Source organism: Mya arenaria, chromosome 11 (assembly GCF_026914265.1).
Source record: "Mya arenaria isolate MELC-2E11 chromosome 11, ASM2691426v1".
NCBI lineage: Eukaryota > Metazoa > Mollusca > Bivalvia > Myida > Myidae > Mya > Mya arenaria.
This window is the reverse complement of record NC_069132.1, coordinates 11,484,671-11,628,849: the sequence shown is the minus strand read 5'-3', so window position 1 is coordinate 11,628,849 and position 144,179 is coordinate 11,484,671. Positions and strand designations below refer to the sequence as shown.

Below are 144,179 nucleotides of genomic sequence, written 5' to 3'. Positions count from 1 at the left end.
ATGAATTCAGCTTTGAACATCACGGCACACAAAAAACAAGCAATTTTTTTCAGCTTGTACCTTGTAACCTGTACAACTTGCGCATCTCCCACAATATTAGGAGTGTTGTAGCTGCAGTTATGCACATACCCCTGTGCGTACAATTTGTCAGCCAGAGTTTTCAAGTTTTCAATGTGTAAAAAAGCTTTAAAAGGATAGGGGAGAAACCCAATTTTTGATCTAAAACTGATATGATGAGAATTGTAATTGAAATAGAAACCTTAGCAAATGTTTGTTATCATTACTATGCCTTCTTTCATTTATAACTTCTACAAGAATTTAGTTATGATAAACTCTTTAGAACAATGTACCCCAAACACTCTCATTGAGGCGATATATTAAACGCTTGCTGACGTGAAACAAAGAAAACGGTGTATAAGAATGACGATTGGGTCTGTTAAAACTTACAACCATAAACATACTATGGGCGCAACATCAGAAAAGGGAAAACGAAAGGGGGATGGAGCATCACACAGTATTTCAGACATAATTCCGAGTAAACAATGATAGACTTGCAATGTCGACCATACAGGTAGATACCATTACTTTTTAGGGGATAAGAAACCCCAATGGAAGTAGTGGAGCACCAATAAAAAATTAACGACGCACTATAGAAACAGAGATAGGGAAGGAAAAAAATCGACGAAATGGGGCTCACGACCCAACTCAGGAGACCAAACAATGATGTTACGATAACAACAGCACATTTGACAATCAATATAAGACATGTCATTGAGTCTGCAACGGGCTATCACTTTTTCAAAAATAGCAGACTTCAGTTGATTTCTGTTCATTTTCTATGCAAATTTTTAGCTTTTCAAATGCATCAGTTTAAATTTACGTCAACAGTCATTATTTCATATACCGGTTACCCAAAATCTACATAAAATCTTATGAATAGCTCAGTCGTAGACAAACTATGTATTAAAATATTTTTTCCACATTATGCCAGTCTGTCATCCAATGTGTCATCATTGGATACACATGACAGACTAATTTTGCTTAACCCGTGAACAATTTAGAGCAAAAGAATGGGTCAGCCATGGGTATCTGATAGTGTAAACTTGCGAAAAACTACATAAAGTGTTTATATATTTTGATTTATTGTGTTTTGTTTTCAAATTCACAAAAGTTATCCATTTTTATAGGTCAGTGGTGTAACATAAAAGAAAATTACATGAGGACCCCTTGAACCCAAAGCAATTGAATGGTACACATACACACACACTCTCTCTGTTAGTGCATCTAGCAACTATCGGAGTAGGCCCTAGGCTAGGTCTATTCAAATTTCAGTGGCCTAACAACACCCAAGTTCAGTAATAATAACCTTCCATATCGTTATTACATTTTGTTTGTTTTATTAAAAGCCACTAGCCATGGCCCTGATGATGATGATAATGATGGACAACATACTATCAACCAATGCATTATGGGTAAAGAAAAGAGAAAAAACATATTTTAGTCACATTTACTGCAACATCATTGCTTATTCAATATAATTTCATATTGGTACACATAACATCAATATAATTCATCAAATAATAACAAATAGTGTTACAGAATGAACAAGCACTAATTGCTTTTGCTTCGTGAAAATTAAAACAGAAATAAACTATAATATAGCCCTTAACCCAGTACATGCAAAACATAGAATACCTTAATTGCCAATTGGGACAATAGTTAACGAAACTGTTCATCATAATATAGAGAATAATTGTTTGTTTCAGTGTAAGATCACAATATATTTCATTGAATGAGCATGGGAAACTATAGTTCCCAAGCTGTGCAGTGACGGGTAAAATGTGGAATTTTGCTGTTTACGAGGTTGAATATATTGTGAAGAAAATAATTCAAAATAAAAGTTAATTGTATTTTTTTTGAAAAGTGTGCCTAATTATATGCGAACATAACGTCATTTCAGAAATGACTTCATAGAAATTGGGTCCCAGCCCTGTGTGCAATGACACAGTGAAATATCATTTTTATTATACTGATAAGTCTCAACAAATCATGATAAAATAGGCATCTCATAATATGTAACAACATATGAAAAGAGTTAGAATTAATAATGTTTCTATGTCCTTGAAGAAGTTTGCAGTTCTTTATTCTGAAACAAAAAAATATCACTGTGGTACAGGCAAAATTTCCCAAATTAAGTGAAATCATAGGTTAAGTTCATCAGTCGAATGGCAAAATTATATCTGTAAATAATAGTCAACAACAAACCTAGAACATAAAACTTCAATCAGGTTTTCATACACATTAAATGAACGATAAGAGCTTCTAAAAATGTTTCTAAAAGATACCATATTATTACATATGAAAACATTTTTGTTTAAAAGACAATGTCTGTAATCAATACTGATCTAATATTTCAAGAAAAATACATTTCAAGGAAAAAGATGTAGAAAACCCAGATAAACATCTGATGACAACATTTTGCCTGAATAATCCAGTTTCCAAGATACAATTTAAGCTTCAAAGCACCATTCAATGGAAATTTAAACTGAAATTTTTAATACATTCAATATAAAAAATACCTTTTAGTTAACAATGATTGTTTGTTTATATGAGATTATCAATGTTTGCCCGCTATTGGCTGCATGATGGCTTGACCCCGCCATGACACATCACAACTTTAATTGTGTTTCCAATGCCATAAGTGACATGAGATAGAAGCAACTGTAATTCCCAGTTAAATACACATAATTATAAGAAGTCTTGAAGAAACAGTGAGATGCAAGATACTCGTTGCGATAACCTAGTTCTTTAAGAAGAGTCTGAAGAGAGCTCTTGGTCCATTAACATGCTTGGTTTGAAGCACTGACACAGGGGATACAACTTTCCTGAGTACACCTCTTTTCCAATTACTACCCTTTAATGGCAAGCACTAAGCAAGGAAGCTACTCATACAATTTACCAGTAGCTCCTTTGCTTAGCTCTCGGCATTAAATATCTCAACAATATCCATTACGATGACCTTCATATTTTTTGAAAGAGACACTTTAGTCAAAAGCATAACGAAAAGCTATTACTAAATATGTTTGACAAATTATTTTGAGTTATGTTCATGGAACAAACTGATTTACTGAGCAAACAATAAGCTTTTATCTGTCTTTCGGTTGGGGAGTCGGCACTCGGAATTCGATCTCAAAAACTGAAATTTCAACTGCCTATAACATCATTATATTTTGATCTTTTTCTCTAAAATTTGGTTTGGTGATGTATTTGTATAATATTGATACAAAAACAATAAAAAAATCATTAGAAGGCATCTTTCGGTAACTATCATGCGTATTTCGGTAATTTTATCTGTCTTTCGGTAAATAATGGTATTTCGGTAAGTCCAGTATCCGTACATCATATATTAAAAGGGCTCAATATTTCAGTTACTTTTTGAGCAACATTAACAATAAATGATTATTTCAAATGATACAGTAACAGCAATTTACTTCTAAATGGAAAGCAAAAATACCATTACTTTCACTTTTTGTTTTGCAAGAGAAATTACATTGAATTAATAATAAAACCACTGTACAGTACATTGTCACCTATGTGTTTCAAATAGTTGAGCTAAAAATGCTTTAATAATCAAAATTAAGGAAGTTTAAAAATCATTAAAAGACTGCTTTAAAGGAGCCACAGGTGAAGAGCTGGATAAAAATTTGACACACAAAACAAAATATGCCATACACTATAACAAAACTGAGCTAATTTATTTGTAAATGAGCATATACATCAGCATATGATTACAATGAATCTGTTAAAATCATAAATACATCCCTATACCTTAGTGTACAACTAGTTGGTTACACAACACCAATATTTTTACTATTCATTTAAAAAACAACAGCTGTCATAATAATATGACTAATGCCCCTGATTGGGACTTTCAAACAGATAGTCATTAGTACTTTGAAATATATTGATTAAAATCCCATAATTATGTCCTAACAAATGCTTTCAAATTATGCTCAACAAATTTGTGAATATCAATTCCCATTAACAGGTAAAATGAGATTGAGATTATAAGTATTGCGTAAGTCTCATATTATGCAACATCGACCTCCAAATGTGACCTTGACCTTTAAGGTGAAAAAAAAATCATGCACAACAGACATTCCAATGGAACTTAACAAGTCTGTGATCATTTATCAATGTTTAAAAAGACATGACTGAGATACAAAGTATTGCTATGGAATTAAGAAGTGTGCAACATGATGTCCTTGAACTTTGAGACAAAAGCCTGGACCTTTTGCGCGACACATCCAACCATCGTGCACTACAACCCTGTGAAGTCTTAATTATGAATATAAACACATTACAAATACCTTGACAATCACAATGATTTTTAGAACAACACAAAATATCACTGACCATCATGAGGTAACAAAACTACACTGAGTATATCAAGTATTCAAAACAGATAAAGTCTTCTGAAAGTTTTGGTCCTTTACAAGATATAAGTATAATGGTAGAAGGACAAAAACTGAGCTACTCATTTTCGGTAGGTTTTTCATTGTTTCCTTTCCGAAAATATATATCCTTGAGATGTTTATTTTCTGGATTGTTTAACACTGAATGCACAAAAAAAGTCGTCTCTCTTCGAAGTTTAATTAATTCTTGCTGCAACAATCGACTTTTTCGTAAAAGTTCTGCTGTTTTTACTGTTGTTTTCATTAGGCCAGACTGCTGTAAAGCCATTGCAGTTTGATTGTATCTATACTTCTTCATGTCAAGATCTAATTTATCAGAAGACGGTTTACTAGACCTGGTTCCCTGTGAAATCTCAGTTTCCGATAATGAGGCACCTCTACATGGGGACACAGCCCGAGTACTACAAGATGCGTATGTATTGCTTTTTTCAAAAGGATGTGTATCTCTGCTAAAAATTGGACTTGAACATAATAATTTTGGGGATGCACTTGATATCGAAGATCGTTGACCCTGTGAAGGCATGGTCCGACTGCGCGCCGAATTCAAGCGGGCATCCTGGTAGAGCTGTTGCTGTTCACTGATGAAGCTTGCGCTATTTAATGGACCTGGTTCATATTGCACATAGGCGCTACTGTGTCTCAGAATTTTTTCTCTTCGTTTTTGTCCTCCATGTTCCAACAGTCTATGCTTTCGAGACTTGAGATTTCTGACTTTGGAGATATAATGACCGATATCAATGTTTGACCTATGGCCAAAGTCTTCCTGGATCGCTGCCTCGAAACAGGCGGTGTTGACAGAATTGTTTAAGGTGAAAACTGTGGAACTGGATGTAGGATGGCTCTTAGGCTGGCCATCGGATAGAGAACTCAACCGCTTAATGGACCCCTGCAAGCAGAACAACACATGTGAATTATGTCTGGGTACACTATCACATACACAGTATAAACAGGGCTATGAATGTTGCCAACTCACATACCTTCTCTTAGTTGTACATAACAAACATCTACTAGAGTGAATCTATTTCTAACACAAATGCCACTAATACTTAATAATATTATCCTTTTAACCTGATTGTAACCAAATCTGTTAACATATAATTATAATCTTGGGCAGAAGCAAATACTAGTGTCCAACATTGAGTTCTCCTGGTTGGGCTCAAACACATGACAACAATCTTGAGAGTGAGGCAGACACCTACACCACCAGATCAGTTACTTTAACACAGCTGTTGACATGATTACTAAGTATATGATAGAATTTCATTTTGGCTAACTACAAAAAATAGAGCAGTCATACCTTGGAAGCAGCTCTATTTCTGTAGATTGTTAAAATTGGACTTCAACTTATATGGTGTTAATTGTTGCATTAATGAACAGAAAAATTGAAAAATCCACAATTTTCGTTGTATGATACAAAACTGCAAACACCAATAGTATTTTTTTGTGATAGCTGTTTAAAATCAATTTTGACCTATATGTTAGACAAATGACTTAGATTCAGATTACCTGGGTAATCAAATATTGTATTTAATGAATTATGTCGAAGAAATAAAGGATATTTAATATTTTGATTGGTTTATAGTCAAGTGGGCAAGCCTACAACATGCACGTTATGAAATGAATTTTTCTGGATATTTGCTAATTTCTTTCCTTATAAAATAAAGTTCTATGAAAACACATCAAATGTAATATTTCAGTGCAAAATATTAAATTATTTTTAAAACATAACATATTTTCAGTTAGTTATCATCTATAGAGACGTAAAACCTCATCACGAGCCTCTTGTATACACCAGTTATGCGACTAATCTTTCAAACCGAAAGACATTGGTAAATAATTTATAGAAAACAATTAAGCAACGAACCCTGTTTTTTTCTTCCTAAAAATAGCCTCTGAAATTCCCCATTTTCATAAAATTTCTCCAATAAAAAGCAACATAATTTAAAAAAAACACACACCTAAACAAACTTGAATAATTTCAATTCCACTGTTTTTATTTTTAAACAAAGCAAAGATGTTGGATGAAAGGACATAGGGCGATCTGGAAGTGGTATCTGATTATTTATGAAACACAAGTGTCTACATTTGAGCAGCAGAAGAAGATAAAAATAAATCTTTTCTTCTGCTGAGCCCAAACCTCTTACAAATAAACCTTAAAAGTATATAAATAAGCAGTTGTTGATCCTAAAATAGTATTATTAACACTCTAGAGGAAATAATAATAATAAAAACCCATAACATCATTAATGCGATAAGTCAGGTTATTGCCATTGCCTTAATGTCTTCAAGCATGTAGTTACGGATCTATCTAGTTGTACAAAATTTTCGCTTCAACTTTAAAAGGTGATATACATTGAAATGAAACATGGTTCAAATTATGCCTCAGTTATCATGCACATGTTTAGCAAAGAATTATCTTTGTCATATTATTGAGTAAGAAATTTGCGCAAAAACTAAACCTTTTTCGACCGAAATAATTTTTGATAATCGAATTAAACTATATGCAACATGTTAAATTTATACTGTTTTCTCATACATTATTCCTTAACTTGTTTACAAATTGTTCACTGTTTATATTTTTTTTAAATATTTTTTGTTTTATAATAATTTGAAATAACTATAAATTCATGTTCAAAATTACATTTCACACAACCATTCATTGTTTTCGTAAAATTTTAAGAGCTGAAACTGTGTTTACATTTGAAAAAAGAAAAAATTAGACATTCAATAATTAAATAATAGAGAATAATACAATTAAATTGTCACAGTTTGATGTCAAATTTTATTCCAAACTTTACAAAATCCCATAAAAGATCATATATATCTACTATTTTCTTTACCTTAGATGAAGTAACCTGCTGTCTACAAGGTCCACTACAGATAAGTCAAGTGAGAACAAATTATATCTATTTGTCATAGAGGTCTACTGCAATGAAAATCAGTCACATATTGAATACTACTGAACATGGCTAAACGTTTTAAATACTGCCAACTGTGAAGGAGGCTGCTCATGCATGCAGAAAAGAATCACGTGAAGCTATAATCTAGAGACATCATGCTTTCTGGATTGCATGAATATGCATTGACTTTAGATATTATATTGAACATTTTATCGGTAAAAGCAATTGTTATGTAAGGTTATAGAAGTTATTCATATTTATCTGTGAAGTATAAAAGTATACATTTTTCCAGAATTGCATGAGGCGGCATCTGACAGGTGTCTAGTGGCCTCGGTCGTGCACTCGAATATTATCTAAAATAATGTTCAATTCCCTTCAAGCAGGCTAAATACAATCCAGACCCATCAGCTGGTTTTATCTTTCAAGAATCTAAAAATGTAGAAAGAAATCCTTCTTGACTATAAATAATTATAGTTATAGCATCATCCTTAGTGAAATCACTAGTTCCCTTACAATTGCTTACAAAAAGCATTTTCTTTGTTTGTCAATGACTTGAATGTGTAGGCCATTTTTCCCATTACTGTTTTTATTTTTGCTATTAAAGCATCCACCTAAGGCAATGGAATCTAGTCACCTATTACCCAACACAAAGCCAGTTCCAGGAAATGATTGTTGTTTTTTAACACAGATAATAGACAATGTAACACTTCAGATGTTTGAGTGGCCGAAACATAAAAACAAACTAAACATCCCACATCCAGAACTCTTAAATTTTGGGTATTTGGAATCTTTAAAACAGAGTATGCTTTAACCTTGTGACAACTCTTTACTGACTTGGATAACTCTTTCAAAGAGTGATGAGAAAGTTTATTTTATGTCCACTGGGAATGAGTACCAATCAAGGACATTTTGACCACTGCAAAAATTTTGCTTCATTGCTATGAGGATTGCTACTCACAACTAGAACATTGCTGGAGGTGATGGATGGTCCCCATTTACCCATATTCTATGAGAAGGCAGAAAATTTAAGACAATGTGCTTGCAGAAGGTAAATTGTTGAAGCATTATTATACACTAGTTGGAAAAAAATATCATAACATGGAAAGATATGGGCAGGTAAGGGAATTAATTTTTTAATTAAATTTCAAGAAATGAAATAAAAAAGCTTCAATTGAAATTCACAAATATCCAAGATGGGGCCTGGACAAACTCTGATTTACAAAATCTACCAGATAAGGGGAGTTTCAGGTGAGAAAACTAAAATATGCCAGACAGGATTATGGCTCTTTGTAAATGCACCTATATTTCTAGTATTTTTCAAGATATGGTCAAAACAAGTACCTGTTTCCAAAAAATATCAGGTTAAGGGGAGATAACTAAAAAATATACAGATAATTCAGTTTATTTACACTTTTATTTCCCCAAAAATGCTATTGTTCTTTTTAACTCACAGAGTTCAAAACCTAGGTAACCACGGACAATTTATAAAATTACAAAATGGCTTTGCTAAATGTATTTGTATCTTTACAACAGAAAACTATCCAAAGACCGCTTCAATTAAGTTGTGTACTCCAATATCTGATATATAAATTTTTCGTGATTTCAGGTCCCATGGCACAGTCTGATTAAAATCATATTCTACATATGTATTGCTTGGTTTTCTAAATTAACTTATCAGATCAATGATGGTGAAGCTACTGGCATGCAAGTCCTTGTTCCATGCTGTTTTCACAGAACTCTGAATACCCGGTACTGGATGTAGGATTAAGAATTTAAAATGTTATTTAAATTCAAAACTGATACTATTTAGTACCTTATATTTTCAGAATATTTCAATTAAATAAAGAAATACATTTTCAAAACCTCAAAATGGTTATCTGAGATTTTGTTACATGGAACAAAATTATGATTGAGAGAAGTAGTGGATAAGTGGATATTACACAAGTGGTCATTCAATATGATTTTTTTTATGAATTTTAGAAAACAAGTTTAATAAATTTGATCGAATGACAACAAATGTGACATTCTGCTCATATATTGAATACTAATTTGATGATTTATGGCACAAAATACATAAAATGGCACTTTATTGTGCACTATAACTCTCCTAGATCAACAAGCGTGCCAAACTATACTCTGCTTTGTCTTAGAAACGAATGCATTAATGATGTTATTTGTGATTTTATTTCATGATGGCAACGTCATATATGATAAACAACTTAATAATACTGCATTTTACATAGAATTGAGCAGCAGGTACATGAACTTTTTGAAAACATAGAAAGTTCACATTGCATGACCAACCACCATTACCTTTTCTGATGCATTACTATAATGATTTGTTTACTACACCACCACGGCCATCGATGGTAAGCACTAATGGTTAATAACACCTGGTTGATGTGACTAGCAGCGATGAGTGGGAAGTCTGTCAGGTTAATCACATTATTCTATCACGGAATTCACATTTCTTAAATTGTATCGTGATGATCAGCTTATGTTCAAGTGTTAAAGTAACCACCCTGGGCTTTGTTTACAATACTAAGTGACCAATAACAAAAAATGTAGGGAAAAAAGTAGGAGGATTTTTTTGCAAAAGTAGGGCAAAATAGGGATATCAAGAGCAAAAAGTAGGATTAGTTTGGCTTTTATCTTACCTTTTTGGATGCAAATAAATGAATAATAAACCCTTTTATCAATTGTGATGTACTAGAAATAGCTTCTTATTAAAATCAAGATTTAGATTATTTCAAGCAATGCATTTTGTTAAAACTTTTCTATTATTTTTGTTACAAAAAAAGTAGGGATAACAGGGCTTTTTCAAAATAAAACAAGGCAGGCCAAAGGACGGCTATATCCCCCGTCGTTGTTTTTTAGTATATTTTGTTTTTCTCGCAACCTGACTGGTACGTTGAATCTGACCAAAATTGTACAAAAACACTGGTCAAGAGTGAGAATATAGGAAATACAAGTTGTTTGATCGGTAACCTAAATATTCTTGGATATTTGAACATATTATAAAAAGATATTTGTTAAAGTTTTTCATATTGTGTGTAGTGAAGGTAAGATCAATGTCAAGGTAATTTTGGCTAAAAATAGGAAGGAAAATGAGTCCTTGATTTATAACATTGATGATAAAGCAAGCCTTAAGTATTTTTGATAAAGTGATACATATATATTGTGGTGACAACATAACATTGTTATTATTGCTTTTGAAGAGAAAACACATGTTATGAATATATTATCACATTTGTGTCCATTGTTTTTTTAAATATTAAGCTTGTTGCACATAATGATAATGCTTGGTAGAGTGCGCTAAGTATCAATCTGTGCAACTTGTTTAACACTTGCAATTGGTTCGAGTTCTTGGATCAATTCAGTTATTGTTGCTAAAAGTACATGAAATGTATAAGGTCAATAAATTTAGTAAGAATTGACATGCCTACACTGCTAAATGTAAAAAGCCCAGACACAAGCATGTGTACTATGACCTTTAAATGTCATGTGTGACCTTGACCATTGAGGTATGGACCCGGGTCAAGGTAACTGCACATCGTCTCAATGAGGACAACATTTGTACCAAGTAATATGGTAATCCATCAATGCATAATTAAGTTATAGCGTGGACACGAGCATGTGTACTCTGACCTTTAAATGTCTCCTGTGACCTTGACCTTTGAGGTATGGACCCAGGTCAAGATCACTGCACATCGTCTCAATAAGGACAACATTTGTACCAAGTAATATGGTTATCCATCAATGCATAAGTAAGTTATAACGCGGACACGAGCATGTGTACTCTGACCTTTAAACTTCTTATGACATTGACCTTTGAGGTATGGACCCGGGTCAAGGTCACTGCACATCGTCTCAATGAGGACAAAATTTGTACCAAGTAATATGGTAATCCATCAATGCATAATTAAGTTATAGCGTGGACACGAGCATGTGTACTCTGACCTTTAAATGTCTCATATGACCTTGACCTTTGAGGTATGGACCCAGGTCAAGATCACTGCACATCGTCTCAATAAGGACAACATTTGTACCAAGTAATATGGTAATCCATCAATGCATAAGTAAGTTATAACGCGGACACGAGCATGTGTACTCTGACCTTTAAACTTCTTGTGACCTTGACCTTTGAGGTATGGACCCGGGTCAAGGTCACTGCACATCGTCTCAATGAGAACAAAATTTGTACCAAGTAATATGGTAATCAATCAATGCATAAGTAAGTCAGAGCGCGGACACGAGCATGTGTACTCTGACCTTTAAATGTCTCATGTGACCTTGACCTATGAGGTATGGACCCGGGTCAAGGTCACTGCACATCGTCTCAATGATGACAACATTTGTACCAAGTAATATGGTAATCCATCCATGCATAAGTAAGTTATAGCCTGGACACAAAATGTTACAGCCAGACGGACGGACAGACAGACGGACGGACTGACAGATGGATGAAGTTCATTCCTATAATCCCCTCCCCACTCCATGGCAGGGGACTAATAATCCCCTCCCCACTCCATGGCAGGGGATTAATAATCCCCTCCCCACTTCTTGGCGGGGGATTAATTAGGGAAAAGTAGGAGCCTTACAAAAAAATAGGATAAAGCAGGAAAAGAAGGCCCTGCTTGAGAGCCTGAATAGTGTCTGTATGACTGAACATTTGATTGAAAACAGAATGATTGCTATAATATTATAAGACACCAAGGAAATGTTCAAAAATAATTATTATCAAGACCCGATTTGTGTTCCTGATTCGGAAAAATAGAAAACACATATTATGATATGTTATTCAATCTCAGCTTATATTATTGTATATCCTATCGGGAGAACTGAGGTTTACTTTTCAGAATGAAATAGGATATCTCAACAAATCAGACTGATTGAAAATTGTCTGAGATTTTCCATAGTCTTCTACAAATAAATACATACAAGAACATTAAAAAATACTTAACAGTTTCAAATATTTGATTTGGTTTAGTTCCTTATTTTATAGACATTTTCAAAGCTTCCATTGGACCCTTTTTTACGAGTGTTTTGCGAAATGTTTTGAATTTAAATAAGTAATTCTAAGCTGTATTATTATCATCTGTTAGGACTCATGGGCTACGACTGAAACTAAGTTGTACCACCGTACCATACACTTTTTCATTCAAAACTGTAAATAATGACTAATTAAAGTATATTCTTATGAATGTCAAAGGTCAGTGACTACATTTTCAACTCAATCAGGGACACAAAAAGTGAATGCCATAAAACAAGCAATAAAAACTCCATTAGCAATTGGAGTTACAAGGAATTAATTTATCCTACGAGAATAATGTTATGCAATTCGGTGAAACTGTTCACTGTACATAAAATTTGTACTGGATTTATGACTGGAAATACAACAACTCTGGTTTGAGTTTGACACAGACTTACCGCACCTCTAGATTTATGACTTGTCTTATGACTAGTCTGGTTTGAGTTTGACAAAGACTTACAGCACCTCTAGATTTATGACTTGTACTATGACTATTCTGGTTTGGGTTTGAAACAGACTTACCAATCCAGAAGATTTATGAATGGACTTACAACTAGTCTGGTTCGAGTTTGACCAGATTCAGCACTCCACTAGATTTATGACTGGATTTACCACTAGTCGAGTTTGAGTTTGACAAAGACTTACCTCTGGATGTATGACTGGACTTAAGACTACTGGTAGTCTTGTTTAGGTGTGAAACAAACTGACCGCTCCACTAAAATTATGACTGGACTTACGACTAGTCCAGTTTGAGTTCGACACAGACTTAACATTCCACTAGATTTATGACTGATATAAAAGCTAGTCTGTTTTGAGTTTGTCACAAACTTTCCTCTTCCCTTCGATAATGACTTGACTTACAACTAGTCTGGTTTGAGTTTGACACAGGCTTACGGCTCCACTTGGATTATGACTGGACATATGACTAGTCTGGTTTGAGTTCAGACTTACCGTTATACTAGAACTATGACTGGACATATGACTAGTCTGGTTTGAGTTCAGACTTACCGCTCCACTAGAACTATAACTGGACATATGACTAGTCTGGTTTTAGTTCAGACTTACCGCTCCACTAGAATTATGACTGGACATATGACTAGTCTGGTTTCAGTTCAGACTTACCTCTCCACTAGAACTATGACTGGACATATGACTAGTCTGGTTTGAGTTCAGACTTACGTCCCCACTAGAATTATGACTGGACATATGACTAGTCTGGTTTGAGTTCAGACTTTAATACCTCTCCATTAGAACTATGACTGGACATATGACTAGTCTGGTTTTAGTTCAGACTTACCTCTCCACTAGAATTATGACTGGACATATGACTAGTCTGGTTTCAGTTCAGACTTACCACTCCACTAGAATTATGACTGGACATATGACTAGTATGGTTTGAGTTTGACAGACTTACCGCTCCACTGATATGACCTCTGGAATTATGACTAGTCTGGTTTGAGTTTGACACAGACTTACCGCTCCACTGGAATGACCTTTGGAATTACGACTAGTCTGATACTGGCTAGTATTATCATCAGATTCTGGAAAACAGATAATGCATATCATTAACTCTTATAATATTGGAAAAGTCAATGAATTTGCCAATCCCTTACTGAACAAATTATTAACTATGTGTTTACCTTTAAGACAAGCCACATATTGTAACAAGACATTAAGACATCATCATGGCTTAGCTGCATATTTCCATTCACTGACCTTCACAGTGGAGGCTCAATGAGAAGTTTGTCCAGATTTCACTTATTGCTCAATGGACAAATGAATTCAGTCAGTGTGCCTTAATTAATTTTCATTGACCTTTGTATCAGAGAAAACAAAGCATACACTGTTTATGGTTGATAAGAAAGAAAATAGCCATGAAAGAATTTTAGGAAATACTTCAAATATATGCATGAAATTTGATTAAGTAAGTTTTAGTTTAACTAGAATGTCTAATAAAGAGTCAAGTCTCAAACCTCCGAGATGAATTTCAATGTCATTCTTACCTTCAAACTAACTCAAAAGTACTGTGACTTTAAACAAGAGCTGTCACAGAGACAGCGCTCTCGACTATTCCACTGCTTTTCAGTGTAAGGATTGATAGTTTTGGCGAAACATGCATGGATCACTGTTAGATTAGATTTCAATGCAATATATGATGTGCTGAGATATTAACATAAATGTGGTTACATGCAAAATTTAACCAGCATTTCTAAGTCTAATAATAAATGGCCATTATTTGCAAAATACAGTAATCTTACTTGCTTATTCAATTAGGTTGGGTGGTTGAATACCATTGTATAAAGTCTCAATGCAATACATCAAGTAGTTGCTGAGATATTATCATATGTGTACTAACAAGCAAGACCTTAACCAGAATTTCTAAGTCGCATAATCAAGGGACAAAAATTATATAATATGAAAGATAGAGTTATCTTTCTTGATTAAATAAGAAGGTTCATAGTTGGGAGCCTGTGTGTAAAGTTTCAATGCAATGTGTAATGTTTCAATGCAATACATCATGTATTCCCTGAGGTATTGACTTAAAAGTGGTTACATGCAAAACCTTAACCAGAATTTCTATGTTGAATAATAAAGGAGCCATCATTTGAATTTAATGCAAACTAGAGTTATCTTACTTGGTTATTTGAGTAGATTGGATGGTTGAGTATCACTGTATAAAGCCTCAATGCAAAACATCAAGTAGTTGCTGAGATATTAACCTATGTGTGCTTACATGCAAAACCTTAACCAGAATTTCTAAGTCAAATAATAAAGGCCTATTATTTGCATTATATTCAAACAAGAGCTGTCACAGAGATAGCGCGCTCGACTATTCCGCTGCTTTTCAGTGTAAGGATTGAAAAGTTTTGGCGAAATATGCATGGATCACTGTTAGATTAGATTTCAATGCAATACATGATGTGCGGAGATAATAACATAAATGTGGTTACATGCAAAATTTTAACCAGAATTTTTAAGTGTAATAATAAAGGGCCATTATTTGCAAAACACAGTTATCTAACTTGATTATTCAATTAGGTTGGGAATTTCTAAGTCGCATAACAAAGGGGCAAAAATTATATAATATGAAAGATAGAGTTATCTTACTTGATTAAATAAGAAGGTTCAATGGTTGGGAGCCTGTGTGTAAAGTTTAGATTGGATGGTTGAGTACCATTTTATAAAGTCTCAATGCAATTCATCCAGTAGTTGCTGAGATATTAACCTATGTGTGCTTACATGCAAAACCTTAACCAGAATTTCTGAGTCAAATAATTAAGGGCAATACTTTGCATTAAATGCAAACTAGAGTTATCTAACTTGGTAAATTAAGTAGGTTGGATGGTTGAGTACCATTGTATCAAGTCTCAATGCAATACCTCCAGTAGTTAATGAGATATTAACCTATGTGTGCTTGCGCGCAAAACCTTAACCAAGGAGTGACGCTGACGCTTGGGTGAGTAGTATAGCTCTCCTTATTCTTTGAATAGTTGAGCTAAAAAGTGTTATCTTACTTCATTAATTTAGTAGGTAAGATAGTTTGGAATACATATCTAAAGATTCAATGCAATACATGATGTATTTGCTGAGATATTGACTTCAATGTGGTTAAATGCAAAACCTTAACCAGAATTTCTAAGTCGAATAATAAAGGGCAATTATTTTGCATTAAATGCATTAAATGCAAACTACAGTTATCTAACTTGGTTAATTAAGTAGGTTGGATGGTTGAGTACCATTGTATCAAGTCTCAATGCAATAGCTCAAGTAGTTGTTGAGAAATTAACGGGTGCTTGCACGCAAAACCTTAACCAGAATTTCTAAGTTAAATAATAAAGGCCTATTATTTGCATTAAATGCAAACTAGAGTCATCTAACTTGGTTAATTAAGTAGGTTGGATGGTTGAGTACCATTGTATCAAGTCTCAATGCAATACCTCAAGCAGTTGCTGAGATATTAACCTATGTGTGCTTCACGCAAAACCTAACCAGAATTTCTAAGTCAAATAATAAAGGCCTATTATTTGCATTAAATTCAAATAAGTGTTATCTAACTTCATTAATTTAGTAGGTTAGATAGTTGGGAATACACATCTAAAGTTTCAATGCAATACATGATGTATTTACTGAGATATTGACTTAAAAGTGCTTGCATGCAAAACCTTAACCAAGGTGTGACGCCAAGGCCGACGCTTGGGTGAGTGGTATAGCTCTCCTTATTCTTAGTTTGTCAACAATGTGTTAAGATTAAGAAACAAGGCATGCAGGACCATGGTTACAGTAGTATAGTAGATACCTGAATTTATAGAAGGAGGTACAACAGTAATATCACACAACCCTCATTTTTTTCAATTCACAGATATTGATAGAACATTAATCCATTTCTAACAATGGACAACAATAGTAATCTTTTAAATAGGTTTTCATGAAAAAGTTGTAACTCAAATGATGCTGTGCAATCTGTTGACATCAGTTGGTGTGTAATTCAGAAGCTGTCCATCTTGCGCAGCGGTCAGCACACTTGCCTCTAACCATGCTGTCTCAGTTCAATGACTGAAACTAGGCACTGATGAGTTTGGATGATAGTCACCAAGCTGGACAAGCGAGTTCCCATCACAGCATAAGACTGCATTCTCACAGAAGATTGTGCTAACTAATGTGATAAGGATAAAATAGTAACAAGTTGTTTCACAAGTGTTGTAAAATAAATATGTTTACCAATGCTGGATGTATCAATGGGTCGCGTAGAAAATGACAGTGAGGATTTGGAGAAGCTCTGTGAGGGTGATGGGTTGAAGTCGGTCAATGACACTAATGACTGTTTGTGGTCACCAGAAGTTGTGCGCGCCTGTGAATGGAAAAAATATATTATATTTACAGGATATTCCACTAAATTCCACAAATTTCCATATTGTTGCTGTAGGTTGCTACACATGAGAAGAGCACTGCACTTGGATGTTAATTATTAAAGCCGTAGATACAACATTGCTACACATGTCCATATTTTCATCATCTGATACATGTGTACTAAAATTCATGTGAATTAACATTTTATCGAGTTATGGTCGAAGTGTCAGTATTTGCATGAATCTGATGAGGACACCAAACTAGGAGAATACCAAGGTCTTTTGTTTCTATAAACAAACTATGATTGTTACAGTAATCTTCATATGCCAATTGTGGAAATAATCATATATTATTTTGTTTGATCATTTAAACAATTATCTTTGATCTTTTACTTGATTTAATTTTGTTATCATAACAAGGGCTGTAATTTATAAGAGCAAAGAGGGAAGTAGAAAAAGATAGCAGGGGAGGAATGGCCACTATTCATGTGTACTTTATTTATAATATTAGAACTGAACAGATTTTTCTAGCACACAGGATAGGCATTTCCGGTGAATTTGGCCGTCTGGAAAATTCCATTTGGCACCCACCCATGCCAGATGAGTCACGCGCTGTGATGTAATACTTTTTATTTATTTTATTATTCACCTTATGTTACCATAATTATGAGATTTCAATAGGTATGATCAATAAACATTAACTTTACAAAAAAATATCTTCAAAACAAATTAACCCTTAAAAGATGTGATATTGAAGGAACTTCTTGACGTATACAGTGAATAAAAATTACTGAGCGTTATGAGGTCAGTAAACATCATCGCACTCGATTTTTGGTGAAATGTACATAAATGTGTGTTTCTATGTATTTTTTCACCAAAAAATGGAATTCAAGGTATGCTAGAAAAAATATCTTTCATGTGTGTCTGTTCCTGATAGAAGAATCTCACCCTCGGGCTCCCTGCTTAGCCGGTAACTTGGCAAGCCTCATTACCTGACCACGCAGGTACCCTCGGGTCGGATTTTTCTCTCCAGAACGGAAACACATTACAGATATTATTAATCTCAAATATGTCATATATGATTTTTTAATTCCATTTTATACAGTAATTTTCATTTATGAAGACTTGAGCTTCCATGTCAGAAAAAAGTTTCTGCTGTCAGCAACAAAATTTCATTTAATCCCCCAGATGATTGGCTTGGAGCTAGAAAACAGTGTAAATAGCTGTTGAATGAGAAAATTGGTCATAAATCCCCCCTTCCTCCCCTACACAAATTATCTGAGTTGCGTTAATATCAGTTCAGGTAACAAAGATCTCGACATTCTTGCAAGCAATTAAGCCCTACATCTCTACTTTATATGCTTAATTCATTGCCAACTGGTATTTCATTTATAATAATTACCCAGCCTTTAAGCTGATTATTGTTTCCTAGCTGTAACATAACAAAGAAATACCGGTACTCCTACTTCATAATTTATTCCTTCAGCATCACATGAATAGCATTTGTCATAATGTTTTGCCACAGAAAACAGTTTTGAAATCCTTATCATCACAAAGGTTTCCATTTGAGTATCACAAAACCAAAATAAGAATATGACCATGGAAGGTTTACAAGGCATTATATAGACAAACCTTGAACCAATCAAGGTCACAAAGAATATTCTGGAACAATCCGCTAGCCACATGTCTGCCAGTATTTATTTTCATTCAGTTAAATGTGTCCATAGCTTAGTCAACATGCAAACTAGTCATTATATGCCAGTTAATTAGAGAGAGGATTTTAGGTCTATATACGGCAGTTATTCTAAGACTGATAGCTGCATAACAGGAAATACACAGAAATAACATGAAATAATGCCAAAATCTTTCACAAAGCTTTCTTTAAAACATTCAATATGTACAACTGTAAAGCTAAGAATAACTTACTTAAATTTAAAATAGTCGCACAACACTCATGAAAAAAGGTACAATGGAAGCTTTGAAAATGACCATAAAATAAGAAACAAAACCAAATCAAGCAAATGTAAATAATGACTAATTCAAGTATATTCTCATGTATTTCAAAGGTCAATGACTACATTTTCAACTCAGTCAGGGACACAAAAAGTGAATGCCATATAACAAGCAATAAAAACTCCATTAGCAATTTGACTTACTTTAATTTACCCTCTGAGTATAATGTTAGGCAATTGGGTAAAACTGTTCACTGAACATAAAAATTTGTACTGGACTCATTGCTGGAATTACAGGTACATGTAGTATGGTTCGAGTTTGGTACATACTTACTGCTCCACTGTATTTATGACTGGAATACTGACCAGTCCGATTTGAGTTTGACTTAACCTTACTGCTTCACTTGAATTATGACTTGACATACAACTAGTCTGGGTTTGACACAGACTTACCGCTTCTCTAGATTTAAGAACTAGCCTTGTTTGAGTTTGAAACTGACTTACCGCTCCAACAGATTAATGACTGGACTTACAACTAGTCTGGTTTGAGTTTGAAACTGACTTACCACTCCAATAGATTAATGACTGGACTTACAACTAGTCTGGTTTGAGTTTGAAACTGACTTACCACTCCAATAGATTAATGACTGGACTTACAACTAGTCTGGTTTGAGTTTGAAACTGACTTACCGCTCCACTAGATTAATGACTGGACTAACGACTAGTCTGGTTTGAGTTTGAAACTGACTTACCACTCCAATAGATTCATGACTTGACTAACAACTAGTCTGGTTTGAGTTTGAAACTGACCTACCGCTCCAATAGATTCATGTCTTGACTAACAACTAGTCTGGTTTGAGTTTGAAACTGACTTACCGCTCCAATAGATTAATGACTGGACTAACGACTAGTCTGGTTTGAGTTTGAAACTGACTTACCACTCCCAATAGATTAATGACTGGACTAACGACTAGTCTGGTTTGAGTTTGAAACTGACTTACCGCTCCAATAGATTCATGACTTGACTAACAACTAGTCTGGTTTGAGTTTGAAACTGACTTACCACTCCCAATAGATTAATGACTTGACTAACAACTAGTCTGGTTTGAGTTTGAAACTGACTTACCGCTCCACTAGATTAATGACTGGACTAACGACTAGTCTGGTTTGAGTTTGAAACTGACTTACCACTCCCAATAGATTAATGACTTGACTAACGACTAGTCTGGTTTGAGTTTGAAACTGACTTACCGCTCCAATAGATTCATGACTTGACTAACAACTAGTCTGATTTGAGTTGAACAGACTTACTGCTCCACTTGATTTATGATTAGTATTACGACTAGTCTGGTTTGAGTTGGACAGACTTACCGCTCCACTTGATTGATGATTAGTATTACGACTAGTCTGGTTTGAGTTGGACAGACTTACTGCTCCACTTGATTTATGATTAGTATTACGACTAGTCTGGTTTGAGTTGGACAGACTTACCGCTCCACTTGATTTATGATTAGTATTACGACTAGTCTGGTTTGAGTTGGACAGACTTACCGCTCCACTTGATTTATGATTAGTATTACGACTAGTCTGGTTTGAGTTTGACACAGACTTACCGCTCCACTTGATTTATGATTAGTATTACGACTAGTCTGGTTTGAGTTTGACACAGACTTACCGCTCTACTGGAATGACCTCTGGAGTTACGACTAGTCTGATACTGGCTGGTATTATCATCAGATTCTGGAATACAGATAATACATTGCATTTACTCATATAATATTGGAAATTTAAATGCATGCATTTGCCAATCCCTTACTGAAAAAATTATTAACTTTTTGATTACCTTTTAGACAAGCCACATGTTATAACAAGACATTAAGACATCATCATGGCTTATCTGCATATTTCCATTCACTGACTCTCACATTGGAGGCTCAATGAGAAGTTTTGTCCTGATATCATTTATTGGTCAATGGACAAATGTATTCAATATTCAGTTCGCCATAATTAATTTTCGTTGACATTTTTATCTAACATAAATATGTTTACCAATGCTGGATGTATCAATTGGTCGTGTAGAAAATGACAGTGAGGATTTGGAGTAGCTCTGTGAGGGTGTTAGGTTGAAGTCGGTCAATGACACTAATGACTGTTTGTGGTCACCAGAAGTTGTGCGTACCTGTGAATGGAAGCATAAGGTTTATGTAAAAAATATATTATATTTGCAGGATATTCAACAAGTTACACAAATTTTCATATTGTTGCTATTGGTTGCTACATGTGACAAGAGCAATGCACAGCAGTATATAAGGGAGTTCTTTGAAAACTGAGTGTCTTAACAGGAAATACACAGAAATAACATGCAATAACACCAAAATCTTTCACAAAACATTCTACATAACACTCAATATGTACCACACATTGAAAAAGCACATAACCTAAACTAAGGTACCATAATATGCCAATGTGAACCACTTAAACACACATGTACAAGGTATCATTAAATTTTACAAAATAACATGTTTTTTTATATGCATTTAGAAGTTCATTGCAGCTGGTGAAACAAAATTAAATAAAAAAGCAGAAAGAAATGTGATGTTTACACCTCTCTATTGGTCCATAGAGTGTATTACAGCCTTTATTCAATACAATGTGAGTAAGAGGGCACTATATAGGCTGAGACTTGATGCAAAACGAAATAAAACATCCAAAGAAAAAAAAACATTTGTGAAGAGTTAAAAAAGTATTAGCCTTTATAAATGGGGTTTCCAATTAAAAGCAACGTGGCCACTAATTCCCCAGTTAGAAAAGTGCCAAAATATCCGTAATATTTGGTTTTATGTACACAAATCTATGCTTCTTTTTGTTTAGATCATTAACTTTAAGGTCAAATGAGTTGTTGAAAAAAATAACTTGAGGCCATCTGTGAGATTCGTTCAGATTTAAGAAGCAGGCCCTATCTGGTCTGTACCATCCCAGTCCTGTTGTATACACTTACCTTACATGGCCAGCCCTCAGGAAGATCTTTACTATATTTCGTAGACACATTGTCTTCTAAAATACAACACAAACCCGGGTTTAACATTAAATATATAAACTGAATAACAAATACTGGTAATATACAAATAATTCAAATCTTTGAACATTCTGAAAAAAGTTTGTACACAATCTTATACTTGATAAAATAACATTTGTATGATGTTTTTTAAAACTGATACCTACCATTACTCATCCTTAATCCTGGTGTTGTCATGGTTTCTACAGTTTTTGTTTCAATGGCAGCCAGGCACCCTGTGGCAGTGTTTTGGGGGTCATCCTCCATATTGGGGCCAATGGCAGTGGAAAAAACCTCCCTGAGTCTGTCAATGACCATACCCTCGGTCAGCCATCACATAACCTGCAAGACACAGATGTGACTGAGGCATGGTTGAATGGTCAATGTTGTATAATATTCAATGATGGAAATTTAAAACTGAAAGCCTGGAGGTTCAGAACTAGTTATGTTCAACTTTTTATAAATAGGGCAATGTGTAGATTAAACATCTGTGCACTAATAGACGGACTCACTACAGATGTATCAGCACTTGAAGAGCATTGCTGTACATGTATTTAGGTATTCTGTTTTTTTGGGTTGCATACCCAGGTTATAAATCAGTGATTATTTCATGCTTAAACATCATTAGCTTTGACAGAATAATATGTACAGCTTATTTGGTCATTATTTATTGGCAATTACCTTAGTAGGACATCACGTTTAAAGTCATGTGTCTACCAAGAGAGAAAGAACTTGCTGAAGTCCCCAAAGACCCAAGCGTGTAACAAATTAAATAATGAAACAAAATGTCATGTAAAAGCATGATATTAAAATGAAATTTTCCTTCCTACTTGGAAAATTGGACTAGTTTTAATGCGTTTAATGCATTATTGTCAAAGTGATTATTAGTGCAGGAAAACCAGTTTTATGAGGACAAAACAATTGTTTACTTGCATTAGCGTGAAGGCAATCAACATTTCAAAAGACTATTATCGAAGAGAGGTATTTAAAAAAAAAGATAGGTTATTAAAATCAGATGTGTGAAATTCAGTTGCTGAACATAATTTCAAACATTTTCTGGCATAAAATTAAAGTTCTTCAGAACTCAATACAATGTGCCATTTTCTCACTAAGTACACTGCCAGCACTGTGCCAGTTTTATAAACCTTGCTTTAACCATATATAAACCACCGGTATAGCTGTTGTTTTTGAATAACTTTTAAAGCCGTTCTTCTGACATTCTGAATGGTTAAAAAAAGAAGTGCTTTTCAAAACAAAATTGAGTGAACAATGGAAATTGGTAGACTGGTGGTCCGTTGCCAACAACTTTTTATGTGAGGTATTGTTTTGAGTGTGTGTGTGTGTGTGGGTGTGCGTGTGTGTGCGTGTGCGTGTGTGTGTGATATTTCATTTTCCATACATGTTGGTGTGCTTTTCTGAAAAACAATTAATTGAAATGTCATTTGAAATCCTTCTGAAGCAAATTCTAAAAAAGTAAAATAGTAAGTGTAGTTAGTATCAGTGTAAGATTTCACCTTGTGAACACCAGAATAAAACATCCTATTTGCGGCTACTTCACTCATGAAATAAAGCTCATTTGATGAAATACATTATGATCTTACACTGAAACAAACAATTATCCTTCATGTAGCAACTGGGCCAAAAACATTATGTATAAAAAATTTGGATAAATTATAAATAATATTTCCTAATCTCAGGTAGCTACAATAAAGAGCATTCAGGGATACTTTTTATTATTTTGATTTTTTTAATGTGACACTGTCTCGAGTCATAAAATCGTCAATAAGACTTGTTAACGGCCATTAAGGTGGACTAGACACTATAGGTAACACCCAAGTTAGCAAAACATGCACAACCACTTGAGATTTATTTACAAAGGTTTTTATCATAAACAATTTTATTTTTGAAAATGTTGAATCAATTGTCTATTATGGTGTTGGCAGCAGCATAGCATAATTCTGTATTATGGCAAAACAATGTCTTGTGTCCCTGACAGTGACACATTGGGGAACTAGTGATTTCCTAACCTATATTTTAAAGCTGCACTCTCACAAATTGAACGTTTTAAGAACTTTTTGTATTGTTTGTCTTGGAACGAGCCAATTTATGCAAAAATGCATGGAAACCAGTGATATAAGATTTCTGACAAAAGATCAGATCAAATTGATGTTTTATGTTTTTTTCTTAAACCGTTTATGTAACGCTTTTAGCCATAAAACATTAATTTCAACGGAAATATAAAAATCTGCGATCTGATCTTTTGTCAGCATTCTTGTATCACTGGTTTGCAGATGCTTACATAAAAAATGGCTCATTCCAAGACAAAAAAATAAAAAAAGTTGTCAAAAAGGTAAATCTGTGAGAGCGCAGCTTAAAAAAAAATTAAGTTAATTTTTAGATGAAATAGAATAAGTAATTAAATAGTCGAGTACTTATTGACCGAATATTGGAGGATAGGAAATGACTATGGTACACATTATTTAAATGTCCAAAAAGGTAATATATAACATATTTGCTAAATTTCTTTAGTTAAATGACTGTAAAGCACACATTGTTGGCAAACACATGAATATTGAGGCAGTGCATGGCATGGGCAGCAACTTATGAGCATTCTGGGATATTTTTAATATCTAATAACATTTGTTATCCCTAAAACAGTGTAAGATGGACGTCTCCAATCTGCCAAAATATCAACAATACACTTCCAAGCAAACACCCGACGTCCGTACGAAGTCGCTCGAGGCGGGATTCTGGTCATATCGCTGCCAACTTAAATCGACCAAAATCTTACAACGACGCGATGTGGAAACCTCACATCATTGTTGTCATCCCGAAGTAGATCATGCTGTCATCTCAAAGTGGGAAACTCGTAAGGTGTCTATCTAATTAATTTTCATTTGACAAATAGGTTTCCATAAAATTGAATCACACTAAATACCTGTAATTTTTGTGTCAACGAGGCAAAATAATCTGGTGTTCCATAACCTAGGAAACATAGTTAGTATTGTGAAACCTGCATTTCATTTTGGCGTATATTCAAACTTGGGCTACCAGACAAAGCTGAATATTTGAATTGATCAAAAAATATAGACCGATATATTTTTAATATAAGATAGAGATTGAAAACAATATAAGACCGATATCCTTACGGTTAGATTTAACATATTAATTACATCCCTTGAGAGAAATAAAGTTAATTTTACATCCATTTGTTGCATTTGAATATCTCCAATGTAAATAATTATTATGTGATCAAAAGTAAGTTATGAAAACAAATATTTTAAATATAACATATGTGTAAATGGATTTGGTAAAAAATAATCGTAATTGCGTCATCACCTCAACGTTGGTTTTTGACGTTGAACCACTATGCAAAACCAAATTCCCACGTCAAACTGATGTTGGAGTCAGTGACGTCAAAAATGTGTGCTGGGTTATGACGTTCACCTAGGACTAGGCTGCTAATTCTAATAAAATGAGTTGACTTATTGAGGTGTGAACATATAGCTTTATATGTCCAAGTTGTACAGACATGTATGACATCTGCCAATATAGATAAATAAACTAACAGGTGAACAGTCTCAGTCTCAGTCTCAGAATCTGACTTCAGTCACACTCACTGTTGGCACCAGTCAATAGTGCAGTGACAATTACTGACGGAGTTCATTTAAATGCAGTTGTTACAAAAATATTATTGAATAATACATGAACATGAAAACCAATATACCTGTCTGTATATTAATGCATTGAATGAATAAGTGACTTGTGTCGTCAATTATTCTCATTTACGTCAATTATTCGGCTATGTTCGGATTTTTCCGACACTTCCGGAAGAGCACAAGTAGATCATCGGCGACAACATGCCAAAAATTCGATAAAACAACACTTGAAAACCTCTGGCAATAATTCACAATCTTTCGTTTGATTAATCATAATAATGACGTCGGTAAGGTAATAACTATTACTTAAACTGAAATATTATCGAAATTATTTGTCTGATTAATGAGTTTGCTGTTATTTTATTCTAAATATATAACCATCTAGACATGTGTTCGGCTTCTTGAATTTCGGATATAAATTTGTTTTAACATGTTTAAGCTGTTAACAGGTACATTTTTGGCCATCAGATAAAAAAATAGTTATTTTAATAATTTCGGGATGTATAAAATTATTTCAATAATTTAATTCATTTAAAGATATAAAAGTTAGAAAAATTGATATTGAAAACTTCAAAGGACTCTCATGTTTTTGGACCCCCCAAAAAGTTTTCATGATAAATGCATCTGTAAACACTTATTTATTTATTTTTACTCTTTTATATCAAAATTGCAGAAAAAAGTTTGAAAATTCTGGTTTTAGTAGGGAGCACCCAGTCGGGTAGTCAAGAAATAAATACAATGCCCAGCTTAACCATTAGGCCTCAGGCTCAGCGACTCTTACATAAGTTGATGGATACTTTAACCTTTATTAAATATATTGGAAGCATCACAGTAAAATGCCTAGTCCATATAAACAGCCGCTTCAGAGTCTTTGACAATTTTTTATTTGGGGACTCTCCGCTATGTGAACACAATAAATATATCCAAATGTTAAAAAACGTTCCCTAAACACCCATTATTGTGTCTAAAAAATGCCAATCAACCAAACACCCTACAGCCTTTTGGACTTCCAAATCAATATTTGAGCATATATCAACCTTTGTTGAAGGGTTCCCGCTGCAAAAAGTGCATTTTACAAACCAAGAGCAAGTTTCTTTAAAGATCAGCCATCATCAGGGATAAGCGTTCAGCAAAACAGTTTTTAATAGTGCTACAGAGCCTTTATTTTCATAAGGCATCAACCTGAGTCAACATTTAAAAAAGAACAGTTTGCAAATAAAAAGAGTCGAAAAGCTGAAGCCCTCCTTCAAGAAAGCCCTCATGGTTTCAACACACAGATTTTAATTGAATAAACGCTTTCCACTAGGCAGCAAATTTCACAACACATATTGGGCACTCAAAGTCAACAAGCCCAGGGGTCGACACTAACCATTTTCCCAAGGGATCCCGAAGGGACACCAACATCTGAAATCAGGTGTCCCTTCCTGAAATTAAGAGTCCCTTCCATTTTTTACATTTTTTTTCATAAATGAGCCTGTTTTAATATTAAATTGAACATACAAATCCAGTGCCTTTTACTTTTCAATTTGTAATTCAAGTATACACCATATTATAAATGTTTTCAACAGCATGCAATGACAAGTTAGTTATAGCACAATGTCACCCATGTGAACCTCTGGCAATGGCAGAGAGGAAGATTTGGGTCTTAAGTCGGTAGATTGGGTTCAAAAGTGGTAGAATGTCTAAGTCACACAATGGGTACAATGTAAACAAAAACTTGATGTTGTTACTTTTTTTTAGATTTTCGGAAAATACGCATTAAAAATGCCATGGTTCAGGGTCTTGTCAGATGTCATTGCTTTTGATTGAAAAACAGTAGGAATATTACATCTGGCTTGTGAATCAATCAGACTGCCCAACAAGTGTAGTGCATACTGGAAGAGCAGACAACTGGAAAATAGTGTATGTTTATTTTCGTGCCAAAATGTCATTATTTTTTTATCCATTGATTGAAGATAAATAATAAAACTTTGGGAATTTTATTTCTATAATGTTTTGATCAAGGCATAAAACAAAGAATGCTGAATAGTAGGATGGCTTCCCAGTAAACTAGTTCCGTAGGATATGCCAGTCTTTTGTGCCGTAAACTCGATGGTCGCATCATTAAGGCATCAAAGTCAGCAGTTTTGGCATCTTTTTGGGCGGTTCTGACACATGAGCAAACTAGTTCACCATAATTATTGTACCGATTATAAAAGTCCGTCACCTCTGACACCATAATTATTGTACCGATTATTAAAGTCCGTCACCTCTGACCTTGTTGATAATGTAAACAACAAAGCGGAAGCGTTAACCCGCGTGCGCACTGTGAAATGACCTGTTTATTTATATATTCATGACGTAATGATAGTGAAAAGGTCAGCCATACTTTCGCTTTAGTGTGTGCAACGTATTAATATTAATATCTTTTTTACATGCACTGTCAAGAAAGTTAGGGAGACCCAAATTTAGGTAATTAATTCATGAAACGCTATTTATTTATTGATATTTAGCTTATATCGGTCAAAATTTAAGTGTCCCGACAGAATACCGGACTTTGAAGTTCAGGTGTTCCTCCCGAAAAATTGATATCCTCGGGATCCCGGGACCCCGTTAGTGTCGAACACTGCAAGCCATTGCATAGGAAAACAAAACTTCTAAAGCAACACACCCCAGTCTTGCAGAGTTGATCAGATGTCATTGGTAATTGTTTGTTGGATGTACCAATAACTGACTTTTAAAAGGAGTTTAAAAATGTGTTTTAGGACTGAAAACAAAAGAGAGACACTGCAGTTGTGAATAAACATATGAAAATAAAAGTAATGACCTTAGTTGTTTTGGGAACATTTTGCATCTTCTAGATTAGATATAAGATATTCAACCTTACAGATGAGTACGAGTGTAACAGCCAGTGAACTGTCATCCCGGCAACAGTGTCTAGATGACCTTGATGAGTTTATATCGTCATGCCAACAACGCATCACAGATATGCTTGATATGTTTGGGTGGACACCTGAACATTTTATGCAAGTAGGATTAATTCACTTAAATACAAACTTTATACAAATTATGTATGAACAAGATATGCCCATTTTTGTGTCGCCTGAAAAGGGGTTACTTTTGTCAGCGGTGGTGGTGGCGGCGGCGGTAGTGGCAGCGGAGGTCGCGTCCCATTTTCGCTTGTCTGGGGCATATCTCGTAAACTATAAGTGGTATCAACTTGAAAGTTCATATATATGTAGATAGATCTCATTAAGGGCAAGTGCAGAACACAAGAACTGTTACTCTTGTTTCCATATTTTCATGCTTAAAGTTTTGTCTGGGGCATGTCTTGTAAGAGTTATCAACTTGACACTTCATATGTACAAAGATCTCATGGAGGGCAAGTGCAGTGCACAATAACAGTAACTCTTTCTTTCTTAGTTTTAGAGTAATAGATGTTTGTTAATTTTCATGCTTAAAGTTTTGTCCGGGGCATATTTTGAAGAATATAAGAGGTATCAACTTAAAACTTCATACATGCCAAATGCCACCTACACGTGAAATTTAAATGTTAACATTGTCTATAAATGAATAAAATGCCAATCCAACAGCTATAATGTTGACAGTAAATAATTCGTCAGGCGACACATCCTACTCACGTTCTAGTTATTTAAATTAACAGCAAAGAATCGAACACACTTGTAAACACATGACATGAAGTTTTGGAGTTATATATGTATCGGTGAAATCATTCTTAAAACTTAATTTTTAAATGTAATGTTTTGTTGGTTCCTTTTTAGCCGAGCATGTTGAGCACATGCCCACATAACAGTGACCATAGAATGCCACCTTCTGCCTTGGACAAGCATACATTGGTGTGTGAGCTGACTAACCAGGGATATACCAGGACTGATGCTGTAAGATGTTTTAGGATACGCTTAGTTAAGGAGACTGGAATACTAAAATTCATCCAGGTTTACTATTTTCAGTTAGAGGTCAGAAATTGAGGTCAAAATATGATTTATCTCATATTTTAATTTTGGGTAGCTAATATTGTCTGTCTGTCATATCTGTAGTATATTTTGTCATAAATGGGCAGGTTTTCAATATAACAACATGAGATGATGTGTTGCATACGAACACAAGGTTCTTTCCTTGAAGGTCAATGTCACACCTAACATTGTGGGGTCCTTATATGGAAATAATGTGAAAATATTCGTGTCTGGATAGGTGATTTTAAACTGCAAATACTTTTGCCATATTATGACAATGTGTAGCAGCTGTAGCTTGTGTGCAATTATAGGTCACTGTTTTTTATGTCAAGGTCACACACAGAAGTAATATTTTATTGTATTTGTGTTCACGAACAAATTAAGTAAAACAAATTTTACCACCATGGGCCTTTTTTCTCTGATTTATTTCCTTTATATTAGATCTTTACGGTATATAATTACTGTGACAGAGTTGCAGGATGGAGTTTGGATCAGTTGTAATGCAGGTTCTGTAAAACACTTTTTCTCAGACTGATTAAGTACCAAAATCTGTTTTGCCATCCTCATGAATTAAATGTCATTCGGGTCAAAGAATAAGGGCGCCATGATTGTGAGTTTGTTGTTTGCTTTACACAGAAACATGTTTTCTTTTCTAGTTTAGTTTATCATGTTTACATTCTGTGCCATATATGATATAAGAACTTGTTATTGAACCTTAAATACACTTAATACTAGGAATTATGATTGGGTTCTGTGAAAGAAGGTATTACATAGAAGTAATAACACTTTGAACACGAAAGCATTACAGATCAGATTATTTTCAGGAAACATTAAAGGTGATTAGTCCTTTCCTTTTTCTCAGGTTGTGTGACTGGTTAAACATAACGTGACATGTCTTCGTAAATAGTCTTTATGTTTAAAATGTTTATGCGACTCTCACATCATTTATAGGTGCATAATGCTTATAACATAATTTTAGGTAATATAAATGTATTAATTTAGTTTATGCCATTGTTTCTAAATGCGTATTAAGTACAGCTAAAAGTTTTAAAAAATCATAATGTATTCTACCCCTTATAAGGTCAATGTTGATGAACCACATAAACACGATGATTCAGAAACCCCATATGAAATTGACATCATTTTAAAGCACTTAATCTGCAATTTTTTAAGCGTCTGGCCAAATTAAATTCACTTTATAGGGTTGTATAGTATTGTCATAGCCTTTTTGTCATTAGCAGCGCCATGTCATTGTGCAAAAAACTTGAAAAACTACATGTAGTCCAAAACCCAAAAAATATTCATAGGAAAATTGGTACACATGCTGAAAACATGTTTAGAAAGGCCAATAACCCTTGCTTTAATAATTGTTGAGTTATGCCCGCTGTTTTACTAAAAAACTAACAAGCGTTTGGTTTTAGTCTATGGCTGTCTTATTTATAAATACTAATGGGAGTGTAAAATACTGTGTGACTAGCTTCACTAGGACTTGATAACTTTAAGCTACTTTTCTCTTCAGGAGAAGATTCTTGAGGATCGCTCATATTTTTACAAGGATGCTGCCTGCGTATACCCAGTTACACTAGGTATGTTAAAACCTAAGGCGTCAATTGGGGAGACTGTTATCATCTGTAGGAACTTGGAAGGTTATGGTTGTATAATATTTTTTGTCCGACTGCAGTCCTGTTCATATTGCAATTCATTACAATATTATCATGCCCCCCTTCGAAAAAGAGAGGGTATATTGCTTTGCACATGTCAGTGGGTATGTTGGTCAGTTGGTCAGTCCGTTGGTAAACCAAAGCTTGTCCTAGTAAAAACTCGACAATTTCTGGACCTAAAGTCATCAATCTGACCAGAAGATGACCCCTATTGATTTAAGGGTTCATCGGGTCAAAGGTCAAGGTCACATTGACCTTTAACATGAAAAGTTGTCAAAGCTTGTCAGAGTGATTACTCAAGAATGCCTGGACATTTGGTCATCAAACTTGACATGGAGGCTAGCCTGACCAGTAGATGACCCCTATTGATTTTAGGGGTCATAGGTCAAGGCCACAGTATACCAAAACTTGTTCGAGTGATAATTGACGATTCCTGGACTTACGATCATCAAACTTGACACGAAGGTTGGGCCTGACCAATAGATGACCCTTTTGATTTTTAGGGTCATTGGTCAAATATCAAGGTCACAGTGACCTTTTACCCAAAAAGCTTGTCAAAGCATGTCCGAGTGATAACTCAACAATGCCTGGACCTATGGTCATCAAATTTGACATGGAGGCTCGACCTAACCAATAGATGACACCTATTGATTTTAGGCGTCATCGGGACAGAGGTCAAGGTCACAGTCACCTTGAATGCTAAAAGGTTGTCTCAGTGATCACTGGATAATATCTGCACCCATGGCCCTCAAACTTGACTTGGAGGTTGGGCCTGATCAGTAGATGACCCCTATTGATTTGGCACATGCTTTCATAACATAAAAATGATGTGTTGCGTGCATGACCCATGTCCCTACCACAAAGGTCAAGGTCACAATTCATATTGGTCATTAAAATTTATGTCATATTTGCTTATTCCCTGCTGCTAAGAGGATACATGTTTATCTGCAAATATCAGTCATCATCTGAACATGATTAAAAACTGTACCTACTATCCTCACATTTGAATGGTCATAATCTTAAACCTGCCTCAAAGGCATCCAATGGCAATGACAAATCAGCTGTCATTTCGGTCCATGTATGCATTTGTATTTCATTCAATTTTCCAAATAATCCTGACAACATGGCGCTCAGGGGGTCATAATGTTTGACAAACATCTCTTGCTTTACATGGTTTGGTGCTCATTATGCACCTTAAGGTGAGCAGTTTAAAATCACACCTTCCATCTGTTTTTCCAAGTCCTAGCTTTGTCATGCAGGGAGGGAGCTGACCTCCAAATTCAAGGTCACATTTAGAGTTACATCATTTTGGAATGTTGCCTTAATTCACATCAAGTACTGTCACCTTAAGAGTTTAATCATTATGGAAAGCTACATATATCCATATCTCCACATATATAGAGTATTGGTGTCCTGGTTTTAACGTTGTCATTAACAGAGGAACTTTAGATTAATTGGCTCATGTGTTCAGTACATAAAGGCGATGTGTCTCTTGGAAGTCCTGCGACCCTACCTCATTATTAGCACTCTTGATGTCCTAATACTGAAAAATATTCAATAATATCCCACTTTATTTCAGACTTGGAGACACTGAATTCCTGGCTATGGAACCACCATGTGAAGAACCATTCAGGTATACTGGAATGTTTGGAGTATGTAAAGTGAAACCTGTTGGTATAGAAAACAACAAAAGAAAAATGTTTGGCCGAGGAGCGAGCGGTGTCCAACTTACCTATTATACTGAATAACTTTAGTTAGGATTGACATATCTTGACCAAACTTGTTATTTAGGAAGAGTTCATGGAGAACTTCCATGGGATTGCATTTGGGGCCCCTTGGGTTAAGGTCAAGTTCACTGTTACTAAAAATAGTAAAACGTTTGAAACTGAATCTAACAATGAAGGCTGTCGCTCTTCTGTCATTCATTGTGAACTTGGTTATGTTGCATGGAGGCGTTTTTTTGTTTTTGTTTGTGTTCATGCGAGGGGAGGATAGAAAACAACAGTTTTCAAATTTGCCAGTTGAATTTTTAATTTTAGAGGTTTTTTTAAATATTTTATCATAAATTATTATCATTCTGTAATGGAAGTGGGGGCTAAATAGGAATCACATACGTCTTCACGTCTTTTGGTCAGTTCTGTTTACGTCCGTATTATATCTTTCTAATTCATGGTTTGATTTTATAATCATTTAGTAGAATTGATTACCACAGCATGGGAATGTGTCTTGAACATCCTTCAAGATCAAGGTTACAGCAACCTTCTGAACTTTGATTTTTGCTATAAAAAATCGAGTTGGCTATTGCAAGTAACAAAGGATAGAAAAAAGGCCCATTTCTGAGCAGTTAGCACATGTTGCTACCTGATGTTCTGGCAGCATTGGATCTCAGTATTCATAGGATATGAAATCTTTGTAAAAATTTACATTTAACGTCTTGCAAACAAATTTGATAACAAAGTCAAAGGCCATGGTCATAGCACACTCTATCTTCACACTTTGAATGGTCATTATCTTAAAACTGCCTTAACGGCACCCAATGTCAGTGACAAATCAGCTGTCATTTCTGTCCATGCATATTTCATTCAATTGTCATTATAATCCTGACAACATGGCGCTCAGGGGGGTGGGGGGGCATAATGTTTGACAAACATCTCTTGTTTAGTAAGTAGTTAAAGGTTTATCAGTCAATTAATGTTTGTTATACATGTGTATGTATTGATTTTGAATAAGAGTGTTACTTTAATACAAATAAAAATATAAAATGGTGTTTAAACTGTGTGTGCCATCGAAATGTTATCCTTATCAAAGTTTCCTCAGATGTTGAAGTTATCGTGATAAAGGGCTTATCATTTAGTACATAGTACAGTGTAGTAACCGGAGAGATGTTGACCAGTTATTTATAGTTCACTGTCCTATTCTGAACCCTGTAAAAATAGTTCATACAGCTTCTCAATAACTGGGTCAGTCGATGTAGGTTTATGGGGCTGTCACAACAAACACTGAACTTGAACATTACATATAAGTAGGAATAAGAATATAGAATGACTAAAACTATAGGTTATGGATGGTGGTTTGTAATACACTATATTGTTTTTACTATGTTCAACTGTGTTTTATGAATAAGAGGCATTTGGAAAAGCTGAATTTGAAGTTAAATTATTATGTACTATGCACTTATATAATGCAAAAATAAGGATAAATTAATATTTCTTCTCTTTGAAACTGTAATTAAGCAACTTATAAATTAATGCAAACAAATTTTGAAACAACTTCCCTAAATAAACACAAACTTTAACCTACTAGAGCATCATGTTTACAGTTAGATATGTATGGCAAATCTTTTACTCATCACATTTCATGAAGATTTCTCACAGATTGACTCAAAAACGTCCAACTTTAACCAGTAAGACAAGAGAACAGAACAATATATACAAAAAGTGTGTCTATGTGGTTAACATGTTCTGTGTACTTTTTGATATTATAAGAGTCTTCAAATTCAAGGACATTATTATCGGATGAAAATGTTCCTGATTATGAAACATTATTATTACTACTACTGATATTCAGTTCTTTCATATACGTTTCTTCTGTAATGCATGTAAAAAGTAGATGTTCAGTTCACTCCCTTGAACAAGGAAATGAAGACAATAGAATCAACAAATGCATATCTGATTATGTTTGAACCTTCATGTATACAGTTACTTATTATAAGTAAGTGCACATGAACTGTTATGAATCATATGAAGTTCCTTAGTTAAAACAACATAACTGGTAAAAGCTACAGCTTTAACAGACATGGTTCATGGTGCATTGTCAAACCCATTACAGAATTGCAACAGCCATATTTACTGCTGTACATAGCAGTTTTTATTTTTCTAATTGTATTGCGTTGTTTATTTGTGCTAAACTTTCACTTTGTTGAAAATATTGCGATATACTGAGCACACAGATGCTTTTTATAGGCCACATATAAAAGTATGATAAATGTAAATGATCAGGAGGGTCATTGCAGCTGCCCTGTTTACAAAACAAGCCAAATGCAATTATGTCACACTCTACACAGTTATCAAGCAGTGAAAACATCAGTGATAGCAGCGCTTTGATTTCAAAAATGTACTGCTACCATTTTGCAGTGTTAATTCAATGGGGAATATTTTTTTCTGTTTTTTTCTTTAATATGATATATATTATATCAATGCTTTACCTAAATCAGACTACACTTATTTTTATTTATTTAATACTGAGGGCTGTTCCAGGAAAAAAGGCCTGGGGGGGTCGGAACGAAACCGAATTAAAATTCAGTGGGTGGGGGGTGCAACTAGTGTTGAAATTGTCTTGTAGGTGGGTAAATTTCAAATTCCAATTCCGTTGTTTGGGGGGCAAATTCGTATTTTAATTGTGTTGTTGGTGGGTCTTTTCTTCGTAAGAGCCCAAAAATGAGGTATAAATTTGTTTTAAAATGACATTTTATGCGTACTTTGCGCGATCGAAAACGGCATTTTGGTACGAAATAAACGAGTCCGAATGGGGTCGGTGGAATTACCGAAAATCCGAAAATCCCCGTAAATACCGAAAATCCCTTCCATTCTCTGAGGTATATAGCGTTTTCTTTAATACGCCCGGATTTACTACTTTATTGTGTTCGAATGTTGTATGTAGGCTATGAGTGTTTCAGACGTGCGCCAGTTTTTGATGGAGCGTAACCTAAGCTCGCTAACCACGACCTTTGAAGGTATACAGATACAATCATGTCACTTTGCCGCAAAAGTAAATGGCAAATATATATATCACCGCATTTTCTGTACAAATGTTGACCAAGTTATGATTATGGCTATTTTTAGACAATCATTACGTCATCAAAAGGGAAGATGGCCGCATACGTATAGGCGGGGAAAATGTAAACAAACGGGACAGCAAAAACAAAGTCACTAATTACGCTTCAAAAACATGATTTTTTCATATCAGTTTCATTTTAACATGGGTAAGACGCGTTACTTTGTATATTTATCGAGCTTTTGTGATAAATTACAGTTAGTGAATCGGTTCCGGCACTGAATCTATTCCGGGACACTTAATCACAAATATAAACAAACAAGTGAAAAATGATGCATAACAACATAAATACTTTATTTTCAATAAATCATAACCCAAAAATCTTCAAGTTAAACAATTTTCGTTTGTACAATAAATAATGTGATTAAGTGTATAAAAGCTTTATACAGAACTTTGGAGAATTTGGCAGCAATTCACAGAAAGTTTTCTAATCTGCTTAAAGGTAGCTAGTGTGATTTAAAGCACACAAAGTTGCAAATTTTATCAAATTGATTTATTTCATATTCAGTGTATGATAACAAATACAAAGCAAAATTCAAAAAGTTTTCAGCAAATTATTATCACAATAACCAGTTTTACTTGTATCTGCAAACCGAAAGTAGATTCACAAATGGAATTCTCAATTTATTCATATATTTGTATTTTGAGATGCACACTAGTATTATTGGTAAAACTTAAACAGACATTGACTTTCAAGTCATAAGTTCAATTGTATCTTCAGAAAATTGGCGTACATTAGTCAAAAAGTTAATATTTTACAAAAAGTACGAAATTATAAAGCTAACTTGACCCACGGGGTCAGGTTAGAAATTATCGATTTTGAACAAGTTATTTGGTGATCTATGAAAAAACTAACTTCGTAGACTTAAAGAACAAGTCTTTATGAAGGCATAGTTGCAGGAAATTATGCGGAATAATTTTGAAGAAGAATCACACTAGCTACCACATACTGCACAAAGCGGAGTTCTTTTTAAATAGTTTAACAAGCTGGTAATATTGCTTGGTGGGGGCTTTAAGTTCCCTAGAAATTTGATACTTGAATGTATACAGTGCTCAACAAAATGTAAAAAAAATGTTGACTGAATACAATGAGAATGTTATCAAAAATTTGGGAAAATATAATTATTTTCCACATACATGCAATTTAAGCATCATTTTTATAGTTATTTTGAAAGTTCTTGGGTATTTACAAAATGATAATGTCACAATGTGAAAAAACTTGTCTCTGACAATGGAGATCTAGTGCTATGTAATGCATAGAAGTTGTAAGGATTTCTGCTTTATATTAACATACATGTACATTTATCAAACAAAATCCTAGATGCATTTTAAAAAATTCTTACTTTTATGCTATTGCTATGTAAATCTTAACTGTTAAGAGAAGTTGCATTAAATTTTGATTATTTGGTCTCCAGTTTACATCAGGTATAAAACAAAAGAGATTTGTGTTTGCTATATACAGTCCACTCTTGGTATGACAAACTCACTTACATCAAATTTCTGGTTATGTCTATTATTAAAATTATTTTTCAGATCCCGACATTTCCCCTTTGTTATGTAGGTAATTTGATTACTGTTAAGCCAAATTCGACATCTGCGTACTCTGGCAGTCAAACTAATTTTTTGGTCCCTCCAAAATATTTTCTGTTTCATTATCACTCGGTAAGATGAAGTGTGAAATCTCAAAAATTGTTTTGAAATGCAAGCTTAGGACATGTCTAACTCTGGCTATGTCGAAGTATTTTAGAAGGCGCACCTGAATTTGAGATACATGTACTGAGGGTGGACTGTATTTTAAACCTACTGTTAAAGCTTTAGATGCAGCTGCATGAAATTTTATAAGAAAATGAATTTTGTATTGAAGGCCAGTTGAGCTACAGGTACTGTATGTTACCAGTTAACATATTGAATAAAAATATGCCGTCAGTCGTGGACAATGAATGTAGTTGAGATTCAGTTTCAGTTTTTTAGTTTTTAAATGATTTGTTGTTATAAAGTTTAACTGTTAACTTGAAATTAAACTTTGACTGTTGACTTGGAATTAAATTTTGACAGTAAACTTGGAATTAAATTTTATATATTCATATTCAGTATCTGGGATGGAAAACAGCTGTGAATGCTGCTGAGGCCATCCTTAAAAAATTGTTTGTTTGCAGTAACATGACCCATCTTTTTTTAGTGGGTAGGCAGGTAGGGATTTGTTTTGGAAACTGTTGTCACAGCAGAGCTAGTGTTTTCATATATATGTACTCTTTGTATGAGAGCCTATATATTGCTTCTGTTATATACATTCAGGTCTATCTCTGCAAGAACAGCCTTCAGATGTTATGCCAATAAATTGAAATTGTATTTTCAAAGTATATAATAACATACAAATATGCATGTAATGTATTCAGAGACAAAAATTAAAAAAATTCCTTCCAGATTGTCAATAAAATTATTTGAGTCGAAGCCATTTTTGTGAGTCTGTCGAGTTACTGCGAACAAACATTTTTTAAGGTTGGTCTGATTGCAAAACAAATCTAAAGGCCAGGGTCCAGTTGCTTAAAAATTTGACCTATGATTAAACTGTATGGCTACATTGTCCTGCTTTGTATTCAATCAGCTCCAACATTTTAAAGTTAGTTTTCATCTTAAAATTCCTTGACAACATCTTTCACCATTAGGTTGGCACAAACAAAATCCTGCACTGTTTTTGCAGTTTTAATACAAACAAATCAATGCTTGTTTTTTTTTTTTAATTGTAGTTTAAAGTTTTGAGCAACACACCCTTGATTCCATTTGCTATTAACCCTTTCAGTGCTCAAACTGATCTCAAGTCTGACAGTAGGTCTAGAAGGTCACAATGGGATCTTGCTTTAACCTGCTCACTATACATCAGTTAACATGGACCATGTCATTAAGGTATTCCATCCATAATTAAAACTTAGTACTTTTCCCTGTGACTTCGACGTTTTTAAAAGCGCATAATCGTTTGAGTTCAGATGTTTTCGTTAAACACAAGCAATACCGACTGCACCCGAACTCAACCGATGATGCACTTTGAAAAATGTCGAAGTTGCACAGAAAAGTACGAAGTTAATGATGGATGGAATATCTTAATTCAGAAATTATACTTTCAAGAACATCAGTGTAAGACGCTCATATTCACTGTTCAATAGTACTTGGTTGCAAATGGCACTTTCTCCCTTAAACAACCGAGTGCAAACTAAAAGACAAAAATTGGTTTTCATTATAAATAAAAAGAAAACCATTCTCAATAGCAAAGGTTTATTTACTTAAGAAACAAAACATATTTCAAACAATAGCCAAAGCCACCATTTTTGATACATTTTACAATAGTTGTAATAGCCAATATTGTATTCTATCATCAGCTTCTTAAATTATAATAATACATGAACAGGGTTACTGGTACATCTGAATACTGAAAACCCCATCGCCACTTGTGAATAAAGCAGCTATTAATATTCTCATATGAAGTTTGTCTCTGCATTTCAAATAAGAAGGTAAACCAGTGCACTGTAACAAGTAAAATAAAAAAGAAGACTTGAGAGTTTTACTGAATGACATGAACAAATACTAATTTCAATTGTGTTGTAGGGTGGTGTTGAGTTTAATCTAAATGTGGTGCTGGTGGGTCTATTACCTATTTTAATTCTGTTGGTGGGGGGTGTAAAAGCAGTTAAAATTGTGTTGGTGGTGCCCCATTTTTGGACTGTCGTTCTTGCCCCCCCAGGCCTTTTTTCCTGGAACAGCCCTGAATAAATTACTGATATAATGCAAGGTGACTGTTTTTCTGGGAAGTTCACTGGCTATAACATGTAGAAAATGCTCACTTAAATCTCCTATTACCTCATAACCACATACCTTGTTTCAAAAGTTGATATGATTAACTCTTCCTAAAGGCATAGTCTTACAGACATTTGATAGGTATTAACGACCTTTTTGGAGGTAATTTTAAATTATGGATAATCATGTTTCATTGTACATTTATAAGATGATTGGGTAAGAGTGAAACAGACTATCCTCCACTATCAAAAGATATTCTACTCTATCATAAGATATTCTACACTATCAGAAGATATTCTACACTATTAGAAGATATTCTACATTACCAGAAGATATTCTACACTATCATAAGATTTGCAAGTGAGGATTGTAACTGATCTTCCAGCAATCTGTTGATTCTTACCTAGTTGTATAAATAATCCTTGTTATTTCTATTTCTGTCGTGGGATAATCACCAGTTGTCATATTCCCATATGCATTTGTACCAAAAAATTAGACTTTGGCCATGAACTCCTGATTCATCTTAATTAATGCCTCTACCTAAGTCTTAAGAAATTGGGGCTGAATTGTGACAGAAATAGCCTGGCTTTAGTTGTTGATTTTTCAATATTTTTGTTGAGCCTTCATGCGGTTAGCGAGACATAGTTGTCACAATGGCGGTTCTGTGTCCATCTGGACTGAACTGTGTTGGTGCAGTACCTTGACCATGCATTATAGGATTTTCAAAAACCTTGTCATGTGGGTTCACCATAATGAGGTGGTGTGTTATGCACAAAGGTCAAGGTCATGCTTAGAGGTCAAAAGGTTGAAATGATCCTGGTCCGGGCTGTACCTTGACCATGCCTTATATTATCTTCAAAAAAACTTTCGTTCACAGTGATAAAGTGGCAAGTTGAGCTTGAAACCAAGGTCTGTTCCTCAAAGGACAAGGTCACGCTTAAAGGTCAAAGGTTGAAATGATTCTTGTGCAGGCTGAATTTTTACTATGCATAATAGATTTCAAAAAAAGGATGCCATGGAGGTAAACCATGAGGAGGCGTAGTGTGGCAGGTTCCATATATTGTTCGACTCAAGAGCATTCTGCTGTGTGAAAGGCTCTTTCATTGGGTACAACAAATTGGTGTCTAGTCTTTGTAAAGAAACAAACACACAAAGTCATGAAAATTACTTCCAAATTGTGCATGTTAATCAAACAGTGGCTGGAATTTGCCCACGGATACCGTATTTTCTCGACTATAAGGCGATTCGCTTATAAGACGGCCCCCTAACTTTGCCTATGAAATCTGGTGCTTTTTGTTTCGACTCGCTTATAAGACGGGGTCAATTTTTAAGCAAATCTAAAATGCTAAAATTCTTCCTAATGTGTAAAAATGTTCAAGCTCAACGGACAATTATCGACTTTCGCGGTAACTGTTTTTGTTTTACTCAAAGAAAATGGCGGGCAACTGTGAGCTCTCTATTTGGAGGTAGGTTAAAAATGAGTACATAAGTTTGCAGGACAGGTCGTTACATATCGAAATTGTAATAATTAATTAATAACAACATATGTTTGTTTTAGTTTATTTTTTATTGAAGACACCAATGAAGTTCTTCGGCAAAATAAATGGCTTCAATAACATAACTGCGAAAAGCCGAGGCATGAATAGGTGTTTGTTTAGCAATAATGCTTTAGGCAATATTGTCCCTTGATTGGCGACGAACATAAAGGATTCATATTCGCATTGTCATTTGTTTGCTTAATCAAATTGACAGTTAGGTACCTACATCATATTAACATTCCAATTTATTGATTTGATATATCTGTCATACTAATTATACTGACACGCGCCATGAGAAAAAAATGCAGATATAACGGTACACTGTGTGACGTCAGAGCACGCGCGGTGAAGAGATTTCGTGTTGTTGTTTACTTAATTGCCCCATACTTATATCAGCAGACGATAGACTGGATAGACGAATACCCTATGTAAAATTTAACTGATTTTGACTTGAATCTTTTTTTAATATTTTATCGACTCGCTTATAAGACGGGTCCCCTACTTTGGGGGTAAAAATCGGGACCCAATTTCCCCGTCTTATAGTCGAGAAAATACGGTACTTTCAAGCCAAAGTAATTGATGAGCTTTTTCTTAATTCAAACTTTACCTCACCTTGGCTGCTTATAATACTACCACATTTCTAGTATCCATATATTTTCTTATGTATATTTCAGTGTTCTATGGCTACCCGCGTGTTCCACAGACATCAGAAGAAGAGCAGATAATGTTGCCCCGAGAGGATCGTGCCGCTCTTGCAGAGTATGTGGTCCTGCGTGCACGTGCAGCTAACAGATTGAAGGAGGTTGGCAGGGATGAACTACTCGTTTCAGAGAACCTCGCTGACTTGATCAAAAAAGGTGAGGGTAGAAATAATTAATAAATTTATGTTTGATTTTCCTTATCAGTGTTCTACTTGTAACTTTTTATTGGCCTACATCCATACTAGAACCATTGAACATCACTTTGTCACAGCTTAAATGAGCTATTTCTTATATTCTTAAACAAGTAATATACTTTTTATTACCAACACTGCAAGTTATCAAACTGATTTCTTTCTCAAATGTATGCAAGAGCAAGCAGGTTTGATATTATGACTGTGCCTTGTAGAGACTGTTCATTATGACTGTGTCTTGTAGAGACTGTTTATTATGACTGTGTCTTGTAGAGACTGTTTATTATGACTGCGTCTTGTAGAGACTGTTTATTATGACTGTGCCTTGTTGAGACTGTGTATTATGACTGTGCCTTGTAGAGACTGTTTATTATGACTGTGTCTTGTATAGACTGTTTATTATGACTGTGCCTTGTAGAGACTGTTTATAATGACTGTGCCTGGTAGAGACTGTTTATTATGACTGTGCATGGTAGAGACTGTTTATTATGACTGTGTCTTGTAGAGACTGTTTATTATGACTGTGCCTTGTAGAGACTGTTTATTATGAATGTGCCTGGTAGAGACTGTTTATTATGACTGTGGCTTGTAGTAAATGTTTATTATGACTGTGTCTTGCAGAGACTGTTTATTATGACTGTGTCTTGCAGAGACTGCTTATTATGACTGTGCCTTGTAGAGACTGCTTATTATGACTGTGCCTTGTAGAGACTGCTTATTATGACTGTGCCTTGTAGAGACTGCTTATTATGACTGTGCCTTATAGAGACTGTTTATTATGACTGTGCCTTGTAGAGACTGCTTATTATGACTGTGTCTTGTAGAGACTGCTTATTATGACTGTGCCTTGTAGAGACTGCTTATTATGACTGGGTCATAGGTTGTCCATGTGATAACTCGACAATGCCTGCACCCATGGCCCTCAAACTTGACTTTCAGGTTGGGCCTGACCAGTAGATGACCCCTATAGTTTTTGGGGGTCATTGGGCCAAAGGTCAAGGTCACAGTGAGCTTGAATGGTAAAAGGTTGTCCAAGTGATAACTTGACAATGCCTGCACCCATGGCCCTCAAACTTGACTTAAAGGTTGGGCCTGACCAGTAGATGACACGTATTGTTTTGGGGGTCATTGGGCCAAAGGACAAGGTCACAGTGACCTTGAATGGTAAAAGGTTGTCCGTGTGATTACTCAACAATGCCTGCACCTATGGCCCTCAAACTTGACTTGGAGGTTGGGCCTGACCAGTAGATGACCCGTATTGTTTTTGGGGGTCATCGGGCCAAAGGTCAAGGTCACAGTGACCTTGAATGGTAAAAGGTTGTCTGAGTGATATCTCGACAATGCCTGCACCCATGGCCATCAAACTTGACTTGGAGGTTGGGCCTGACCAGTAGATGGCCCCCATTGATTTTAGGGGTCATTGGGCCAAAGGTCAAGGTAACAGTGACTTTGAACGATAAAAGGTTGCCCGAGTGATAACTCAACAATGCCTGCGCCCATGGCCCTCAAACTTGACTTTGAGGTTGGGCCTGACCAGTAGATGACCCCTATTGATTTAAGGGGTCAAAGGTCAAGGTCACAGTGACCTTGAAAGCAAACTCGACAATTCCTGGACCTATGGTCATCAAACTTGACATGAAGGTGGGCCTGACCAGTAGATGACCCCTCTTGACTTTGGTGGTCATCAGGCCAAGGTCAAGGTCACAGTAACCTTTAACGCAAAAAAGTTAACAAATCTTCTCCCAGTGATATCTCAACAATGCCTGAATCTATGATCATCAAACTTGACATGTAAGTTGGGCCTGACCAGGAGATGACCCTTATTGATTTTAGGAGTCATTGGGTCAAAGGTCAGGTTCACAGTGACCTTGAATGCGAAAATGTTTCAAGTGATAATTGGACAATGCCTGCACCCATGGCCCTCAAACTTGACTTGGAGTTGTGTCTGATCTGTAGATGACCCCTTATGATTTTAGGGGTCATTGGGTCAAAGGTCAAGGTAACAGTACCTTGAACGAAAAAAGCTTGTCTGTGTGATAACTTGTCAATGCCTGCACCCATGGCCCTCAAACTTAACATTTAGATTTTTGGTGACCAGCTGATGACTCCTATGGATTTTGAGGTCATAGAGTCAAAGGACATGGTCATAACACACTCTATCCTCAAACTTTGAATGGTCATAATCTTAAAACTGCCTCAACGGCATCCAATGTCAGTGACAAATCAGCTGTCATTTCGGTCCATACATATTTCATTCAATTGTCCATATAATCCTGACAACATGGCACTCAGGGGGGGGGGGGGGCATAATGTTTGACAAACATCTCTTGTCTGACTGTGTCTTGAAGAGACTGTTTATTATGACTGTGCCTTGTAGAGACTGCTTATTATGACTGTGCCTTGTAGAGACGGTTTATTATTACTGTGTCTTGTAGAGACTGTTTATTATGACTGTGCCTGGTAGAGACTGTATATTATGACTGTGCCTTGTAGAGACTGCTTATTATGACTGTGCCTTGCAGAGACTGTTTATTATGACTGTGCCTTGCAGAGACTGCTTATTATGACTGTGCCTTGAAGAGACTGTTATTATGACTGTGCCTTGTAGAGACTGCTTATTATGACTGTGCCTTGAAGAGACTGCTTATTATGACTGTGCCTTGTAGAGACTGCTTATTATGACTGTGTTTTGTATAGACTGTTTATTATGACTGTGCCTGGTAGAGACTGTTTATTATGACTGTGCCTTGCAGAGACTGTCTATTATGACTGTGTCTTGCAGAGACTGCTTATTATGACTGTGCCTTGTAGAGACTGCTTATTATGACTGGGTCTTGTATAGACTGTTTATTCTGACTGTGCCTTGTAGAGACTGTTTATTATGACTGTGCCTTGTAGAGACTGTATATTATGACTGTGCCTTGTAGAGACGGTTTGTTATGACTGTGCCTTGTAGAGATGGTTTATTATGACTGTATCTTGCAGAGACTGTATATTATGACTGCGCCTTGTAGAGACTGTTCATTATGACTGCGCCTTGTAGAGACTGTTCATTATGACTGTGTCTTGTAGAGACTGTTTATTATGACTTTGTCTTGTATAGACTGTTTATTATGCCCCCCTTCGAAGAAGAGGGGTATATTGCTTTGCACAGGCATGTCGGTCCGTTGGTCCGTCGGTAGACCAAAGCTTGTCCGAGTGATAACTCAACAATTCCTGGACGTATGGTCATCAAACTTCACATGAAGGTTGGGCCTGACCAGTAGATGACCCCTATTGATTTTGGGGGTCATCGAGTCAAAGGTCAAGGTCACAGTGACCTTTAATGGTAAAATAATTTTAAAGCTTGTCCGAGTGATAACTCAACAATTCCTGCACCAATGGCCCTCAAACTTGACTTTCAGGTTGGGCCTGACCAGTAGATGACCCCTATTGTTTTGGGGGGTCATCAGGCCAAAGGTCAAGGTTACAGTGACCTTGAATGGTAAAAGGTCGTCCGAGTGATAACTTGACAATGCCTGCACCCATGGCCCTCAAACTTGACTTGGAGGTTGGGCCTGACCAGTAGCTGACCCCTATTGTTTTTGGGGCTCATCGGGTCAAAGGTCAAGTGCACAGTGACCTTGAATGGTAAAAGGTTGTCCGAGTGATAACTCAACAATGCCGGCACCCATGGCCCTCATAATTGAATTGGAGGTTGGGCCTGACCAGGAGATGACCCCTATTGTTTTTGGGGGTCATCTGGCCAAAGGTCAAGGTCACAGTGACCTTGAATGGTAAAAGGTTGTCCGAGTGATAATTCGACAATGCCTGCACCCATGGCCCTCATAATTGAATTGGAGGTTGGGCCTGACTAGTAGAAGACCCCTATTGTTTTTGGGGGTCATCGGGCCAAAGGTCAAGGTCACAGTCACCTTGAATGGTTAAAGGTTTTCCTTGTGATAACTTGACAATGCCTGCACCCATGGCCCTCAAACTTGACTTGGAATTGGGCCTGACCAGTACATGACCCCTTTTGTTTTTGGGGGTCATCTGGCCAAAGGTCAAGGTCACAGTCACCTTGAATGGTAAAAGGTTGTCCGAGTGATAACTCGACAATGCCTGCACCCATGGCCCTCAAACTTGACTTGGAGAATTGGCTTGACCAGGAGATGACCCCTATGGTTTTTGGGGTTCATCTGGCCAAAGGTCAAATTCACAGTGACCTGGAATGGTAAAAGGTTGTCCGAGTGATAACTCGACAATGCCTGCACCCATGGCCCTCAAACTTGACTTGGAGGTTGGGCCTGGCCAGAATATGTCCCTATTGATTTTAGGGGTCATTGGGCTAAAGGTCAAGGTCACAGTGACCTGGAATGGTAAAAGGTTATCCGAGTGATAACTCGACAATGCCTGCACCCATGGCCCTCAAGCTTGACTTGGAGGTTGGGCCTGGTCAGAAGATGGTCCCTATTGATTTTAGGGGTCATTGGGCCAAAGGTCAAGGTCACAGTGACCTTGAGTGATAAAAGGTTGTCCGAGTGATAACTCAACAATGCCTGCACCCATGGCCCTCAAACTTGACATTGAGGTTGGGCCTGACCAGTAGATGACCCCTATTGATTTTAGGGGTCAAAGGTCAAGGTCACAGTGACCTTGAAAGCGACCTCGACAATTCCTGGACCTATGGTCATCAAACTTGACATGAAGGTTGGGCCTGCCCAGTAGATGACCCCTATCGACTTTGGGGGTCATCAGGCCAAGGTCAATGTCACAGTAACCTTTAACGCAAAAAAAGTTAACAAATCTTCTCCCACTGATATCTCAACAATGCCTGAACCTTTGATCATTAAACTTGACATGGATGTTAAGCCTGACCAGTAGATCACCCTTATTGATTTTAGGATTCACAGAGCCGAAGGTCAAGGTCACAGTGATCTTGAATGGTAAAAGGTTGTCAGAGTGATAACTCAACAATGCCTGAACCCATGGCCTTCAAACTTGACTTGGAGTTGCATCTGACTTGTAGATGACCCCTTATGATTTAAGGGGTCATTGGGTCAAAGGTCAAGGTCACAGTGACCTTGAACGAAAAAACTTGTCTGTGTGATAACTTGACAATGCCTGCACCCATGGCCCTCGAACTTGACATTTAGGTGTCTGGTGACCAGCTGATGACTCTGGATTTTGAGTTCATAGAGTCAAAGGTCATGGTCATAACACACTCTATCCTCACACTTTAATGGTCATAATCTGAAAACTGCCTTAATGGCAACAAATCAACTGTCATTTCGGTCCATGCATATTTCATTCAATTGTCCATATAATCCTGACAACATGGCGCTCGGGGGGGGGGGGCATAATGTTTGACAAACAGCTCTTGTTATGACTGTGCCTTGTAGAGACTGTTTATTATGAATGTACCTGGTAGAGACTGTTTATTATGACTGTGCCTTGTTGAGACTGCTTATTATGACTGTGCCTTGTAGAGACTGTTTATTATGACTGTGCCTTGTTGAGACTGTTTATTATGACTGTGCCTTGTAGAGACTGTTTATTATGACTGTGTCTTGTATAGACTGTTTATTATGACTGTGCCTTGTTGAGACTGTTTATTATGACTGTGCCTTGTAGAGACTGTTTATTATGACTGTGTCTTGTATAGACTGTTTATTATGACTGTGTCTTGTAGAGACTGTTTATTATGACAGTGTCTTGTAGAGACTGTTTATTATGACTGTGTCTTATAGAGACTGGAGAAGGAAGACACCTGGATCCTGTAGAGGAGATGGCCGCACTGCGTGACTACCGACGCAGACGCAAGACCTATCGTGCCAAGAACGTCCACATCACAAAAAAATCACACACTGAGGTAGTATAGTGCCATACAAATTTCATTAAATTTTAAGTTTACAAAAATTGAGAAAAAATCAAGCTGCTTCATGCTTTAAACAATCATTTTCTTTCAGAAGTAACTATCAACATCTTGTAGTGTTTAGTGAAAAATTACCAGTTTTGGAGAATATCTCAGTCTGACAGGAATAAATTACATACAGTCGTGATTTTAGCCATGTTTTAAAAGTAAAATTTCAAGCACCTGTTCAATATGAAACACGTGCTGTCATGTACTAAAATACTATTTGTTAAAAAAAGTTAACTTTTTATGTCATTTAATGTATATTTATGTACATGGAACACACAAGTTTACTAAGATGGTATAAAATATCACATTATGGTTATTATAAACATGATATAGTTTATGCTATACAATATTATATTAAAAATGGAACTGAGTGCTTCAAATTCACCATTAACTGTATGAAATGAAATAGTGAGAACTACAAGTGTTATACTATAATTTGTCGATGTTTGAATTACTTATTCCTCTGACAGCATACTAAACAAAGATGTGTAATCAAACTTCAATTACAGCCGAAACCCATTGGCTCGATACTCCAGGGACCAGCCAATATACTTAGAGTGTAGAGAATATCGAGCCATGTGGGGTTGCTTACTGAATGTGTATTTTTCTTCGATATATTTAAGAAAGTCTTGTTTACTTCGTTTGCAATTTCCAACCTTATCAAAAGAAGAGTATTTATTGCACATATTAATGGAACACACGCCGTACATTTCACAACATGACGGATTCGATACTATGAAAATATCATTTGATTTCTTCTTTTTAATTTACGCAATAAAATTATTATAAGTATCATTCCGACCCGAGCGTTTTGCATGAGGGTCGGGATGAACCTTTCTCCCACCTCAGATAAGTAGATCCAATAATTTAACCATGCTAGATATTCTTATCTTGCCCATAAGCATATTTGCTCAAACTCTTTAACCATTTAAATTTGATAACAATTATGATACCACGAGCAATTCTAATCAATTTGCTCCTTGTGTTAAATAAAGCCAAGCGAACAAAGTGTGAAATTCTTAGGAACCGCCAAAAAGACATAGAGCATGGAGAAATATAAACCCTCAAGATATCGAGCCATCAGATCAAATTTTATATGAACATATAGTAAAAAGAAATCGGTATTTTTAATCCAGTTCCAGCAAACGAGAATATCGAGCCAACAAGTTTTGACTGTAATGGTGTATATTTTCAACAGAAAAAGTGGTGCAGTTTACTATTTGGGATTTTGTTTATATATAGGGAAGACTAGTGGGCAACCTGGTAATACCCTAACAGTCAAGTAACCCTCCAAACTACAACAATCAGCAATAACAATGTTTCAGTTTCATTGAGGAATATTAAATTATCCAGTTTTCTAGAATCATTAACAGGCATGTTGTAAATGCCATTTATGCTGTAACGATATTGTTATAGTAGGGTTATGTTTTAGATAATGCGAGAGGTTATCAATAATCAGATGGACATGTACAGTCAGTCTCTGCAGGATGACCGAAGTGTTGACAGGTACGTTGACCAGTAACAGTAAACAAACATTTAACCTTGAAATTATGTTGCTTTAGCTACCAATCTCTCAAAAACATTCTTAATATAAGTATATTACATAATTCACAATGGTCAAAAAGTCTCTAAAACTTTTCTTATTAAAAGCTGTATCAAAAAGATGTTTTATATTAAAGGGGCTATACACCAGATTGGCACCAAAAAGTTTTTTTTGTAACGAATCTTAGGACAATTATTTAATAAATGTTTTACTCTATGATATCATAATTCTAAAAACCAAAATGTAAAAAAAATAGTTTGAGAACGGGTTCGAACCAGTGTCGCCAAAATTGCAGTCCAGTGTTGCATCCACTGTGCTACGAAGGCTTACCCTAAATGGTTGGAATATTTCAGCTATATACCTAATTTGGTAATATCACTTGATAACAACGACTAGCCAATCATGCATTAGGAATGAATTTTACTAGGTAGATATACCTAGTAATCTTTTTCAATGGAAAAATACAAAAAAGCTGTGAAAAATATATTAATTGTAAACTATGTGGAACTTCAGTTAGTAAGTTTCAGTGCATTGTACACATAGATTCCAAGTTTATGTCAGTTTTCAACAATTTTCCTCTTTTTTTTGCTATTTCAACATATGAAGTATAGCCCCTTTAAATAATTTGTTCCTGTTTGAAAAATTAAAATTATCAATTTTGTGGCCAATACTCAAATTTCTGTACAGATTGTTCGATATTCAAAATCAAAGGTTACATGAATCATTTTATGTAAATGTTGTTCCCACATTTTTGTAACAGTTCTAGCCTACAGATAATATTCAAACATATATCATGCTTTGTGTATTTATATTTCAACAACTATGTGTCAGAATATATTTCATAAACAGTTTTGAACAACTTACATACTAGTAGTATTAAAGCTTACTTATGTTGCAGAGAAGAAAAGGCACTTGAAGAAACAGGTCGACAATTAGAGGAGATTTCTTCATATAGAGGAACATCTAGTCAAAGGTCAAGGTCAACTGAAAGGTCAAGAGGCACACCAAGGCAACCCTCAAGGGCAAGAGAGTATTCAAGACAGAGGTCAAAAGATAGATATAGGCGTAAATCTAGATCTCCTGATAGGCCAAGGCAAGGGTCAAGGTCAAGAGAAACATCTAGACAAAGGTCAAGGTCTCCCTTATTGTGTTCAACTCCAAGGTCATTTGAGAGGCCTTTGTCCAGGGAGAGGCTAAACGAAAGGTCAAGAAGTAAGGACAGAGAACAGAGAAAACACAAGAAAAAACACAAGCATCGATCTAGAAGCAGGTCAAAGACCAAAAGCAGGTAGATTGTATTTTTGATCTGGCCTTAATAAAATTTCTCATGCATTATTCCATCTTTTTTTAAGCAAATTATATTTTGAATTAAATGTTCTAGCTTTATGTAATAAATGGTCTTCTTTAAAATTTCTAGTTCATGTGTCTTCATTAGCTCACCTAACCATGAAGTAGTCAAAAGTGAACTTTTGTGGTTGTCTTTTGTCCGTTGCCGTCCACATTAAATTTGTTACCCCTCTAGGATCTAACATCCACATTTCTTAACAAAATTAATTCAAACTTCGTCACAATTTATATAGCCACAAGATCTCAGGCAATTGGAATTATGGGACAAACCAGTAAATCCAGAGTTAATGCCCTTGATTTATATTTTTTATCATATTTAAAATTGTTAACACTCTTAAGCAGCTTTATTTCTCATTGATGTCATATATGACCATAAAATCTTGGCCATTTTTTCTAATGGCCATATCTGATGAAAGGCCATGGCTAGAGATCCATATACAAGGTGTGCAATCCAGGGCCCTAATGGCTAATTTGTTTTATTATCCAAATTAGTGTTTTTATGTGTTTATGTAACAGGGCAAAGAAGAAACACAAGAAGAATAAGCACAAGTCAAAGGGAGATAAAGAGGAACAGCCAGACAAATAATGAAGAGGATATACCAAGATGTTTCTGTTACACGTAGGCTCAAGTTTCAAGAACCAATTCTGTCAGTTCTGTTCCTCTTCTAGAAATAAAGAAAAATGTTTTGTGAACTCAAAATTTATTATATTCTCTATGAAAAAGATTAAACTGTTGTTGTAAAACTATGGTCTACAAATATTTATACATGTGTAGACGCATCTTGTTTTTATTACTTGCTATGTAGGTTGATGAAGGCAAATTTTTCATTTATGCCTCGTTTAGAACGTTTAAATTGTTCTTACTAATGTAAAGCGCTTGAGACATAATAAACTAGTTCACATTGTTAGTCCCTTTATTTGGTTGTATCCTTGGGATTTGCAATATGGTTCTATGAATGCTTTTCATAATATATCATAAGGTGATCCAGTTTTCGAGTTTCTCTTCTCTACACTACCTATATCTCACTGTTAGGACATATAAATTATTATCTTATTGGTAATAAAACAAGAGGGCCATGCTGGCCCTCGGCCCTCAATGGCTCACCTGAGTGAAAGTGTTTTACCTTTTGTCACCGCTATACAATGATACACAATAAATATCCTTTTTGTGTCGCCTGAAAAGACGACATATAGGGGTTACTTTTGTCGGCGGCGGCGGCCGCGTCCCATTTTCGCTTGTACGGGTATATCTCCTAAACTGTTAGTGGTATCTACTTGAAATTTCATATGTAGATAGATCTAATTGAGGGCAAGTGCAGTGCACAAGAACTGTTACTCTTGCTTCCATATTTTTAGAGTTATTGCCCTTTGTTATTTTTCATGCTTAAAGTTTTGTCCCGGGCATATCTTGTAGAATATAAGAGTTATCAACTTGAAACTTCATATGTAGATAGATCTCATGGAGGGCAAGTGCAGTGCACAATAACAGTAACTCTTGCTTTCTTAGTTTTAAAGTTATTGCCCATTGTTAATTTTCATGCTTAAAGTTTTGTCCGGGGCATATCTTGAAGAATATAAGAGGTATCAACTTGAAACTTCATAGCTAGATAGATCTCATTGAGGGCAAGTGCAGTGCACAATAACCGTTACTCTTGCTGCCATATTTTTAGAGTTATTGCCCTTTGTTAATTTTCTTTCTTAGGTTTTGTCCGTGGCATATCTCGTAAACTATAGGAGGTATCAACCTGAAACTTATTCCGTTAGTATATCTGATTGAGGGAAAGTGCAGTGCACAAAAACCGTAACTCTTGCATCTATATGTTTAGAGTTATTGCCCTTCGTTAATTTTCATGCTTAAAGTTTTGTCCGGGGCATATCTTGAAGAATATAAGAGGTATCAACTTGAAACTTCATAGCTAGATAGATCTTATTGAGGGCAAGTGCAGTGCACAAGAACCGTAACTCTTGCTGCCATATTTTTAGAGTTATTGCCCTTTGTTAATTTTCATGCGGAGGTTTTGTCCGTGGCATATCTCGTAAACTATAGGTGGTATCAACCTGAAACTTATTCCGTAGGTATATCTGATTGAGGGAAAGTGCAGTGCACAAAAACCGTAACTCTTGCATCTATATGTTTAGAGTTATTGCCCTTTGTTAATTTTCAAGCTTAAATTTTGTCCGGGGCATTTCTCGAAAACTATAAGTGTTATCAGCTTGAAACTTTATAGATAGATAGAACTTTTTGAAGGAGATCGCAGTGCACAAAAACTGTATCTCTTGCTTCCATATTAAAGTTATTGCCATTTGTTAATTTTCATGTTTAACTTTACCTTGCACACTTTTTTTAGCTCGCCAGAGCACGAAGTGCTCAAGGTGAGCTATGGCTTAATGTTGTTACCTTCAGTTCAAATGCCACCTACACTTGAAAGTTTAATGGTAACATCATTGTCTATAAATGAATAAAATGCCAATCTAACAGCTATAATGTCGACAGTAAATAATTCGTAAGGCGACACATCCGACTCGCGGAGTTCTAGTTTTTTTCTTTATATCTCTTTTTTTTTTACACAGGTGACCCTCGTTGTGGGGCCAATTTTGAACAATTTGACAATGCTAAAAAATAAATATACATGCTAAATATTTGTTCTTAAAACTGTACACATGGTCGAAATTTCAAAGCTGTAGCTTTGAAAATAAGAAATCGGGCAGACATGTCAAGTGACAATGCCAATATTGCTATTTGTTTGCAAAAATTACAAAGTAGGTAAAAAAATCACACTCAAGGTCACTCAAGCAAAGCATTGATATTTATTTACAAAACTGAAAACATGGTCCAAATTTCATTGCTGTCATTGCTGAAGCGTCAACAAAAAGAAAGTAGGTCAAAAGGTTGCAGTCAAGGTCTTCTGAGGACAAGATCGATATATATTTTCAAAACTGGACACATGGTCCAAATTTCATTGCTGTAGTTTCAAAAATTAGAAAGTAGGTCAAAAAGTTGCATTCAAGGTCATCCGAGGACTACATTAATATTTGTTTTCAAAACTGTACACATGGTCCAAATTTCATTGCAGTAGCGTCAAAAAAAGAAAGGTCACTTTCAATGTCATCCAAGGACAACATTGATATTTGTTTAAAATTATTGTACACATGGTCCAAATTGTTTTGCTGTAGCTTCAAAAATAAGAAAGTAGGTCAAAAGGTGTGGAACCAGCTTTTACTCCAGGGGCATAATTAGTCTTGGTAGAAGACCACTATATGACGTTACATACGAATTATTAAAGGTCCGGTCCTAGTGGTCTCAGACAAGATTTCCAAAGATTTCCCTATGCAAAGCTACAGGAAATCTCGAAGAATCTCGGGGCGTCGCAAGTTCTGACCCCACATTTGATCTTCACAAGCAATTGTGTACAGACAGACACACGAACGACGGACACTGCGCAATTCCAACCAACCCTCTTTAATCCACAGGACTTGATTCAGTTTCCTGCATACTGACAGACTTGATACATTTGCCTGCACAGATCAGACATAAAGAATTTACAAAGTTTACCCTATCTAATTCAGTGTGTGTATACCACGTAATAAATAAAGTCATAAATGCTACACCGGAAGGCACTATTTTGCTTCAAATAAAGACTTTAAACAAAGATAACTTTACTATTTCTTCACCATTTTAAATGAAACATAGCGCAGTCTACGCTGCATACGGACCCCCGCCTTTTTGGTAAAAGTCACTATAGTGAATACAAGTCTGTTTTTCTATGAAAGTGGTTGATATAAATGAAAGTGGTTGATATAAATGAAAGTGGTTGATATAAATTTAAAAAAGCCTTAAATAGCATAACGAAAGATGAGACTACAAGAATGGGTGTTGTAACGCTAGCTGTGCCACAGAATAAAAATCGGAACATTAACACTTGCATTCAAATTTTAAACGTTACGCATGACCGGCTTTTTTTAAGAATAATGTTTGCATGCATGCATCGGGTGATGTTTTCATTTTAAATGGCTATTACGTAGGATCAACTGATGTGTTCGTTAATATTCTTACAGAAAAGTTTCTTCTTGAGCTACACAAAACGACCCTACCTCAAAGTTCAAGGTCACATTTAGAGTTTAATCATTATGGAATGCTGATTATATTCACATAGTCTAAGAGTATAGTTGGTATTATTAGTAGTAGTAGTATAGTATTAGTATTTTGGTACTGTCCGGCCTGTTTTTTGTCAAGAAGGGGTGGATTTAAGAATTACTTGACACATGTGTCTAGTACATAAAGAAAACGTGTCGCGTGCAAGACCAGCATTCCTAGAAGCTCGAAGCTTCATCTAAAATACTAACCATCTTCTGGAACCCTAATACACTGGCGCACATTAAATAACAATGTTGGCTTAAGCAAGGATGAGATTGTGTGCCCCACAACCTTTCGCAAGTAAGCAAATGATTAAAAGCCTGTATGGTAAGCCTGCTGCATCGTTAAACAAACAATCCCATGCCTTTTTGCCTACTCTAGCTAGGTTGTAGAATCAATTTGTGGACACACACTCGCATACTTGGAAACAGATAACTTATTATTTTTGGAAAAGCTTTCAAGGCTGATTCGCAGAAGTATATCTATGTGTACATGCACGAGGGTTGTCCGAGACAGCATTCATAATAATCATACCACTCATAGGATGCATTTAAAATTTTATCAGCTGACAATTATATCTAATATAAACAAATCCTGAAAGATTCAACAATATACTACGAAGTGAACGTATACAACAAACAATACAAAAAGTACAGTTTACAAGCCACGGAGCAATTCGTTGTCTCATTGCGTCACGTCATTTAAAGTTTTTCATGATACGCTCCTTCTGCACGTACACACTTACGGTGGCGTTCAAGCGATTGCTGAATTTATGCCACTTTCACTCACGACTGACGGTCTGCCGCTCCGCTTTAAATCGCACACATTTTCATGCCAGCGAAATACCAAAGCCCATGAACATGTTGGCTTTGATTTATCCCGTGTTCTCGAGTTCGTATATGCAAACCTATCAACTAGAGCGTTATCAATGGCTTTACGGACCTAATCTATGTGAAGGGACTATACACAAGAAGATACAATCGCAAGAAGAAAATAAAATTGTCGAAAACTTACTTTAAATTGATATTGTTGTGTAAATCCCGGTAAGTTTTAAAATAGCGTTTATATACTTATCATCACTCATCACATTACTTTTACATGTTTAATATACGAACAGTGCAAGGAAGAAGGAAGCAGAAAACTGCTGCAAAACAACGAAGACGCAGAGCCCGACAGATCATCATCGGTGTTATAATTGACCGATGGAACTTTTGAACGAGATTAACAATGCTGAAAATAACAACCAGTTGGCTTAAACGAATTTTGACAGGTGAGTGTATGTAACCATCACGTGTTTTGCAAGGTGTACGCAAAATATTTTTTAACTTATTTTTTTAATCTTTAAATCATGTAAAATGATATTATAGCTTAAATTGACATTTCTAGGCTTGTTTTGAGGAAATACTATTTGCCGATTTTTGGACCATCCGGTATCTAGTCCATTTAAAGTGCAAGTAGGAATAAAAAGTGCTTCTGGTTCTATAATGTCAGCCGATTATTCAATATATTTAAATGGTTTTATTAATATTATCCAAAAATAGATATCAACTATCCATGACATGGCGGTGTTCCAACACCAAATGGGCGATTTGATAGTGACCGATAACTTGCATGGCCAAAAAATCATCCGGTTTTGATTAGGGTTACGTACATCCTTTTCAAAAGCAGTTAGGGTAGGTAGGCTTATATTATTTTTGATAAGCATTGTGTAAAAAAAATGATTCTAAAGAAAACTACTCTAACTAATTTTCAAATTATGACAATTACATTTTACAAAATGCCGAATAAAAATAAAGACTTTAAATGTTTTAAACTTTATTTTGAAACACACACTAAAAAAATTAATTCATATTTTTTTATTTATGTGTTATTTCAAAACGGTGGGGCCGGTGCCTATCTCGTAGATGGGTCCGCATAATCCGAACCAAATGTATTTTTAGGCCTTCTTAATCACACTAGATCTATTTTCGTTCTTTTCCAAACACGTTTCACACACAATCATACATTTTAAACATACATTTAACCCAACCTACCAACATGGCATGGCTTTAGTATGAAACAATGGCGGTTTTAAAATCAAAACCTTTTTTGTACAAAAACAACGGTTCACCACTTTTCTTTGAAATTATGAACAGTTGAGAACAGCAATCTTAAAGCAAAACCGGATTATTAAGGCCGATATGTCTATATCAAAAAAGAAGGCGGGGCAAATTAAGCGCACTTGTCAGGAGGTCACAGCGCATGCGTATTGAGTTGTTATCTCACCTGCCATGTTGAAAATCTGACGGACTCTAAATATTTTTTGTATGTTTTTTTCAATTGAATGGCGATTAACTGTTGGTGATACATGATAGTTGCTTATTTAATTTGAACCCATATCACTTCGATTTTATTCGATGCATAAGACACGAACAGAGCTGCTTTGAAACGAATTATGTCCTTTTCGTTGATCAACAAAACAATTTTGTCAAGCTGACACTAACCATCCTCAGGTGGGTATGTTTCATACATTGCCAAGTTACTTAGACATTACCATGTAGTCTGATTTATAGAAAGCAGAAGAGAACCTTATGCTGCTGTGTTTAAATCTGGCATTTCTAACATGTAGGTTTGCTTGTTCAATCCTCGACCGTTTAATGGACATGTTAAAAATGACACTTAAGCCAGCTTCTCATAGATCTCCATTGGCTGCCACTCGATACTAGAGTGTACAAAAGTATGTGAAATTGAATTTAATCTGGTTGACTGCTTAAATAAAGAATGTATTCTTGTGTTTATGTGTATTGAGGAGATATTTTAATCTACTAAATGTGAGTAGGAGATGTTTTTATCCTTTTCATTAAAATTGTAAAGAGTGGGACTCTTATTTTGAAAATAGTTATTCCTGCCCAGTGAGTATGTATATATGGCTTAAGCCAATTGTGAGCATACTCCTTGTGTAGTAAAGCAATCACTGGAGATGATGATGATTGAGTGCGTAGACAGGCATGTTAAAGAGAAAGAATGAAGTGGTCTATTTGCAGAGCTTAGCCTTTGGTTTTGCTATTGGATTTCCTTGTATGTGTTTTGTGTGTTTGGCCAAACAAAATAATATGTATATGTTTTACCTGCTGACCATTCTTTTTTCATAATGCACCAGTCAATTGTAACCACGCCCCCCCCCCCCCCCCCCCCCCCCCCCCCCCCCCCCCCAGGTCCAGGAGTATACCGGGGATAGCCGTGGAAATGGGCCATGTTTTTACCTTTCTGGAGGGTCCGCAGTGCCTGGTGAATGGGGTGGTTTTGTCTTAGCACTAAATATAGCAGGGAATGAGCCTTACCTAGGGTCCCTGTGCTGGGGTTCGGGGGCATTTGGCGGGGATTTTACTTTCAGTTCGTCTCCGCAGGGTGGGGATTTTACCTGGGCTTGGCTGGACTGAAAGTCAAAGTCCCTGCTATTCCCCGGACCTGGGGGGGGGGGGGGCTGTGGTTACAATTGACTGGTGCATAGTTCTGAAAAAAATAATGGTCCAAATAGGTACGAATCACAGATGCACATTTGAATTGTACAAAAGTTGGGAGATTAAATCGATGCGAATGAGTGTCCGACATGATGGGTATATCCATTTGGAGCGATGAAACTTCTGTTAGTCAGTCATAATGTTCAGTGCAAAGTTGCAGTGTGCACTGTTTAATTTTCGGCAAATCTACTTTAAGTTTCTATTTGACAGTTTTCAAAAATGTTCAGTGTAATATTTAACTATAAATCATAATTATTCATCTTTTAGTTTATATTGTACCATTATACTCATCAGTCTACAGAAATGTTCAGAAGTAAAAAAAAACAGATGCAGGGTTTCCAATTATATTTTTTGTTGATGTTGTTCCCAGCTATCATGTTCATTTAAATATGATGATGGATACCATGCTAACATGCTGATCAAATAGAAAATGACACCTGGGGGAAGTCTGTTGAGAAAAGAGGCAAGCTACTTCAAAAAAGGAAGGCAAAACCAACATTCCTACCCTTATTTGATATGTCACGGGAAGCATACATATTTTTTTATCTTAGCTCTGATGTCTGCCCAGCAAATATCTGTGCATGGGCTTAGCAGCTAACTTGTTAAGTGACAGAAATAGTCAACAAGGGGAAATTCTTATCTAAATCTTCCAAGCCAGCGAAGCCAAAAAGGGTCACTGTCAAGTGGAAGGTGTAAATTTGCCATTAATCAAATACCTGCCGAATTTACTGGATGGGCAAATGTGTTCCCACAGTTGAACACTTGCCGATAGGGTTCAATCCATTGTGCCAATATCAGCTGAAAGGCTGAATTTTGTCAGTATTTCAAGCATTTAGACTATCAAAGTAATTTACAACTTGTTTAATTGACTTTTTGTACAAGTTATTGAAGTAGATTTTTTATTCTATTACAGATTCTATATATTTATAACATGTACCTTTTATAGTGCCAGGAAGTTGAAACGTTGCCATGCCTATGGAGGGACTTAAGAGGCGACTTAGTTTTCGAAAAAAGAAGAAGGACAAAGTCCCTGAGTGTTCAAAGCCTCACCAATGGCAGGAGGATGAGAAGAAGGTCCGTGATGGAACCTGCAGCTTCCAAGTTAGGGTATGAAGGCTATATAGAGGCTATGCTATTTTGACCAGGTATTTCGTACGAACAGGTTTATAATACCCTGTTTTAATTTTCTGAAGTGAAGTACATGTATACTGGATGAAAGGGCAATAGCTTGTGGGAAGCAGTACTCGGCACTTGTGATTTTCTCTTTTCATCTTTTTTTTGCATGTCAAGCGTTATTTAGAAAAATTAATTTTGCTTCAAATTTTGAAGAAAAATCAAATCGCTCCTGTTAGTTTTGTTACTGGTGTCTCAAAAAATATGAAACGGTCAAATTCGCAAAATCTCTCATAGGACATAGTCAGTGGGTTTGATGATGCTTATGTAATGATTAAAGTTTGCATATAGTGTTTTTGTTACCGAAATAGGGATGAATATCCTTATCTCAGAAAGAGGTCTTTCTACATAAATTAGACTAAAAAATCTTTCTATGAAGTGTAACCAATAAGAACAGATGTGTTGAAAATGCAATCTTAGTCTCTCAAAAAACTTGTAAACCCAGGAGCTGAAATATTGAAACAACAAAGTCAAACTGTCACAGGTGTTACAGTTTCTTTGTTTGAATTATTTCTTGGAAGTACAAAAACAACACAGGGCTTCCGTTAAAGGAAGTTTGGAAGTATATTACTCCTTAGAAATGGGTTAAAACTTCCAAAATTGATTTTTTGGAAGGACAAAAACTTCCCATAATTTTGAAGAAAATTTCCAAAGTTGAAAGCTTGGAAGTTAAATATCAGAACCATTTGTCAATATTACTTTTCTGGTCACAATTCCAATCAGTTGAACTGTTTTTAAATAAAATGAATTATTATAATTGAGTCTGTGAATTTGGCAATTTAAAGTTGCAATTTTTTATTTTTAATATACTTGTTGAAAAATAGTTGAAAAAATAGTTGAAAAGGATATTGTATTCAGGAGACTTAAACTTCCACATTTCAGTGAAAAACTTTCAAAATTGATTAGTACCTTGGCTGCAATCACAAAGAATTGGTGAAAACCCACAGGCATATCTATTAATAGCTCTCAATTATACTAGGCCAAATAAAACAAATACAAATAGTTAAACCTAATTTTAAAAAAACAACTGGGAAGTAGGCAGAGAAAACATTGGTAGGGAAACCATTTTATTTTGGAAAATTATTGGATTGTGTACGAAGTATGAGTATTGTTGTATTGATTACATACATGCATGCACAATTTGAAATTAAAGCTGCCAAGGAACTTAGTTACACAAAATACAAGTAAAATGTAAGAAAAGATGAGTTTTATTTTCAACCATGGGTCATGCAATATATGACCTGTTAATCATAGTTTTTAAGTAATATATTTAAACATGTTTTGGAGGAAATTCCGATTCTTTATAACTAACTATCAGAATATATGGTTATCAGCTTGTATAAATTATAGTGCTACATCAGTACATGGTTTAAATTTCCAATAACAATAATAAAGAACATTACTAAAATGTTAAAAAAGGACTCTGGAATTGAACATAAGGGAAGTTTGATAACCATTACCACATTGTTTTTATTATTTGACATAATAGAAGTAAAAGTATGAACAAGGGACTCCTGTTCTTGGCAAATACAATTATGTCCATGACCAAATTAGCAAGTCTATATTCTGTAATTTAGCCAGTATTACAAAGATATTGTTATTTTGCCTGTCTAATGTTTTGCAAATATTGGGAAGCAGGACATCAAAGTTTAATGCCTATATTGTAGGGATGCAAACGAATGGCAAAATTGATATTCGAATATTCGGTAATTCTTTCGATCGAATATTCGAATATTCAAATACCCAAATGAACCTTTAAGAATTGTAGTAAACTATTATTCACTAACGTAATAGCAGGGGCCCTGTAACCCTTCTTTGTCTTATCAGGTACACGCGACAGACACTTATTGTTCTACAAATTAGCCTCTGAATTTCCCTATTTTCAGAATATATCCCAAGAAAAAGCGATGTATTTTAGACAAAAAATCGAATTGTATCAATTCCTCTGCGTCCATAATTGTAAACAATGCAAAATAAGATCGGGGAATTTCGTATTTTCCCGGTTAAATGACGATATGCGCCAACGTGGGACTTGCAGCTTCGTTCTGGGATTGATGTTTACGAAATATATTTATAGAAAACTTCACCCTGGCCACACGTTGATTTTGACTGATGTATTGTACAACAATACAAGAAATATATCTTTAAACGCTAAACCATACAGTTACTTTTCTAGGCAAGAGCGTTATATCCAAACATGGAAAACAGTTTAAAGCACATAACTAGCACATGTTCATCTTATCATCAAGGCGATTTGAACAATATCAGTGAAGACAACAGATTGGTATAAAGCCCGATCTCTTAAACCATTAATTAGCATGGTCATTTAAATGTACCCAAAAGAATTAGAATGTGTTTAATGTCACTTGTCTAACAGCCAGTTAATGCAAAATTACGGGGACTGTTTATAGTTCTCGACGATGTATCCGATATGACAGGTGTATAGTGTCATCAAGTTCACACCTCTGGCATTAGGGGCCATTCGTTGTAAAAACAAGACAGACGAAAAAACAGTTGTAGGCAAAAAGTTTATTAATTTATTTATTCAACGAAAACATCGAATATTCCATTTTGAAATTCAAATACCAAACGTTCGATCGAATATTCGAATATTCGTTTGCATGTCGGAGATGATCTGGAAACAAGTAGCAAGCTATGAGTTACTTTTATTATGAAGAAGCATTTTTAAATACAAATCACTTGTAGTCCTCAACAGTAGAATTCTGAATGAACAAGCCTGAATTCTTACATTAGTTTTTGGCTTAAAAATTATCAACAAGCCCTGCTATATAAAATCCAGAATTTAAGCAAGCACGAAAAGCATATCACCAGTGCATGTCTTGCTTTCGACCACTGTCTTGTTTGTGTATTGAATTGTTTGGTATAGCCTTCAGAGTCTCAGCACCAGCTCTATGATAATATTTGGTGCTTGTCATAGTACAATTCTGGAAACATGGAAGTCTTTATTCTTTTAAATTCTTTCTGGAATAGTGATTTGATTGTTTGTTTTAAAGGTCAAACCAGTGTAACAATACAAAAATAAACTGGATTTTCTCTTCAATGCTTCTGATCAATACTGGAGATTTGGCTGCAGAGAACCAAAATGTTGAGAGCCTATAATTCATGATTAGCCTCGACCTGCAGACTTTACTGATAGATGGCACTGTATGTGCTTTATTATTCATGTCTCATAAGGAATTAAAGCCAGTAACTTATTTATAAATCGTGTCTGAAATTCATTTGAGGTATTCTTTAAATGTAATCATATCTAGTTCTTACATTCTGTCTGTACACTATCATATACATCAATCAGTTGAGTATTCGAATATTCATAATCTGATATCCCCCATTCCAGTATACAGTTATTTGCTTTGTCATTCAATTGTTATTCCTCTGTAATAAGTGTTTTGATCTATAGGCACAGTGAAATCCATGTTTATTCCAAGTTAAATTATTGGAAAGTAAAGGTAGTATTTATAGGGCAGGGGTGTGTAGAAACTTTCAACTCCCAGCAGTCACCTCGTCCTGCATATACACATTTCACACTGTAGAATAAATACAAGAAAGAATACAAATGACAGTCTTTTCCATTTTTTTCCAGCGAAGTAAACATGTTGACTGAAATGTAAACAGATACAGTTTGGACGTTTGTTTTTTCATTGATGAAATCTCAAAATGCTGTCTCTGATCATGTAAGCTTTGAACTCAATTAAAAATACTTTCTGATTTTTGTACTGTATAATCAGGGCCTTCTCCAGAAACAACCTTTGGAGGGGTTAGGTGCGAGAGGGAGATTACCCCTTCTGCATGTAAATATATTTAATAAATCGATTGGCAATCCTCATCCAAATACAAGTGACAGGGCATGAAAACACTGTGGCAGGCATTAAAACAAAAGGTCACAACCTACTCACAAACAAAAACATTCCCAAATCGCCACTAGGTCAGTATTATATCAACTGTCCTAAATTTGGATACAGATATCAGAATACCTACCTGGTAGTGAATCAGACATTATTTATACCAAAGAGTAGGATGTAACCATTTGTTTGCATGCTCTCTCTTCAGTTTTATTAGAGGAATTGAGTGAATCGAGTGAATTTATGTTGAACCTGCCTTATAAAATTTTGGTCTGAAAACCTGCCAAATGTTGTTTGTACTCTTCCTAGTCTTCATGTTTATTATTATTATGTGACAGTTAAACTATTCTCTGGAGTCTTCACCCCTTTTATGATGCTGACTGTTAGACAATTATCTCGAGTCTTCACCCATTTAATGCTTGAAAACAAGGAGTGCTGAGCGGAAAACTCTATTCTTTTCCAACAATAGAATGATGCATGTAGTAGCTAGTGCACCATAGCAGTCAATTCTTGAGCCTGGAGTGCCCTCTCGCTGAGCTATCTAAGCTGATCATCAGTAATCATGGCTGAGAAAAGGCAATGTGAGAGCACTGAAATAATCACTAGTGACATATTGATTAACTATTAATGTTTTGATTAATATGATACTTCCCTTGTAGGGAAGAATTTATGTCTGTAACAAGGGCCTTGGACAGTCAGAGACAGACAGCAGTAGTGTTTAAGCCAGTTTTTATAAAGAACAGGGTGCAGCAGAAAAAGGACAAGGTGCTGAGGGAGAAAAGGAAAAATTATAGCAGGCTGTGAAAGTTAGAACATCATGAATCTGACAGAACTTGTTGGAAAGAAAAGTAATATATCAGAACAAAATAAACATATTTAATTCTCTAAGGGCAGAATGCAGAAAGATGCACATGCTGGTCTTTATGAAAGCAGAAGGGTTCTTTTAAGAAAGGACAGCATGCAGCACCCTTTCATAACTCTTTAGCTAATACCATAACATTAGTGAGATTTACAAATTGAGAGTCGGATAGGAGGGATGCTGTTTCAGTCCTTCGCAAAACATTGTTGAACAGTTTCTGATTTGCTCTGGACAGACTCTCAGTGGTCCCATAGTGGTTTCTCGGAGAATCTTTGTCATCATTTGGAATTAATTCTGATTTTAATATGTTTTTATAATTGAAACCTACCAATTCATTTAGTATCCTTGATCAATTTGTATGTTAAGCAGGTTGGAAACGAAAGCGAGTCTCATAAAAAAATTTGAGAAAGTTCACAGCAGGACATCTATTTGGTATGGTCATTGACTGTAACCATTTCCCCAAGCTCAAATTACCGATAATGATTGTATCCACATTCTACTACAAAATGTTGATTGTGTCCATGTCAACAGTCCTTGTATACATTTTTCATTTATAATAGCATTTTTGTTCAGGTAGGGAAGACTGTTGAATGTTTGCACTGTGTCTCAAATATACATGACATTGTCTACCTGGCAGATGGATATTGGTGACTATTGATTGAAGTTGTTGTATGAGTCATATTTGTCATTAACCTGATGTAAAAAATAAAATCAATACAACTCAAACATAATTTTTTTGAATCATAGTCAGATGTTTTTTAAAAGGTTGAATTAGTACTATGTTCATGTAATTTGACATAAATATCTTCTTTTTTCAAACACATATGTCATAAAGTTCGAGTCACTCACTTGCAGTTTATTTAATGAAATGAACTATTCACAGAGGACATGAGTTTGCATAAATATTATTATAAATGGGGTTATGAAAGATTCTCCTATGTGCTTTGTGACCCAAATGATTAATGTACATGTATTATATGCTGCCTTGAATAATGAACTAAAGTGAAATATGTACATGATTCAAAGAAAATGATAGGCTGAGCAAAGACAATGGAATTTTCTTCTTGAAATCATTACATGTATTTGGATTTTTCCTAATTTAAAATTAACATAGTAGTTGGAGATTTATATTGACTTATTGAAATGCTAATCTACATAAGAACCCTTCACCAGGAAGTTCATTTTGAGACCACAGGTTTTAAAAGTTTGTCTTAATAATTACACCCCTTTGTTATATTTAATGTTTGACGTAAGCCAGGTGTGCAGAAGCAGAGTTGTATGGAGGTGTAACGTGGTATACAATGGTGTGAGGATGTCGTCGGTGTGATGTGTAATGTATTTATGTTTCAGAACCTCGGTGGTATGGAGGTGTAACGTGGTATACAAAGGTGTGAGGATGTCGTCAGTTTGATGTGTAGTGTATTAATGTTTCAGAACCAGGGTTGTATGAAGGTGATGCAGTCACATGGCATGTACATGTGTGAGGAGGCTGTCTGTAGTATGGTGTATTTATGTTTAACTACCTCTGTGAAATGGAGGTGAGGAGGTTATCAGCATGCTGAATGGCATATTTATGTTTCAGTACCTGGGTTGTATGGAGGTGTTTGAGTCGCGCGGCATGCAGGTGTGTGAAGAGGCCGTCAAAACACTCAAGGCTGTAAGTGTCTGACAGTATTATTATTCTCTCTGGGCTTTGTCGACACCAATAGCACCTCTCTTCCCTTTTCCAGTAATGGTTTCAGGGCTTGTACCTAGTATATTAATATTGTTCTTAGACAGGCCTCATTGATTAATTAATAAGACAGTCCAAAGAGAACAGTACTATTATACTCATTAGATTTTGATCAGTGCCACAGTCAGTATCGCTTAGTGTTGTGACATCAGTCTGCGTAGATAGTTGATTGCCATCCCCGAAGTCCAATCTGTTGAAATATCTCCTTGTTCTAGGGGTTTTGATGTTGTATTTTGATTGGATGTTCTGTTTGGAGATTGAGACTTCTAGCTATTGAAACATGCTAAGGGCTGTTCCAGGAAAAAAGGCCTGGGGGGGTCGGAACGAAACCGAATTAAAATTCAGTGGGTGGGGGGTGCAACTAGTGTTGAAATTGTCTTGTAGGTGGGTAAATTTCAAATTCCAATTCCGTTGTTTGGGGGGCAAATTCGTATTTTAATTGTGTTGTTGGTGGGTCTTTTCTTCGTAAGAGCCCAAAAATGAGGTATAAATTTGTTTTAAAATGACATTTTATGCGTACTTTGCGCGATCGAAAACGGCATTTTGGTACGAAATAAACGAGTCCGAATGGGGTCGGTGGAATTACCGAAAATCCGAAAATCCCCGTAAATACCGAAAATCCCTTCCATTCTCTGAGGTATATAGCGTTTTCTTTAATACGCCCGGATTTACTACTTTATTGTGTTCGAATGTTGTATGTAGGCTATGAGTGTTTCAGACGTGCGCCAGTTTTTGATGGAGCGTAACCTAAGCTCGCTAACCACGACCTTTGAAGGTATACAGATACAATCATGTCACTTTGCCGCAAAAGTAAATGGCAAATATATATATCACCGCATTTTCTGTACAAATGTTGACCAAGTTATGATTATGGCTATTTTTAGACAATCATTACGTCATCAAAAGGGAAGATGGCCGCATACGTATAGGCGGGGAAAATGTAAACAAACGGGACAGCAAAAACAAAGTCACTAATTACGCTTCAAAAACATGATTTTTTCATATCAGTTTCATTTTAACATGGGTAAGACGCGTTACTTTGTATATTTATCGAGCTTTTGTGATAAATTACAGTTAGTGAATCGGTTCCGGCACTGAATCTATTCCGGGACACTTAATCACAAATATAAACAAACAAGTGAAAAATGATGCATAACAACATAAATACTTTATTTTCAATAAATCATAACCCAAAAATCTTCAAGTTAAACAATTTTCGTTTGTACAATAAATAATGTGATTAAGTGTATAAAAGCTTTATACAGAACTTTGGAGAATTTGGCAGCAATTCACAGAAAGTTTTCTAATCTGCTTAAAGGTAGCTAGTGTGATTTAAAGCACACAAAGTTGCAAATTTTATCAAATTGATTTATTTCATATTCAGTGTATGATAACAAATACAAAGCAAAATTCAAAAAGTTTTCAGCAAATTATTATCACAATAACCAGTTTTACTTGTATCTGCAAACCGAAAGTAGATTCACAAATGGAATTCTCAATTTATTCATATATTTGTATTTTGAGATGCACACTAGTATTATTGGTAAAACTTAAACAGACATTGACTTTCAAGTCATAAGTTCAATTGTATCTTCAGAAAATTGGCGTACATTAGTCAAAAAGTTAATATTTTACAAAAAGTACGAAATTATAAAGCTAACTTGACCCACGGGGTCAGGTTAGAAATTATCGATTTTGAACAAGTTATTTGGTGATCTATGAAAAAACTAACTTCGTAGACTTAAAGAACAAGTCTTTATGAAGGCATAGTTGCAGGAAATTATGCGGAATAATTTTGAAGAAGAATCACACTAGCTACCACATACTGCACAAAGCGGAGTTCTTTTTAAATAGTTTAACAAGCTGGTAATATTGCTTGGTGGGGGCTTTAAGTTCCCTAGAAATTTGATACTTGAATGTATACAGTGCTCAACAAAATGTAAAAAAAATGTTGACTGAATACAATGAGAATGTTATCAAAAATTTGGGAAAATATAATTATTTTCCACATACATGCAATTTAAGCATCATTTTTATAGTTATTTTGAAAGTTCTTGGGTATTTACAAAATGATAATGTCACAATGTGAAAAAACTTGTCTCTGACAATGGAGATCTAGTGCTATGTAATGCATAGAAGTTGTAAGGATTTCTGCTTTATATTAACATACATGTACATTTATCAAACAAAATCCTAGATGCATTTTAAAAAATTCTTACTTTTATGCTATTGCTATGTAAATCTTAACTGTTAAGAGAAGTTGCATTAAATTTTGATTATTTGGTCTCCAGTTTACATCAGGTATAAAACAAAAGAGATTTGTGTTTGCTATATACAGTCCACTCTTGGTATGACAAACTCACTTACATCAAATTTCTGGTTATGTCTATTATTAAAATTATTTTTCAGATCCCGACATTTCCCCTTTGTTATGTAGGTAATTTGATTACTGTTAAGCCAAATTCGACATCTGCGTACTCTGGCAGTCAAACTAATTTTTTGGTCCCTCCAAAATATTTTCTGTTTCATTATCACTCGGTAAGATGAAGTGTGAAATCTCAAAAATTGTTTTGAAATGCAAGCTTAGGACATGTCTAACTCTGGCTATGTCGAAGTATTTTAGAAGGCGCACCTGAATTTGAGATACATGTACTGAGGGTGGACTGTATTTTAAACCTACTGTTAAAGCTTTAGATGCAGCTGCATGAAATTTTATAAGAAAATGAATTTTGTATTGAAGGCCAGTTGAGCTACAGGTACTGTATGTTACCAGTTAACATATTGAATAAAAATATGCCGTCAGTCGTGGACAATGAATGTAGTTGAGATTCAGTTTCAGTTTTTTAGTTTTTAAATGATTTGTTGTTATAAAGTTTAACTGTTAACTTGAAATTAAACTTTGACTGTTGACTTGGAATTAAATTTTGACAGTAAACTTGGAATTAAATTTTATATATTCATATTCAGTATCTGGGATGGAAAACAGCTGTGAATGCTGCTGAGGCCATCCTTAAAAAATTGTTTGTTTGCAGTAACATGACCCATCTTTTTTTAGTGGGTAGGCAGGTAGGGATTTGTTTTGGAAACTGTTGTCACAGCAGAGCTAGTGTTTTCATATATATGTACTCTTTGTATGAGAGCCTATATATTGCTTCTGTTATATACATTCAGGTCTATCTCTGCAAGAACAGCCTTCAGATGTTATGCCAATAAATTGAAATTGTATTTTCAAAGTATATAATAACATACAAATATGCATGTAATGTATTCAGAGACAAAAATTAAAAAAATTCCTTCCAGATTGTCAATAAAATTATTTGAGTCGAAGCCATTTTTGTGAGTCTGTCGAGTTACTGCGAACAAACATTTTTTAAGGTTGGTCTGATTGCAAAACAAATCTAAAGGCCAGGGTCCAGTTGCTTAAAAATTTGACCTATGATTAAACTGTATGGCTACATTGTCCTGCTTTGTATTCAATCAGCTCCAACATTTTAAAGTTAGTTTTCATCTTAAAATTCCTTGACAACATCTTTCACCATTAGGTTGGCACAAACAAAATCCTACACTGTTTTTGCAGTTTTAATACAAACAAATCAATGCTTGTTTTTTTTTTTTAATTGTAGTTTAAAGTTTTGAGCAACACACCCTTGATTCCATTTGCTATTAACCCTTTCAGTGCTCAAACTGATCTCAAGTCTGACAGTAGGTCTAGAAGGTCACAATGGGATCTTGCTTTAACCTGCTCACTATACATCAGTTAACATGGACCATGTCATTAAGGTATTCCATCCATAATTAAAACTTAGTACTTTTCCCTGTGACTTCGACGTTTTTAAAAGCGCATAATCGTTTGAGTTCAGATGTTTTCGTTAAACACAAGCAATACCGACTGCACCCGAACTCAACCGATGATGCACTTTGAAAAATGTCGAAGTTGCACAGAAAAGTACGAAGTTAATGATGGATGGAATATCTTAATTCAGAAATTATACTTTCAAGAACATCAGTGTAAGACGCTCATATTCACTGTTCAATAGTACTTGGTTGCAAATGGCACTTTCTCCCTTAAACAACCGAGTGCAAACTAAAAGACAAAAATTGGTTTTCATTATAAATAAAAAGAAAACCATTCTCAATAGCAAAGGTTTATTTACTTAAGAAACAAAACATATTTCAAACAATAGCCAAAGCCACCATTTTTGATACATTTTACAATAGTTGTAATAGCCAATATTGTATTCTATCATCAGCTTCTTAAATTATAATAATACATGAACAGGGTTACTGGTACATCTGAATACTGAAAACCCCATCGCCACTTGTGAATAAAGCAGCTATTAATATTCTCATATGAAGTTTGTCTCTGCATTTCAAATAAGAAGGTAAACCAGTGCACTGTAACAAGTAAAATAAAAAAGAAGACTTGAGAGTTTTACTGAATGACATGAACAAATACTAATTTCAATTGTGTTGTAGGGTGGTGTTGAGTTTAATCTAAATGTGGTGCTGGTGGGTCTATTACCTATTTTAATTCTGTTGGTGGGGGGTGTAAAAGCAGTTAAAATTGTGTTGGTGGTGCCCCATTTTTGGACTGTCGTTCTTGCCCCCCCAGGCCTTTTTTCCTGGAACAGCCCTAATAGTTCAGTCATATATAAATGTCTTTACTTCATTTCAGCAATGCAAAGGGAAGTACCAGCGGGCCATCCTTTATGTGTCCGGGGACGCACTCAGAGTTGTGGATGAGATTAGCAAGGTTTGCACTCACAAACAAACAACACAAGTTATAATAATGCCCTGACATGTGATGTCATTATTTCTTAAATGATAAATGTTTCAAAGAAAATCATCCTTCATTACAATGTTTTGTTAAAGAACATTGTCCTTCAAACATATACAGGTTTAGAACATAAGTTTAGTCTATGAATGGAAAAAAGCTGTTGAAAATTTCATATATTCATACTTCTTTCCAGATTAAAGAAAAAAAAAATCTCAAAATATATCTCTTTTTTTTAAGCCCTTTTAGTTGATTTAATGTTGTGTGATATAAAGTTCTGTAACACAGTAGAAACAACTGTGAGGCCTTGGAAGTTAATTTTTCAAACCCCCTTTACAGAGTATGATAGTGGACCAAACCATTGAGAAGGTGTCATTCTGTGCCCCGGACCGCAACCATGAGAAAGGTTTTGCCTACATTTGTCGAGATGGCACAACAAGGCGCTGGATGTGCCACGGTTTCCTAGCTGTGAAAGAATCGGTAAGGCTCTGAACCTGACCATGGCTCTGTTCTTTTTCAGTTGGCTCGCCTATGGAATGTACATGTTGTAGAAAAGTGTTGCTTTAATACATTTCCACCTGACCACTTTCCTGTGTGTTAATCCAGGACATAGGAATAACACCAATATCAGGTTATTAACTATTAACTCTTGAACTCAACTAATTGATTCAGTTTCATTTCTTGCTGAAGGCGGAAGTGGATTCCTGCAACACATTTCATGATTTTTGGTGTTGTCATTCTGCAGCTGTTGACCAATCACACCTCATGTTGTTGTTGTTGTTGTGTGGTCTACTTTCACAATCTACTTTGAAGCTAACATTGCTTTGCTACAAAAAAAGTGTACTGATATTTGTTTTTTTAGTTTGGCGCTTTTTATACTGATAAGCGGCAGCCTTCTACTAGCACTGACTTATTATTCCTAGGAATAATCATTTAATTGTTACATCTTGTAAAGAGAAGCTCAGTTTTTTTTTTATTGGAAATCTATTCAAAACTCTTTTTTTTCTGAAAAAAGCATGTTGAATGAGATACAAAAACCCTCTTGATAAACTTAGGAGTAAGTTGAATTGTAAAGTGCCTTTTATGTACAACTAAATACAAGTAACTGCACATCACACACAACATTTTTCTAAATGAAACAAGCTGGAAAACAAATTGAATATTCAATGAAAAGATCAGGGTTGCTTTTGAGAATTGCTAGTGCAATGATGTTATTAAATCCTACAATGACTTGATTTAGCAGCTGTTATTGTAACTCTGTAATGGCAATTCATCTCAAGTTTGGTTGCAGCATAGCTTGTTTTATTGTTATTTTCTTAACCTTGCCTTGACCTGGTTTGGCCATTGATTTTCCTTACGTATGTAGAATGACAACATCATTTGATCATATATTGTTTTCATTGTTTAATCATGAATTTGCCTATGGTCTGCAGTATGATTGATGATTTCAGTATTCTTTAGTTTATACACTATACTTCATGCTATAAGCTTCAGTTTGCGTAAAGTTGCCTGAACAGTATTTATTAAACAGCATGCCCCAATTTCTCAAAATATCTTAAGACTTAAGTCCCTTATAACTGGATTAAGCTTAGCTCACTTCTTTTATTTTGTATAATTTGTGTAATATTTACATTCTTAAGAGTTTTTGGACTTTACCTTTATGATAATCAAAACAAACTATAAACTAATATTTATTTAGTAAAATCAAGATTAAATTTGGCGCAGCGAAATAAGCTACTTAAACTTGTTATGCTTAAGAACTTTCAAGAATTTGGGGCAGTTTTATTATTTATGAATGCAAATGTTTAGTGATTATTCTGTTAACACTTTTATTTCTCTTTGATTTGTTAGAGATTTTGGAAATCGCATAAAATAAAGGTAAACATGCTGATAGTATTATATAACATTAATAGCATGTGTAAGTCACTACATGTATTTCTTGGTATCAATGAAACTAACCATCATGTTAGAAAGTATAATATAACATTGAGAAAAAAAATATAACTGTTTTTGCCTGCACATGTTATGTAAAGAGGTGTTTTTTTTAAACTTTAATGCATGCTGTTTATCTATTATTCATCTGTATAGTCACTATTTATAATATGGTTAAAGGTTTGGGCATTAAGTTAATATTAACTTTCAGCCATGTTGAGAGATATGTTGGCCATGATTAGAATTTATTACCCATGTACTGACAGCATGCTATTGCGCATATTAGGCTAGCTCCTGCTTTGGATTCTTCCAGACTTCCGTATTTCCTAGATACCTCTCAACCTCTCAGACAACTGTTTGATCTTTTAAGCTCATCAATGAAAAGTTGGGGGGGATGTGATAGCCTTAGCAGGTTTCTCAAATATAACTTGCACTTTTGAACAGACTCCAATTGTAAAGTAATCAACCAGCTTCTACTTATTCTACTTAAAATTCACTTATTTTTCCAAATTTAAACTGTCCCAATCACCGTTTGAACTGCCAATCTTGGCTGGCAGCACGTTCTTATTGATAACACTGCTAAATGCAATTTGACTTCTCCCATAATTTAATAACAGTTATTCAAAGAAACTTGGTTCATCTGATTCATATGACACACCGGTATAGCAGCAGATAACTCTGGCTTGAATAAGTATTAAGTTATGCTCCTTGTTTGACTGGATAAAAAACGAGTGTTGGTGTTTGCACTTCGATGCTCTTGTGTACTGTAAGCTTTCGTCTCGGTACCATTGCTAGAATAGAATTATAGAATAATCTCTGTAACGGTATATTTGCCTCAAATTATGTACTTTGTACTTTATCTCATTTACATAACTCGGTGCAATACTCTTAATAGGTCTTTGAGCTGTGTACAATAATTTCAAATTACCACTGAACTATCCTATCTAACAAATATAAGGTGCTTATTCCAGAGCTCTCCCGACTGATCTGTCATGGATAACTTAATTAGTTCTTGATAAGTTTTTGTTATTCTTTTTCTGACATCATTGACACAGAAGATTCCTGTGAAAGATGAATTTGTATCAAACTTGACTCCAATGGTTTCACTTATTGTTGCATCCACTAAACATTAAACCAGGTAGTTCATATTTTTAATGCTCCCACACAAGGTTCATCTATTTTTTAAAGAACATTAAAAATATACACTTTGGTATACAGAGAATGTCCATGTCTAAGCACTCAATGGGGATCTAATCCAGTCTGTAACAGCCTTGTTTTGTGAGACACATCACCTATATATAGTCTATATCAAATGAAATTATTTCCAGACAGTGTAACAAAATGTACATTTTACAGAACAGAGGCAAACAGCAGCTGTGTGAGAGTGTTCTAAGCTGTGACATTAAGCTCATGTCAAGATATTCATGAAATATTCATGGAATGATGTTGATCACAGGCAACTTCAATTTCGTAAGGACTTGTCACTTGAATTATCAATATCATAGAGAAGTTCAGTGTGCTGGTCAAGTCTATGATAGTGTTAAATTGTTAATCCTCTAGTTCTAACTCATAAACAAATTTAGAATGAGGTATAATGGATTCATCACAGGGTTGGTTGCATTAGTGGTCTGGCATTTGGTTGTTTGGGCTCGCTGAGGCGAAAAAAAGTATGATGAGCAAATTATTTCTTTCATTTATTTAAAACAGCTCTTACACACAGCTTTATTTGGATGGTCCGTTATCAAACCTGGTACACATGATCACATGATGTGTTCTAGTGCCTAACATATTTTTGTGAGCACCCATTAATAAAATTCTGGCAATTTACACAGTAAAGGAAGTTTTGATTTAGAATATTGTTAACATGATCACCATACAGTGTGCTTATGTTTTTGTATATTATTTGTCAGTTGAAACCATAGTTGAGGAGTTATGTGCCCTTCAACTTTTACCTTTATGTGAGATTGTGGATGAAACTTCTTCCATATTCACAGCTTAAGAAGGGTCGTTTTGAAAGTTTGAAGTTGTACACAATCATAATCACCATGAAGTTCAGTAGTGTCTCACTCTTTTTTTTGCATACCATATTAAGTCCTAAATGAAATAGTATCAGATGTAACTTTCTTGAAACACGGCATACATATGCAGTGGATTTAGCAATGATTCCATCTGGCACCAACCTTACAAATGAGTTCAGTGCAACATCCTGCCATTTACTTTTTTCACTGAATGGTTTATTGAAATAATATAATGACATTTCAATGAAGCTGGATATAATATATAGTTATAGAAGACTTAATTAAAAATGAAAAAAATTGTCAAAACCTGATTTTTAGACTAGAGGATCTAATTGAGGTTGACAATGAAATTAATAGCGTCTTGATGTCAGTAAACAACGTTGCATGCGTTTTTGTTTGAAATGAATAATGTTTTCTCTATGTCAGTTTTTGAACAACTGGATAGTTTAAGGTCTGCAAGATTGAAGAAAAAAGACCAATCATGTCTTTCCAGTTGGATGTTAAAATCTGACCAGCAACTCAGCAAGCCTTTTTACCTGTTTAAACGCCTACCCTTGAATGGGATTATTCTTTCTGGACTGGACACACATGACAGATATTATTAATGTTAGATATAATATGCCTTTTATGGTACAGTTTATGAGACTATGTTTCTTTTGTTCTAGCACCACCTATTGTTTTATAGTACATTTCCCAGTGGAGTGCTCAACTCTGCCATGAAGTTTATCTCTTCAAGCACTCTTGCATCATTGATTGTTATTGTCTTGAGGCCTTATAAAGAAACTTCAGTTAATTACCCAATCCTCTTAACATTGTTTTGCCATAATGGCCGAGCGTTTCAAGAATTTGCTCAATGAACTTTTTTCCTGTAATTAGACCTCTTATTTTCTGTTTAAACAGAATTAAAAATCAGGTTCTGCTTGGGATGAGGAGCAGTATCATTTTGTTTCTGAGACAAAAATAGAATTAATTTAATAATTAGTTTTACAAAAAGTAGACACACAGAACATAATTCAATGATGTCGGAATAGGAATGAAGACTGTCAATAGACTAAAAGAATATAAAAATGCGAAAGAAATAAGAACGTGAAAATGTTGGTGTACCGGTATGTCATTGTGAATTTATATTTGTAAGCTGACTCATTTTGCCCAATACCTACACATTTACAGCTGGTCGAAACTCTGCAACCCCAATGAATGAAGTTTGTCGAGAATTCTTTTGCTTAGATATAGAACTAATATATTTTCTTGTTATTTGTTTAATCAACAGCTTCATGCATTACTTTATTTACTTTGTTGCATTTTATTTTCTTGTAACCATTGAAATGAGATTTATTTAGTGATCATGAAAAATATTTGGTTTTGCTTAAAACAACAACAATCTTTAGCTTAAAAATTGTTTTGACTTTGTTATATATCAAAGTTATACTGTTATATATTGTTATTATGTAATGATTTTAATATTTGCAAAGATCCAGTACAATGGATGTGATAAATATAAAGGTGTTAACATTTGTGTGATACAAAAATGTTTTTCTTTGTTTTTTTCCCTGCTCTGCTGCGGGCTGCAGACGGTATCATATGTTTTGTACTGTTGTGTTATTGCATCACTTTTGCTTGTGTCTGGCACAATTCACAATCTCATGCTGTATCTGAGAACTTTTTTGTCTTTAAAGAATATATATAATGTACCTAGAAATTTTATGTTCATTGTTTAAAGTATGGCTTCCAATTGTAAGATATGGAAAATTCTTCAGCATGTCACTTAACAAAATGGTTTTGAAACAGCGTGCTTTTAATTTTGTGACCAATTAATTCACCTGAAATTTTTCTTTTAATTTTGTTGCTATTTCTAAGTTATGGCTTTTGTTTAACTCTTTAACTTTTGTTGTTTGAGACTTCAAACGTTTTTACCAACAGCATGGTAGTCTCATTCGTTCTTTTAAATTGGTTATTTTACACTTAGTTTTAAGATGTTTTAATAACTTAATTTAGAATGCATGGCGCTTCCTTAACATGATTGTGTTTTATTATAATGGATGCAATAAATCGTACTAAAGGCACTAATATCACTGTATGAAGGCTATACAAATTGTTTTACCTAAGTTCTGTCTTTTTTCTATACTAAAAGAAAAGTATCTGGAGCTGTTTTACAGAATTAAAAATATTTTATATTTTAAACTATATATTTCTTGGAAAATCTTATGCTTGAAGAAAACCCTTCAGATTCCATGTTGAATTGCAGACTATACATTTAGCAATACACTTTCGTAAAAAGAGTTTAAGAAATTGTTGAAATTAAGTCAATGTTGCACTTTTAAATTTAGGTGCTTCTGTTATGAGGCCTGATGTGCATTTTTAGCTCGACTTTTCGAAGAACAAGGACAGCTATACTACTCACCCTGGCGTCGCCGTCGGCATTTTATTAAAATAATGGCCCCTTTTTTATTCGACATAGAAATTCTGGTTACGGTTTTGCATGTAACCACTTTTAAGTCAATACCTCAGCAAATACATCATGTATTGCATTGAAACTTTACACCGAGGCTCCCATCTATTTAACCTTCTTAATTAATCAAGTATAACTCTATCTTTTATAATGTATAATTTTTGCCCATTTATTATGCGACTTAGAAATTCTGGTTAAGGTCTTGCATGTTAGCACACATAGGATAATATCTCAGCAACTATTTGATGTATTGCATTGAGACTTTATACAATGGTATTTAACCACCCAACTTAATTGAATAACCAAGTTAGATAACTGTATTTTGCAAATAATGGCCCTTTATTATTAGACTTAGAAATTCTCAATTTTGCAAATAATGGCCCTTTATTATTAGACTTAGAAATTCTCATTAAAATTTTGCATGGAACCACAGTTATGTTAGTATCTCAGCACACCATGTATTGCATTGAAATCTAATCTAACAGTGATCCATGCATGTTTCGCCAAAACTTTTCAATCCTTACATTGAAAAGCGGCGGAAAAGTCGAGCGCGCTGTCTCTGTGACAGCTCTTGTGTTTATAGGTAAAACTTGTAATTATAAGCATTGCACTGACCAGTTATTGAATTGATAACTAGGAATCAAATTAGATGGAAATCTTGGAGAAGTCTACTATCCTAAGTCATCTTACTGTGAGCTGAAGGGCAGAACACAGTAATCAGATCGCCTGTCTGTTTTTCTCATAAGTTTTTGATCAATTACTTGAGAATGCTTAGGCCCAGGCTCCTGACACTTGTTAGGCAAGTTGGTTATGACCAGCAGATGAACTCTATAGATTTTGAGGTTGGTGGGTCAAAGGTCAAGGTCTTGTTGGCCCAACAATCTCATTTCTACAATGAACAGCAGACAAAGATTGATATCCACCCTAACTTGCAGTACTTTTAAAAAATATTATCCATCAAAATGTTAGAAATCAATATTTCCAAATTGCAATGGAAGATTTTCATAAAAATATGTAAGATGTCATAAAAATATGTAAGATGCCAAAGGCTATCTGCCCATATAGGTCCATATACTAATGGTTATCTGCCCAATGAGGCCTTTCGGGGCATTTGTCACGTTGCAGTGAAAGCGCTTGTACTCTGTATACCAGTTGAATATAGATGTCAAAGAAACCAGATATTTAAAATAATTTGACAACAATGTTTTCATTGTCTCTCTGTTTTCAAAGTCTAGCTTGATCACTACTGCCCTAGCCAGGTGATAACCATCCACTGTTATCCATCCATTGTTTACAGGGAGAACGCCTAAGCCATGCCGTGGGATGTGCATTCGCTATCTGCCTAGAAAAGAAACAGAAGAGGGACAAGGAGTCCGCTGTTAATGTCAATGTCACGTACAGTCAGGACCGTACAACGTTTGAGAGGACTGGCTCTTTCAGGGCCACCACCCTCACCGAACGGCTTACAGACCCACAGAGTGCAATACTAGCAGGTTTGTACAAATTTAGAGGCCAAGGTTTTACATGCAAATGTCAAATTCAATGTCTAGTCTACATTCAGTGTGTGTATACCATGTGCTAATTTATGTCATATATGCTATGTTGGAAGGCAATATCTTGCTTAAAATAAAGACTTTATTCAAAGATAACTTTTCGCTTACTACACCATATTAAATGAAACAAAGGCCAGTCTATGCCGCTTTAAGAGCCATGCAATTGTTTTATAACCGGTGTTTGATAAGGTGATTAGTTTCATGAAACACTTCGACAAACCTGTTTACTAAACATTGTTTTGACAGTGCTCCGTCAGATGGCCGTATCGTGAAAAGGTTTGTCGAAGTGTTATAAGAAACTAAACTCTCGATCAAAATTTGATAAAAGACCGATGGCGGGGCTCCGTAAGCGGCGTAGACTGCGCTATGCTTCATTTAAAATGGTAAAGAAAATGAAAAGCTATCATTGTTTTAAGTCTTCAATCGAAGCAAATATTGCCTTCTGATGTAGCATTTATGACGCAATTTATCACGTGGTATACACACACATTAAAACAGCCAAGTAAAGAAAATTTGTTATTACAGTCAAACCTGGTTGAACGGTCACCTGCTTTAAATGGCCACCTGCCTTAACGGGCCACTCCGAATTCCCCCGAACGTTTTTACTATATAATGTACGTGCATTAAGCGGCCAACTGTCTTACGCGGCCACGGCCACTAATTTTTGTCCCCATGAAGCCATATAAACACTAATTAGCGGCCACTTATCTCTTGTCACTGAAACTTCCGCTTATAAATTTTTCCAATACACAGCTTAAATTGCGTATAGTTTACGGAAAAGAACGCCGGTCTCGGGTATCTCCGTCATCCAATGAAAATAAATATTGCATCACACGATTGCCATGCGTGTTGACTCATCGAGAAATCATGTTTATTACACGTCGGCAAATGGTTTGATCTGAATTGACACAATTAATGACACAATTTATAAGATAATTAAATTATTACGAAGTTAATTATTAAATACCGACAAAAACACCTGTTATAACGAATTCACAGTTTGCATTGTCATTCAAAGGCGTGAAACGAGTTACGATTTTTATTCATTTCAATATTATTTTTCAAAGTGCACGGATTTATATTTCTACAAACGGATTTTTACAATGCATTGTTCTTGATATTTTTTTAACTTTGATTATGGCTGAAAATCAGACTCATCGAAAGTGTTTGACTCTAAAAGAAGGTGTCGAGTGTATAAAGTTATTAGAAAACGGTCGTAGTGCAAGAAGTGTTGCCAAGGGATTTAACTGTGGAAGGACTCAAATCAATATACATTTAGATACATACTCTATCTCTGAATAAAGCTAAAGTGGCGGAAATGTCAAACCTGGATTAAGTGGTCACCTGTCTTAAGCAGCCACTTTGATCATTTCCCAAGGGTGGCCACTTAATACAGGTTTGACTGTAATTGATCTCATTAGCTGGCAATAAGAGAAGTCTACATATTAGATCTCAAGATCATACATGCATGATTATTGCATAATTTTAATATTGAAGGGGTGTTAAATACTGCTTTCTAATCATAAAGTCAGTGTTTTGTAGAGTTTATATGATTCAAACTTTCTACAGGTGTGTCTGTGAATTTCATCATAAGCTATACTTTTTACAGAGCCCGTGCCGGTGCGTTCAGTAGACAACCCGTTTGCTGTGCAGCGTCCCCACGCCACCACGAACATGCTGGTGCGACAGGGCTCATTTCGGGGCTTCAACAAGCTACAGGAGACCACATCACCCTTCAAGAGGACTGTCTCACTTCGCCTGAGTGACCTGCCTTCCACACTGCAGAGACAGAATGCATTTGAGCTTTCACCACCTCCAAAATCTGCAGGTTAGCTTTTCAATATGTTTTTACCTGACCAAGTCCCAATAACTATTGACATATACTTGTTACAGATTTACACATTCCATACATAAAGAATATTTTGATGTTGTCTGCTTTTTGAAGATGGACTTTGTGTGGATGATGGAGTTGGTATGCTAACACTAATTTGGCCTTAACTTTAAAGGTATTCAAATTAAATTTAATTTGCATGTTGCCAGAGACGCTCCATTGCAGCTTTAATGATTGTCGAGTTATGCCTTTTTTTGACTGAATAAAAAATATCAGGGAAGTGGTTGCATTTTTTGGGGTGCTCTTGACTTTTAAGCTCATCTTAACGAAAAAAAAGTGCAGTGCACAAGAGTTTTAATCCTACCTTCCATATTCACTGATTATCTCCCCTATACCATATTTACAAGGTGTTAATATAATTATATTACATGTCTATTCACTCCTCATTACTCTTTACTCTGGCAAAAATATCACTTATCCCCCTTTGATTAATAGAGTCTTATTTGTTTCATGTTGGAAGCTGTTTCATCATTTCCTTACTAAATTATACATTATTGGTAACAAAGAAGAACAGTCACAAAAAACATAGTGTAAGTCCAACAATGTCCCTATATTCCAGGTTTGAATAACAATGGTGTGATTCATGAGGTGCCTTCGCCGGAGAATGAGGACTCGATATCGCAGATGTGCCAGCAGTTGACCCAGGGTCTCTCAGCGCTCACAGATGACCCTTTCGCCACCGCTCCAGGTGCCCAGGGAGCCACACATAGCCTCGTCAAACAACACTCCATGCCAGCAACATTCCATATGACAACACAAGGTCTCATTACAGCTTGTGGTTAAATGAATAAACATCACATCTTCCACCCATAGAAATTGTTGAATTTTATCAGATTAATAATTAGTTAATACTTGAGCTCAGTTGAGAATTAAACCTGATGTGAACTCCTACTATAAAAATATGAATATGTGAATTGAATTGCAATTCACTATTAAGTGTAATTAGATATGGTAAGCAACATTTTATTTTATATTTCAGTTGTACAGCACCCACCTGTCCCAGTAAACCAGACCAACCCGTGGGCTCACATGAGCCCAGCCCACTGCAGCAGTCCTTCCTCACAACTGGAAGCTGCCCCTGGGCATGCCTCACCGTCACCGTCAACCAACCCATTTGTGGCGTCACAGGCAACCACAGCAAGTGCCCCCATGGCTGGCACCTCCCCAGCGGTCAACATGGGGCACAAACCCTTCCTTCAACAACAGGGCAGAAGTCATTCCATTGATACTAGCAACTTGTTTGACTGGCAAAACCAGCAGAATCAGAACAAAAATAAGAAAACTCTTTTAGAAATGGCACACCACCAAAGTTTTCAACTAAATGGTGGTACTGACTCGAACTGGGCAGCTAGCTTTACCCCTCCACCAGCCCCAACAGTGGCTAATAACACAAACACCACTGCCACAGTCAATAGTTCATCTGAAAATAACACAGAAGACAATTTCGATCCTTTTGATGTGGCATGGGCAGCAAAGAATGTTGGGAAACCAGAAGCTGCCCCTAGGGCTAACAGTGCTGGAAACCCATTTGCAACGAAAACTGTTACCACATACAAGATGGAATTGTGATTCCTTTGTATTTTCCCATTGTCTGATATTGTGTATGTTAAACAAATATTGGTTTAAGTATTTTAATACATTTAAACTAGTGTGTAGGTTACAATGAATGGTTTATGATCTGTGTAAATGGTGCATAGCTTAATATGATCAATTAGAGGAACTCAGAAACCATTTAAAATTATTTTAATATTAATTCAGAAAGTATGAAGTTACACAACATAAACTGACTGTGAATTTAAAGATATTTATCCCACAGGTGTCAAGGCAACACGTGTCTTGGTAAGAGATTGTGTGTTTTCTCCAAATTGTTACCATGTTGCATTTCTAAGTAGATTCATAACTGAACGTTCATCATCAAACTTATTCACCCCAGTATATTGATAAAAATGCCTCATCTCATACATATGAAAACAAATTATAGAGTTGTGAAATATGTACCACAGTGTACCAGAATGTGCTAAAATCCTGTAAACTATTGCCCTGTCATTCACCTGTGTTTGTCATAGAGCATGTTTTTGGTGTGCTCTAGGCGTTGACCATATCATCCAGCAATGACCTTGTTACGTGCTCCTCATCCGTGTTGTACATGCTAACTATCGATCACTTGTTTTTGCTAATTACTAGTTGCTTGGTGGATATGTGTTAAATAATGATATCTTATCCAAGCCTAGAAATACAGTATGTTGTATCTAAACTGAACCTAGAATTACAGTATGTTGTATCTAAACCAAGCCTAGAAATACAGTATGTTGTATCTGAAATGAACCTAGACATACAGTATGTTGTATCTAAACTGAACCTAGAAATACAGTATGTTGTATCTAAACTGAACCTAGAATTACAGTATTTGGTATCTAAACTGAACCTAGAATTACAGTATGTGGTATATGAACTGAACCTAGAAATACAGTATGTGGTATAATCAGCAAAAATGAGTCATGTGGAGCCAGCTACCTTATCGAAACATTAACTTGAGTTTTCCCTGTTACCAAATAAAAAAAAATGATCAAAATGCAAAGAATTGAAATAGTGACCACTATCAAAACTGATTCTTATAACGCTCAATACATAACAAATGATGGAAATGCCACTTTACTTCTTCATGACTTATTTTTACTGACAATGTTGTGCATATACCTATATATGTATATTATGTATTCCTCATTAAGTTATTTTCAACACATAAAATATTATAGAAACACAACACCATGGCTGTTAACAACCATTTGAACAATTTTGTATTCCATGTAGTTTTAGTGAGAGCTTGCAGGTCAAGTAAGTGTATCAAATGTTGTGAACTGTTCTTTGATTCGAATACAAGTGTAGTTGAAATATGATCATTGTTCAAATTACACTCAAACTACCTAAGTAGGTGTTTATAGCTCACATGAGCACAAAGTGCTCTCAGTGTGAGCTATTGTGATGGGTGATTGTCTGTCCTGCATCTGAATCCTCTGGCCCTTTTTTAAAATAATGGTACAGAAATGTTCCTTAGACTTCCAAATTCCTTCTATGTTGATTCATAAAAAAATGGCGGCGAGAGGGCGGGGTATCTTTTCACTATATGGAAAATAATTTTACACAGGTATTTTCTTTTGGTGACCCTCTATCAATTTTTTTCTTCCCATGTCAAATAAAGTAACAACATTTCCACTTTATGTCTATATGTAAAACTCTCTTCAGAAACCATTGGCTTGATATTACAGGAATGTTCCTTAATCAAACCTTTTATCAAATTGGTATTTTTTATGACTTTTTTTATTGTAATTATAACTTTTTTATAATTATTTTATTGCTTTGCAATGATTGAAGATATCAACTTTAATCTTCAAGAACTTTTTTACAGTAACAATGTGCTGTAACAGTTATGGCCTTTCCTAACTTTTTAAACAAGTACATCCATTTTATGTTTATATATGCATGTTTAAGAAAAAGGAGGGATTTATTATAGTTTTACCAGTGGCATACAAGCTGGCCACATTCAGTATTTTTTTCCAATTCATAACTATGGAACCCTTTGTCCAATCAGCTGAGTGATATAGGGACATCTTTGCCCTCTTGTTTATAATTTTAATGTCAGGATATTATACTATTTTCCTGTAACTATGTACCAATATATTATATTGTATCAACTCTTTTTCTTCTTAAAACAATCACTGAGGCTCTCATGTGTTCAAAGTTTTATCGCCTACTGGCACCTAGCACAGGTTTTATATTGTCTTTAAAGTTCAAGTACTCTTCTTTTACCATGTTTTTACACCATTTGTCCATTTTAAGATAATCTAGTGTTGTGATAAGGATTTAATAGATATTTGTGATACTTTTATTTCATTTACGTATTATCAGGTGTAGCAGGTATGGCTGTACATATCAGTTGTGTACAAAGTGTAGATACCATCCACTGTAGCAGAGCCGTTAATCCCAGCACCCTTGGTTTTCTCACTTTCTCCCATTTATAAACTTTGAACCATAGACGACAATATCGGTCAGGAATGATAAAACATGATTTTTTTGTAATTATATGCATAAATAAATATGTAACATATTATGTATTTAATTATATTTAAAATTCACCCTCCCTGACTTATACTGCCACCTATGGTTAAATGTGGTTGTTCCTTCAAAAAATATTGAAACTAAAACAAATATTAATTTAATGTTTCTGTCACAAATTATGGCTTTAATGAATATTGTTATTAAATAAGTCTTTATGTTCTATTAAATATGAACAAGATTTTCATGAATTTTTAATGTTGGAAATTCAAATGCTTGCTTTACAGGTTTTAGTAATCAAGATTGCTGTATTATAAACGTGATTCTGTATACTCAATATTTTCATTTTGTGCCTATTACCTTTGCTTATTATATTTTTTTGCAATTAAAAGCCCGCGTTGGCTGTTACGATAATTATTGTTATAAATATTAACTTGGGAAAACAAGTTTCCTTCTGTGTTTTTTTGAACTGCAATGCATTAAATCTTTAAATTATTTGAGCTTCAATTACCCTAGACAGGACATGCATATTGATGTTTACAAGCCATTAAGGGTCACGCTTAAATAAATGAAAAGAAAGAGAATGTTAATGTGTTTACTTTTGCTGATTTCTGATATTTAAAATTGATCCTTTGACAATACACATGTCACTGTAATTAGAAAATAATTGCATTTGTTTTAGTTTCCATGTTGCCTTTAAACCAAGGGTTTTTACTTTGCTTCCTGGTATAATTTGTTTTATATTTAATCTACATAGCTATTATTATATTAATACTGATGTTAACAAGTGAAATTAAAATGCTAAAGCCGTAGTTGTATTTGTTCATTCCTGCCCACCAATGGCCACCATTACAAGTAGTGCGCAGCTTCACTTATGGAGGATATCACTTACTTCAGCCCCATAGCTGCAATGTCATTGTCATTAATCAATCATTCAATGGTTGTAATTCTTCCTTTGTTTATGTAGTAACTACAAGATGAATGTTAATTGATTTGATCATTTGTCAATAGTTTATAGGACATGGCGTAATCTAAAGAAAATTAAGTACTATTAAACAAATCTTGTTCTAGATCAAATATCTTCGGAACAATGTTGCGACTTGTATGCATTGCTTAATGAAACGTGTTTTATAGAACAAAACAAGATAGAAAACAAAATAGCCAAAACACAGAAATGTTGGCATAATTTATTTCGGTCTTGCATGATGTCTCCTCTGTAATGTTACAGAAAGATATCATCTTGTATAACAACCAAGTGCCTTAACATAAGTCAAACCTGTCGAGGTAGGATGCCCGGTTATAGCTTTAAAAGTGGATCATAATTATATGGGAAGGTCATATTTGGTTATACGTTTTGTAATCGTAAACAAGGCCGTTCTCTGTAGCGAAATACATAAAATTGCAAGATTAAAATCGCTATAAAATATGGGCGTCTGTTTTGTGCATAGTTAATATGTTTAAAGTCGCGATTTTATCCAATTGCACAGTTTAATGCACGGGGTATGCTTGTGCGCTTAGCTAGAGGCATTCATATCGATCATTGCTCTACCCGAAACTGCATTTATCCAACACATAAGTACTTCTGCACCGAACTCGGGTAGCACCTTAAGTGTATTGTGTTATTTAATTTTATTTATAGAAAGATTGTATAGCAATTGATTTCCGGTCACCAGTTGGCATTCTATTGTTATTTGTTCTGATTGTAAAACAGAACTGTTATTTAACTATCGCGTTAAACACAAACTAGCGGACACTGTTTGCGGTAAAAGCGAGTTGTGACATTAATCTCTATATCTTGTCGATTACCAACTAGACTGCTTGTCAAACATTAATATCCTGAAGTATTGTTCGAGCAGGAAGACAATATTAAAGAACGTTATGGTAGATCGATATACATGTACATGCGCACAGTGAATGGAAATATCCACGTGGTGAAATTCTTGTTGTAAAGGTAAGACACTAATATTTTCTGAATATTCTTTCCCTGTCAACATAATATGTATTACACTGTCATTCTTGTTTCTATTGACTCATCATGTATACTCTATAGGGCGCGATAAAGAAGGTATCAATACGATGATTATAGGTATTCAATAATATGACATATACGATTTTGATGCTAGATAAACCGGGTAGTATTAGAAAAGCGCCATTTCACTGTTGAATATACCCAATGGCAAATGTATACTGGTGTGTTATTGAGCATTTTATATATTGACCAAGGTTAGGTAGAACGAAAACCAGTCTAAGGCGAACTAGTATGGACGAAGGGAAAAACAAACACGTTGATTGAATGAAAAAAGGGCATTTATTCGTTTATGAACTACTTTCCGAAGGTCGATACCCGAGGTACATATCTGTTGAAGCGCATAGTGCAAACGTACTAAATTTGTACTTTGGTGTTGTACTAGATTTAGCATAGTTACCTAAAACTGTATCAGCGTCACTAGCCAGTATTATATTGCCAAAGTTTCCCCGGCATATCATTGTTACCAAATTACCATTTATTTCAACAACGCATTAAGGTACTTTCGTACTTGTAGCATATACAAATAGAATCCATACAACAGATAAAACCATTTTCACTGAAATAAATATTTAGAATGCGAATATTTCAATTGAACAAGTGCCAAAAGAAACATATTATGAAAAGACAAAAATTATAACACAACGTTCAATATAGGGTGCCAAAATTTCAGAAATATTAATTTTGTCTATACAGAATATCTATCAAGTTTAAACGTTCCTTTAGTAAGTGCACACACACTTATTATTCAATGCCCCAATAAGTATTTGGGAGTGACAGAGTCTATTAATATGTTTTTGTTCAACGTATCTACTATAAAGACTTTGATACAATTTCAATACCTAACACAGATTATTGGAAGTACTTTAAAGTTCTTAAAACACCCGTGGCATTGCTTCTATAAAGATAGTCAACATACTTCAATAGTGTACATGTGGATATGTTGTGACTTTAAATAAAGCTTTGTTATTTAATTAATTTATTTGTTATTTATTGTTGATTCTTTTAAGGCTATGCATTTTAAATTAAATGTTTATTTGTCAGAATAGAGATGTTTTCAATGGCTTCGCATTTATTGACAAAACATATTCAATGTGAAGGTAAAGTGAATGACTGCTGATACATGTCATCAATTCATTGTAGTGGTAACTAGTAAGTTGCATTAAGATTTGGACATCACTGATAGCATTTTTTGATCCACTGAAATGCAGTTTTTAGCATTAAGTATGATGTGTACATAAGTAAATCATGGAAATTAAAGGAACCAATATTTGATTATTAATATTTTTTTCTGTTTATATTTTGCGGCATTTGCTCGTATACTGCATATAATAATAATGATAAAAAGCTTCTAAGTTTGTTTCAAGTATTTTACACTTAGTAGTTTTCGACAACATTTTGTTACTTTTATCGCCGTACTTTTGATTAAAATTGTACATTATGAATTGAAACCTGTTTCGTAATTTTCAGCGATTCTTTAACTAAACTTATTGTTACATTTTGATATACTTCATGCTCTTCGATGAAACATGGAGTTTTATCAGTGCAATGACAGAGCGAAAATATCAAGTTTATATTTTCATTGCAAACTAAGGAGTAAAAATATTAACTTTGGAACTACTTTTTAAATTCATGGTAGTAACTTCCCCTTGATGAAAACAAAACACATCACATCACGTTTGAACCAGAAAATGTTGCCAAAAAATAATTTGATATTATAAAAGTTGCTTATGGTTTAAATAAAGATATTTTTTTAAATAAGCAAGTTACCGTATACTAGAGAAAAAAACACGATAATCCTGTTTTTCAAAAATGTTCTTGAATTTTGAAGCTGAATGCTCGAACATTGCTTTCGTACAAAACAAATCACAGAAAAACAAAGAAACAGAAAAATAATTGATGAAGATCGTATTTATTTCACTCGTAATAAAAGAAAAACACACACTATATTTTCACTCCTTAAAATATGTTTTTATGACACACGTGAAATAAAATACGATCTTACACTGAAATCAATCAATAGTGTATATATATATAAGGGGTTTACTAGTATATATATCTTCTTAAAATATACAACTGTTTTTAACATGTTGATTATAGCCAAACAAAGACAGTTAGGAGCGGACCCAGGACATGACATAGGTGAAAGAAAATGTTAACAGTTTATGTCCGAAATGGTGCATTTTTTGAGTTTATTCTCCTGTATTGAAATAAAAAGTAAACTTGGACGATTCAATTCATGGAGCGACCCCCTGGATCCGCTAGTGGAAGTGGAAGTGTTGTTAGCTCTATTGTTCATCTATGTTGGCCACCTGCAACATATTTTGATACATAGTAATTTAAATTCCTATGGCATTGAGTCTGAGCTTTGAGCTTAATGTATGAAAATGACATTACAGCCATTTTCTTGTTTTGAGCTTCTACCGTTTAGAAGGATTATATAGCCCTACAAAATAATATGCATGGCCGGGCCGCACCAGGGAATTTATTTTTTATCTGTATTTTATGGACACCTGAAATTGTCTGAGTTCGAAGTTGGTTTAACCACAGTCCAGGAACCATAAGCGTTATCGCCGTTATACAATACAATTATGTTTTGGACTGCATATATTGTGTTATTGCCTCAAATTTTTGTTAATGAAAGGTAAACACAAAATAAAATCATATACGGGACTTGATTTGTGCTTTAAAAGCTATTTTTCCACCTGTGCCAAATAACAGTGAAAAGTAAAACCCCGTGGAACAAAACTTGGTGGAAAATCCGGGTGTTATCTGCGTACTCAGATATCAACTCAGCCAAGTGAACATATATCTTCAAAATCTATATAAAGACACTACTTGAGGATATATCAAAATTTATAGAAGGGTTCTAATCGTCAGTATCTTAGTTTTAAATTTTAACTCTACTAAGAAAAGATTAAACTTGTACGTTATATCATCTGGTAGAATCTTATATAACAAACAAGTGCCTTTGCATAAGTCAATCCTATCGAAGAAATATATGCTTTGTAAGTGGATGATAATTATAAGCAAACTTAATCCGGATGCAGTAAAAAATCAAATCATCGAATATATATCATATTATAAAATCATGGGCGTCTGCCTTGTGCCTGGGACAATTTAATCATACTCCCAGCTAGTGTGTGTACTTTTATAGTCGTATTCAGTGCACATTTTAATGCATTTAATACACTTTGTACGCATAATCAGAGGTATTCAAACAGAAAGGTTAACATCGAGTTCATTGATCCAACATTTAGTACTCGTGCACCGAACGCGGGTAGATTGTGTTATTAAAGATTATGTCGAAAGGTTGTATAACAATTGATTTCCGGCTACCTGCCGGCATTCTATTATCTATTGTATTTTTTGTGTCTACGATTTCGTAGCTGCTGTGTATAACTCCCATGTAAGGCAAAATCTAGCAGACACTAGTGACGTTTAAGGTGAATTGTTAAATGTTATTTTCTATATCTAGTTGATTACAAACTTGTCAAACATTTAATACCCTGAAATATTATTTGATCAGGAAGACAGCATTAAAGGAGTGGTGTTGTAGATCGATATACATGTACAACACATGCCGAGTACGGTGAACGGAAATAAGGCAGTGGTGGAATTCTTTTTGTAGAGGTAAGACACCCATATTTTATGAATAGTCTTTCATGTCGACAACACATAGTAATGGAAGATAATCTGTTGAAGCGCATCTAAATGGTAAAAAAATGTGAATTGATTGGTGAAATGTACTTTATAATTAGTGTAACATGTTACTGAATAGGTTTTGTGCTAGATTATAGTATTTTACCATATCTGGACCAGTGCCACTAGCAAGCATTATACTGCTAAAGTTGGCCAGACACACATTATAGCAGACACTGTCCTCGTTCTGAAAATCTCGGATTTTTTTTTTAGAATTAAGAGATCCGTAGACAATCTTAAATTGGCAAAAATATGTAGCACTTATAAATACGAGTACCAAGATGTTTTGCATAATAAGATGCGTAGTACAGCTAAACATAACATTCAAGGCTTCGGTATCATATGTCTGAAATACGATATCATTGCAACTTATTTTGAGTCGTAATGTTCTTAAAGTCAATGTCCTTATTTAAGGTAAATCAGTCGTTTAGTCGATGTGTTTAACTTCAGTATGGACTTAAATATGGTCATCTAGAACGCTGGCTGGACTGGAAGAAAACACAACAGAATGAGCGACGTAAGTTTATGTTGTATATATACGAGATATATTGTTTGTTTACCTTTCGTTTATGTTCTTATTCTTCGTTTGGTATAATCGTCACCATAATGGCATACCCATATTAAAATATATTCTTATTTAAGTATATTTTATCATTTCGGACTCGTCCAATTTATTTTCGTTGTTTTGTTTTCGCGTGTATGTATGAATGTCGCTATGCGCGGCACAACCTTATTTGTACTGACAGATCTGTCAGGTGTTCTAATTTCAAACAGGACAAAATTTCAACACCTGTTACCATCATTTATTTGCAAACATTTAGTCAAAGTTTGGAAACATTTCCGGCATTTGTTCACTTGTCAGTGGTGGTCATTGGTGTTGTTCAATGTGGACCATAGCCGAGTAATCTAATAGTATGTAAGCTCGTAGTCTCATGTGCGTCTCTTTGGCAACCGATGGTGGTAGTGTGAACGACGACTGCATGTAATAAGCTGCCTTGCTAAAGCTAGTGTAGTGGATCAATATTCATAATGATAACAGATGAAATAGTATTGTCTGAATATTAACCAGGACTTGGTATTCATATGTTTCATACTGACATGGTATGACCCCTCGTTCTCTATATATACTAATTGCATACGAAATGCTATACAATATACATAAATGCACTTCGAACTGAAGTTGTTTGGGTATTACATAGTGCCACTCGGACAAGAACAATGTTATAATCACAATACTTATACTCCTCGTGGAATTTAAATAAGTACTGAGAACAGCCTTGCGGGTGTTCCCACTCTGCAAACTTACCGAATACTGCTTCCTACCCGAATCCTGAGTAGCAAATTAATATTATTCTACTTTGCAAATCTGCATTATCAAAAATGCAAGATTTTCTGCGTACCTCGTACCCTGAATCCTGAGTACTCATTAAAGAGCCCCCGAATACCGTTAACCAATAAGATAGGCATCAACCACATCCCTAAATAAGAAAAGACCTGTACCCATGTAATATTTATGGCATTTTTACCAACGTTTTAGAAAATCAGCACCGGGATGTCACCCAACCGGGTGCAACCCGATACGTCGACCGGAAGGACGCTGATCGAGATGGACTCGCCGGCGTCAACCGTAGACCTCGATCACATGCAGGCCCTGGAACGGCAGCGGCGCCGGCGGGAGAGGGAGCCGCTCCTCTACTGCAAACTGGTCACCAAGTATCCGGTTCGAGCCTTCCGTAAGTTATTTTACATATCGGGTCACTTTATTATTTTGGAAATGCTGATTTTGGAAATGATTTTGTGTAAAAAGTATTAATTAAAATGAATACCTTGCCTTGTTAAGTACACGAATACTATTTTTTATCTAGAAACAATAAAATAATGTACACACATACAAGTCTTTATATAATTCTTTCAGTAATGGCATTGGGCGGTCACATACTGATGGTAGTGATATCTGCCGGGCTTGTGGCCTCGGGCTACGATCTCCTTCCGGTGGATTTCGAGAACCTGCCACTGGAGATAAACGATCAGCCATGGCGGCCACGGGACCTCGCCTGGCACTACAGGGACGAGTTTGATGCCTACTACAGCCGAACGCCCTCCGCCAACTTCCGAGAGAATAACTATGCAAGAGCGGACATATTTCTCTTTTATGATGGAATGGGGAGCAATGTGTTTACGCAGGAACGGTTGCAGAAAATTGAATCTATTGAAAATGAACTGACAGCGGTTGCGAAATACCAAAGCACATATTGCCAGCTGGAGAGCGTTGTTTCCTGTGAAAAGCCTTTGTCAATAATTCGCTTCTTTGACGGATCTTATTCCAGTATAAATGCAGTGTTTAACGATTCAAATTATAACAATATCAATGCCGTTTTATACGAGGCGTCTACAAATAACCTCACAGCTGGCCTATTCCGATTTTTCCTCGGAAAGGACAACGAGATAACAGCGAGCAAGGCGTACTCGGGGATCACGCGGTCCATGGTTCAGCTAGGCTACCCGTTAAATGGATACGACACGGAGGAAGAGTACGAGGCCCACATCAGGGATTGGCAGGTGGTCGACATGAAGCCCATTCTTGTTCGAACCCGCACGGACTGCAAAGAGATGGACTTCTCATACCTCTCACAGATGCTCTGGCTCGAGGACGTGTTTAACCAGGCCATGAAGGATGTATTGTGTGCCGTAGGAAGCATCTGTTTCATCTTCATCCTTATCCTCGTACATACTCGCTCACTGTGGGTGAGTGGCTTCGCCATTCTCAGTATTGTGACCAGCTTTGTCGGCGCTAATCTTGTTTACCGGGTCGTTCTCGGTTTCAAGTATATTGGCTTTTTTCACATTTTGACCCTCTTTATCATTCTTGGTATTGGAGCAGACGACATTTTTGTATTTTATGACGTATGGAGAAACACCGCATATGAAAACTATCCCAGTCTTGCTCATAGGTTGTCAGACGCTTACAGAAAGTCAGTGTTTAGCATGCTCTTTACTTCAATAACGACAGCAGTAGCTTTCTTTGCAAGTGCCATATCCCCTTTATTAGCAACTCGTTCATTCGGTGTGTTTTCTGGTCTTGTCATAATTGTCAATTATACTTCTGTGATATTGTATTTTCCTACGGTTGTAAACCTGTACCATCAAAAATTTGAACAATTTAAATGGTCCTGTTTTATTTTTTGCGAGAAAAACTGTACATGTTGTTCAAAAAGTGAAAAGAAAGAAATTGAAGAGGGTGATGGCAACAAACCCAGTCATTTGACTGACACCGATGTTTCTGCGATAGGTAATGGTGATGTAAAGGGAAAAAGTGTTATTAATTTACAAAAAGAAAATGAAGTGTTTGTTACTCGGATAACAGTTGAAAAAACAAAAGTAACAGACAACGGATATACTAAGCCTGCGTTGAACGGGACAGATAACGGTTTTGCGATCGGACATGTAAATAAAGCATTTGAGGCGAACGGCGATGTCCCTTATGTCAATTCAGCATCATCAAAACATGACGCCCGCCCTGAACCCATGAAGCGAAAACAGAAATCGTTCATGGTGCGATTTTTCCGAAACCGATATTCGTGGTTCGTGACGCACCCAGTATTTCGTTGGGTGATTCTTGGTGTCCAGGTCGCCGTGTTAGCGTTCTTCATTTACCAAGCATCCAAACTCGAACCGGACAACGAAGGCGTATGTACCCTGCTTTATTTTTGGTCTTTTGATATTTCAGCTCGGCTGTTTTTCAAAGAAATCAGTGCACATATTGCTTCATAAATAACCTTAGTGTCACCGTAGATGGTCGTCGTACAAAAACTACGTTTGATCATAACTCAAAACCGTTAAATGTTTCTTATAGCAAGGTAATAGTTATTTCTGGAGATTATTCCATTGATTATCTGAGAAAACGGACGAGTGTTGCACTATTCTTTGGATTAAAACATTGCTGAAGTGAAATTGATTTTATAAAGCATTCTGAAATCAATATGGTATTCAAATGCATTCGAGTTGGGAAGTGGTGTATGTACGAAATAAGCAATGGTTTTATAGAATCTTTTGAACCGGTTTTGCTTCATCCTGTAATGTTCAGCTTTCTTTCGATCTTGCAGTTGAAGGTACTGAAGGATAGCCACGTGTACTCCATCGCAGATACCCACTCCGTCGAATCTTTCGTGCTGAGCGACTCCGACCGCACACTGATCATCTACATCGCCTGGGGCATGCTTCCCAATGACATGGAGGACTGCCACTTTTCCACGCCGGAGTGCGATGGAAAGCGCCGATGGGATCCAGATTTTAATCCAAGCACCCCTGCTGCACAAACTGCTATGAAGGTTTGAACCTTACTGTATGTATATGATAGAATGAATACCCAGGAACAAACATGACAAATATAGTTTTAAATCTGCTTCAGTTTTAGAAATATCACATATCTACGCCTGCTTCAATTCTGGTTGCAACATATGGGCAAGGTATTTTTTATAAAGTAAAGTTTCAACTAATGTCAACATCATATTATTAATTACTAGAACATAATTATGTTTTAATTGCCAATTTGCTCGAAATTCACCAGTTCACCAGATTTAGATCTAATAAACTTTCATGACACCCGTAGGCGCTTTGTGACAAGCTTCTCAGCCTCTCCTCGAGCGAGGCGGACAAGATGCGTATCAAGCGCGACTACACTACCGGGAATCTGCAAATCAACTGCTACATGGCCAACCTAGACACCTTCCTACAGGTACGCCACACATATTCAGGGCCGAATTCAGAACAATCTCTCTCACTCACACTTAATGAGTTCATCCTCTCTAATCACAAAACGGTTCAAATATGTTCGAGTGAAAGGTCCCCTCTCCGTATTCACAGGTGTGAGTGAGACTCAAGTGTTTTGCGTGATTGGGACATTTGTGAGTGCTCGACCAGGCCTCTTGAACCGTCTTCGAAGACTCGTTATGAACACAAATTGACTAAGTTTGAATATTAAATGTACATGACAAATATAAATGATGATATATATCAGGAATTAGTAACAAATCCGTATAAATCTATTTATAGCTAAGTGGTTACACAAATCTTATTACGTTAACCATAGTGATTAAACGATTATCGAATACAATCGATAAATCGTCGCTGACAATGCTATGTCTGCGACAATCGATAGTGGTTGTCCAAAATCGATGTCGCTAATGTAACTTCCGGTAACTATGTATTTTTTGTTATGCGGTAAAAGAAGAGTGTGGTGAATGTAAATACTTTTACTTAAAAACTGACAAACTCTCCCTAAATTACAAATTGTTTTTCATCTAATTGTTTATATATTTCATGAAACCTCAATAATCTATTGCAATGGTGTAGTGGGTCCGGTCTTACCTGAAAATACTGGGGATTTGAAACCTTTTTTTGCATCGTTTGTTATTTACAAATTTACTTTTTTGTGGAAGTTTTATGAAATTAGGATATTTTAATAAAATCTTCAATATTACCGGTTATTGGATGATAAGCTGGTTAACAAATAATTAATATGCTTTTATATGGATAAAGCGCTTAAGATAACTTACTTGATGCGGTGTGCATCATTTTGCAATTGATGTTCAATTATTAAGTACACGTATGCGTTTTGTTGTAATGTTTTTTCGTTACGTTATTAAATACATAAAAAGGTTAAGTATATATATGCTTACTGTTGCAAAAACCATGATTATAGCATCATACGTGCTGATTCCAGATTAAACCATTTAAGTGATCATGATTATACTATAAATAATGTATTCCTTAAAGATATTATAAGCTTTCGATTATTGTCCGATAGTAAATCGAAATACTTGGTCCGATTCGATTCGATTATCGATAGCAAATGGAGTCCGATTTTCAAACACTAGTTAACCAGTTATTATGTTACTTAAAAGTGGAATTCGCAAACCATAACAAGTTAACCTATTAGCGACTGATTCTGTTAACATTTATAGCTAAGTTGTAATACGAATCTTATTACGTTAACCAGTTAGTATGCTACTTATTAAGTGAAATTCGCAAACCATAACTGGTTAACCTGCTAGTGTTGTACAGCTAAAAAGTAAAAGGTGGCAGTTCTGGGCACTTTCAAGCCTGTTTTTAGTATTATGATATTTATCTTACCAAAAAGGTAACACGAATATTAACTAGATAGCTAGATCATTATCGCGAGAATTAAGTGGTTAACACGAAACAATTCGCGAACGCTATCAGGTTATCTTACGGCAGTAATATGCCACCATACAATGATGTTTCAGTCATAGATCACAGTTATGTTTTAGTCAAATAACGCTATGTTTCTGCTGTTTGGCACCGTTATGTTTTAGTCAAATAACGCTATGTTTCTGCTGTTTGGCACCGTTATGTTTTAGTCAAATAACACTATGTTTCTGCTGTTTGGCACCGTTATGTTTTAGTCAAATAACACTATGTTTCTGCTGTTTGGCACCGTTATGTTTTAGTCAAATAACACTATGTTTCTGCTGTTTGGCACCGTTATGTTTTAGTCAAATAACACTATGTTTCTGCTGTTTGGCACCGTTATGTTTTAGTCAAATAACACTATGTTTCCGTGTTTGGCACCGTTATGTTTTAGTCGAAAAACACCATTATATTTCAGCCATATAACCATAAGAACACCATTATGTTTAAGGCCATATGGAACCATTATGATTTAGACATGTAATATCGTTATGTTGCAGGCATATATTACCGTTATATTTCAGGCATAAAACACAGATATATTTCAGCTATATGTCACTGCTATGTTTCAGGCTGAACAGGGAACAAACTGGGACCTCACATACGACTACAACAAGACTGCCTATTTTATGAAAGCTCATACGAGTTTCTATGACTCGACCAAATTCAACTCATCGTACGCACACTATCTTGAGGTAATAATCAGTTACAGGTGATAAACGATAAAATTGGTATGTTTTTGCGGCGTTTAACAGTTGCAAGGCCGGTGCAGTCCATGTGAAATCTGTCCACGTTGGTATAAACCAAACCGATGCTACGGTTTAAATTCTGAACACCTGCAAGTGGTTGCAGTGACGAAGAAACTAATCATCTAATATTATCTTCAGATTCCCATCTCGTACTGGCTGAACAACAAAAATTACACGAACGAGTACGGGGAAGACTTCTACCTGTTTGACCATCTCATTGGCGAAGAGAAAGCCGAGTTCACACAGCCGATTCTCACGAACTCGAGTGAGTAACTTAAACCAAGCTCATTATCGAGCTTATTCACCAGTGTCTGTTCATTCATATACGTAGGCTGTTCTTTGACTCCCCTGTTACATACTGTATGATTATTTGCATCTTTGTTTGGGTTTGTTACGTTGCCATTTACAAAATGCACCACACGTATACGATAGAACCATATTTGTAAAAAAGGAGGGAGGAAAGCGTATATTCAATGTTTCAAATGACTTGAAATGATTATTACCTTTTACATACACATGCACCCACTTGTTTCAGCATTTAAGTACGGTAACAACATCCGGTACGTGGGTATTCAGGTGAACACGACGCTCCGGTACCAGACGCTAGGCTACAGCGAGGGTATTCCAGTTATGGACCTGTGGGAAGAGTTTGTCACAAGCGAGGTACAGATTCCCGTTCCCTGCAGTCGAACTAGTTAATGGAACATATTATCCCAATAATACTTTGTTTTCGATCAGCCAGACTAAAAAATAATAATATAAAAATAGGTTACAGCAACCATCACCGTCGACGTACGGAGCAACATGACATGTATTGAACTTCATGCCAAATGTCTATCCGTGTTTCAGATGGCCTCAATGCCGACTGAGATGAAGAACGGTTTCCAAGTGACCCGCTACATCTGGCATTGGTTAATTGTCTCACAGGTTAGACCCAATATATCCTTATTGGTATAACTTGATAATATAAACGAACTATAATGAAATTGAATCAGTTGAGTTCGTTTGCTTAGTTGTTTGTGAAATCTATAATCTCAGGTATATAAAACGACAAAATTAATACTGCTTGACGTAAAACTGTAATGACAAATTATCGCATCATATTACTGCAGCACATTCATGCGTAATTTCAAATGCATTCGACGGAAGTTTTGTATTTGTGCATTGAAAAAAATAATGCGATCCGCATTAACCTGATAGTATAACGTATAACAGATGCTGGCCCAGAATGCGATATATGGGATTGCGATCGGAGTTTCTCTAGCCTTCCCGATACTTGTGCTCGCCACCGGAAATGTCGTCACGGGCTTTCTGGCCACCCTGTCAATGTGCTGCAGCACCGTCTGCGTCATCGGTGTTATACCCCTCGGTGGATGGAAGCTCGGGGTATGTGTATAGCTTAAGCATTTCACAATTGAAGTTCATAATTCAAAAGGATCATTCCGTTTACGTAATTTAGCGCCATAATGTTGTTACACCTGCCATGTAATGTTATACCTGCCATGCAATGTTACACCTACCATGCAATGTTACACCTACCATGCAATGTTACACCTACCATGCAATGTAACACCTGCCATGCAATGTTACACCTACCATGCAATGTTACATCCAGCATGCAATGTTAAACCTGCCATGCGGTGTTACACCCACATGCAATGGTACACCTGCCATCAATGTAACACCCTCCTGCTATGCAATGTTACACATGTAATGCAATGTTACCCCCCTGTTACGCAATGTTACACCGGCCATGTAATGTTACACCTGTCATGCAATGTTACATCTGCCATACAATGATACTCCTGCCATGCAATCTCACTCCTGCCATACAGTCTTACACCTGTCATGCAGTGTTACACCCACCATGCAATGTTACACCTGTCTTGCAATGTTACATCTGCCATGCAATGTTACACCTGCCATCCAATGTTACCCTCCTGCTATGCAATGTTACACATTTCATGCAATGTTACACGTGCAATGCAATGTTACACCTGCCATGCAATGTTACACCAACCATGCAATGTTACACCCTTGCTATGCAATGTTACACGTGCAATGCCATGTTATACCTGCCATGCAATGTTACACCTGCCATGCAATGTTACACCTGCCATGCAATCTTACATCCACCATGCAATGTACTTGCAATGCAATGTTAGACCTGCCATGCAATGTTACACCCACCATGCAATGTTACACCTACCATGAAATGTTACACCTGCCATGCAATGTTACACCTGTCATGGAATGTTACACTTACCATGAAATGTAACACCTGTCATGGAATTTTACACCTGCCATTGAATGTTACACCTGTCCTGCAATGTTACACCTGCTATGCAATGTCAAACCTACCATGTAATGTTGTGCACATGTAGTTGTACTGACATTGAAATTTTAAATGACTTACGATTTGAATGCATATAGATTTTGTTTGTAAAGGTTTACCAAAGAAAAACACCTTCCCATGCAGACTAAAAAAATCTGAACGTTGTACTAAGTATTTCTAGGCAATATACTTATCATGGTTATGTTATGTTTGATTTTGACTGTTTTTAAAAATAATAAAATAAATTGTGCTTCGACTCTTTACCAGGTGTTGGTGTCGCTAAACATGTGCATGGTTGTTGGCCTCACCGTGGACTATGTCGTCCACCTGGCGGAAGGATACAGCCTTTCGCTTCACAAGGACCGGCGCATGCGTGTCAGGGACATGCTCGACGAAATGGCCGTTTCCGTTTTCTTCGGAGCGATAACTACACTCGGCGCTTCACTGTTTATGTTTCTAGCTCAGTTATCATTCTTTTTACAGTTCGGCATATTTATGTTTTCTACCATCGGGTTTTCATTGTTTTTCTCGATGGGGCTCTTTGTGACATTAATGGGACTAGTTGGGCCCGAAGGGGACACGGGGAACCTTCTGGCTCTGTTCAGGCGCGTACGGGCCTGGTGCCGCTCCAGGAAGGGCAGGAAGGAGGAGGACCAGAAGCAAGAGATCAGTGCCTCCCACTTCAGACCAAAAACAGGCAAGACAATCCGAGCAGATGTGCCGGATGTTTCATGACAGAGTGTTGAAGGTGTATGTCCGGAATTCAATGCCTTTTAGGTTTTCCTATGTTGCAGAAAGCTAAAGGTCGCTTTTTGTTAGTCATATATCTGAGATTTAATCAAGATTTGCACACATATTTATATAATCATGTTTGGTTTGTTCTCTTGACATTTGTTTTGGCTTTCAAGTGAGTGCGATATTTAAAAAAAATGTGATATAATAATTTCATTTTGTAATCCCCGGTCATATTTAGATTTTTTATTGAGATATAATTGTCCCTACCTTTAAAGCCAGCGAGAATTCTTTGGCACAGTCGTGAACATGTGTCTTTGGTGCTTTATCGGTGGAATATAACCGATAGCCCACTGAAACATATAATTATACGCAATGTTTTAAATGTCGATTTTTAGAGTTTTCGATTTCAAAGCAAAACGTCGGGCTATTGTGAAAGCTTTGAAGTCGTCGTGGTGGTGTTCGACACCATCGATGTGCAAGAACTCTAAGCCAGGCCATAACTCAAACACCATTGGTGATATTCAGATAAATTATGGTACACATGTTGTTAGAGACATGGACAGCAAGGCTCATAAATCATTTAATGATTGTACAGTTATGCCCTTGAAAAAGTAATGTCTAAACTTGGCCACAACTTAGCCGTTCGTTCAAGATATTCACATGTCACTTTGTAACAAAATACACTAAATAAGTAGCAAGGCGCATACATCTGGCATTTTTGTGTGTCCGTCATGCAAGTCTCTCACTCTACTATAAAACCCTTCAAGGTTACCAAATGAATTTTGTACATAATGATTATGTTAACAGTGACACTATTCTCAAATAAGGCCAATAACTCAAAGCTTTAATAATGTTCAAGTTTTCCCATTGAAAGGTTAAAAAAGTCATGCAACTAGCTTGGTAATAACTTCGATAGAAATAAAAGAATAAGAAAAAGAACAGGAGTCTTTATACAGATATTACCAGTGTGACTGAAGCATATGTAGCGAGGCCCAAATCCCTGTATATTCCCTTATTACCAGTTCTCGACTGAAGAAACAACAAGAACAGAACAACCGACGACCGTTGGCTTTCGATGGCTGCGCTATTGTTGTTTCTTACAGTGTCTTATACTTTACATTTCATTTTAACAATTCAAATATGTATCTATACGGACAAATTTATGATTTTTGTTATTATTTCTATCCAATATATGTTTTTTTAAGAATGTTACAATTTTAGAATCTCACCCCTGTATAACTTACATTTTTTAACCTACTGTGACTATGTACCGTTTCTTAAGCATTTTTAAATAGTTACGTCGTCCTTAGTTATGATATTTATTTTTTTGTCACCGACAAAGCATGGCTGACACATTCGGATTACTTTGTTCGCGTTGTCTTCGTCGGAGTCAAACTTTCGTTTCCGATTTATAACTATTGCATTTTGGTCCATAGTCTTTAGACTTGGTATGCACGTTTGCCGAGGTCAGTTAATGACTTCTTTTGACATGACCTTTACTGGACATATATGGGAATTTCTAACAGACGAGAAATCTCATTGTTTTTAAAATACATCTGACACAAATTATCAAAATCATATTGATTTTTTTTCTCTAAATATTTAAAAGTTTTGAGGTACCAGGGTAAAGAAATCGGAAAATTCACAATTAGAAGCAAGGTATTGGACCATTTCTCGGGGTAGGTCAAGTCCAGTAGGACTGCAAGGTTATCCGTTAGTGTTTGAGAGTGGGTACCCTACAAAGGTTGAGACTGACAAAGATAAATTGAGGAATCTGCAATATTGTTTTTAATTATAAATAACTGTATTCTATGTAAGTTGTTAAATAATTTTATTATTTTTATTTGTTTTTATTTGTCAATTATTATATATATTTTGAATAAAATGTCATCTGTATTTGTATTAAGTATTTACATCTCCAAACCATGTCCAATCGTGTCTTATATTATTTTTATCCATTTAACGCACAGATAATAACTGGCCGATGTAAATGATTGACAAAGGGTAATAAAACAAATGAATGAATAAATACATCTTGCCATTGGTAAAACACGTACGAAGAAGAAGAAGAAGATGATGAAGAAGAAGAAAAATAAGAAAAAGAAGGAGGAGAAGGAGAAGAAGAAGAATATCTAATATATATTTTGAAATAGGTCAATATCACCAAAGATTCAATCATTCCAATACATACAATGCAAGTCATATAATTCAATTATTATACATAGACCAGTGAGCCATTGAATAGGATCGGATATTCACCGGCAGAAAGTCCTATTGACCGAGGCGCAGAGGTATTGAAAACCACGTGATAAATTACGTCATATATGCTACGTCGGAAGGCAGTATTTTGCTTAAATTGAAGACTTAAAGTTTCCAGAAACGATACTCTCAAAGGATGGGCTCTGTAAGCGACGTACGCTGCGCTACGTTTCATTTAAAATGGTGAAGAAATATATATATTGGTTTTAAGACTTCATGTATGGAAAGTTTTTCATCATATGTGTCTATCCAGCCCATAAACATGTTAAAATTGCTGTCCTCGTAGTTTGGGTCTTTTTACTTTTTACTATCTCCCTCTGAGAGGAATGTCTCGTAATGAAAGTTATATAATTAATGCAATTATACTCTCTTCCTGACCACAAACACGAATCGTGTAGCATACTGGTCATGGGAAACACACCCCTGAAGTTTCATGGTCCTTCGTCAAACAGTTTTCATAACACTGTTGAGTGACGTTGACTTTTGACTTTCTGAACCTCCACACCAATAGCGGTCATCTGATTGCCTATGGTTGAAGTTTCATGTCCTATGTTACTGTACGGACAAGACTAATCTACCGATCAACAGGCAGACTGACCGACCGACCGATAGTTGCAAATCTATTATTTCAAGTTGGCCTCATTCATTGCATTTTATGGCTACCTAAACATTTCGAGTTCCTGTATTATTAATTGTCTTTTCTGTGTCCGTTTCGTTTATAATATATAAAAATAATTGGCGTTTACATTTTTTGGGGGATTATTTTTAAATGACTTTGGCAACATATAAGATATATCCATTGTAAAGTGTGGCCCTAAACTGATTTCGAGGAACATGTATACCCCCATTTTCTTCGAAAATAAATATGACATACGCAAATTTATATAAATGTAGAGAAAGTCACAGATATATAATTATTTCTTCCTCTTCATCCATAAGCTACTAGAATTGTCAAGAACATGAACATGTTAAGATGTGGAAAAGTGATTGAAAAATTTTAAGTTGCGTGTAAATGATATATTTTGTTTAAATATTTAGAGGTTAATACACGGCGTAGCCGGGCCGTTGAGTGATAATTGGCCCGAGTGACTCATAATGGCCCGAGACGTAGTCGAGGGCCATTATGAGCACGAGGGCCAATTATCACTCAACGGCCCGGCTACGCCGTGTATTAACCTCTTTAATACATATGTATGTTTTTCTTATTTGTAAGTCTACAGTTTGCTTTTTAAAGTTTACCTGTTATCCAATTGTGCTTATTTTGCTCTCGCTTGACAACGATGAGTTAACTCACTCTCAAATTAAATTTATTTTTATTTCGTTTTTGAGAGCGAGCCAAACATGCAAACAGCATTATGTTGTCACTTTTATGTTCCCATTCCAATTTCAATTGATCACTTTGAACAGTCCACAACGTCTATCCGAATTTTTCTGTACGAATCACTGACATCTTTCTGTTCATGGTCTGAATAACTGAATTCAATTCAATAAACATGAACACCTAGCAAATAGAACGACTGTTTGTACTTAGATAAACCAATACCTCGTATTAATGATGTCAACATGTATGAACAGTTGCTCTTTTTCAAGTAAATTCAATTTTGCCGCTCCCTTTGTTTTGCTTTTTGAATGTCAACACCGTTGTGTACACACCGGTCTTACTGACTATTTTTGAGACCGGTGTGTACACAACGCGTTAGTCACAGCTTTGAACTCGTCTCTAATATAGGTGTCAATTACAGATGTATTAATTATTTGTGCAAATTAACTTTTATACACCAATATGAAAGTCTACCAACTAATATGTATTTCTTATAATCTTTATTTAATGAGTCAACATGACTTCCTGCAAAGAGAATATCAGATCATATTCAATGGCTAACTAGTAAATATTGTATATATAGTAACACATTTGTACAGGGATTTCGCGATTATTTGCATGACTCAGCGATTATCAGTTTTGCGGCCCGGGCCGATTATCGATTATCATTTTGCGGCCCGTAGAACGTTCGCACGTGAATTCAATTTTCGCCTTAAAATGAATTTTGGCGACTGTGAAATAATGTCTTGACTAAATAATCAAAATTTATTGATCTGCTTGAACATATTTATTGTTAAAATCTTAAAGGGAGGCAAACGCGAACGCAGTTAAGGAAGAAATGCTAGTGTTTGATAACCAGTGTGGACGTCTATTTTTGAAACCGCTGTGTACACATTGGTGACTAACGAGGCTTGTGGGTGCATGCATGCGCCTCTCAGATGCTTTGTAGACGTTGAATGTTATAATTAAGCAAACCTTTTGACAGAGAGCGACATCTGTGCCGAGAATTGTAAGGCAGCATTCTCAACGAGGGCCGTTCAAACAATATGTAGACACTGTGCTTGATCTAGTTACATCTTGAATCAAACGAGGTAGAGCAAGGCGGACCAACCTTTATGTTCAAAGGAGTTCTAAAATTACCTACTGTGCAGCGATTTACTACCTATGTTTTCGTTTAATTTCAGAGTGAAATAATGACGTTATCTTGGCGTGGGGGGGCTAATTTTCGAATTCTAATTTTCTCATTTAAAGAAACACGAACGGCTTCATGAATGTAACTTTGCGATGTTTATGTTGTTTAAACATATATATAACTGTGCAGTCAAATAAATATGATAAAGCTTGACAAAAACTACAAAAGGAAACTATTGTTCCGTACAAATTTCGACGTCATCCATTTCTATCTCTCACATCATTAATAAAGGCTTGATTCTAAGGAAGTTCGATTCAGATTTGTCTGATTATTTTTCCATTAACCAAATATACATTAGTGCATTTAATCAAAACGTTTGCAGGCAATATATTTATGTATATATGTCAAATCACTAAAACATTTACAGACATTCCTATTTTATTATGTTTGCTTCGTAGTTGCAACTTATGTTGAATCACCAAAATACCAAAAAATCCACGCATTTATGTAGTTTATGTTCCTCGTCGTTCCTTTAAAACAATACATTAATATATAATATTCTTACCAATTATAGGTTTAGTAATGTTTTAAGAATGTTAGTATGTACTTACAAAATTAAATGGTTTAATGCGACACATGACTGCTAATGAACTGAAACAAATGTATTGGAACATTTGAAAAAAAATACTGTCTACTCGTTGGACAAATATTATGTTGACCACTAAAGATTGTAAGTAAATAAATGTATTGATTCGACGCAGTCGCATGACCAATGATTTTTGTAGGTCCATACTAATAATCTTTTTAGTTTTTAGTGATCTACTTTATATTGTATAAACTACCCACCTACAGGGTCATCCACTATCTATATCTACCGCGTCATCTGATTAAAATCATAACTGAAATAATTGTATATTTTATATTTGAGTATTGCCGACTCATTGGACAAAATAGAATGTTAGCCATTTTAAATACTATGAGAGGTAATTATTCAAAAAGCCTACGTGTTTTTTCAATGGCCCTCGTTATGATCTTCAAACCACTTACTTATCGCGGTGAATGACTTTTGCAGTTCCTTCCAGTCTGGTTTTTGATTGTGAACGTTTCTTGTCCTTTATTTATGTGACATATGGTTCTACGCACCAGAAAAGGGCTTTGTAAAAATGTAATGCCTATTTTACGCTTCTAAAAAAGTCATTAAGATTAATTAAATCACATTGGTGTATTCGTACACGGTCGATTTTCTCCTGCCACGCCAATTATTGTAAATAACGCGTACAAACCCAGTTTGTAATTTGATGCGATGGATGGAATGTGGATTATCCCCCTGATTTTGAGTTTTCTGGTTCCGGCGGCCTCCCAGACCTGCGAGCAGACAGACTGTGTCCTTAGTGCGTGGGGCACCTGGTCTGTTTGCACGGTCACGTGCGGAGAGGACGGTACGCGACGTCGGGAGCAGCTCGTGCTGCGGGAAGCGGCCTGTGGCGGAATGTGCCCGGATTCGCTCTTCGAGATGGAGGAGTGCAACAGACACTGCTGTCCGGTGGACTGCCAGTACACGCCTTGGTCCAAGTGGGGGATGTGCTACTGCACGTCAGACGGTTGGTGACCCCCTGTGTAAACGCGACCGAGTACAGTTGTTTTATTAGCATTAGTTAATGCATGTTATAAGATGAAAAAAGTCCTTTCTATTAGCATATAACGGGTGGATTCCATGCATATGAAGAAGGTACTTGTTGACATACAGTGTGTTACTGGCTTCGAAAATAGATATTGCTTTTCCTTTTTTTCCGAGTCTGTTTTTGACATAAAAGTTGTATTGATGTAATTTTGATTCTTGACACTAGGTTATAATGTATATACACTCCATGCGCCATCGATATTAGGATTTCATGACGGTTTATTAGAATATCAAGCACGTTGCAATTAAAACAGCACTCAGTGTTCTGGTGAGCATATTTGTCAATATTTTTAAATAAATAAATACATGTAGATAGAAGGTTGAATTTGGCCCCTTGAACGCTTCTCATTACCCTCCCAAGCGACAAAACCAAGCTTGTTGCAGCCTAAACAATAGCAATAGACAACAATATACTCACATACTGACCATGTTTGTTTCATTTTGGGCAAATTTCGCCATAATGGAATCTTTTGTTTTAGATGTTAAATAAAAAAGGGATTGTTGAGGACAAGTGTCTGTTTCAATGTAATATCGTAGTATATATTTCACCGAGTGAGCCCCCAAACGCTATATTTCACCGAGCGAGCACCAAACGCTATATTTCACCGAGTGAGCACCAAACGCTATATTTCACCGAGTGAGCACCAAACGCTATATTTCACTGAGTGAGCACCAAACGCTATACTTACTTACACTATATATCACCGGAAGCATATAATAAAAAAAATCTTTATCATTTCTCCGATTTTATTTTACCAAACTTTCGGATTAAACTTTATATATCAAACATTTTAACAGGAAATATATCAGTAGTATAAAACATCAATAAAGGCTGAAAATCTGCGAATAAACGAGTTCTCCTCATATAGATTGGAATAACGTATATGACGTCATAATGATGGCGCTGGTTCTCATTTATTAGAAACACACACACACAAAAACCACGCCAAATTATAAATATATAAACGACCAAGTGTGAGTACGTTCATGTTTTTATTGTGTGTCCGTATTTGACCTTCTTGAAATATAAGTTTGCTTTTTATTATCTGTAATCCGGCATTTACTGAGCATTCTGAATGAAAATGTTGGTGCATGTACTTGCATAGCTAGATTCAGGAAAAGGATCATTCTGTAGTGCGGCTACACTTTGAGAACCAACGGAGATTTCTTATACATTTAATTCGATTTTACTTCAGGGTGCGGCGGCGGCGGGGAGCGGTACAACTGTCGGCGGTCACGGCAGCTGGTGATGAACGCCTCCTGTGGCGGCTACTGTGACGACGTCAGCGTTCAGGAGGAGTGTGGCCTCCTCTGCTGCTACCGCGATTGCGTCACTGGTCCTTGGTCTGCGTGGACGGCGTGTGAAGGTAAATATTTTACGAAAGCATTTAAAGGAGCAATTCATTTTAAGTTACCAATATATTCATTATTTGTTTATATACAAAATGTAAGTAATATACATGTAATTATATTCATCATTTCGCTTATTAATATTCAACATAATCTTTAAAATACAAATTTTAATAGCTAAATGCGAGCAGATAGGAACAAAAAAGCGGACGCGGGTGGTAGATCAGCATGCGGAGTGTGAGGGGGAGCCGTGCCTATTGCTGGAGGAAGTGGCGGCATGTACGGGTACTTGCTGTCCCGTAGATTGCGTGCTCGGCGCCTGGAGCAAGTGGTCCGCATGCAACACCACGTGCGGGGAAGGTGCGCAAAACCGCACACGGTACGCAAAATAATACATTTATTTGCATTTTAAATGAAAAATAATTTATTGCTTTCTTTTATCATTCCCTCCTGATTATTGTCATGTCAATTTGAAAAATTGCTCTGGATACAGTTATTAGTTTATCTTAACCCACAAACAATCAAACAAACAAATTTATATCTTTGTTTAAATGAGCAGGTTCGTGCAACAAGCGGCATGTGGCGGACAGGCGTGTGGGGAGGAACCGGTGTCGTTGGAGACCCGGTACTGCTCTCAGTATATAAGCACAAACTGTACGGTGAGGAAAAAAGAAAGTAGTGTCGATACTACTTCGATGTTGAGGTTGTTGTTTTTGGACTAGGGCACTTGTGGCCTAGTTCATAGCCGTAACCGCGATGTCTGCATTTTCAAGCCGCATCTGGGGGTTCACTGACGTAATGTATTCATACGCTGTATTTTGATTGGATTGCTGTTAGCGAATTTGAATAATCCAAGTAGTACCAGAACTGATTTCAATGAAAACATCCAATAAAAATAGTTCTCCTAACAAGACAAGCTAATTGTATGTTCTTTTAATGAAGCACAGGAAATGGCTACGTAGCGAGTGAGTTAATCGGGTTAACTACATGAATGTTCTTGCATATGCTCAGATTAAATGCAATAAGAATATGAACATATTGGAAAAGTACGCATCGACATTTTCCGTTCAAAGCTCTTTATTGATAGACTGGTAGCCGCTTTCTCTTTTATCCGAATAGAGACCAGTATCAGCTAACCACGGTGCCCGTCACGCATTCGAAATGTCTTGTGGGTACGTAAACCGAATCAAGCGTGCGGTCTAAGTAGTAAACAACCAGGATATTTGTTGTTGTTTTTTTAAAGTATTGTTATCCTTTGTATAGAATGTTGGTATTAATTTATTAACAGGGCTGTTCTTTTTTTCGACATAATTTGCATGTTTCCGTGACATTTTCTTTTTAAATACAAAGTTTATTTTTTAGCTAATCATTGCATGGCGCTCAGCACTTTTTTAAATACAGCATGATTTTTGGTATTGATTGTTTAAATACTATTAATGTAAAATAAAAACCATATGTCGCGTACCTGTATAACGTTATAATTTGTGTTTTTGAGGAAAAGTAAATTCGGGTACCAGTCTACTGTATTGACTCATTCACTCTCAGAGCGGCCGGATGATTCACACATGTACATGTTATCACTACTTCCGGATGCTGATGGTGTGAATTTTATACGTGTTATATTTAAGAAATTCATCAATAAAGTCGCCATTGAATGATTACCACCATCAAACGGATTTATTGTCATCTTACCGTGGATAGCATGTTTAATTTGACACGTAGAATTTCAAGCGATACAAGTTCGTTTGATAAAATCATGTGATTTCAATTTTGCAAAACGGAGATAAAGAAATATCAAATATGCGCATTACTATTTATGAAGTTTCATTCTAAATGAAGCCAAATGTATTTATATGTGCACAGCATCTGGCTTATGAATATGATGAGTGTTTACCTATGTGCATAGAAAAGTCTTGGAGCCATTCTCAGTGTAAGTACATTTTGTTCAATGACATTGTGTGATAAACCATCGCCATTTGCCTGCTCACTTTTGATGTCTATTCTTATTATGCACCAGTCAATTGTTACCACCCCCTCGGGGTATACTAGGGAAAGGGGCAGTGTTTTCACCTTTCAGGTGTCCTCGCAGTGCCTGATGATTGCGGTGGTTTTATCTTCCCGTAAAATATAGCGGGGAATTACCATTACCTAAGAACCTTGGGGTGCGAGGTTATTTGGCAGGGATTTTACCACCAGTTCGTTCCCGCAGGGTAGGGCAGGGATTTTATAGGGGATTGGTTGGACTGAAAGTCAAAGTATTCCCTAGATCTGGAGGGGGGGGGGGCGTGGTTACATTTGACTGGTGCATGAAGTTCTTTTTCTGAAGACGCTTTGAGCTCACTTTTTGTTTCCTAGCCAAGAATGAAAATCAGTAATCACCCAATGTTGTGGCATAGTGAAGTAATGAAGATTTAACCTCACAACAACCTTTCTCAAATGCTGTCCAGGCTTTTTTATGCTTAAGAATAACTTACCTGGCGATGTCAGACCAGAAATCGTCTTGGCATGAGATTGGATTACTATGGATCAGTATGCACCAGTCAATTGTAACCAGGGCCCCCACATCCGGGGGTATACCGGGGAAATGGGCCGTGTTTTTACCTTTCAGGTGGCCCCGCAGTACCGGGTCTTCGTGGAAAATACAGTGCGGATGTGGCTTAACCTAATGTCCCTTGGGTGCTGGGGGGGATTTGGTGGGAACTTTGCCATCAGATCATCCCTGCAGTGCGGGGATTTTAGCTTGGGTTGGCTGGACCGATAGTAAAAGTCCCCGCTATTCCCTGGACCGGGGGGGGGGGGGAGGGGGTGCATGGTTACAATTGACTGATGCATAAGCTTGCGTATACATTCAGATTCAGTGTTTTGGTGCGCAGTTGACAAATTAACTAATTACCTATTAGAAGTTTAGAATATATATTTATTTATAAAAGTTATACTTTGCAATCTAAATCATAGATTTGAAAAAGGTAACCTGTATCAATAAATGCAATTATACATAAATAACTGTGCAAATCTTTATCAATTATCCCGTACCTTGCAGGGTCTCTGTTATTTTTTAAAAATTATACTAAGGGAGCTTTCAAGTTTAGCTTTCCAATCGCATACACAATGCAGTTTGAAACCTTGATAATTCAAACAAATCTTTGTTGCAGACCATTACTATTAAATATTTGCTAAGTCACAGACATTATAAGGTACATTTTAAATTGGCTGTACTCAGTTAATAATGAAAAAGAAAAAAAACTTTCTTTTTTATAGAAACCTGACATTAACTTGGTATCGATGTGTACCGAATTAATGCATTGAAACTTACTAACTGATGATGCACATAGTTTACAAATGATTTATTAATAGCAGTTATTTCGTGACTTTCCATTAAAAAAAGATTACTAGGTACATTGTATGTCTACCCAGTATAATTCATTCCTTATGTGTAATCTGCCGTTGATGTTATTACGTGATTTAAGCGAGTTAGGTATATATCTGGAAATTCCACCCAGTAAGAGTAAGTCTGAATAGCATAGTGGATTCGACACTGCACTACATTTTGGTATTTTATTTACAATAACGATATCAAAGAGTAAAATAGTTTATTAAAATATTGTCCTTAGATTCGTTAAAGAAAAAAAAAACTTTTTTGGTGCCAATCTGGTGTACAGTCCCTTTCATAAACAACAAGTGAGGCCAATGCTGTATTAAATTTGAGAAAAAGAAGACAGTTCAAAGTTCAAAAAGTGTGATCAATTTGAGAATACCCGATACCTTACGTAATTTATAAATTTTCATGCGATTCAGACAATTTTAATGCTAGAAATCACAAAAAAAAACCATTCCCTTGAATTATTCCCGTCATAGTTTTAACTCACAATCAAATTTCAATGCACAACATTTAAAATAATTTTAAACAGATGAAAAACTGTTATTTTTAAAAAGCATTAAACATTGTTTATCTTTTATGTGACCTAACATTAATATAAAAATTTATTCAGATCATAATTTAAAGACTTGTCTTGCACTTAAATGTGAACAAGTATGCTTGGGATTGAGCACTAAGAAAAACAAATTTCAAAGAATGAAATTAAATGAAGCACAAAATATACAAAAATTGAAACTTTTTAGACTTTCAAAACTTTAACATTTATACTAAATACGGTTACATAAAATGATGAATACATTTGTAGGATTTGATATCCCACTAAATGTAACCGTCGGCTTCGTTCATTCTAAACTTTTTCTCAGTGATAAGGAATAAATTTTATTCACTGCAGTTGTTTTCTAACTTTATGAAAATAAGAACAATGGAAACAATGCATTTACTACTGTTTATCAGTCAGATTGTGGGAGGTCATGGTTGATTTCACTGAACCACCAATAAGCCCTGCCGAAATTTGATTCTAATTGGTCAGTCAGGTGTTTTTGGTAGGCATGATTAGTATGAATCTTAATTTTAACCATCATTTATGAATGTTTACAAAATCATTGAATATTGAAATAACAAGCGAAATGTTAGTTTGAATGATTAAAGCCATGAAATATGTGAAGCATTCAAAAAGAGACCATTTTCCAGCTTGTGTAAGTATCGAGAAAATTATTAAGTAAAATTATTTATTGTTTATCTGGAAAATGTTTAAATCTCATGTTTAGGCTTATAGTGATCATACTTGATTGCTATGTAATTGCAATATGTTTTATTCATTGGAATATTAATGTAAAACATTTTTATGTTGACTTAAGTTTGTAGATAAAAACTAATGGTATAGGTGATATGAGAATGATCTCTTAAGTCTTTAAAATCCCTTTTGGTATTGTGAGTTCTTTGCTCCAGTCTTGATCAGTTTAGCTTTTGAAGATTTTCAAAGTAACTGCAAAACAAGTCCAGCTGTCTAGAAAGACTATGTCAAACCCTTACCAGATAAAATTTCTAGTGTTTTCAAATTATCAACTTGGCAATGGTTTTATCATAACATAGGATATTAATGCTAGTGGTTTTAAAGAAAATTCTAGTGTTTTTGTATGTGGAATGATATATCATAAGTGGCACTAAATTGAACAGAATTTATAGTTCTCATTGATAAAACACATAGCCCCAAATACATGTTGATCTTAGATTTAAGGCTTGGATGGAGTCAGGTCAAGAAAATTGCATGTAACATTGTCAATACATTGTACTTTCCAACGCAAGAACTGTTTGTTTATTCAAGTAAATAAAGCAATCCCCACACCAAGGAAATGCAGTATTGCTTAACCAGCTCAATTGACATCATGAGTTGGACATTAAATTGCTGCAATTAAAGGCACATCTAGATATCAGAATTATTTAAACTCTGATTTAGCAACCTTATTAAAGTTTAATATATGAACTACTTTTGCGAAATGAAAGCTTTTTTAGATTTACAAGGGCGGGTAAAAGTATGTGTAGTAAAGTAAATGTACTGCAACACCTGATACATGTTGCCTAGGAATCCTACAAATTCTAGGCACTCCAAATGGTACAGTTCTATTCAATTCGAAGTGCCTGAAATGAAAGCTTGTTGATTCTACATTCAACATCTTTCTGTATGACCAATGAACAGGAGAATCATGAACCTACAACCATTTGCAACTATTGAGATAGGGAACTATCAGGACAGAGACAGAGGACAATACAAGAATGGCCAACTGTTGCATTTATTGATGTCTTTTACAAATATTATCCAAAGTATGGCCCTGTGGTTTAAAGCTCCCCTGAAAAAGAGGTGACAGGTTTTCTATATAGGATATAATTACATCATTGAAAATCTTCTCTGGAACTGCAAATAACAGACCTTTGATATAAAATTATTTATCAAAATAAAGAAGTATGTGTACTTTGGTTAACATACGCCAACCACGTAAATTAATTTGTTTAGGTCTGATTTAACGACATTGAGATTTTCAAAAGAACTATGACTTTATCTGATTAAACACTCTAGCCCCCCCCCCCCCTCCCTCTACCCACACTTTTAAAATTTCCTTTGCAGCTTGCAAGCAGTTTTAGTCTTAAGTTTAAGCTAGCCCATTAAACAGTGACCCCTTGTGATGTGAGCCGATTTGTTTAATGCTTAAAACATGGTTATCAACATTCCCCTAAATGAAGCCCTAGTTCATCAGTGCTTTCAGCACTTTGATTTTATTCTATTCTCAAATACCATTTCTCTTATGTTTGAGTAAAACTGTCGCATGACTGAAATAATTACATATGTATTTGAACAAACAGTTATCTACATGGTCCGCTTGGTCCGGGTGCATTCTTGCAAACGGTTTTTGTGGTGAAGGAAGAAAGACTCGCACGCGACTCATGATGTCAACACCGTCGTGTCAGGGGACGCCGTGCGGTGCATTGATAGAAACGGGGCTGTGTTATGGCCCCTGTTGCCGCCGTGACTGCCATGTTTCTTCCTGGACGGACTGGGGATCCTGCTCCGCCTCATGTGGCCAGGGAATAAGGTATTGACGAACATTGTTCGTGGAATGTTGCAACAATACTGGATTTCATTTTCACACATAGATGTATCACTTTAAATGTGGTTTGTTTTGTTGCTAATTATATCTACTACAGTAATAAAACACGACGAGTTACACAGTCGACTGACTGCGGAGGAACGAGATGCCCGTCACTCCTTGAAACACGTGACTGTCTGGTTACCGAGGTGATAGATTGTTCTTTCACCGCCTGGAGCCCGTGGACTGCTTGCAATACGGACTGCGGAGAGGGTGTGGCTACCAGATCCCGTTCGCTGATAAGCCCCGCCTACTGTGGCGGGAAATGTATGAGCGAAGGACTCGTTGAAGAGAAGTCGTGTGAATCGTACGCTGCAAAACAAGATTGCAAAGTAAGTATATCCAACTTAATGCTACAATAAATGAAACCAAAATTTAGAAATCGAAACCCCAACTGAAGTGATTAGTCAGACCAGGCCTGTTTTGCCACTATATTCATTTTCGATACAGGCGTCTGACTGGTCAGAGTGGGGTGATTGTTTGAGGGACTGTGAGCGAGGAAGGCAGACCCGCAACAGGACCATGATCGCCAACCCGTCCTGTGGAGGCGCCGTTTGTCCAGACCTCACCGTATGTATCTTCAAAATGGACATTGCACACGTATATTTTGGTATTCTTATAGTGCTACCATATGTTTTGAATTGTAATCCTTTTATACATACTCACATATGTTCAGACAAAACCGTTCACAAAAGAACACTTATTTTGTACATTTTTTTGCGCGCACGTTTCGTCTTTTGAACGAAAACACGACACGATGAAGATGCCATGACTTAAATACACATTCGAAAAGAACATTTTCGAGTGTTTATCGTTTCTTTCACCCTTGTCTCGTTCTGTCGCCCAAGCTATGACGCCATAACGAAGAGACAATGAACAGACACATATCGTTTTCTTCGCTCTGACGGTGTGGGATAGAACTTAAAATTAATTCGGTGCTTTAGGAATGTTGGCTTTTCGTCCTTCCACTAGACTCATAATGTTTTTTTTTCTCAAGGAAGAAGTCTGTTGTTCCGGTTACCGCAACAACAACAAAAAGGAAAAAAATGACAAAACGTCAAACCACTTTCCGGTTTGATCTCAACGTGTATAGAACATTTTGATGATTGCTACTGATGATTGCGATGATGGAAACTCGTTGCTATTAAATATCAGCGTTAATCATTCTTCTTATGATAATAGTAATTCAACTGATATGGCATTTAACTAGGAATGTAGCTATACACTCTCAGTAAGAACCAGACAAATAAAGACGGGATTTCTTGTATTACACTGCAGGAGACGCGACCATGTCACGAGCCTTGTGAGCAGTTATGTAACGGCGGTGTCTGCCTGTGTCGTCAGGGGTACACATTGAACGCGGACCACGTGACGTGCACGGTGATCACGTGCGTGGAGCCAGCCCTGGACTACTGCCCACCCACGCACCGATACCTCATCGACTGTCAGTACCCGAAACTGCAATGTAGCCAGGTAGAGTTGTCCTAATGTATTGTTCATCCAAGGAAAGTTATGGTTTGACTATCCCTATTTTACGTACAATAAACGTGGGTGGCATTTACATGTAGTCTCTATTTCATATGTTTTGAATTTAAAATTGCAAACATGGTAGTTTGAAGTTCTCATTTACAAGTAAATGCATCAATTTATTTTCACTAACAGGGTCTGACGTATAATAAGACGTGCGCAATATTTTGCAAGTTAACTGGATGGACGTTGAAAGGAGGCGTGGCCGATATTCGCTGTCAGCAGAATGCGACGTGGACGCAGCCCAAGATGTATTGCGTGCGACCAAACAACGCCCCACTAAGAGTACGTAGTTTGCAGATAACAAGCTAAGGAAACTATATTAAAAAAAGGATGACAAAACCATAACAAAACTAAAGAGCAACCTTAATAAATCAAACAAAACAAAAACCAAAAACACATAAACAAACAGTATGTATATCAATATACCATGTTGTCAGGTCGAGATAGACCGGACGCATATCGACGAGAACAAGCCGGCGGCCACATGTTTCGCCTACCTAAGCACGGCGACGACGGACGGTGAGCAGTTTGAGCGGCACACGTACGCGGTCGTAGAGGACCCCACGGGCCGGCTGCACGTTAAAGACAACCGCGTCTGTCTCAGTCGCGACTCAGACTATGAGGAAACACCACAAGAGTGAGCCAAGTTTCGTATATCCTTTAAAAAATATAGTCGCATCATATGCGTCCTTGGTTATGACACTTTCGGTTTCTGGCCTTGCTATTTAGTATTCTACTTGCAACATTTTCGGTGGATTCTCGTTATAGTAATCATTTGCAATATAATTATACAAACAATGTCATTAATATTCTTTCCCGTACAGGTGGGACGTCGTATTCCGTAGCACGGACATCGAGGGACTGTGGGTGGATACGACCATCACCTTTCACACCGTCAACCACAACGACCCACCCGTCTCTGTTAAGGTATCATTCTTGTTATTTGTACATGCAGCCATGTCAACCCTTCCCTTCAGGTTTTGGTTATATGTATGTCACTAAAATTCTTAAGAGATGAAAAAGTTACGACATTTCTGTATGTCCTATAGTTAGTTGCGGGTCATGGGTGGAGGTCGGCTACCTTGAGGGGTGCGACGGCAATCGGGGCCAGAACGTTGCCTCAAACTTACGTTTCATACAGAATGGACCCCCTTCTCTTAATGTCATAAGTTGATGCCTGACACTGAACGGAGTTTGGATACCTAGAAGGACGGACCGTACGTTACCTCACAGCTAACTTTTCATTCAGCATGTCTCCTGTTTCCTAAATGAGCCCTGTTCTTTGTTTAGTTGGTGCCTGACACGCTACCCGAGAACAGCCCTGCAGGGACGGAGGTTGGTTGTCTGGAAGGGCATGACGATGACCCGGGCCAAAACATCACCTTCACTCTTGTCAGCTCAGATCTTGCGTTCCACATAGAGACAGACACCCGGGGCAGACAGTGTCTTCAGGTACATAGTTTGTGTCTGAGGAGCAATCAGTTAATTTTCTTGCATTTTAATACACTCACGCACGTGTAAAATACTTCTCAGTAGCTGTCGAATATTTTACGAACCGATTTTAGTTTATGTTGACAAAGAGTTACGGACCCTTTGTTTCATCTAGCTGGTAAAAGACTCTGGCTCTCTGTGTACGATAGAAGGCGGGAACAACTGTTTTCTCAACTTTGAGAAACAGGCGGTGCACGTGATCACTGTGCTGGCCGTGGACGACGGGACTCCTCCCAAGTCTGCGTATTACGAAGTTAATATTTACTTGTCCGACGTGAATGACAAACAGACAGCGGTCAGTACGAAACCAGCATGGATACCAGAAGAAATTTCACCGGGTATATTGCAGACCAACCTATTTTAACTATTCTTGGCAAACTTAAACTTATTTGTTATTTAATAAAAGTACCATAACAAAAAAAAATAAACTAGATGTGTGATGAAACATTTGGTAACAATCGTGCATGTTTGTTAAACTGATTATTAAAGATATACCTATTTAAAAATTCGTTAAGCTTCTCCTTTTATAAGGAGAGCCGCTTGTAACTATGGTGACAGTAGACGAGGACCTCGGCCAGACGTACACATACCGCATGCTGGATGACGCCGGGGGCCTCTTTCGCTTGGTTGGGGACTCCTTGGTAGCCACACGTAGGTTTGACTTCGAGACGGAGAAACAATTGGATTTTATCGTAGTCGTCGAGTCAGTTGATGATACAAACCCGGAGTTCAGGGTATGAAGACAGCTCGTATTAGCACGACTTGAATAAAAGAAGCCAACTAATCACGAAAAATCAAATACAGTATATACAGTATTGAATATGTTCAGCTCTTTCATTATTGAGTCTCATTTTTTTCACATGTTTTAACATTTTGTTATATTTAAGGTAACATCGAACATCACTTTAACAGTTGGAGACATAAATGAGGCGCCGTTTGAACTAGAACTGCTATCGTTGAATGGACTTCGAAGTTTTTCAAAGAACCAGCCATCTGTGGAAGAAAATATTGTCGGTACGTAACAAGCAATATTTAAAATGAATAAGTACACATAATGATAGAACGAACGGATACAATAAAACAGTAACACCTTATGCTTGCATCCAAAGAGAGTAGATAATTGCTAGCAAATAGCAACACTTTTTTACAATACTAATGTTAAACCATTCCAGGCGTGTTCGGAACGGTCACTGTTAAGGACTACGACGCCAAAGACCACGTTACCATAGTTATGGATTCGAACGACGGCATGGTGGATCGCTTATCCTTAGGAGAGACATACTGCTCTTCATTGCCGGTATACCACTTCACTGACCGATTGTTATTGGTGTTAAATCACTGAAGACGGAATATTCTTTCTCAAATGCATGTACCGGTATATAAATTTAAAACATTTTTAACGTTTTTATGCTCAGTCAGTGTCCTGTATTGTTTGTTTAATTAAGCCCATAAATTGTATTAGTAGCTTAGGAAATGTACGTGAAGTTAGCGGCCTAGCGGCCTAGCGGCGTGAAGTTAGCGGCCTAGCGGCCTAGCGGCGTGAAGTTAGCGGCCTAGCGGCTTAGCGGCGTGAAGTTAGCGGCCTGGCGGCCTGGCGGCCTAGCTGCGTGAAGTTGGCGGCCTAGCGGCCTAGCGGCCAGGCGGCCTAATTACTTTTTCTATTTCCAAGCAATTGTTCATGCGTTTCTTTAAAAACAATGATAAATCAAGGTTTTTTATTCATATAGTTACAAAGCGGCCTTAAATTGTTATCTATTCAGAATATTTTTCTTTACCTTTTATTCTAAAACAATTTTAAATTAACTGTTTTATGCACAAATTATCACTCTGAAGCGTTTTTCATTTTTTTTCCAAAAAAGTCGATCGAGCACTTCAGCGACCTAGCGGCCTAGCGGCCTAGCGGCGTGAAGTTAGCGGCCTGGCGGCCTAGCGGCCTAAAATGGTTTCCTATTTCAAAGCATATATACAAAGTCATGCATTTTCTTCTAAAACAATGACATATTAACTGTTTGAATGCACAAATTATCACTTTGAAGCTATTACCGATAATCAACATATTTTTTTCCAAAAAAGTCGATTAAGCAGTCAGCTATTTCAAAGCATTGTCGATCGAGATCTTCTTTTTTGGAAAAAAAAAATGAAAAACGCTTAAGAGTGATAATTTGTGCATAAAAACAGTAAATACATCATTGTTTTAGAAGAACAGGCATGTTAAATGCTTTGAAATAGCTGACTGCTTTATCGACGTTTTTGGACAAAAAAACTGTTGATAATCTCTTCAATGTGTTAATTTGTACATAAATACAATTAAAATGTCATTGTTTATGTATACATGCTTTGAAATAGGATTCAATTTAGGCCGCTAGGCCGCTAGGCCGCTAATTTCACGCCGCTATGCCGCTAGGTCGCTGAAGTGCTTGATTGACTTTTTTGAAAAAAAGTTGAAAAACGCTTCAGAGTGATAATTTGTGCATAAAACAGTTAATTTAAAATTGTTTTAGAATAAAAGGTAAAGAAAAATATTCTGAATAGATAACAATTTCGGGCCGCTATGTAACTATATGAATAAAAAACCTTGATTTATCATTGTTTGAAAAAAAAAACGCATTAACAATTGCTTGGAAATAGAAAAAAATAATTAGGCCGCCAGGCTGCTAGGCCGCCAACTTCACGCCGCTAGGCCGCTAACTTCACGCCGCTAGGCCGCTAGGCCGCTAGGCCGCTAACTTCACGCCGCTAGGCCGCTAACTTCACGCCGCTAGGCCGCTAGGCCGCTAACTTTACGTACATGCTTAGGAATGCTAAGCAGTAATTATAAATTCATGAAATTGCAGAGCCTGAACGTATTTTGCACAGCTCGGATTGACATTGTGAAACCTTTTAACTTCGAGCACACGAAAGTAACATGGATTGTTCTACACGCTGTTGACGGGATGCGTGCTAACACGACATTGAACTTGACACTCTCTGTAGTTGACAAGAATGATCCTCCATCGGTAAGTTAAAATAAAATGCACAATCTGTTTATCTCCATTTTCGGATAACCCAGTCCTCGTTCTGCTCTTTATCATCACTTCTTGTGAAATGTTTATGGAATTGTACCGCGGGAACTAACGATGTTTTTTGATTGTGTAGTCCAAAACTTTAATAAATGCAACTGTATTAACCGCAATTTTAAGGGTATCTTATTGAACGGACGCCCGGACACGGTCTTTTCCATAGCTGAAAACATGATGGACCAGGTGGTTAGCAAACTATCGGCGGTGGACGAGGATGAGTCCGATCAGCACACGTTTGTTGTGGAACAAGGACCTCCTGGTCTCTTCACAGTGTTGGGTGACACACTCAAGGTAAATATAAATGTATCATATACAAGTACTTTTGGCAGTTGTTCAAACAAACAAGTAGAAAACGGTGAAAAAAGATGTGTTTTATCTAAATGTGAAATGCATCTATAGTAGAACTGATCGGAGGGAGCTCTATCATTACTACTTTTATTCGAATAAGGATCTTGTAAGACAGGTGCTATTTGAAGAACTTATTAAATATCCTGTCAATTATATTTGGTTTCATCTAGACAACTGCTACTGCGCGCTTAAACTACGAGCGAACACAGTTTTATAAGCTGCATATCAGGTGCACGGACTCAGGCAACCCGCCGATGTTTGCACTATTCGACGTTACCATCAACGTCACCGACATCAACGAAATCCCAACTGCTACGTCTCTCACAAATGACAAGGTAAGATATTGTCGTATGTCCTCTGCAATTACCCAATCAATGTTTTGCTCAAGCATGTTTTGCTTCTTTTCATCTACAAATCGAGACACATGGGGACACAAGTGTTTATACAATATTATTGTCGTTGACATTGAAACATTCTAACTTTTAGGTAGAGGAGAACAGTGTCGCCGGGACCTTGGTCGGTGAGCTTGTTACAGAAGATCCCGATAACGAACTAGAACCACGACAGAACTTCACATACACTTTGCCGGACGACTCCAACGGCCGATTCTACTTGTCCGGGAACAAGCTTTTGGTAAGTTGAAATTGTGTTTCGGAACACATTTAGGCTATAAAAGTATAAATAGTTGCTTCGCGAGTATTTTTTTAAAATCATAATCGCAAATACTTTGCACAAACGCCTTACTTGATTACAGCTGTCAAATCCATAGGTCTCCCAAACGCATGTCCATGTTAATATTATCCACCGCAGGTGAAAGAGGCGGTCCAGTGGTGTGGGGCGGTAAGATGCACGTTAAACCACGAGCTACAATCCTCCCTACAGGTGTCCGTCATAACTATGGATACTGGCACACCAAAGAAGACCAGGACAGACAAGTTCACCATCCAAGTCCTAGATGTCAACGATCCGCCCACACATATCAAATTGAACTTAGATTTGGTGAAGGAGAATGAACCGACGTCAACAGTTATTGGTAGGCTGTTTGTGAGTGTTTTATATATTCGCTTTACACCATTGCATACGGATGCATATAGATTCATAACTTAAACAAATTATTACAGACATAGATCCCCATTACTCACACTATACATATAAACCCTTATTATTTACATCACACAATGATCCCGCCATTACTCAAATTCATTCATGGATCCCCCATTATTAACTTATACACATATCCTCCATTATTCGCTTAGATCCCCAATTGCTCACATCATATGTAGATCCCCCCATTTTTCACATTAAAAATAGATCCCCCCATTATTCACATCAAACATATATGCCCCATTACCTAGATCATACATAGATCCCAAATATACATGGATCCACATTACTCACACCGTATGTAGATTTCCCCATTTCATACATCAAACATAGATCCCCAATTATTTACTTCATACATATATCCCCCATTAAGTAGATCATACATAGATTCCTCCTATTATTCACATCATACATAAATCCCTTATAAATAACATCATACATTTATCCCATATTATTCACATCATACATGGATCCCCTTATTAACATTATACAAAGACATACCATTACTCATATCATAATAGATCCCCCGTAACTCAAATCATACATTGATCCCCAAATATTCACATCATAAATATATCTCCATTATTTACATCATACAAAGATACCCCCTTATTCACATCATACAAAGCGCCTCCCATTACTTATACATAGATTCAACGTTATGCACAACATACATAGATCCCCCCAATTCTCGCATCTTATAAAAATTCCCCAATACTCATAAATACTCATATATACTCATAAATAGACCCCCCCCTCCCCATTATTCACACCATACATATATGCCCTATGATTCGCTTCATTAATATTCCCCTCATGACACAGATCGTACATAAATACCCCAATTATTCAAATCAAACATAGATCTCACAATTTTCCCATTCATCAATTAATTTAATCACACCATCCAAAGATCCCTCATTACTCAGAGCATACATAGACCCCACCTTTTTCCAAATCATGCATATTACTAACTTCATGCATATATCCCATATTACTCTCAAAATACATAGATTCCCCATTAATTATCATATAAAAGCTTAATACTCAAAGTTATACTAATGAAATAAACACCTTGCACGTCGTTTGTAGTTCTTTCTAATGCACATATTTTAGTCTTAATTGACCACTGTTGAAGCTTTTCAGTTACTTGCAAAGATTATGTGAAATTTTACTTGTTTTCATTTGTTAATGTGAATCAGCTTTTAAACAGCCAAATATGATTCTAGGAAACTTCAGCGCTGAAGATGAAGATGGAAAGGACAAAGTGTCATTTTCTCTGGTAGACAACTCAGATGTTTTTGTAATTTTAAACGGCTTTACGCTTACAACAAAGATTTCACTGGATTATGAGAGACTCAAAAGTTACTGGGTCACTATTCAAGCATCGGACACCAACACTCCACCCGGCATTGTAAGTTGTTTTTTTTTGTTAAGATAATTTAGAGAAAAATGTTTGTACTACTGCTAGAAAATATAGGTGAACTGTTTGGGAAAAATCTGGATTTCACCAAAACAACTAAAACTGTCACGATGATGTTTTAGAGTGAAGAGGTGATGAAAATCTCTGTAATTGACGAAAACGAGACGCCAATCTTTATGAACATGCAGACCACTATAAATCTGCCCGAGGACGTGCAGGTGGGCGAGCCTCTCAAAGCTTTCAGGATCTCAGATCCCGACAGCTGGGATACTCTAAAGAGCACGATTGTAGACGAGACTGATACTTTTAGCATTACCGACCTTAACTGCAGCACAACAGTACGTGTCATTTAGATGAATTATTTTGGCATTTTCTTATCCTAACAAACTCGCCTGGTACGAGTTAACGTACATGTAGTTGGTTTCATCCGTATTTATTTAAATATTTTATTCGTACATTACAGCTGATTTCAGGTTCAACAGATTGTGAGTTTAACCTTGTTCTTCAAAAGCGTCTGAATTTCGAGATAAAGCAGAGCTATCAGTTAACTCTGTATGTTTCTGACAAACAAGGACTGTCATCGTCATCTAGCTTGGTTGTGACAGTTGAAGATGTCAACCTTGCACCGGAGGTAGTTTGTTTATTTTTGTTGTTAAACACTGCTACTTGTAATGTTTAAGATCTACAAGAATATATAATAAAGAGTTATATATTGTTTTAACTTTCAAGACATTATGTACTACCAGCATGTTTCTGTCATTCTAGGACATAACTGTAGACGGAGTACAAACAGATAGCATCATCATAAAAGAAAACTCTCAAGGAGAAGTTGTTGCCACTTTGGAAGCTATTGATATGGACAAAGACCAGACGCATGCGTTTACAATTGCGTCTTCCTCAGATATGATTAAAGCAGTATTTCAAATAATCGCCAATGGATTAATGGTATCGTTGAATTTTAAAAGATAAACACATTTTTGAACTTCCACTTAGAAACACTTTTTTGAAGAAAATCTCCGCCGGCCGTGTTATGGTAGACTAGGGAATTGTTATAAGCCTTTAAAATTTGGTTAATTTGCTAAAGCTTATTAGAAAACGCAGATAATATTGTTCACCTTATTAATTTGCCCAACCTCCGCTTTAGGTCCAGCAAAATTCATCGCTGGACTACGAGGTCCTCCAAAGCGAGGAGTTGACAATGAACGTGACTGTGACCGACTCGGGTTTGCCACCACAAACGATAAGCAAATTTTTCAAAGTGATTGTAGAAGATGTGAACGAAGCACCGACCGAATTACGCATCACCAACAACGAAGTAAGTTTAGTTTAGTTTTACTAAAGAGATATCCCATTGAATATTCGTCCTCGTCTGTTTGTGCATTTCCAATTTTAGCATATGCTGTTGCATTAATATTTCGCAAATGACTATATTTCAGGTATCCGAGGAAGCTGTGATACATACGTCAGTTGGTACCCTCTTAGTAACAGATGACGATCTAGATCAAACGTACACGTTTGAAATTCTCGGAAGTGGGGTATTCATAATTGACGGAAACGATCTTGTGGTTAGGCATATAAATTCAATCTCTTCAAGATATATTAGAAGGCATTTGTTATGATTAAATTAAATATTTAAGGATTTCTACTTCTCCTACGAATACATTTCTGTACCTCAATATCTCAGGAATATGTGCATCAAGATTTCAATACACTTTTTTTACAATTTAGGTGAACAACGCGTTGAACTTTGAGAAGTCCAAATCACACGAAATACTTGTCGAAGTGACAGATTCTGGGACACCGCCACGCTCTCGGGTGTTTGACATACAAATTAACATTACTGATGTAAACGAACCACCTACAAACATCACAATCAGTAGTAGGCTACATTTAGATATTACCATGAACGAAAAATGAAAAACAAAACCCCTTTCTATCGCTTTACTAACTCCTTTCTTTTCCAAACGGATGCATTAGGATTACACATGTATGTATCTGACCTTAATTCATTGAAACCATACTTACGACACTCGCCTAATGGCATTCTTTTCAGAAAATGTTGTTCCCCTTGATTCACCTGCTGGAACGGTGATCGGCACATTGAGAGTGATTGACGAAGATGAAGACCAGTTGCACTCATTTGAGTCGGTTGGCTCAGGAGAGATATTTGGTGTGAGCGAGAATGGAGAACTTGTCGTTGTCAACCTGGACGGTTTAGCTGTTGGAGAAATTGTCGAAATTGAAATTAAAGTAACGGATGACGGAAATCCTCCTATGTCGGTAATATCATCTTGTTTTAATCGTCGTTTTAAAACAGTGAACACTTTCAATACATTGTTTTTGTATTGATATATACGTAAAAAACAAACAAATTTACTTCTGCTTGCAATTATATGACAGTATAATCAAACGTATTTATATCATATTACCATTTATATCGTATATCATGGACTATCATAGTCTACTTCATTGATGTATATATGTGTGATGTTATGTGTGGAAATAAACTTGTGTTCTTCTATAATAACAAAAGTGAACTGAACTTTTTATTACTTACATAGTATAATTCATCAATTAGAATAGTATATATAAACTATTTATCAGTATAGATACATTGCTTGCGAAAGAAAATACAAATTAACTTTTAATTTATCTTTGCAGGTTAGGGAAGTTTTAAAAATACAGATTGAAAACATTGCCACGGACATACTCCTTACTTCTAAAAACACAGAATTCCAATTTGAAAATAACAATGTACAAATACCCGAAAGAATACCAGTTGAAACACAAGTGGCATCTGTCGAACTCACTTCTAACGCTTATGGAGACATCCTCATTTCCGTTGTGGAAGGTTCTGAATTGTTCGTGATAACTGACATTCAGTGTACTGTGGTAAGGTATAGCTTTTATGCATGTATAACTTGTCGACATGTAGTTTGCATATACAAACGGAAATCATTTTTATATAAAAATTATACCAGGTTAAAAACGTTTTTTATATTAGAATTTTAACTATTGGACTTGCACCTGCAGTTTTCATTGTATTGTTCAACAAAAGATTGTCTGGCCTGTAAAAAATAGTTATATATAAAATCTTTATTGACAGGTTGCAGACGAAACGGAATGTACAGCTTCGCTTATGTCTAATGCTCCAATCGATTTTGAAGCTACCTCTACAATAAATTTAGCATTGAGATATAACGTAAATGGTAAAGATATGGGCGTATACCAGTTTGTTATTAACGTCATGGACACAAATGACCCGCCTGAGGTGATTAACCGTTCAGACAATACTAATTTTGTTGTTAATTGTATACATTTTACAAGCTGGCTTTGGTTGTTCACGGTTGCCATTCTTTTTTGGTTTATACTTTTTACTCATGTCCCCGTTTTTTTCTCATTTCAGGATATTATGTTTAGCCTGACCAAAATACAAGTAAAGGAGAACTCTCAGAATGATTTTATTGGTAGATTCACGGTTAAAGATCAAGATCAATTAGATAAACACAGTTTCCGTGTTGCGGAAAGCGATCACCTTAAGGTTTCTTCGGATGGAAATCTGTTCACATCTCCAGGTAAAATCATATTAATTACACTTGTATAGTACACCCTTATCATTCAATCATTTGTACAATTATATTCTAAGTTTAAATAACTTTATTTGCTTTTTACAGAGGCAGTTTTGGACTATGAAGACTCAACTAGACTCGCGTTAACTGTCACTGTTTCCGACAGTGGAAATCTTACTTTATCGAAGGCATTCGACGTCATTGTGCTAGACGTAAATGATATACCAACCAAGCTTTCTCTGACAAATAACGAAGTAGGAAATCCGTTGTTACCAAACCGAATTTATTTTCAAATTCTGACAGCAAATTTATAAACATAAATTAGTGCATATTGAACTAATCACACAGCCAAGTCGTATGACCTATATACTATATATTAAAATGTTTCACTTATTTCATAATAATTTGGTATTTAGCTGAAAAGGTAATTGGGTCTTTTTAAGGGTAATGGGCTTCAGAAATTATGCTATAATATTTTGCATTACAGATTAAAGAAGGGGCTTCCAGCGGTACAGACATAGGGGATTTTATAGTTGAAGATGAGGATGAGAGTCAGAACTTTTCTTTGCATCTTTTACGTTTCAACAATATTTTCAAAATTGAGAACATTACCTTAAAGGTATGATTTGAAAAATAAATCTATGAAATATGAACAGTGAAACTGTTATTATTGGGCAACGATATTATACGGGAAGTTGGCAAATACATGTTTTAAATTTTTCAGGTAAACGCAGATGGTATGAATTGCACAAAAGCAATGAACTGTGCACTTGATTTTGAAACGAAATCTTCATATGATTTGCAAGTGAACGTGACTGATAATGGACAGCCCAGCATTTACAAAATATTCAACGTTACTGTAAACGTCGTGGATGTGAATGACCCACCAAGAAACATATTTTTGAATTCAACTATTATAAATGAAAATACCCCTATTGAAAGTTTCGTTGCTCAAATATACTCGTACGATGACGATGCTGGACAACAGCATACATTCAGCGTTGTTGGATCAGATGAGTTTGTGGCTGTTGGTGCACATCTTATCACTAATGCTTTGTTCAATTATGAAGCTCAGTGGATATATATTGTAAACTTGACAGCAACAGATGACGGAGATCCTAAACTAACGGTTAGTAACTCTTCAAATCATATTTACACTCCGCTTTCAAACTTAGTAGTATTTTTATAGAATTAAATATATACATTCTTAAATAAGTGACTGTTTGAAACGAAATTGGAAATATGAACATCATTTGTAATCACAGACATGGACAACGTTCGAAATCAAAGTAAAAAACGTAAATGAGCCACCGTTTGATCTATCAGTTCGCGCAACGTCGGAGAGCAAATACGATTTTAAAGTAGATTCACCAGTTATAGACGAGAATGTACCCTCTTTAACATACATCGGCGAAGTGTTGGCGTTTGACGAAGATGATGATGACACGTTGCGGTTCGAAGCAATGTCGTCACATGTAGTTATTCGAAATCAACAGTGTATCTCTACTGCAAAGGTACTCGTTATAAAATAAAACATTGACATCCCTACTTCCATATGGTCGTATATAAAATGCCTTATAATAATAGCTTATTTGACAAATGAATAAAACATTGCACACTTTTTTGAAATCTGTTTTAAAGTAGGTTAAGGCATTGTAGAATATAAATAAATGTAAAGAACTAAAATGCATTTACTTCACACTCAAAGTATTTAGGTAAAATGCGCAGTAAGAATGAAAATTCCAGACCTTTTAAAAATTAATCATTTTGGTAATATAGCAATGATTAATGGCAACACGTTTACTGAGAATATAGTTGAAATCGATTCAATAGGGAACGCGTTGCCGAGGGGATATGCGGTCTTCTCATATATTTGACTTCGAAAAAGAGCAAGCTATTGCAATACAATTACTCGTTACCGACAGTAGAGGGTTGCAAAATGAACAAGAAGTTACCCTGAAGATGGAAAATACCAATGACCAACCGACGGTATGTAAAGATTTCAGATGTGTTACTGTTTACAACATATCCTAATACAATAACATGCACTTTTGCCATGTTGAATGGGGCTAGTGTTTTGAAAACAATGTCATTGATATTTGCAAAATTTAAAACTTTTATGTTCGTTTGGATTTATCATATTATCGATGCTTGTCTTGTTTACATCCACTATCTTTTGTGTTCAGAATATACTTATAGACGGTTCAAATGTTTCTCTCGTGCACTGTCCGGAGAACACAAAGAGCGCTGTCTTGGGAAGCTTGACAGCTGAGGATGAAGAAGACGGACAAAGTTATTCGTTTACACTCATCGGTGAACAGTCGTTCTTCTACATTGCAGACGCTAAGCTTTGGGTAAATAACTAAACTTTATATTCATTAGACTTACGAATCTTTGTTTTATATCTGCTTGACTTTTTATTTTAACACATGTATGTCCTATGATGAATAAAACAATTGATACAGTAATCTGTAAATATATTATGAAAATAACACAAAATACCAATAACTGTTGGTGCGCGAGTTGATAGGTGTGTACATACTCACTATATACTGATCTGAATCAAATATAACTTATGAAAAATATAAGAAAGAATAAAATGCATTATTATTTCTTTTCAATTATTTGTTTTTGTTTTTCAGGTTACTTCAGCTGCAAATTTAGACTATGAAAAACAATCGATATATTCGCTGACCATTCGTGTAACGGACAACGGAATACCAATAGCAGTTTTCGATAAAGCATTTATCATTCAGCTTACGGATGAAAACGAGAGTCCAACGAATTTGTATTTAAACAATACTAAAGTAAATGTTGTTATATTATCTTGTGTTACGAAATTAACAGCAAATTAACAACCGTTTGTATCACATGCCATTTGTATTAGTTACCGCACCCACAAATCGGGTTTCACGACAACGTGGTACATTCAATTTGAATGTATTAAATCGTAAAAATACGTTTCTTGAACGAATATTTATGACTTTTAGGTTTCCGAACTGGCAGTTTCAGGTGATATGATAGGTCAGTTTTACGTCGAAGACCCTGACAAGGACAATGAAGATCATGAGATACGCATTTTAGATGAAAGCGTGTCAAAGTTTGAAATAAAGAAACATTTATTAGTAGTAAGTTTTTATAGGTTTTACGGTAGCATCCATGATTTAAGTTTGAGTAACGCTCAATGGATAGGGAGAGTATAAATCAAATATTTTCTTACTACTTACACAATGTCCTGTTCGTTTCTTAAATATGTTTTTTTAAATGTATGTTGTTTCTAACATTAAAAGAATAACCACATCCAAAACTAACAAAAAACTTACGTAGATGTTTGGTTCTAAGGCGGTACCTAACAATCCTTAATAAACATACCTAGTTTTTTTTATATATAGTAAGTATGCACTGTGCTGTTTGTGGAGTTTTGTGGTGTTCTTCCATGTTTCTTGGTTGTGATTTCTTATTTTTGTGTTCTATGTCTTTGGCGTTTACCCAGTGCCATTAAACCGGTTTTATCTTTAAACTTTTTGCTACTGAGCTTTTTCTGCAGTTTTTCACATAAGTATTAAGTGTTGTTGATGTCTTTACTTCATGTACAAACAACACTAAACTTTGGATTTATAACTAACAGGTAAAAGACGGGTCGTTCGACTACGAGAATACGAATATGTACAGTGTTATGTTTGATGTGATTGACAAAGGCAATCCTCCGATGTCAGCTACCTTTACCATCAGTGTAGAAGTTACGGATGCCAATGAACCTCCTGAACAACTTAAATTCTCAGGTTACTGTGTTGTGATATTGAAATACGAATGTGAACGCTTTAACTGTTATGGTTTACAAATAGTATATTTATTTTAAGAACGTGTTTGTGTTTTAGGAAATGAAATAGAAGAAAACGTAGCAATTGGAACCAGCGTCGGCGTTTTCTCTGCTAGAGACCCCGATATCGGACAGTCTTTAACGTTTTCCATTGACGGGGTCAATGGATCTCTCTCTGTGAATGGCGTAGATCTTATTGTTTCGGGAAATATAGATTTTGAAGCAAACAGTGTTCTGAAGTTCAACGCAACTGTTTACGACGACGGAGCACAGACTATGTTTGTATGTCTTTCAAATCTTCTTAACATGTTTTTTTTTTAATTTAAGATTATTTATGCAATAACGACATTTAATTGTAACCAATTCTTTTACATTTATTTCAGATTAAGAAGGAATTTATCATTCCGATTCTTGATGTAAACGAAGCACCAAATAAAATTCGCAACCTTACTGTTTTGGAAATATTAGAAAGTTCAACAGTATCGACTGTTATTGCTACTTTCGAAATAAGCGATCCTGATTCAGTGGAAAGAATCACAGCAAAAATAATCAAGGGGGAGAACATATTTGATACTTCTGGATTGCAATGTAAAGTATGTATTTATTTCCACACAATTAATAAAACTGCCTGTTAATTATCGTTCGAGGTTAAACTCAAAAGTTGTATATGTTTCTGTTTCATGTTATTGTACATTTACAGGAAACTTTAGGGAGCTCGGTATGTGTTGTGTCGGTGCACTTAAAGAAACAGCTTGATTTTGAAACAAACAAAGGGCCAACACCGCTGGAATTTGAAGTAGAAGACAAAGGCGGGCTGACTTTTCGAAAAACCTTTTATTTCAATGTGACTAACGCAAATGAGCCTCCAAAGGCAAGGCTATTTACTCATTGTATTATTGAAGGATTGATTCTCGTACGTTCCGTGCGTTTAAGAAGTCAATGTCAATGAATATATGATATATAAATGCAAATTATATTTCAATTTTAGGCAACGCGTGTTTATAAAAGTACAAAGAAAACTTAACTAACACATGTTTAATGTTACATACATATACAGGATATCATCATCGATACTGAGATTGTTGGTATTCCCGAGAATTCTCCACACTTCGTCGTAGGGTCGTTAGTGTCAATTGATGACGACGAAAACGATAAGCATACATATCAGGTTATAACTTTCTGGGAAAGCTTTACTACCGTAGGTAACAAACTTGTTACAAAAGTTCCGTTTGATTACGAGAAAAAGCCAGTTTATGAACTGATGATAAGATCAACGGACAATGGTAATCCACGAATGTCATTTGCGAAGCAATTTGTCATTAACGTGACGGATGTTAATGAAGAACCAGAAGATATTTTAGTATCACCGATGAAGGTACTTGTAATACTTTTTTCATTTTCAATTCATAATAACCACATTATTTGACCAAAAGTCAATGGAATTATTAAATGAAATAGAATAGATAAAGCTAGTTTAAGGAATGTTTGGCATAATAATCCCCTTCTGTGCATCTCCGGCTAATTGCACTGGTGTCACAGTAGGGGCCAATTTCGTGTGTATTTGTTTATTGGCTAAGGGCCATTTAGAGTCCATTTCTATAACAAACCATCCCAAACTGCACAGCAGGATACTCAGATAGTAGATCTGATAAGACAATTAGGCAATTAGATTAAAATCAATAAACAGAGGTTGTGTACAAATACACAGTCGTATTTTTTTTTCTTTAGGGGGGGGGGAGGGGCGGGGGTCACTTACAGAAAGCTTAAACTAGGCCTTTAAGTAATAAATACTCCTAATTGGTTGCAAAAATGGCAGAAGTGGCCTAATTAAAAAAACTATTTTCTCCAAATATGGCATGTGAACTACATGAAACAAGCCCTCAAACTTGTTTCTGATCAATATAATAAATTATGTTCCTTAATCTTAAGATCGTTTCTTCAGATTAAGCGGAATGCAAAAGTAGGTGAGACTGTCGGTGTTTTCACCGTCATCGATCCAGATAATGTAAGACGAGAAGGATTTCAGACGCACATCTGCACTCTTGCATCTTCGGAATGGCTTCAGATTCCACAAAACAAACTGCATTTCACTATAAACAAGGAAATTCCACCAGACGCAGGAACCATCTCTATAACAATAACGTGCACAGACAATGGGACACCACCTTTATTCTTGACACAAGAGTTTAATCTGGAAATTGTTGATAGAGTCATTCCACCAAAAGAGATTGTTGTCTTGAATTTAGACGGCGGACAAACACTTCTTGTATCAGAGAATGAAAATAAAATAATCGTAGGGAGTATTGGTGTTGTAAATCAACTTACCAAAGAACCTTCGAAAGAGGCAAGAACAAAACGTTTGTTTTTGTGTTTGTATCTTATAAGTACATACTTTTCTTCATGCAATTGGAAGTGTTGTAATTTATTTTTTATTTATAGGAATTCGTTTTTGAGCTTGAGGAGACCACGATATTTACGATTGACGACACTACGCTTGTGTTGAAAGACGAGCTTGACTTTGAATCTTTTCCAGAAATCACTGTTACAATATTTGCTAGAGACGCTGGTACAAATGGTGATTCGTTAAATATTTCAGGCAGTTTTAAGGTACGGTTATCTCACCTTTGTGATACATATATTCGAATTAATCCACCATACGATTTTAGTATTATAAAACTGTTTTATATAAAAATCAAGTATATGTTATTATAAGATGAGTATTATATTTCAGATAAACGTAATGGATGTAAATGAAGCGCCGTATGGAATAGAGCTCCAGGGAGTCCAATCAGTACCAGAAAACTCATTACAGGGATTTGCAATAGGAGTTCTTTATACATTTGACCATGAAAACTATCAAACATACGCATACAGAATATCGGGAGTCAGTTACGGGTAGGATCTTGTTTTATACCTTACAAGATAGTTACGGTTAAAATATATAGCATAAGCTTATGAAGCTATAAGACACCCATCATAACACATTTGGTCTCTCAGTTTTTCAGTCGATGAAAATGACCAGGACATATTTGATACATTTTCTATTGAGGGGAGCATCTTAAAAGTTGGAAGCGGGTACCAGAACATTGATTATGAGCTTAGCGACATTATCTCGGTATTGTTAGAAACAACAGATTCCGGTGAGCCAGAGTATACTTTGAGGGAAGTTATTCATCTGAAGATAGAAGACACAAACGATCCACCGACTGAGATTCAGCTGACACAGAATATTGTAAGCACAATTGTTCGAATGTTGCCAACATTTTGCTTTTACAATTCGTAATGGAAGCAAACTCTTATTATTGTTTTATGCATTCATTATAAACGTTTAAATCACTGACATTTCCAACAGTGCTAAACTCTGATTTAATTCGTTTTAGTTTTTATACACATATAAAGTTTTTAACCAATAGCCAAGTTAATGTTTTTAATGATAATTTGATGTTAATACTAAGCTACATATTTCAAACTGTTTAGGCTTTATATAGTAACGAGAATTATTTAGATATATTTACAAAATCATCACAAAAACTGCAGAATATGAAAATGAGATAATAAGATCAGGGCTGTGTCCAATACGAATCAAATGTTCCAGATAGTTGAAAATAGTCCGGAGGGAACTGTCATTGGAACACTCGTAATCACGGACCCAGATATTGGTCAGGATCACATTTGTGAGATTATAAATCTTATCGACGTTCCATTTAAGGTAACTTTTAAGATAAATAGATGGATGGGGATGTATGGACTGATTGATATATGGAATATGTATGCATGCGTGTTTGCATGCATATAGATTAATGTATGGATGGATGGATGCATACATGCATGCGTACATACATGCATGTTTGAATTGATGGATGGATGGATGGTTGATTAGGCAAGGTGGATTGTTGGATGGATTGGTTGCTTGGATAGACGTCTCTAGAATGAATGAATGGATTGATGGTTGGTTGGACGGAGGGAAGAACAGGTTAAATGGTGATTATGGAATTTAAATGGATCGGTGGGTGTGTGGGAGGATGGATGGATTAATAGATTAGTAGATTTACGCTTAATAGGTGCTTGTTTGTTTAAAAGTTTATTGTTGTATGTTAAATGAAGTAACTATATTTATATTTTATGCAGATTGTTGATTCAAAAACGCTGGCTTTGTCATCACAAACGGTCGATTTTGAGAGACAAAATACCTACAATGTAATGGTAGGTAAACACAAAAAAGCAGGAATAAATGAATAAATGAATAAATGAATAAATCAATCAATCAGCCAAACAATCAATCAATCAATCAATCAATCAATCAATTCATTCAGTTAATCGAGCAATCAATCAATCAATGAAAATGAATGAATAAATAAATAAATAAATAAATAAATAAATAAATAAATAAATAAATTTGATTGGCATTTTGAAATGACTGTTTCGAAACTTAGCCTTCAAACAGGGCTGTCGTAAATTTTTGGCTACTGGGATTGTCCCTGTATTTTAAATTTTATTATTAAATTTGAAGTATAAAATGTGTGTATGCTCTTGCAGATAATGTGCAGTGATGTGGCTGAAAATAGTACAAGACTTCATGTGTCAAAATCATTTACCATAAATGTTCAAAATGTCAATGAGCCTCCAACCAATATAACACTTTCGTCATATAAAGTGGAGGAAACTAATACAGAAGGTCAAACAATAGGAGAGATCCGAGCAATGGACTTGGACAGCAACTTGGTATGAGTCTTTTTATCAATTCATTGAGGCCGATATGTTGCTTGTATTAACGAATAACTGATATGTGTGTCGTTTGTGGTAGTTTTTTTAAATTAAATATGCAATACAATTATAATGCAAATGTGATATGGATTAATATTTTGTATTATAATGATATAAACTAAGAGTTTTTGTTTTGTGTTTTAGATATCGTTTTCATTGGATCCGCAGAGTGACAGAGGGTTTGAAATAAAAGGGGATGCAACTTTGATAGCACCTTTGGGGTTAGATTATGAAACGAAGCGATTCCATAGTATAGTTATAGTTGCTGAAGATGAAGAAGGGCAATTTGCTACGATGAACTTCGAAATAGAGGTATTTTATTATAATGCCGAAAGAGATAAAGAAAGTATGAAGGCTAAATCCTTTTGCATTTGATTCAGTGGCTATTTATTATTTAATATAACAAATAAACATGAGAATATTTTCCAGGTTTTAGACGTAAACGAAACCCCCCTTAACATCACATTAAGTAAAACGCATGTTGGTGAGCACGCGAAGCACGGAGAAAATATTGGAATTTTATCCACGGTCGACCCAGACTTCGGCCAGACTTTCACATACAGTCTTAATCAAATTACGTTATCAGAAGGTATACACACATGTAATTGAGTTTTATAAAGATCTAGTTAAGTCTTTTATCAACCGATTTATTTGTCGCCGGTTATGTTTGTGTTGGCTTCAAGTCATATGCTATCAATAACATTGAATCCTGTTGTAGTTTTTTTGTGTGTAGCAGTAGTTCAATTTATAAATACAATTTTATTAAATTTCTAATAATTGAATTTCTCCCTAGGCAAAGTGGAAATACAAAGAAATCAGCTAAATATCGGTGAGAATGGATTAGACTTTGAAACTTCGGATACTATCAGAATAACTATTCGGTCTACGGACAACGGAATTCCACCTGAATATAAAGAAGTAAGTTCAACTAGTTTACTTGCGCTTGCGTATCACAAAAGTTACTATATATTTATGTTCGATATTTAATTGACATGAATAAATTCCAGATTGACTTCACCATACACATCATTGACGAAAATGATCCACCTTCTGGCATCATTGTTGGACAAGTTTTGCCTGTATCAGAAGATACAAGTCCGCATACAACTATCCTGACATTCGAAGTCGAAGATTCGGATGTCAACCAAACCCATTCTTGCTTTATAAAAGGAGATGGAAACTATTTTCTCGTAACCATTAAAACGAGTGGACCTATGGGTTTATTACTTACTAATGAACTTGATTACGAGGAAAATAATGAATATCAGGTTATCATTGCTTGCAGTGACGGAGAGTACGAAATAACGAAGGTAGTAGCAATTCTATTATTTCAGTAACACATACTGCGGCTGCATATTATTAAATAAATCGTAGCAATTTCTATTATTCACTTATAATCTACAGGACCTGCTTATGTTCACATTCTTTGCTATTGAACATATTACATAATTACAGAATATAACTATACAAGTTGAGGATGTCAACGAAGCGCCATTCGAAATCAAACTGAGCGGGTCTAATACCATTAAGGCTGATTCTACGCCTGGTTTGATTATAGGAGAGCTTCAAGTATACGACGAAGATTTTGATCAAACACATGCGTTCATCATCATTGGGGAACATGCAGACCTTCTGAAGGTACACCAAGGAAAGCTAGCATAACGAATTCCATTTATTTGCCTACTTTGCAACTGTTATACGTATATGCAATGCATTTTAACAATACCCTTACACGTAGGTTTTAAATTCTATATTTCTTATAGGTTACGGATGACAATGTGTTGGTTTTAAAAAATGCTATTCCAGAAGACACCAAAAAATCAAGCGATCCAAGCTTAATTTTTGAAATAGAAGTATCTGATAACGGGAACCCAGTTCTAACGTATAGGCAATTATTTCATTTACCTTTAACTCAAGATGATGTCTTATATGCTGGTCTTCCGGACCTTTTGTTTAATGATGTAAAAGTGTTGGCAACTCAAACGCAAGGGTATAATTTAGGAAATCTTATTGCCAACGATATGGTTAAGGATAGTTTAGAAATATCTCTTGAGGAAAACTTTGAAGGACTGTTTAAAATAAAAGATCATGTATACTTGGCATTAGCTAAAAATGCTTCTTTAATGACCACCCCGTCTGGAATCATTCTTGTAACACTATTTGATTCAGAAACACTGGAGTCTAAGTCTCATAGAATCATTGTTGAAATTGTTCAAAGTAGTACATGTGAAACTATAACGTGTGAACACAACGAGCATTGTATTACCTACAACGAAACACGTGGAAGCTGCGAGTGTGACGACGACTTTTCCAGAATAGACAACACGTGCGTTTCCAAAGACGACTGTGATGGAATTTATTGCCAGAATAACGGCACTTGTGTTGATCAAGTTAATACATTTGTTTGCAAATGCATCGGAATTTACACTGGACAGTATTGTGAAATCGATCCAGAAGTTGATTCCCAGTGCAATCCAAATCCGTGTAAAAATGGCGGAATATGCATTCCAAAATCAGGTACTACCATTTCTAAATGTATATAAACCTTGGTTTTTAATTTTAATAATTTTATTTTGCAAATTGTAATTTTACTTTGCATAGACGAGTTTACGTGTTCCTGTCAAAACGGTTGGGCCGGCGATACGTGCGCCGAAAATATTGACGACTGTCAAATGGCCATTTGTTACAACGGGGGAACGTGCAGGGATCGACAACTCACTTATATTTGCGATTGTACATCGGACTGGAAAGGACTGCGATGTGAATATCATGAACATATTTGTCTTGATAAAAACTGTAATAATACGCACGGATGTATTAGTCTGGCGCTGACGGAAACATCATTATGTGCCGAAACGAATATATACCTGGTTGCGCTTGAATATGTAAGACCTGAAGATTTGGACATCGAAGAATTCCAAGCTCGTTTGGTAGAGTTTGTTATAAATTATGGAAGAATAGCAAAACACGGTTATACAGGCATTCGGAGGAGAAGAGAGGTGATCGAAGAGATTGAAGTGTACGTAGCTGAATCTTCTGAAAGCCTCGATGTATTCACATTTGAATTGTATGTTATCAGAAGTAAACATGAAGTGCTTACCAAAGATGCGGTTTTGACTATCCTTGCGTTCACGTGTTTGGATATCAGTAAGTTCAAGTTTAACCTAAATGCTATCTTATAAAAACACACTCGCTTCAACACATGAAAGAGATATATAACTGATATTAGTATTTGTTTATAATGATGTTCACGTAATTAGATGTAGTAGCATCAATATAATCTAAATACGGCAAAACAGTTTTTGTTTCCACTAGCAACTCTAAAAAATAGGGTAGGTAGGAAAGCAAAACCTGTTTTTTAGTTTTTTTAGGACCACGATTCTGGGCAAAACCGACCTATAAATATCAGGGTATATCCTAATTGGAGAAACTGTTTGTAATAAAATGGTCAAATTTTAACAGTCATATTCACTCGAAAAATGCACAGTATTAAATAAAACACTACCTTAAAAACTGTATGCAGTGTGTCCCTTTTTACAAAATTAAAGGACAATCGATATCTTGTCATACCTAGTAATGAATGTATAGGTAAATCAATAAAACAAAGTGAAACGCCCAAATTAATGCATATGTATTTGCGATAACAGCACGAAGGATATAACTTTATATCACACTTAAGTACCAGTATATTCCCTGAACAAAGGCAACATAGCATTTTTCAGACTCTGGAGAATTAACAGAGGACTTGTTTTGTCCGGCGATTGCTGAAGCATATTCTAGATTACATGAAGCTGACCCAAAGGCGTCTACTTCTTCATCGGCAGGTCTTATTGCAGGAGTAATAGGTATCAATGCATTGCGTTACCCCGTTCATTTCACGTAATTTGTTTTAAATATACATTATATTTAAATGTTACATTTTGTTACGAATGCTTCAGTTACCTTGTAAAACAGACGCACTCGTTTGATATATGTTTTGTTTTTAGTTGCAGTTGCTGTGGTAGCAGCAATATTAACGATTGTGATGGTTATATTCAAGAAGAAAAATCAAATCAAACCGGAGGTATTTAAAAAAAACTATCAATTTAACAACAGTACAAAATGAATTAAACATAAGAAATATTTAATATATGTGTCTCAGACCTAGAAGAAGCGATCTACACAGAGATTAACACGTTTTTGTAGGAGTATCCGAATTCAAGTGTCACCGTTTATAGTGTTGTTATTTTTAAACAAAATATTAATTTGGTTCTTCCGTTCAGAAGGAAGGACACCCACAGCTGTTCTGTTTGTTGGATGAAAAGTGGGTCCAAATTAATATGACACAGAAATAGGTATAGCAAAAAGAAGTTAAAAGTATTTCTATTTCTTCAGGAGACGAGCTTAGACGCTTCCTCGAGGAACACCTATGCATCCATGCCAAAGGAAGATGTACATACCGATAAACGAGTACGCATTTACGAAGCATTTGCAATTCATTTACATCTGGCTTAAACACACATATATATTTTATATAATTACAAGAAAATAAAAATCAATTAATAAGTGTAATTTTATTTTCAGTCTGAAGCTCAAACGTCAGTTTCGAAGTCTTCTGCCGAAAGGGCAGTAGACGAATGTATTGAACCGTTTACAACTGACCATGAAATGTTACTCGCCAACACAGATTCTGGTTCAAAACCACCAACTAGCAGTTTCACATGCGGTGACGTCCCTCAAACTTTGAAGAATCAAGATGATACAAATTATCTCAAACTTACAAGTGCTAAATCAGACAAAATGCATACTACTGGAATTGGAAGTAGAACTCGGTATACAAGTGATTATTATATTTTTCAAAGAAATCGGGATCAAGAAGTAACGCCGGTAGAAATGACAGAGAGTAAAGTATGATCAAAGTCGTGTAACTTTGAGTTATTTGTTATGAGTGTTTTAAATCACTGTGAAACTGCAGTGTATACTATTTGAACTTAACGGGTTTAAAGACATTTGAGAGAGAAAATGGACGAAAACTAGGAAAAAGGTAGTTGGACAGCCGACTCCTCTGACTAAACCCTTAACATTCAGAACATTTTTATTTTCATTACTGAATACTGCATTGTCCAAGATATTGTACATACATGTGTTGTTTATATGAAATGAGTTTTATTAACTAACTATTGCACAAATGCACTATAAATTGGCAATAATCACATGAAATATATTATAGGTCTTCATAACTGACCAACCGACAATTGTCAATCAATCACTAAAAAGTCAACCAATAAAATGGCTATATTTTGTAAATAAATCAAACAAGGCTTTTATAAGAACGATGTATCCTCCCCGACAGGAAACAAATTAGGAAAAAAATACTTCCCAAGTGTTGCTTTTTATCAGTAATGCCTCTTGCGAAGGAGCTGGTTTTGGACAGATGCAAGGTCATCACAACTTCAGTCAAATGCCCAAGACGTTGTGTAAACTGATTTTGAAATCATTCATTTCGTTTGCGGAATAAACCAGCCGACACAACACATTTGGAATAGAAAAGCAATATGGACAAAAAGCATTCACGCACTGCCATAAAATCGCCAAATTACGTACATAAGAATTCGGATACAAAATCAGTGGAAGTCTAAGAATATGCTTAAGACAATGTATATAAATTTGATACTGAACAAAGGGCTAAAAATACTTAAAAAGAGGTCTGATTCCAAGACACTGAACTCTTACTCAATAAGGTATGTGTGTGGGGGAGGTTTGAAGTTCCTAATTCAAAGACTTTACCGGTTAAGCTCCGTAAAGTATAACTAGAAATATGTCCATATGACACGGCAACAAGTTAAAAAAGTCCGAAATGCCAGTATATAATTTAAGTGCCATAGCTCTGATTCATAGGTGCAGCGGGAAACGAAACCAAAGGTGCACAACTTAATCATCCAATTAACATACCCTAGGGTTTCATAAATCTAGGTAATATTTTTTGGAGTTTTGAGCGACACAAGTCCAGAAATGTCAAATCTTGCTAATTCAAGGGTCACAACTCTGGTTTTATTAAGTGCAGAGAGAAAGAAACCCTGGTGCAAAACTTTATCACCACAATTGGCATTCCTCTAAAGTTTTATGAATCAAGGTAATATAATTTGGAGTTTTGAGCGACACAAGTCCAGAAATATCAATTAACGCTTATTCAAGGTACAAAACTCTTAATTTTATTTTTTGCAGCGGGAAACGAAAACTGAGGTGCAAAATTTCAGCACCCCATTAACATTCTCCTAAGCTTTCATGACTCTTGGTGATAAAGTTTTAGAGTATTGAACGACACAAGTCCTAAAATGCCATTTGTTGATCATTCAAGGTTAATAACTCGTGTTTTTAAGTGCAGCAGGAAACGAACGCCTAGGTGCACAACTTCACTTCATCATCACACCCCTTAGGTTTCAATACTCCAGGTAGTCAAGTGTTGGAGTTTCGCAGCGGGAAACAAAACCCCAGGTGGAGACATCTCTTTTTCATGACTCTAGTTTAGGAGTTTTGAGTGACTTTTTTGTTTGAAATGGATGGTAGGAATAAAGCACTTGTGTACTGCACTCATTTTCATTGCTGTCTATCTCGTTTCCAAGTTTCATGTTATCTCTTAATGCTTAGTATAATCAGCTAATTAATAAATGCTTCCCGTATAAGTCACCGTGTGAGATATATCAGCAATGACAGAAGGTGGGAGTATTGCAATGCAGCACTGCACTTACTCTCCTTGCTATCTATCTATACTCCAGTTTCATTGTAATCCCTTCAGTATGTTTTGAGTTATGGTCTGTACACGCAGCTTCCTTATGAATGCATAGTATTACTGTAAAAGTGAAAGAGGGGGATTATTCAAAGGACTGATGTATTATTGAGTACTACATTTCCTCTCATTATTATCTATCTATGTTCCAAGCTTTATTTACATCTCTTAACCTTTTGTTTAAGTATGGTCCAGACAAACAGCTTCCTTAGAAATGCAAACTGTAAAGGTGAATGGGATGGCTGTAAGGCACTTCACTTGAGCAAATTGCCCTCTGCCAATGTTTCGAGTTAAATTTAAATCCAATTAGTAACTCCGAACTAACTAGGTGTACCAGTCATGGAAAAAGCCTAGACTAAATGCCCTTGGGGAGGAATAAAAATGCATGGCTGCATTATTTAATGGATTAACTGAAAAATCTCGCTTAATGATTTCAACAAGTTGCAATAATCGCTTTGGCCATTTATATAAGCGCCAAAGAAATACAATACAATGATTGGGTGAACCATAAGTGTCATCAGTGATATTTGTCTTTCACTGTACATGAACGTCAGGAATGCTGGAATTGTGACCCTTTTGCAAGCATAAGCAAAACGCCAATTTCAAAATACACTGAGGCATCAATCACGGTTCAATTGAGAATGATCATTGACAATACAAGTAAGTTCAACTATGGAAGCGCATATGCAGCGACTGAAGTGGTATTCTATGAGCATCTGTAGGTAGAGCTAGACTTTACTAAATACCACCGAGTAACCTACTATTAACTCAACATCGCCAATTAAAACACAAAAAGAAAACGAATTTTCATTTAAGAATTAGTACGAGTTGTGGCTATTTAAAGTGATCTTATATTTCAATTCAAAACCTACTCTAAGTAAACTTATTTTTGACCAGACAAGACTTGACAAGTTTTTGTGTTTTGAAATACTTTTGACACTACTTGGATCATAATTAAACTTAACAAGTAAAATGCTCA

At 35.8% G+C, this 144,179-nt stretch overlaps 5 protein-coding genes across 13 annotated transcripts in view; 4 read left to right on the top strand and 1 right to left on the bottom strand.

Moving 5' to 3' along the window:
- Window positions 1–52,286, top strand: part of LOC128208265 (U11/U12 small nuclear ribonucleoprotein 48 kDa protein-like) — a 103,494-nt gene extending 51,208 nt beyond the window's left edge. The window contains exons 2-11 of one of the 4 annotated variants that reach the window (XM_052911769.1): window positions 26,124–26,212; window positions 28,789–28,929; window positions 29,682–29,798; window positions 31,393–31,459; window positions 33,114–33,167; window positions 42,369–42,551; window positions 48,316–48,437; window positions 49,921–49,994; window positions 50,930–51,319; window positions 51,895–52,286. In XM_052911769.1, coding sequence (XP_052767729.1) covers window positions 28,789–28,929; window positions 29,682–29,798; window positions 31,393–31,459; window positions 33,114–33,167; window positions 42,369–42,551; window positions 48,316–48,437; window positions 49,921–49,994; window positions 50,930–51,319; window positions 51,895–51,964 — 1,218 coding nt within the window. In that variant the 5' untranslated portion in view covers window positions 26,124–26,212 and the 3' untranslated portion in view covers window positions 51,965–52,286. Of the gene's footprint in view, window positions 1–26,092; window positions 26,213–28,788; window positions 28,930–29,681; window positions 29,799–31,392; window positions 31,460–33,113; window positions 33,168–42,368; window positions 42,552–48,315; window positions 48,438–49,920; window positions 49,995–50,929; window positions 51,320–51,894 lie in introns of those variants that run through there. The other 3 variants (XM_052911767.1, XM_052911768.1, XM_052911766.1) reach the window with 3 other exon arrangements.
- LOC128208263 (uncharacterized) lies at window positions 1,475–26,091 on the bottom strand. Of its 3 annotated transcripts, none has more exons than XM_052911761.1 (8): window positions 25,989–26,091; window positions 22,429–22,603; window positions 22,205–22,260; window positions 21,256–21,385; window positions 20,882–20,946; window positions 17,127–17,256; window positions 13,884–13,948; window positions 1,476–5,361 (listed from the first exon to the last, which is right to left on the bottom strand). In XM_052911761.1, exons 2-8 carry the CDS (start codon window positions 22,577–22,579, stop codon window positions 4,534–4,536), a joined length of 1,425 nt encoding a protein of 474 aa, XP_052767721.1. In that variant the 5' UTR covers window positions 22,580–22,603; window positions 25,989–26,091; the 3' UTR covers window positions 1,476–4,533. The 3 variants fall into 3 exon arrangements, with proteins under 3 accessions (XP_052767722.1, XP_052767721.1, XP_052767723.1); XM_052911763.1 differs by having other exon boundaries at window positions 5,202–5,361; window positions 13,822–13,948; XM_052911762.1 differs by lacking the exons at window positions 20,882–20,946; window positions 21,256–21,385 and having other exon boundaries at window positions 1,475–5,361.
- A 5,475-nt stretch (window positions 52,287–57,761) lies between the features above and the next one.
- Window positions 57,762–86,119, top strand: LOC128207735 (protein numb-like). 3 transcript variants are annotated; one of them, XM_052910845.1, is made up of 10 exons: window positions 57,762–58,005; window positions 59,960–60,120; window positions 66,488–66,562; window positions 71,313–71,390; window positions 71,751–71,891; window positions 73,263–73,289; window positions 79,108–79,303; window positions 80,973–81,191; window positions 81,814–82,014; window positions 82,234–86,119. In XM_052910845.1, exons 2-10 carry the CDS (start codon window positions 59,983–59,985, stop codon window positions 82,821–82,823), a joined length of 1,665 nt encoding a protein of 554 aa, XP_052766805.1. In that variant the 5' UTR covers window positions 57,762–58,005; window positions 59,960–59,982; the 3' UTR covers window positions 82,824–86,119. The 3 variants fall into 3 exon arrangements, with proteins under 3 accessions (XP_052766805.1, XP_052766806.1, XP_052766808.1); XM_052910846.1 differs by having other exon boundaries at window positions 57,762–58,009; XM_052910848.1 differs by lacking the exon at window positions 73,263–73,289.
- Window positions 86,120–86,909: 790 nt separating this feature from the next.
- LOC128209404 (protein dispatched homolog 3-like) lies at window positions 86,910–102,960 on the top strand. Of its 2 annotated transcripts, none has more exons than XM_052913427.1 (13): window positions 86,910–87,258; window positions 90,863–90,966; window positions 91,486–91,552; window positions 92,573–92,768; window positions 92,951–94,722; window positions 95,139–95,363; window positions 95,645–95,770; window positions 97,818–97,940; window positions 98,133–98,259; window positions 98,530–98,657; window positions 98,844–98,921; window positions 99,210–99,380; window positions 100,597–102,960. In XM_052913427.1, exons 3-13 carry the CDS (start codon window positions 91,544–91,546, stop codon window positions 101,062–101,064), a joined length of 3,423 nt encoding a protein of 1,140 aa, XP_052769387.1. In that variant the 5' UTR covers window positions 86,910–87,258; window positions 90,863–90,966; window positions 91,486–91,543; the 3' UTR covers window positions 101,065–102,960. The 2 variants fall into 2 exon arrangements, with proteins under 2 accessions (XP_052769387.1, XP_052769386.1); XM_052913426.1 differs by having other exon boundaries at window positions 86,911–87,258; window positions 91,450–91,552.
- A 4,136-nt stretch (window positions 102,961–107,096) lies between these two features.
- Window positions 107,097–141,699, top strand: LOC128208320 (protocadherin Fat 4-like). Its single transcript, XM_052911878.1, has 63 exons — window positions 107,097–107,377; window positions 108,654–108,824; window positions 108,985–109,186; window positions 109,367–109,466; window positions 115,043–115,272; window positions 115,385–115,658; window positions 115,777–115,896; window positions 116,605–116,799; window positions 116,989–117,138; window positions 117,294–117,493; window positions 117,681–117,783; window positions 118,147–118,308; window positions 118,463–118,685; window positions 118,879–119,081; window positions 119,235–119,361; window positions 119,520–119,644; window positions 121,182–121,343; window positions 121,527–121,697; window positions 121,925–122,089; window positions 122,241–122,387; window positions 122,565–122,787; window positions 124,088–124,272; window positions 124,404–124,619; window positions 124,745–124,912; window positions 125,047–125,226; window positions 125,426–125,596; window positions 125,718–125,846; window positions 126,010–126,160; window positions 126,335–126,561; window positions 126,943–127,173; window positions 127,388–127,552; window positions 127,688–127,856; window positions 127,956–128,104; window positions 128,338–128,469; window positions 128,575–128,979; window positions 129,116–129,364; window positions 129,684–129,839; window positions 130,037–130,204; window positions 130,493–130,657; window positions 130,841–130,978; window positions 131,479–131,632; window positions 131,729–131,952; window positions 132,054–132,263; window positions 132,371–132,541; window positions 132,728–133,045; window positions 133,613–134,014; window positions 134,110–134,277; window positions 134,402–134,565; window positions 134,668–134,902; window positions 135,266–135,379; window positions 135,799–135,873; window positions 136,207–136,392; window positions 136,579–136,746; window positions 136,864–137,023; window positions 137,228–137,352; window positions 137,442–137,744; window positions 137,890–138,072; window positions 138,198–138,951; window positions 139,036–139,581; window positions 140,157–140,279; window positions 140,421–140,497; window positions 140,809–140,883; window positions 140,998–141,699. The coding sequence occupies exons 1-63, from the start codon at window positions 107,266–107,268 to the stop codon at window positions 141,325–141,327; spliced, it is 12,384 nt and encodes a 4,127-aa protein (XP_052767838.1). The 5' UTR covers window positions 107,097–107,265; the 3' UTR covers window positions 141,328–141,699.
- Window positions 141,700–144,179: the final 2,480 nt, after the last annotated feature.

Coding starts and splice junctions, on each gene's coding strand:
- LOC128208263 (XM_052911761.1), bottom strand. CDS start 22,579: ATGGTCATTGACAGACTCAGGGAGGTTTTTTCCACTGCCATTGGCCCC. Junction 21,386..22,204: donor CTGAGGGCTGGCCATGTAAG/GTAAGTGTATAC, acceptor TTCCATTCACAG/GTACGCACAACTTCTGGTGA. Junction 13,949..17,126: donor CATTGATACATCCAGCATTG/GTAAACATATTT, acceptor TCTGTTTTCCAG/AATCTGATGATAATACTAGC.
- LOC128207735 (XM_052910845.1), top strand. CDS start 59,983: ATGCCTATGGAGGGACTTAAGAGGCGACTTAGTTTTCGAAAAAAGAAG. Junction 66,563..71,312: donor CCGTCAAAACACTCAAGGCT/GTAAGTGTCTGA, acceptor ACTTCATTTCAG/CAATGCAAAGGGAAGTACCA. Junction 73,290..79,107: donor GGAAATCGCATAAAATAAAG/GTAAACATGCTG, acceptor CATTGTTTACAG/GGAGAACGCCTAAGCCATGC.
- LOC128209404 (XM_052913427.1), top strand. Junction 94,723..95,138: donor TCGAACCGGACAACGAAGGC/GTATGTACCCTG, acceptor TCGATCTTGCAG/TTGAAGGTACTGAAGGATAG. Junction 95,771..97,817: donor ACCTAGACACCTTCCTACAG/GTACGCCACACA, acceptor GCTATGTTTCAG/GCTGAACAGGGAACAAACTG.
- LOC128208320 (XM_052911878.1), top strand. CDS start 107,266: ATGTGCCCGGATTCGCTCTTCGAGATGGAGGAGTGCAACAGACACTGC. Junction 126,562..126,942: donor ACGGAAATCCTCCTATGTCG/GTAATATCATCT, acceptor TTATCTTTGCAG/GTTAGGGAAGTTTTAAAAAT. Junction 138,952..139,035: donor AATATGCATTCCAAAATCAG/GTACTACCATTT, acceptor TACTTTGCATAG/ACGAGTTTACGTGTTCCTGT.